Source organism: Aphelocoma coerulescens, chromosome 1, assembly GCF_041296385.1.
Source record: "Aphelocoma coerulescens isolate FSJ_1873_10779 chromosome 1, UR_Acoe_1.0, whole genome shotgun sequence".
Taxonomy (NCBI): Eukaryota; Metazoa; Chordata; class Aves; order Passeriformes; family Corvidae; genus Aphelocoma; species Aphelocoma coerulescens.
In genome coordinates, this window is record NC_091013.1 from 93,843,032 (window position 1) to 93,957,201 (window position 114,170).

General features: G+C 49.4%; 7 protein-coding genes across 22 annotated transcripts in view; 5 read left to right on the top strand and 2 right to left on the bottom strand.

The window, feature by feature from the left end:
- Positions 1 to 463: 463 nt before the first annotated feature.
- On the bottom strand, positions 464 to 3,609 carry COPS7A (COP9 signalosome subunit 7A). Of its 2 annotated transcripts, none has more exons than XM_069018589.1 (8): positions 3,363 to 3,609; positions 3,208 to 3,283; positions 2,596 to 2,684; positions 2,319 to 2,521; positions 1,731 to 1,836; positions 1,226 to 1,377; positions 1,003 to 1,068; positions 464 to 721 (listed from the first exon to the last, which is right to left on the bottom strand). In XM_069018589.1, the coding sequence occupies exons 1-7, from the start codon at positions 3,522 to 3,524 to the stop codon at positions 1,029 to 1,031; spliced, it is 828 nt and encodes a 275-aa protein (XP_068874690.1). In that variant the 5' UTR covers positions 3,525 to 3,609; the 3' UTR covers positions 464 to 721; positions 1,003 to 1,028. The 2 variants fall into 2 exon arrangements, with proteins under 2 accessions (XP_068874690.1, XP_068874681.1); XM_069018580.1 differs by having other exon boundaries at positions 464 to 861.
- Positions 3,610 to 18,394: 14,785 nt separating this feature from the next.
- On the top strand, positions 18,395 to 20,004 carry PIANP (PILR alpha associated neural protein). Its single transcript, XM_069031444.1, has 5 exons — positions 18,395 to 18,411; positions 18,553 to 19,142; positions 19,289 to 19,370; positions 19,605 to 19,832; positions 19,983 to 20,004. The coding sequence occupies exons 1-5, from the start codon at positions 18,395 to 18,397 to the stop codon at positions 20,002 to 20,004; spliced, it is 939 nt and encodes a 312-aa protein (XP_068887545.1).
- Positions 20,005 to 42,725: 22,721 nt separating this feature from the next.
- ZNF384 (zinc finger protein 384) lies at positions 42,726 to 65,388 on the top strand. Of its 14 annotated transcripts, none has more exons than XM_069018626.1 (11): positions 42,726 to 42,778; positions 43,393 to 43,441; positions 44,366 to 44,555; positions 47,155 to 47,221; positions 47,370 to 47,610; positions 47,948 to 48,278; positions 60,270 to 60,494; positions 61,131 to 61,313; positions 62,093 to 62,171; positions 63,012 to 63,170; positions 63,335 to 65,388. In XM_069018626.1, the coding sequence occupies exons 3-11, from the start codon at positions 44,503 to 44,505 to the stop codon at positions 63,608 to 63,610; spliced, it is 1,614 nt and encodes a 537-aa protein (XP_068874727.1). In that variant the 5' UTR covers positions 42,726 to 42,778; positions 43,393 to 43,441; positions 44,366 to 44,502; the 3' UTR covers positions 63,611 to 65,388. The 14 variants fall into 14 exon arrangements, with proteins under 14 accessions (XP_068874727.1, XP_068874782.1, XP_068874719.1 ...); XM_069018618.1 differs by lacking the exon at positions 42,726 to 42,778 and adding an exon at positions 42,808 to 42,998; XM_069018662.1 differs by lacking the exon at positions 42,726 to 42,778 and adding an exon at positions 42,987 to 43,060 and having other exon boundaries at positions 47,151 to 47,221.
- A 7,548-nt stretch (positions 65,389 to 72,936) lies between these two features.
- ING4 (inhibitor of growth family member 4) lies at positions 72,937 to 87,568 on the top strand. 2 transcript variants are annotated; one of them, XR_011151535.1, is made up of 9 exons: positions 72,937 to 73,005; positions 84,378 to 84,449; positions 84,628 to 84,794; positions 85,007 to 85,121; positions 85,443 to 85,551; positions 85,872 to 86,019; positions 86,421 to 86,482; positions 86,700 to 86,874; positions 86,968 to 87,568. XR_011151535.1 is itself a non-coding variant. In XM_069018728.1 (8 exons), the coding sequence occupies exons 1-8, from the start codon at positions 72,969 to 72,971 to the stop codon at positions 86,737 to 86,739; spliced, it is 750 nt and encodes a 249-aa protein (XP_068874829.1). In that variant the 5' UTR covers positions 72,937 to 72,968; the 3' UTR covers positions 86,740 to 87,568. The 2 variants fall into 2 exon arrangements, 1 of the variants encoding a protein (XP_068874829.1); XM_069018728.1 differs by having other exon boundaries at positions 86,700 to 87,568.
- Positions 87,569 to 94,428: 6,860 nt separating this feature from the next.
- Positions 94,429 to 106,680, top strand: ACRBP (acrosin binding protein). Its single transcript, XM_069031457.1, has 10 exons — positions 94,429 to 95,644; positions 96,401 to 96,613; positions 99,160 to 99,254; positions 99,367 to 99,466; positions 99,685 to 99,964; positions 105,128 to 105,260; positions 105,441 to 105,620; positions 105,727 to 105,894; positions 105,970 to 106,056; positions 106,552 to 106,680. The coding sequence occupies exons 1-10, from the start codon at positions 95,596 to 95,598 to the stop codon at positions 106,678 to 106,680; spliced, it is 1,434 nt and encodes a 477-aa protein (XP_068887558.1). The 5' UTR covers positions 94,429 to 95,595.
- A 1,593-nt stretch (positions 106,681 to 108,273) lies between these two features.
- LOC138119522 (protein Wnt-4-like) lies at positions 108,274 to 111,042 on the bottom strand. Its single transcript, XM_069031472.1, has 5 exons — positions 110,978 to 111,042; positions 110,416 to 110,654; positions 109,776 to 109,907; positions 109,480 to 109,622; positions 108,274 to 108,818 (listed from the first exon to the last, which is right to left on the bottom strand). Exons 1-5 carry the CDS (start codon positions 111,040 to 111,042, stop codon positions 108,348 to 108,350), a joined length of 1,050 nt encoding a protein of 349 aa, XP_068887573.1. The 3' UTR covers positions 108,274 to 108,347.
- A 1,231-nt stretch (positions 111,043 to 112,273) lies between these two features.
- LPAR5 (lysophosphatidic acid receptor 5) overlaps positions 112,274 to 114,170 on the top strand; it is a 14,229-nt gene continuing 12,332 nt past the window's right edge. Inside the window, exons 1-2 of the mRNA XM_069031486.1 lie at positions 112,274 to 112,543; positions 113,935 to 114,022. The gene's annotated coding sequence lies outside the window, so the exon portion shown is untranslated. The remainder of the gene's footprint in view (positions 112,544 to 113,934; positions 114,023 to 114,170) is intronic.

The following is a 114,170-nucleotide window of genomic DNA, read 5'->3' on the forward strand; positions in this document are numbered from 1 at the left end:
ACCACCACCACCCAAGAACAGCTTGTGCAGCATCTATACTGTGAGAACCTCCCACATGTGGGCATTGACTCTGTTACCTTCCCCTGTCAGGCAAGGCCCCACATCACTTTCCATTCCGTCCAGGATCACAGGACACACAGTATTGACACAAGTAAGGACTTTTTCTTCAGTCTCTGCACCTTCCTCTGAGACTACCTGAAAATCAGCTTTTGAAGGGTCCAGAGGCAAATCAATCACAGAAAAAGCACTTTAAATAAGATTTATGATTAATCCTGCTTTATGGACTCTCATCCCAACAGATACCGTGGCATTACCCTTTGAAAAGGGAACTGAGTATTTTGAGGATATTCCACCCCAAAATGGGACAGAGGCTCTTAGTACCACAGCTTATTTTGGAACCTCCAGAATTGGCGTACAAGGCAAAGAGATGCCACCCACAGGAGTACAGCTTTGTATAGATATGTCCATAGATCTATATTTTTATTGTTTTATATATATTTATAATATATTTATATTTTTTTAAAAGAATCCCTTCAAAAACTACCCTCCCACCTAGCAAAACAAAGATTAAACAATCAAAGACGGTGTCCTGGAGCAAAGTATCCCAGGGGTCTCATAGAGCCAAAACGACTGCTGCGCACCAGCACCCTCTTTCCAAGCTTCTGTGATGCCCTGGGGGTGCCAAGGTGACTGTCACACATTTATGGCTCCTGAAATTGACCTGTCAAAAGACAGGGAGAGAGAAAGAGAGAAACACGTGGCCATGGCGGCGGGGGGGCTTGAGCGGTTGGGGAAACAGTGACACGTACAACCTGAAGCTCAGAGTGTGAAATGCTGTGATGAAAAGGAGGGAGACACTGCCTGGAACGTAGGTAAAGAAGATAGGAAAGAAAACAAACATGCAGGAGAGTTAGTTGGCAAGACTGATCTCAGAGAAGAACTCAGGAGCATCACACTTGAGACCCCTGCTACCCCTCCATCCCCCAAATCTCTTCCTCTCACCCTCCCAGTTGCGAAGGGAGATCCAGCTAGTTTGATTTAGACCAAATCTTCGCGCTGCCCCGGAGCCTGTGGGCACAGGGAAAAAAATAAAAATAAAAATTCAGAGTGGACACTCAGGCTCCTATCTCACTTCCTTCCAAAGTGCACACAGAGAAGTGCACTGATGTCAACACACACACACACACACACACACACACTCTCTCTGTCTGCCCACACTGCTCACCCTTTGGCTTTGGAGGTTTTCTTGCTCGCCTGGCGCTGGTTGGTGCCAGGGGCCGGCTCCCTGAGCTCCGTGAGGTGCTGCTCTGGGTCCTGGGATGTGGCTGCTGCAGCGGCTGCTGTTGTCACTTTAATGGTCTTCTTCAGGTTTGCCACCTGCAAGAGCAGCAAAGTAAGAACTAACACATTTCCCAAAGGGTTTTCTTTTTGTCTACAGGTTTTTTTTAGTTTCACTTTGGGTTTTTTCAAAAATTTGTTTCTAAAGGAAACCCTGGAGCTAAGAGCTGCAAGCTCACACCAAGCAAAAGAACCAACATCTGTCCAGGCCCCTGCACTGCAGAGGAGTATTAAGCTGATTTAAGACTCTTCTTCAGGCACAAGTCCCTGGGGGGCCTGGCTGAGGGAAAAGGCAATGCCTCTCTTCAGCAAAGACTGCAACAACCACAGGATACTGGTTCTAGCTGTTTTAAGGCAAGGGGCACTGGCTGCTCCCTGCTGCACCCACTCACCTCGCTCTCTATCTGCTGCTTCAGGGCCAGCTGTTGCTCTTTGTGCTGGTTGGCCCGGCTGACCTGCTCTTCGATGCCCGACAGGACAACCTCACAGCCCTGGCACCTGGAGAGGAGACCCAGAACTGAACAGGCCAGGGAAATGGCACAGCGTAGAGAGAAACGTGAAAGACAGCAGATTTCAACTCCAGAGGCCAAAAACACTGGGAGGTGACAGCTATGCCAGGCAGGGAAGACAGAGGGGCAGGAGTCTGACATAGTAATGCAAGGAATTATGTTATTAACTGGGAGCGGGACAGGTGACAAAGCCATGCTGGGTTAAGAACTCCAGATAAACACTGAGGAAGCCTCCTGCCAGCAGCCAGTGCTGCACAAAGGCTGCTGCGACCCCACCGCCCCACCAGCCACAAACAGGGGAATCTGGGAGATTACTTTTGGGAAATTACTTTCTGTTGGCATATCGGAAAAGGGATCGAGTAGGTCACCTCCCAACACCACCCACCCTTAGTGACACACAGAGGATCCAGGGAAGCCCCGGCCACTCCTGCAACCTTTTTTGGGTGTTAGTACTGGGGGCTTCCTCCTCACCACTCCTGCAATGTGCGGGTGATGGTGCTAAGCTCCTCCCTCCGGATGTCCCTCCCAATGCTGTAATCCACCTCCAGGCGCTGGTTCCGCTGATCCAAGCTCCCTCGCAGCACATCTGCATACACTGCCTCAATCACCAGGTCCTCCAGCTGCCGGACGTTCTTCAGCTGTAACTGCTCCAGCAGCACTGAGTAGGGGATGCACTGTGGAAACATGATGGTAACGAGCACGAGATAATCCCAGTGGGAGCAGAACTCAGGAAAAACAGGGCCACTACCTTGATCTTGGCAGCCAGAGTGACGACTGACAGGTGCCTCAGTTTGTTCTTCTGGGCCTCTGTCAAGGGAGGGAGGTTTGCTGCTTCAGCTGTTGTCAGGGGAAAGAATGGGATATTACAATTTATGCCTCATTTCCCAGTTCTATACAGAAGCATCCGTACCACACCCGTCTCTTAAAACGCCTGCACACCAATCCCCCAAGTGGTGCTTCGTCTTGCCAAGCCATCCCCATCAATTCTCAGCTCAAAAGACCTTTTCTGAGCAGCCTTTCCTCCCACCACCCTCAACTCAGCCTCTCTAGCTGTCCCATGCCTTATTTATGGGGGTCTGCACATCCCAATGGACACATAAGTCTTTCCCCTGGCCCTTCAAAAACGTCTCTGTCAGGATGCTCTTTGGCAGGCGACAAATGGCACCGTTAATTACAGCCAGGTACCCCGCTAGTCTGGGGCCCAAACCACAACCAGACGTGTGTCAGGCCGGGGTCTCAGCCCTGGCTGCACGGGGGGCCGTCGGGGGAGCGAGGCCCTCTGCGCCCGGGCGTTTCCCGCCCCGCGGGATTCCCCCCGCCGGCCCGGGGGTGGGGGCCCCGGCCCCGCGCCCGGCCTCACCCAGGTAGTCCGCGTAGGTGCCGTAGGCGAAGATGGTGAGGAGGCGGAACACGGGGGAGAACTCGCTGTCGGCCAGCTGCGGGGACACAGGGTCAGGCGGCGCCGCCGGGCCGCGGGCAGGGCCCGGCGGGGCCGCGGGGCCGGGCGGGTCTCACCTCGCGGACGGCGGGCATGTCCAGCAGCTCCCCGAACACGTAGATGCCCGGGGCCTCCAGCACCTGGTGGATCAGGCTGGCGAGCGCGGCGCCGCGGGCCGCCTTGGCCAGCAGCAGGAACTGCTCCTGGCTCTGCCCCGTCACCTTCCCCTCGGCCGCCATGGCGGGGCCCGGCCCGGCCCGGCGCGGCCGCGCTCGCTCGCCCCCCGCAGCCCCGGCCCGGGCGCTCCCGGCCGGCCCCGCGCACCCTCCCGACACCGCCGGCGCACCGCGGCCGCTTCCGCGTGTGACGCGCACCCGCCGCCCATTGGCGGAGCCGGCGGCTCGTCCCGCCTCCGCCGCTGCCCCATTGGCCGGGCCGGGCGCCGCGCGGCGGCGCAGTCCCGCCGCCAGGGCGCCCCCCGCTGGCGGGGCTGAGCGCTGCCGGCCGGGGCCGCGTCTCGTCCGTCCCACGGCCATCCCTTCCGTCCGCCGCATCCTCCGGTCGTCCCAGGCCATTCCCGGCAATTCCCAGCCATTCCCGGCAGCCCTTGCCACCCTGCCACGGCAGCGTTCATGTCCCCCGGGCGGTCCAGGCTGCGGTCTGCCTGGGGCGCAGCCTCCGCCCAGGCTGACAGCGGCCACCGGCTGGTCCCCAGCCTTGGCCTTGCTGGTCACAGGCACCAGCCAGCCCTCGACTCCATTCTGCACTTTTTTCATGCCCTGCCCTGCTCACCAGCAGCGCCTGCTCACCGTTCCCTTATTTTTCGCGACCCAGCCTCTGTCAAAACTCCCCCAAGCTGCCCAGCCACAGTGAGATGTGTCCCAACACGGCAATCAATGCCAGATGAATATTCACGTATTTATGGCTCTTGCCAGTCTGGCAAGTATCTACTCTTCATCCGTACACCAGGAAATGTTCAAGGCCAGGATTGATGGAGCTTTGAGCAAAATGGTCTAATAGCAGAGCTCCCTGCCCCCAGCAGGGGGGTTGGAACAAGATGATTTTTAAGGTCCCTTCCAACCCAAACCATTCTGTGTTTCTATGGTTAATGTTGAAATGACTGGTGAGAAAACAGATGCACTACTATATGGCATGGTGTTTTTGACATCTCAATGATCTATTCTGTAAGTACCACACCAGAATTAAAAGATGTGCATGGAATACCTTGTGTGTGCCCACACATTGCTCTCATTTTTGCTTTCGCACTATTAAGATCTCACTATTTTGGGCTGTGTTTTGGGGATATGTAAATGTAAAAAATCCTATGTTGCAAAGCACCGTACTTATGTATTTAAGCTGTGCATTTCTTAAATCCCTGCATGCCTCCCCTCCCCTACTGCATTAATTTTTACCAAAAAATGACTATACTATCTGCTGAATCATTAACCATCGCACTTGTCAAGAAATGCATCCCTGATGCAGGCAGGGTATGGCCATAAAAAGATAGTTTAAATGCTCCACAAGGATAGAAATGTTTATAGTGTACCTTAAGTATCTCTTCGTGGGTGTATGAGTTACAGCAATGCAGTCAGGAGGCATTGTTGAGGGCACGGATCCCTGTGCCAGGTGAGAGAGAATAAAAAGTGGGGGTCATTTGGGGAAAAAAACCAAAAGCTTCAGAGCTCTTCTCATTTTGTATAAATGACATGGTAGGCAGAGGTGAGTTGTGAGGGGGACTGGGAGGAATGCAGTCAGCATGCATTTCAATAAGCACTATTAAGCTGTTTGGCCAAGAGTTTCCAGTGCATCATTAATTTCCTCATGGCTGGCTCCTTCAGAAATCCACGATGATTTTCTGTGAAAGAAAAAGAGGCAACAAATCAATGGGAGCCCGATACAGTCTGTGCAGGTAGCATGGTTTTAGCATGTTAAAATCGTAGAGGTATCAGGGCAAGTTTGCACTCCAGCACGTGATTGCCAGCAAGAGATTTGGTCTTCAGCTGGATCAGTTTAGCACATATTAAAGGCAGTTGACTTGTGCTTTGCCAGACTTCTGTAAGCGTAACATCTTGAAATAAGAGTAACATCTTGAAATCTTCATCTGGGCAAAGTCTACGTTTGTTAAGGTTTTACTTGCCAGTATCAACAGCTCTCTTCTCTTGCTTTGACTCCAGTTCTTGTCACACAGCTGCTGTGGTTGAGTCATGGAGAAGGCTCCTTTGGGGTACAGTTCTGCTCCAAACACAATTTCAGAGCTAGAAAATACAACCTGTTGCTGCCTTGAGGAGCTGGATCACTGTCTCCCAAGCTCAGTTGTACAGCCATATGGATTGCCACTTCCCCCTCCCAGGGTCATCCTCTTCAGTCCCTAAGGCTCCTTTAGTGCTTGGTCTCCTCACTGAGGCTAGTGACAGAAGAAGGGAACAGTGTGGACAGCGATGGTCAGTGTGGAAAACTGAACTTCTAACATTAATAATCATGCCACAAAGATTAGGTGGACATCACTTAAAGCTAATTCCAGGCATGAGGAGCAAAACAGCTCTGAGTGCTGGGCTGGGGAAGCAAACATGTGCCCTGAGAGGGGAAGGCACCCAAACCCTCAGTCCTGCTCTTGTAGGGCACGTTTTCATTTATGTGCTCTGATGATCTCAGCTCTGAGATGTCACAGTCTCCTCTGCCTCAAAAATCTGAAGCTGAGCAAAGAAACTTCTCTGATCAGCTTCCATTGGTAACTGAGCATGGGCACAGTCAATCAGCTCTCCTAGGAAAGTGCCTCACACCCAGTGGCTCAGGGCATTGTTGGAAGCTGCCCTGGGTCCTCAATGAACAAGGTAGTAAGGAGTGTTTGTTATGCTCAGGTCAGGTAAAACGTGACCAAGACACATTTTACCCAACAGGCATTTCTTCAGGAAGACCCTGATGACCCAGGGAAGCAGGAAAGTCTATCTGTCTGTATTCTTAGAGCCAGAAATATTTGGGCTTCCCTGTATATCAGGATGAAAGGAGAAGCAGGGCAGGTAAGGTTGGATGAGAGCTGTGAAGGCAGATTACAGGGCGATATTGAAAAGAGCACCATCTCCTCCCTGCTTTTCCCTCTCTGTTTCTGTATTTAGGCCTGATTCACCATAGCCTCACACCTGCTGTCTTCACTTACACCAGTGCAGAGTGCATTCAAATCAGGTTCAAAAGTAACCCTGCTGATTTGTAGTGTTTTATTACTCTCTTCCCCACCCCCTTGCCGGCTCCTTCCATCTCAGTTTTATCTCTCTATCGATCTGTTTCTCTCACACTCTCTGACATGCTTGCTGCCTTTCATTATTAGTTAGATAAAGCCTGGCAGCCTGAGCATCCTAGCTGCATGATGCTGTCTCTGTCTTCTTCTCCACTTTGGCCCCAGGTCCTATGTCCTGTGTGCTGAGCTCCCATGTTTTCGTCTGCTCCTTCTTTATCCTGCATCAAGGGCAAAGACCAGAAGGGCCTATGAATGGCTCAGATCCTGTGCTCTCCGAATGAGAAGGTCGTCGTCTTCACAAGCACAAAAGTTATGGGTAACATCCCCCAACTTAGCAAAACTGTGCCCTCATCCCTGGATTGGGCTGCTGGGTGTTGAAATTAAATTCCAGCCGCCTGGAGTCAGTAACTTCCATGCTTTTGCTTTCCTCACAAAGCAAACACCTATCTTTATGGTCACAGGGAAACTGTGAAATGTGATTTTCATGTAACCGAAAGAGCCGAAAGTAGGAGGCGAAGAGTGCAGATGAAAGCAAGTCTGTACGACATTTCATAATTTTAAGATAAATCTTGTGACATGGAGACGTTCTGTGTTGTTATTTCTGAATGTTTGGGATTTCTGATCCTAGCTGTAACCACCCCCTAGCATCATCCCTCTCTTCTGATCTTGCTCTGATCTTTGCAGAAAGAAACCTCCATTCTCTTTGTGCTATAGATCCACTTTCTTTCCTCTGTGCTCACTGTCCCACTTTAAAGCTGTAGAACTGTACAGGCTCATTCTAGGTTGTTCCTTTCTTCGCCACCACAGAATCCAAATAACTTGTCAAAACGCTGAAGATATTTTTTTCACCAGTCCTTCTCCAAACATAGCAGAGTCACATCTCATGAGACGGTTTTTCACAACTGTGTGTAACACGGACTCCGAGACAAAAACACTGTAAGGACAAAGGAGGCTGGAGTGACTCTCTTGGATACCAACATGATACAGAAGGCATTTAACCCTTTGGCTTGTACTGGGCTAATGCACACAGGGGTTAAACCTAAAGTCAGCCCATATCAGCTGCTTGATAATTCTTCCTCTGATCTGCTCTCACAGCCCTCAGGATTTTGCAGACCAGGAACTGTCTTCCAGACAGGCCTCCGGTTGTGATTCAAAGACTCCAGAAGACAGAGGATCTTGCACTTCACTAGGTAGTTTGTTTCTGTGATTAATCACTCTCCAGTGACTGTTATTCTCTGTCAGAATATTTGGTAGACTTTTCTCCAGGAAAGGAGTGATACTGCAAGCAAGTCATGTCTCATTCTGCTTTTTGATATATTAAACAGGTTGACCTCTTTAAATTACTGAGCTCTCCAGCCTTCAGATCACCTTTGATTCAAAGTTATTTTTAAAATATGGAGCATAAAGCACTGTACAATTTTCCAGCATGAGACGTTCTCAGACACAGAGAGAGGTTTAATCGTCTCCTCGCTTCCCATCCTTACTTCTGTCTTTACACAGCCAGGGATCAGATCCATTGCTGCAGCCTGGACCACTGACTTTGTGTTCAGTTTTCTGCCTGTTATGATCCCCACATATTTTTCAGAGCACCTCTTTCCAGGACTGGAAGTTGTTCCCTGTAGATATGGACTTTTTTTTCCTGTTCATGGCTGTACAATTTGCTCTCAACCATCTTATGAGAAGTTTTATGAGAATGACCATCTTACTGAAAGGAGCAGGCCACTCTGTCCTGGTCCTATCCTCATTATTTTTAACACTCTAACAATATTTGTGCCCTCAGTAAATTGTGTCAGAATGAACTATATCTGCTCACCAAGCACTGAATAAAATGGTGAGTCATACCTGACCCGGGACTCATTCCTGGGCATCCACATAAGAAACACTGCCACTCAATGGTGGGCTTCCAGGGATGACCTCCTTTGTGTTTACAGGCATTAAATAGAGTTAACCAGCTCACTTAACCTCCTGCTCTGTTAATGTTGCATAACGCTTTTTTTTTTCTTATCAGCGTGCTTTGGGAAATTACCACTTCCAGAAGCCTGGATAGATCTAAGCCATCACCTTTTCCAAACAAACCTGTAAGTCACATCAAAGACTGACAAGAACAAAACAAGTTTATGCAGCAAGATCAGTTTCCTCCAAACCAGGCTGATTGGCATTAACTGGAGAATCTCATATCAGCTCTTTGTTGCTTTGCCTAGAATTTTTCAGGTCTTCTGTTTGCTCTTTACAAATATTCACAGGGCACAACTCTCTTCCAGTCTTCTGGGATGTCTCTGATATTCCAAAGCTTATTAACCCCTTGTTTGGTGAGCAATAGGGCAGAGGAAACTAGGTTCTTTGTGGACTTTTTGCCTGTATGTTTTGTACTTTCCACTACCATACCTTCAGCTCAGGTCTATTGATGGCACCCTTTGCACAGCTTGCCACATCTGTGAGGGGCACTTTCTTCTATAATCTGCATCACTGGGCTCCTCCACCATTCTCTAACATTACACAGCTTTTTTACATAGCTTTTTGTTATGTTTCCAAAATAACACAGCTTTCCCAACATTTTCTGGCCTGCTGGATGGACTGCTTTGACCTGTGGGGCTTTGCCCAGCAGCATGGCTACAGGCTCTGTTCCAGCACAGGCATTGGAAGCATCTCTTTCCTCTGTCAGGCTGCTGGTTTTCAAACAATTTGTTGGAGCTTATTTACCTTTTAGAATCTGGTTATTTTGTCAAATCCGTGACAACTGATAGACAGACAGGATTCTGCAGGTAGCAGGGCAACAACATAGGAAACAACACTAAAAACAGCAGCAGTGGCCTGCTTGGCCTCAGGACTCCTGGGTGTAAATGATCTGTACGTGACCACTGCCAGACAGAAATAACAGCCAGTATCACCTGATTCCATCTCTCCCATCAATTTTCCATGTAATTTTACATCAACTTTCCTTTGGAAAGGAAACCAAACAAGGCATTCCATTTATATCACGTAAGAGTGAGGTACAAGTGACATCAGCCCTTGAGCTCTCTGTTCTTGTCATCCCGATGGCTTTCCTGACTCCTCCCACCACATCTCCCAAGGTTTCCTTGGTCCCTACAAAATCGTGTTCCTTGTCCTCTCTCATATTTCTGACTCCTTTTGCTGCCTTCTGCAGTTTTACTCTTCAGGGGGATTTTCAGTGTTTGCGTCATTTGGATTTTCACCCTTTAGCTGACCTTTCCCTGGTTGAAATTTCTCCTCTGTTTTGTGCCTCCCAATTATACTAAACACATTCGTCAGGATTTGAAAAGGTCAGAAAGCCTGTGTGCCTGATGTAGCCCCTTCCAGAGCTTTCTACCCTCTGCTACTCCCAGGTGAGAAAGCAGGAAAAGAAGCACAGAGAGCAAGACAAGCTGAATGCCAACTTGTGCTGCTGCACCACGTCTGCACAGGGGGTTTCTCAGGATGAGAGTGTGAGGGATCACTGAGCAAGGTTTGCGCAGATGATTTGTACAAGTCCTGTGAGAGCTAGAGATGAAAAGGCTGGAGAGCACGACAGGAGCCTGGATAATCTCTGACATAAAGTCCCATGTACATGAAGGGGACAAAAGCTGGGGTCTTTGGTGTGTGCATGCCTGGTGACACACAGTGGTGCAGCATCTCACACAAGCCTCAGCTGTGACACCGCTGCCCGCAGTGCCCTCCTCCCACACCACGACCTCCCAGTGACAGTAAGCCTTAACATAACCACATCCCCATGCTGATATGTTCAAACACACACTGACAGCACTCCCAAGCATGTGAAAAACCTGTTGACTCTCCCAAACATGCTCACAAATACAAATGCAAGACTCAAGTATCCTGGCATGGGAAAGCTCGGAGTAGCCTGGTTCATTAGCACAGGAGCATGCAGGAGGCCTGGTGAAGAACAACAAGCTCAGAGCCTTCAGATATCTATCCAAAGTTGGCACGGCCTGTTCCGGGCATCCTGCCGTGCTCAGGTTTGGTACTGTGTGTCCATTTGTCACGTGCATCCATCCCTGATGCAGTGGCAGGCTGCTTTACAGCTCAGTGCTATCTCTACTATTTCTTTCTGGTATTTTTTTTTTTCCCAGGGTCAGTCACAGTCTTTCCTCATCGCTTTATGATGAAAAGTTTGATTGTTTTTGAGGATCTGAGGAAATTACTTTCTTGCTTCCTCATATTTCAGGCCCTGGAGTGGAAACTGTCTCTCTGTCATTGACTTTCTTCTCTCGCCCGTTGGTTGCTCAGCTGCTCCCTTCTGATTTGGTCTGTGCTTTCTGTTTGGTTCTTGATGGTGGAGGGAGATGTTCCCTGTGAAACACTCGGCCCCTCAAAGGCACATCAGCTTCTTTCTTTAATTTTGCTGTCACATCCCTACCATTTCCAGACGCATCCCATCGATCCCTGGCAGAAACGCGCTTGGGGACACGCTCAAAAGACCTGGGCGATCCCTCAACGGGTAAAACACACCTTGGACGGATCCCCCTCTTTCCCCGCCCCTTCCCCATTGCTCCTACCTCACCCGTGTGTCCCACGGGCTCTGCCCGTGAGGCTCGACCGAACCCCGCCGCCTGCCCCGCCGGGGATGCGCCTCGCCGCGGCCGCCCGTCTGTCGCCCCCCCCGCCCGGTACCGCGGCGGCCACGGGGGCCCGGGGGCCCGAAGCGCGGGGATGATGGATGCGGGGACGGGGGACGGGGGGCGGGACCGAGGGGTGGCATCTCCCCGAGGGCACTGCTGCGGGGCGGAAAGGCGAGGGGTGGTGGGGGTGAGCCCCGGGGGGGCGGCCCAGGGGAGGGGGATCCCGGGGGGCCTCCGCCCCCAAGGACGGACCCGTCCGGGGGTGGCATTCGCCGGAGCGAGCTGGAGCGACGGGTCCCTTGGAGACACCTCTCTCCATGGCAACCTAATCGCTTCCTGTGAAGATCCCGAAATAACCGACGAGACGGGGGAGCGGAGCGGAGCCGAGCGGAGCGGAGCGGAGCCGTGCGGGCAGCGGCGGCGGGGAGGCGGCGGGGGGCAGGTCCGGCGGGCGGCGGGCGCGGGGCTGCGGGAGCGCGGCGCGGGCGGGCCGGGAGCGGGAGGAGCCTTCGCGCCCGGCCGCCGGGGCAGGGGGCTCCGGGCCGGGGGGACGCGCTGCCCCCGCCCGGCCGCTGGCCTCGCCCGGCCGCCCCGGCGCCCCCCGCGGGCTGCAGCGGGGGCCACGGTGCCGGGCGCGCCCGTGCCAGCAGCCATGGGGTTAACGGGAGGCAGCGAGCGAGAGAGACAGAGACAGAGAGAGAGAAAGAGGGGCTGGACCAGTCCTCGGCAGCTGTTTATTTCAAGGCATCTCTCGCTCCCTCTCCCTCAGCCAAGGCTCAGCCTCAGCAAACCTTCCTCCTCCTCCTCCTCTTCCTCCTTCTCCTCCTCCTCCTCTCCTTCCTTCGTCCTGGCCATGAGAGGCACGGGCAGCAGCAGCTGTGCTCCCCCAGCCCCCTGCTCCGCCGCCCCGGCTGCGCCCCACTCGTCTCCCCGCAAGGTAAGTTCATCCTCTCGGCCCGGGCTTGGGGGACAGAGTGGGGACGGGGCTGCAGGGGCGGGGGCGAGGGGGGCTGCACGCCCGTCTCCAAGTCATCTCTCCCCGTCTCCTTCCCTGTGTCCTTTCTCCCCCTTTTTCTTTTCCCTTTCTCCATCTAGGTGCTCTATCTCCTTCTAGCCGGCTGTCTCCTTCCTTCCCCCTCCTTTTCTTCCTCTCGTAGTCGGGAGCAGGGGATGCCTGAGGGGCCGGGAGGGAGGGGGCACAGCCGAGGTATCGCTGCCTCTTGCCCTCCAGCTCCGGGCTCCATCACAGACCTGTTGTGCTGGAGCACTGGAGCCTGCGCTGAGGAAGGCGACTTCAGCCAAATTGGCGCAGCTGGAGAAAGGAAATAGAGGGGTCAATCCCACCTCCTGCCTGGCCAAGGGTGCACCATGCAAGAGAGAGCAATTCAGATGTGGAGACTCAGCACTTGAAGCACTTGGATGCCCGGGAACAGTAGGAAACTGGGAGGCAGAAGATTGTCAGACTCATGACATGTATTGCAGGCAGGCACTAGATGGCAGGGGACCGGCATCCTAGAGTGCTGCTTGGAATGGGGCCACACTCACAGTTCCCAAATGCAGGGAGACTTAAGCTCAGAGGACCACTGATGGGTTTCATACGCCCATTCCCTTGCTATGAAAATGTCCGAATGCATCATCACCCTTCCAGCCCTGCATTCCGCCCCAGCCTAGGATTGTCATACCCAGCCCGTAAGTGCTCACCCTGGTAGCCTGGCACGGGAATTCCCATCGGCAAGTCACTGAACGCTGCAGGACCTGCACTGACTCAGGGCGAGCAGTGTCAGCCCCTCCGCGATCCTGCTGGATCCTCCTGGGTGCTGCCACCAACCCTCTCAGCCTCAGATATCAGGTAGACCAGCCTGACGTGAGCCACTGCATTCCAACTGCCAGCCCCCAAATTCAGCTAGCTCTGGGAGGTGCTGCCCCCAGCCCCACGCACAGCGGGAACTCTTTCCCCGGATGGGCTTGGCATCTCCACCCCAGGGTACCAGCACTGAGATTCACAGTCCCAGCTGCCGAAACTCCTCCGAGTGCAGCAGAATTGTCTCCCTGGGTCAGCTGCTCTGGGATTCCTCCCTTTCCCTGTCCCCACCCAGCTGAATACAGCAGGGCATATACATAACTCCTTTTTACCAACACCGGGGTTCATGCTTCCTGCTGCCAAACCCATAATGACTGCATCTCTGCCTCTCGGACCATGAACTCCAGGGTGTTCATGGCCACTGAGAAAAACACAGGTGTGGTGTGCCCAGGGCATCATGCAGTGTGGGGGGGTCTCACTGCCAGTGCCTGAACTCGCTCTGCTCGGTGCTTGGAGACAGCTGCTAGGTTCCGTGGTCCCAGATCACAGACTCGTATCAGTAGCTGTCCCCATAGCCCTTAATGCTGGCTGGGAGTTTAAAAAATGACAGCCAACCTAGCATTCCTTCTCTGTAAGGAGGGCTGGTCCTCCTCAGGTTTGTTTTGATTTTTTCATCACTATTTTGAGTGGAATTGTTGCAGTGGGGGAGCTGGGTGAAGCAAGGATTTGCATGAAGCTCTCGGTGCTGCGGGGTTGCTAATGGCGAGCGTTATTTCAGCCAGCAGTAAGTTTCATAATCTTGGCCCAGCTCTTGTGAATGTTCCGTTTTTCAGGGTCATGAGCCTCTTTACCCTTCTTCCATCCCTTCCCCCTCTCCCCAAACTGGTTGGCAATTTCATTGTTCCAGTGGAATATATCCGTCATGTGAGGTCATCGCTGCATAAGGAGAGGTGATTGATTGCTTAGGTCACTGGGGCCTGTCCCATGCTGGGCTTTGAATGCTGGTTTGGAGACCTTGAACTGGACTCTGTGCTCAAAGGCGAGGCGATGTGGGTGCAGAGGGGCACACTGATGCATTCCCGGCAGCTCGAGTCGCCGAGCAAACAGACTGCTGCATTCTGAACTAGCTGGAGCGCTCTGAGAGCAGGCAGCTTCATTCCTAGAGGCACAGTATCACAGCAGTCAAGCTCTAGATGTTACAAAAATACAGATAGATCATCATCTGCCAGATGAGCCAGACAGAATCGGGTGCAACTCTTTTCCCATCCCCGGATGGAAGGAGACTCTACCCGCTCCTCACTAACACGGCTTGTGTGCGCTTGGCTTCATCCAACTGCTCTCCAGTCAGAGCTGATCTCGGCTAGGCATCGAGAAAGCTGTGAGATTCTCAGATTTTAAGGCCAGAGGGACCATTTTGATCATCGAGACTGACCTACAGCAGAGCACAGGCCAGAGAATTTCACCGATTTAATTTCCTGCGCCAAGCCCATAACTTCTGATTGAACTGTAGCATCTCTTTTAGGAATACAGCCAGGCAAAGGCTGCAGGCAGTAGGGAACACACCACCTGCCTAGGTGAATTGTGCTGGTCTGTGACCCTCTTTATTAATAGTATTGTTCCTCATTTGAATTTGTCAAACTTCAGCATTTTGTAGCAGAAGGTGACAGATTGCATCGGATGTGAGGGAGCTACAGCACACGGCTGGCACCTTGGTTTTTTTATTCCTGTGATGCCTTTTTTATTTGGATAGGATTTATCCATGGCATTAAGGTATACAAGAATCCTGAAAATGGAGAAGGAGCTATTGTCAGCGAATCCTAGGGCTTTCCTGGGGCACAGCAGTATCTGAACTCCAGAGCTCAGGGTGTCACATTCAGGCTTTAGTCAGAGCTCCCTGCTCTGAGCAGGAGTGCAGCAGGCTTTGCTCCTAGCCATTAGGTAGGGTGTAAATTCCCAGCCCTCCTCGTTGAACTGCTATATATGCTTTGGGGTATGGTTACTGAGATCTGCTCTCTCATGTCCCAGTAGCGGCAGGTCCATGCTGTGGGAGACTTACAAAGGAGGAAGCACAGATGGGTGTGGGGAACAGCAGCAGGATTCCTGCTTCCATCCTGCAAATGCAATGAGAGCAGCTCCTAACAGATTAGCCCCAGTCTGGACTGGTGGTGGGGTCCATATGCAGTAGCAAAGAACAGTGTAATTCTTACTCACTGCTTTCAAGCACCAAGATTCACAAACTGAGCTCAATGAAGTGCCCTGGGGAAATAGCTTTGTCATTCACACTCTGTCATCTGTGCATCACAGGACCGGAACGCTGAGATGAAGGCTCTGTACCTAGAGTGAAAGTATACAGGTTCCTGTTCAGGCTCTGGGAGTAGCCCTGTCCACTTTTATTGCCATTAGACCTGGGAAACATATATGAAAGCAAGAGCCTTGTTATGAGGTACTGGTGCAGAAATCCAGTCTCTCTTCTCTGGCACACAAAGGCTTCTTGAACGGTATAAGGTGGGATTTATACTCCCAGGTAGTAAGAGCATTGGCATCCCCTCCTCCGCTCTGAGGGTCTACCAGTTTATTCAGGATCCACACTGGGAGCTGCATCCAGAGCCAAACAAAGGATATGTGTTACTCTTGCCCTCCAATGCAGCAGGGTCTGTGCCCAGGACACAATCCCACTGCCAGTGGCTGACCGCAGAGTGCCCCAGACGTGCTTTGTCTGCTGGTTTGTCAATAATCCACGGGGACGTCTATGCTCCATTTCAAACATAAACGCTCCAAGCTCGGTGGAATCCAGCCTGTGCTGGCTGGTATTTTCACCTGAAACCTTCCTTTGCTCCCACACCTTCCATGCCATGGGAGACACCTCTGTTCTGCTCCCAGCTCTTCCACAATCAGTCCTGGGTGTGCCAGTGCAGGACACACTCTCAGTCTTTGGCCAGGATCTGATTAACAAACCAGAATGTGTTGACAGAGACCAACCGCCTTTGCATCATTCCCGCACTCATCTGGAGCCACCTTTGGGATGGGGGCACCGGGAGTCACCAGCTCTTCACTGCGGGCAGCAGAACCCGTACATAGCTTGCACCTCATGGATGGGCTGTCAGCTCCTCAGAGCATCATGTGCCCCTGAGGTGGTCAGTGCTGGGGCTCACCCCCCCTCAGCTCATTCCAGATGTTACCTGCTCCACAGGGCTGAAATTTAGAAAGCCATCCAGGATTTGGCTCTGTAGGGTTTCTTATTCCCAGGTTTTCAACCCTGGAACTCCATAGACTGGGGTGTCGTTGCTGGAGCTCACAATCTCAGCTGAGAAGAACAGCAATGTCTCCAGTATGAGACCTCCCAACAAGCGAGGAGAGCGCAGCCACCCCAGCATTCCTACACCCAGGCACGTTTCTGAGGGTAGAGCCATTGCTCTTAGGAGGAGTGCTAGAGGTTACACATGCAGCCCTACTGCAGCACACTTCCCTGTGGGACTGGCACTGAGGTCTTCCTGCACTTGGAGAAGGTCTCTCCCGCTGGGATAGCACTGTCCAGCCCCACATCTCCTGCTTCCCAATGCAAAACAGCCCCCAGCCCCTGAAGACTTGACCTGTCACTCAGAGTGCCATGCCACAAGCAGAGCAGGCTCTTCATCCCAGGGAACTACTGTCCTGTGGTGAGTCCAAGGCATGGCCCCAGTCACTCCAGGCCACCTTGAAACCCCTCCTTCAACTTGTGTGCCCTCTAGCCTGGGGATTCACAAGAGGAGGTCCTCCCTGCTTGGAATTCCCTCCCTTTCAAGGTCCAAAATAAATTGTGTCATGGATTTTGTGTTGCCAGACATGATCTTCCACGGCATCATGATCATAATCCAGATGGCCAATATCTCACCAGTATCTGGCTTCAGAAGAAACTTGCTCCATTCTGCTGCCTCTCTGCAGAGCTGCATTTTAATAGAGTCCCCTCCAAGGCTTAGTGGTTCGGGAGCAAGTACAAAGAAATGCTGAGAATAGCTGCTCTTTTCTCCTCATCTTCATCTCAGGATCCCTCCAGAGACTGATCTTGCCCCAGAGGGAGGGGCAGGGCACATTAACCAACAATTCTTTTTTTTTTTCTGTGAACTTTGTTTAAATATTTAACAGAAGGAAACTAAAAATATCCCCAGTTAATGCAGCAGGAGCTAGACAGCTACTTACTCTTGGGTGCCCTTCCTCCTGGCCCCTCTTCTCAGGTGCACATCACAGCAAGCACCGGGCTCTTCCCTCAGGAAGAGGAAGCCTCCCACCCAGGAGGGGCTGCAGCTTTAGTTCAGGGCATGGGGTGAGCAGGGGCGGATGGCAGTAATCCCTTGGAAGCCGGGAGGTGCAGCACAGCTGGCTCAGAGCTGGAGGGGCAGGGTTGGCCTCTGCATTGACTCCCTCGGCCAAGCATCGCTCTTTCTCCATCCTGGCAGCCACAGGAGGGCATGACCGTGGGTTGTCGGCATTCATGCTTTCCCCTTCACGATGAAGGAGCAGGCTGAACACCTCGCATGTTTGTTTTTTTTTTTTTTTTTGTTTGTCCTGTGTGTGCGTGCGGTTGCGGAGAGGATCCGGGGTCAGGCTCTTAAGAACTCAGCGGGGAAGGGCCGGCACCGCGCTGTGCCCAGCCAAAGGAAGGGGCAGGCAGCATGAAGGGCGGCTGTGCTGCCACCGGGCTGATGCTGGAGGGTGCTGTGCGTCCGGGGCAGAAATCCGGCTGAGGGGACCCGACCTCACTCCCTGTTTTTGCTGCTCGGCCATGGGAGGTGGGAGAGAAAAGGGAGGAACAGGGGAGAAAGGGAGGGATGGGACAGTGCAGAGGACATTAAGACAAGGAGTGTGGGAAGGTAATTTCATGTTAGCTAAGAGGAAAGTAAATACTAAATATTTGATAGGCATATTTTTTCTCTTAAATTCTTTAGTGAGGCTGGACTTTTCTCGCTGATTCACTCTTTCTCAGTCGTCTTGGTTTATCACTCTCGTGCTTCCCCTCTCGCTCCCTCGCTCTGGCACACAATGAAGAGGCTCTTTTTTAATAAATGGATTACATGCTCCACACTATAAATAAACACAGGAATTAAGATTCCAACTTGTTCCAGTGATAAGCTAACAAAGATGCTGGATCCCCCTCTTGGCCCTCAGACAGGAGAGTCCCTGGGGAAGCTGCGCATGTGCCTGGGCACGTGTGCTCCAGAGATCACTCCTTGCTTTTGTGAGCATATGCTAATGCATGTGTTTCTGTGTGGAGCTGGCATCTGCGGGGACAAAATGCACCTCCGTGCATGGGGGGCATGGGAGCAGGAGAGGGTGCACGTGTGTGTGCATGGGCTCCCCTTATCCTGCCTGCCGGGGCCGGGAGCTCACCTGGGGTGGCACACACTGCCTGCAAGGAGAGAGCTGTGTGACCGCTGTGTGAGGGGACATTGACACCCCTCCCTTTTGGTTCCCAGTGAAGAAGATGAGACAAGATCCTGACTGAGCAAAGACACTGTTGCATCTGAGATGGAGCCCAGTGCCTGGTAGGTTCACAGCTTCCCACAGTGGCAGGTGAGGCGGGAAGGAAACAGGAGTGTGGGTGGTGGGCTGCTCCCGGCTGCTTGGCCTTTCAGCAGGAGGAACGTTTTAGATCAGGCTCTCTTCTTCTTCCCCCCACCCTGCAGCAGGATGCCTCCACTCCTCTCCCGCATCCACTCCCTGCAGCTGTGGCATCTCCTCCTCGTCGTCCTGGCCGTCCCTCCTCCTGGCATATGGTCTCTTCGTTCTCGGGGCCCAGCAGCCCCTCGGCCTCTTTGCACCCGCCGGAGCCCCTCGGCCCCGCGCTCCATTTGCATCTGGGAAAGGACCTCGCAGCCGGAGCGGGATTCCCGCTCGGATTCCCGCTCGGATTCCCACTCGGCCCTGCCGCGCCAGCGTGCCCTGGCCGCGCGGGGAGCAGAGCTGCGGCACGTGGTGCGGCTGAGGCGCCAGGCCGCGGGCGCCCGGCCCGCCACCCCCTCTGGATTCGAGGACGGCATGCCCTCCTCCCAGTACCCCTGGGCCATCGTGTGGGGTCCCACGGTGTCGGATGAGGATGGAGGGGACACAAACTCAGCCAACCCAGGCTTCCCACCGCTGGGATACACCTTTGTCTCGCCTCACGGGATGGCGACGGCGCAGCCAAACTCCCACTCGCTCCTGCACAACGCGGGGCTCAACCTGCGCGAGACCCCAGCCACCCTGCGGCCCTTCTTGTTCGGGCCCAGGGGGGAAGGTAAATCTGCCCTTTGCTTCTGTCACCCCCTGTCCCCTGCAGGAGCAGCTCCTTCTGCAAAACTCATCAGGAACCTCCCCTTGCCCTGCTGCTCTCTGGGGAGAGGAGGGAGTGGCCACCACAACCCTCACTCCTCTGTCTCGCAGGTGTGGACCCCCAGCTGTACGTCACCATCACCATCTCCATAATCATTGTCCTGGTTGCCACTGGAATCATAGTCAAGTTCTGGTGAGTGGGGTTTGGGCCAATGGAGGCTATCACTGGGCTGGTGTCTACAGGAAGACCAGGGGCTTGGACCCATTTGTCCCAGGGGTGCGGGTCTGGTGCTGCAGTCCCTTGCAAGGTTTGGCACTTGGCCACGCTGGGCTCGAATGCCGAGCATAGTGGGGTCCATCCCACAAACCTCTCTGTCATCAAGGGCTGGGGCTTATCTCTTTACCTCACCCCTTGCTCTCTCTGAAGCTGGGACCGTAATCAGAAACGCCGGCGTCACTCGGGGCAGCAGAGCAGTGGGAGGCAGCAGGACAGCCAGCAGCCCCTCACAGACCTCTCCCCCACCACCGTCAGCATCCTGGGGCCCTACGGAGACCCCCTGGCCCCCGCACCTGAGGCAGAGGAGTCCAGGCAGGGCCAGGAGGGTGCAGAGAAACTGGGTGGCCATGGGAAGAATGCAGCCTTCCAGCTCAACCGGTGAGTGTCCAGTGAGCTGGGGCAGGAGGGGCTGGCAGGGGACAGGGCGATGGGCACACTGAGGCAGGGCAAAGGTGATGTTGGTTAGCGGGGGTGGTGGGTTGGGGCAGTGTAAGCGCTAATTAATTTCCAATTCCCTCTTCCTCCCAGAATCCCACTGGTGAACCTGTGAAGCTCCCGGGAGAGGCTGAGCTGGCGTCCCCACCCTCCTGTCACAGCTGGCGAGCGTGGACTCTTGCCACCTCTGCTACCCCAGGAAAAAACAACCTCCTTGTGCCACGGCCCACTACCACCACCATTATTAACTAACCCCACCGGGATGTGCCTGGGCGAATGGATGACCTGGGCCTCCTTAGTCTCCTGCTGGGGGAAGTTGGGGACCCGCCCTGCCCACGCAGGACAGGGTGACGAGAGAGCAGCATGGTGGGAGGGAATACAGCTGCTGGTGGTGTGAAATCTTGACCTTCCCAGCCCCTCTCCTAGCATATGTGCACAGACACGCTTGGATCTCCGCGACTTTCTCACCAGTGCATGCCTGACACCAGGGGTAGGCAAGGTGGAAAGGCGTACCCCTGTCCCTGTGGGCCCTCACCCTCCGTGTGTCCCTTCCCATGTCGTGTGCTTTGCAGTGAATGTCTGGAGTTCAGTGGCTGCAGGATTGCCTGTCAGGTGACTCAGAAGGCGGAAACTTCGTCTGTTCCTGAGACCTTGGCCCTCCTGAGAGTCCCAAGGGTGGGTGAAGCTTGGGCAGAAGAGGCTCACAGAGCACCTGGGCCCTCTCAACAACCCATTTCCTTGAAGGAAACATCATATTCCCCCTAGATGGAAGATACTCACATCTTTCCAGTTTCTTTCTGCCTAACACTCCTTTGGGTTTTTTTTCTCTTCAGCTTGTATCTTTCTTCCTCTCTCCGTCCAGAGTTTTTTCCCCTCAGTTCCCCCCCCATGCCACTTCTCTTGCCAGTTAAAGTTGGAAAAGATTCCTTTAGCTTTCCAAATGTTTTGATCTGTTGAAAGCCTCCTTGCTGTCCCTCTTCACCACTTCAGCCTCCTTCAGCAATGTTTTTCTGAATAGCACCAGTCTATGATGATGCTTTCCAGAAAATCTGAGGTGAAGCCCTCTGCTCACCATGTTATTTAACAAGTGTCCTGTACACAGCTAAAGCATGGCATGCAGACATAGCTGGGCATGAGGAGCTTGAGTTTTGCTGGGCTGAGGAAGAGAACTGCTTTCAGACACTCCTGGCAGAGGCAACAAGGCAGCAGACAGGACTCTGCACCTGGGATGACCAAGAGCAGTTTAGAGTTGGCCTTGGGAACATTGGAAGTGTTGCCATGTACTGCTGGGAGGTCTCCTGGAGTGCAAGGTGACTGGAAACCCACAAGGCAGTGCTCACCAAGGGCACGAGAGAGAGTGTATCTGGGCTCCCAAGTGAAGCTCCATTCAGTTCCCCAGCTGGTTAGAAATGGAAAGTGATGGCACAGGTATCTGTCCAAACTGGTTGCTCCTTTGGGGCTGTGGTGGTCTGTGGGGCTGGTAGCCACACTGTCACTTATTTGTGTGAGCAAGATCCATGCATCTCCACCTCTTCCTAGGCATGGACCCATGAGTGTCACTTTGAGGAAGCGTGAGATGGCAAATTTCACCTTAATGACAATAGTTGCTCTTAGCTTTTATGGACACTTTAAAATTAATTAAAACCCCACACTGACAGCCACTGAGGTGAAAAGATGCACATTTAGGTAAGGTTGCCCCTACAGCATACAAACACCTTCAGCTGCTGGGCTGATGTGGCCAGAGGCAGGAAAATCACCCACAATTTGAAGGCCCTAATGCACCATACAAGGTCTCTGACAAAAGTAATATTGGAGAGAGGGAAGCAGCCTTTCATTCTTTATCTCTGCATTAAAAGGCTGTTCTTTATAGGACAAAGCACAGGGAATTTCACAAGAGGCCTGGTTCTGCCCATTTACCCAGCTGAACTGTTTGGTGTTCTTGGGTCCCAACTGACTCACTGTGAAGGGCATTTAAACGAGAGTGTAGATTACAATAAGCTTCCCAAAAACAGTAGAGATTTGGAGAAAATGACAGGTCAAATAAAATTACTGGCTTATTAAAAGCACAGAGTGGCTGAAAGATGTAGGTAGAAAAGGACTCTGGAGATCTCTAGTCTAAGCACAGGTTGAGTCTGTGCTTACGGCAGGGGATATTAGTGCTTTACCATAGATCGATCTGCTACTGAGCCTGTTCTTATTCAGGATCCATGCAAGGCTTTGGTGGGCATTTAAGCTGCAGATGGACAGAGAAGGAGCAGGTGGCAGCTCCTGCTCCCTGCCCCATTCATTGCTGCCCCTGTTCCCCCTCTCTCCAGCACATCCCTGCTGGGGAAGGACATCTGCAGGAGGCTACACTGCTGATTGCTGGCAATTTACAATACCTTGAACTGGTTGAAGTAATCTTCAAGACCAGATTAATTAGATTGTTCTTTGATCAACAGCATTTGTTGAAACAAGGCCAGAGTTTGGACTCTTCCACTTCAAGGGCTGTCCTTGGATTTTCCACATGCTGCATGGAGAGAAGGTTTGTAAGGAAGTAGCAGGGGACCACAGGAGGCGTAGTGAAAACATTTTCCAACACTTGATGTGGGGAAGCCCTGTGTTCTTCTGGCCAGGCTTTTGTAAATTCTGCAAACAAATCAGATTTTGGTGGTTTGGGGGTTTTTCCTCCCCCTTTTACATGTCTCTGGTTTTGGTAAAAGTGTCTCCAGGGAGTGAAGCCTTTCATGGATTCTGTGGTAAGGGGAAAGCTGGTGAAGTTGTGTAGAGAAAACTCTTACAACAACAGAAGCTTGGGTATGATAAACATCTTTTCTAAGAACAACTTTCCTAGCCAAATACGTTTTTTATGGTAGTCATTCAATGTCTCAAACAAAACAGGTTAGATACAGGGAAACAACTTCATTGTCCTGCCCAAACATTCATTGCTGTGCTTTGTCCCTGGAACAAAACACAGAACACATGTGGACACACACGCTTCTTCCAGTCAATAAATAATCTCACTGGATCTGTTTGCTCCATGACTGGAGCCTTATAAACCATCTTCCCCTACACAGACTGGAGTCAGAGCATGCCTGAGGTCTCTACCCTGGCCCAGGGTAATATTTTGTAGGATGTGCACATGGATGGGTTGACAGCACTGAGTACCAAGCCAGGGCAGAGGGCAGCACCTTCTTAGTCATAGCCCATCAGGTTTCCCTGTCTTCTAGATGAATGGAGGAGAAAGACTTTTTTTTTTTTCCATTAGAAAATTTTGCAGAGACAAAAGTGTGCAGGGAAACCAACTGGAAGTATTCGTAGTCTTGGGCTAATTCTGCCCAATATTTCTATGCTATTAAAAGGGAACATCCAGGTGGGCTGAGTGAGATGAAGTAACTGTGTCTCCTGGAGAGCCCTGGCTTTTTAAACACAAGTGTGGTCTCTCTGTGAGCGCAGTGGAAGGGAGGGAAGTTCCTGTTTTGAAGCAGGAACTGGAGTCTCCTTCTCTTTACCCAAGAGAGTGGTATGACCACAAGGCCAAATCCTGCTTAGGCTTTCCCATCTGGTTGGTAGCAACTGGTAGGCAGGGAGCAGACCTCTGGTGTGTGCTTCTACACCTCTCCTCCAGTCCAGTTTCCAGGGACTCACATCCAGCCAAGCATCCCAAAATTTCAGAGAGGGCTATCTACCTCTTCCTCAATGGCACCCAAGTGCCCTTGCAAATCTGGTCCCTTCATTTCCCACTCTATTTCCCGATGAAGAAATTGGAAAGGAGTGGTTTGTTCATTCCCTGCAAGTTCTCAAACAGGACCACCTTGAGACTGTTCTGAATTAAACTGTGGTTTTGTTTTTTCATTCTGACAAACCACAACTCTGGCACAGCCTTAGAGCTGAGACCTGCAGCACAAAAGTCCTGGGTCAAACTCCAGCTCCCCAGCTGCATCCCTGCTACTGTCCCACTGTAGTCCTGGCCCTAACCTGGCAGGACCATAGAGAGAGGTCCCCTTCCTTCACCAACTGCTGGCTCTCTACTCCTCTTTTCCTGTTGTTTTCCCTCTCCCACTGTTTTCCCTCTTCCCACTCCTGTCCTGTACCATGGTCTCCCTCCTGGTTCTCTCTCCCCTCCTACTGTTTCGCTCTCCCTACTCCTCTCTTGTTCTCCCTTTGCCACTCTGTCTCGTTCTGCCACGGCTTCCATCCTCCCCTCTGGCTTCCCTCCTGCTCCCCTGCTCAGTCTCGCCCTTCCCCCTCTCCCCTGCCCTTGTGCGCTGTGATATATATTTTTGTAGGATTTCTCTTCTCCTTGTGGTGAAATATTCAAATCTTGTGGGATGTTAGTTTCAACATTTTTAAATAAAACTTTACAAAATATTGAAAGCAGACCTCTTGCTGCTGTGGATGATGCCACACTGGAAAAGTCAGGGTGGGATGAGAGGGACTGCACCCTGGGCAGAAACCCAGCGGGATGGGGGCTCAGACTCCTGGCATCCCACACTCTCTTCTTGGGAGTACAGAGGGCAATTTGGCCCCGTGTCCATTCTGCCTTGGTCTCTGCTGGCTAAAGAGGTCCTTTGACCACCCTCATACACTTCCATGGGAGGAGGAGCCCTTCTTCACCCACTTCCCCACCCAAAGCCGCTGTCCTGCCTCTGGAGCTGCTGCCTCCCAGCCACACTCCGGGGCTGCTTGTCACATGCCGCTTGTCACACTCCGGCTCACGCTGGGGACCATGGTGTCCGGGAGAGGTGAGAGAAGCCGAGGGGAAGGGAGGGGCATGCAGCGCTGCAAGCGCAGAAGCCTCCCTCACTCTGTTCCCCGCGGCTGCCTCCGCAATTTCTATTTACAGCCCTGCTGCCTCCCCTCCTGGCCACAGTGCTGCTGCTGTTGTTGGTTTCCAGGGCTGCTCTGTAATTAAGCATCCTTGTCTCCTGCAACTCCTCCACTCCGCAAGCCCGGCGGCAACCGGGGCTGGGGGCGCACCGGGCTTGATGGCCACTCCGAAATGGCTGGAAAACTGCTGAGGATGGGGATGGTTCCCAGCCCCTGCTCCCTCTGCCTTGTCGCTGTCTGAGTCCTTTGGGCACTGGAGGTGTCCCTAATCCTCTGCTTTACTGTTGGAGGAAGGAACAGGCTTCGCAGACCAGACCTGACCTCGGACTCTGGGATTTCTGCCCAAGGACCCTTGCTTCTGCAGGACCAGGCTCCTCCACATGGCACCCTGTGCCCTAGACAGGATCTCTGTGGGTTGGAGATGGCCCAGGCCCATCAGAGAGCAGACACACTCCTGCGGTGGCTGTCCCGGGCTACAGACACACAAGAGGCCGACCAGCACCTCTTCTGCCCCCGTGCTGCGTGTGGGAGGGCAGAGTCCTTCACCCCTGTTGCTTTAGGTGGAAGATCCTCTCCAGTCAACAGCTTTGGGGCTGGGCAAGTCGGAGAGACTTGACAGAGGTGGTGATAGATTCTCATTGTGCTGAAATTACACTTGTACTCATTGGTGCAGTGAAATGTTTTGCACAAACCTCATCTGCTTCCAGCCAGAGCTTCAGCCCTTCCTGCTGACTTCTCCGTCATCAGATGCTTTTAATCTGGTGCCCCGCTCTGCACATAAGGGGCTGCAGGCACTCAGCCAAACATATCCTTTTTCACCAGGACTCACTCTCTGACTCACAGGAGAAGCTCCACAAGCTGCCCCTTATTCTTCTGGCTTCCTGAAGAATACACTGACTCCCTGGTCTAGTACCCTCCCATCACCACTGCCCACTACATCACTCCTACCCACCTGTCCATGTTGACTTCCCACCCTTCCAGTCTGGTCCCAGCCCTGACTCCTTTTCCAGCATCTCCCTTCCTTTCCAGTCTCCAGCCTTGCCTCCTTCCCTAGAATCTCCCCCACATCCTGTTCTCCAGCACGGAGCTAGCACTGGGAGTTGCACTCTGAATGAGGACAGCAGAGATGGGAAGAATGAATGCAATCATTTAAATCAAAGAAGAACATCTAAAACCTGTACAATGAGTTCAAGACACACAAAAATCACCCTAATGAGTGTTCAAAAAAACAAGCATGAGGTGTTACTGAGCGCTGTGATTTCCTGGGAAAGAGAGTAGTTCAGAAAAACATTTTGAAAACATCTCCAAAATCTGGGATTTCCTCCAGCTGAGTGCCTTCTATAACCTGCAATAAATTATCCCATTATGGGAAAAAAAAATCAGGCAACTGTCAGATGGAAGTGTCTGTATTGCAGGGATGTGGCAGCAACCAACAACACCTGCTTGCTTCCCTGTTCAAGGACCTTCTCCAGAGTTGTGTCTGGAAGTTAGGACTCCCTGTGCTCTGGCTCTGCCCTCCTCCCCAGGCCTGTCCTGTTGGATATCATTCCTTTGTGTGCCTTCGCAGTGCACCTTGTGAGAGAGCCGTCCCGACACTGTGGCCACGAGGGGAGTGGTGGGAAAACACCTGTGGAGCTGTGGACATCACTGTGCTCCTCGGGGTGGATGTGGAGCGGGTATGACAGCGTGGACAAGCTGTGCTAACTCAAGTGTGAGCCTTTTTGCAGGGGGAACGGAGAGCTTCAATCAGAGGTAGCTCTGCACTCTACTAAAGGGACCTGGCTGTGTGGATGGCCATTTAATTAGGAGAAATGCACAACTTGAAACTGCCATAAAGAGTCACCCTGAAACAAGCAACCTCTCATTTCAGCATCATGTAAAAGAGTTGAGTAGTTCCCTTGGTTCATTCTTGCTTTGATCCTTAGAGGCAGAATTGAATCTTTATTGAGGGCTGCTGTGTCTCCGAGTGCACATTGCACTCAGTGAATAATAGGCCATTCAGTGACGCATTCCACATTGATCCAAAGCCCAGCTTTCCCTGGGAGTGACCAGAATACAAGCCAAACCATCTCCAACCTCAGATCAATCCTCACAAGGGATCTGGCAGGGAAGCAAATGCCAGTCTCTGCTCCGGGGCCCTGTCCTGCCTCTCTGTGGCTCCTAGTTAGTGCTCCAGTGGCAGGAGAGCAGATGCTCTAGGGTAGCCAGTCGAGTTTGAAGCTCAGACTTTGTCGACAGCTGGACATACCACAAGGGTTCAACAAAAGCAAGCAAACAAGCCTGGGGTGACTTGTTTTCTGTCAGAGAAACATGGTGTGATGCCTACAGCATGCACTGGTCAAATCTGAGTTACAGCCTGGCCTGGCTAGGGAGACAGTTGGTTTCCTTGTTAGTTTGCCTATGAAAGGATGCACCACAATCACGGGCATCGTGATTCTCTCAGGTACCCTCTAAGCCTTGGTAAAGTGACACAGACTGCAGAAGCTTTCTGAGCCCTTCCCAAACCAAGGGGCAGTCAGTGGTGGGTGTCCTCTGCTAGTGTCAGGGGAGTCAATCTAGCCAGGTTAGTGCACCATGAATGGACACAGTTTTGCCTGAATGAGTTCATTAACCAAAACATGAGTGCAGTGGTTAAGCACACCTACAGTGGAGGCTTGTGCCGGTCTTATTACGTTGATTCAGACACATTTGGCAACACCAGGATGAGTTATCTAAGCCTGAAATGGTTTCTCTCCCATGCCATTTTCTGCTTTGCCAATTATTTTCTTGTGTGACATATTACATGTGAGTGAACATCACACAAATGAGATCTGAGGCTCTGCTTAGTGTTACCCTGTGCTGGCTGGATACACAGCAGGAACCGTAAGAGGTTCCTTTATAATGAGATTTCTCTTATACCAAGCATCAGGGTCTCCATGACAAAACCGAAGACCAAAAAGACTGTCCTGGATAAATGTGGGTTTCTTGTAGCTACTCACAGCTTACTTACAGCTCCCTATGCAGTGCAGTAATTCTGAGTGCAGGATATGGGGAAGAGACAGATTTTTTCCTTGTACGTGCAAGTTAGAGGAGGGCTGGGACAAAAGGGTGACTAAGCGTAACACCGCCTCTCCCAGGGCTTTGGTGACAGTTCTTTGTTGATACTCAGGCAGTCCTACAGAGAGAAACAAATTGCCTAACTAAAATATAAGGAGCTGAGGCTGTCAAGCAAAGGCCTAAAGAGAGGTATTGAGCAAGAAGGAACATGAAGGAGGGTACATGAGGGGGACATGAAGCAGGAAAAGGCAGGGTGAGGAGAAAGTGGGCAGAACCAGAATCTAGCTAGGATTAAATGATGGGACTGGAAGGAGAAGTAGGATCAGAGGCAGAGATCAGAGCTGGGGGGCATTAAAAGCACAGGGTAAATGAAGACAAAGTGGGCAAAGCAGGGCTCCGGGAGCTCACAGGGACCGGGGTGCTGCCAACAGTGAAGCCCCAGTTTAGCCTGAGCACTTACCCAGCTCCCCTGATCCTTCCAGCTGTTTCAGGAGCAGCAGTTGAATCCTCCCCTGCCTGCCTGCCTCCTGGGGAGGGAAGAGAAGGGAAAGCACATGCTCATGGGTCAGCCCTCAGAGCTCAGCCTCACTGCTGCAGCACTGACCCAACCCATGTGTGAGAAATGCAGGACTGTCACGAAATGCAGGTCGGGCTGAAAGTCCCTTTTGCAGGTTTAAAGGTCTCAGCCCTCTGATATTTGCTCCAAAGGACGACACATTCCCACTTAAGGGATGTTGTTCCCTTTTCTTGCTTCCTTATCTATGCTAGTTGTCCAGCCATCACTTTCCAGGAGCTGAGATGGAGCCCACTTCACGTGACCTACAGAGGTACCAAGAACTAAGCCATAGGGATTGTGCTCTGAACATGCACAGCACCGAGACCACCGAAATGAGGCTGCCAGTGTCTGCCCTTGGGCTCCCAGAGCCAATCCTCTGGCCTCTAGCCTTTACCACTAAAGGGCAAGGACAGTACCACCTGGAGCGGTGCCTGGTGAGGGAGGGGTCTCTCAGACCTGGAAATCTATGCACTGGAAATCCCAGAAAGAATGATGCATGAAGAAAGTGCTTAGCAAAGCTGAAGCCAAGGATGCAAATGTGAAGGAAGGAGTGAGTAGTGGTATGAAACAGCAAGCAGCATCCTCTGCACCAGAAGGGCCTGCTGGAAAAGAAGTGCCTGATAACCTGACTCCAAGCATCTGTCAGGATGGTGGATGAAGGAAGAAGCTGGTGTTTCACAACTTCTGAGCTGACTTTGCATCCTGGGTGGTTGCTGCCATTTGTTTTCTTCTTTGGTGATAACTGTACGTCGTTTCTCTGCACGGTTCACTGCACAAATGATTTCACATCCCCGCCCGAGCTGTGCTTTATTGTACTTTGTTTAAATATGCGAAATTGTATGCAACTCCATGTGACGTCTTATGCAAATTGCTTCTTGTGTTACTGTGCATATTTGAAATTAATTTGAGTATGATCACAGCCCTGACTCTGAAGCCATTGTTTAGACTGAGCACTCACCCAGCTCCCCTGATCCTTCCAGTTATCTCAGGAGCAGCAGCCTGAGCCTCCCCCGCCTGCCTCAGCCTTGATCCAGAGGAAATGTGCACTGGAGGTAACACAGCTTAGATGAAGGTCATGTTCCAGGCCTCTGCTGAGTTTGCCAGTTAGTGCAGCCAGAAACCAAGTGTTTGATGGGGAAGCTGGAGGACCAAACTCATGTCCCAGAAGGGTCTGCAGACATGCACTCACAGGGAGCAAATTTTAATCCCTGCAGAGCCAGGATAGACTCTGGACAGGGACATGCCATCCAGTGGTTCAACAGCTCACCAAGATATCCAAAGGCATCTAGGCATAGAAGAAAGCACTGGTGTTACAACGTCAGGAATTAAAGATGCTTTCTGGAGAAGCTTGTTTACAATCTGCCCTTTTTGGCAGTGGATCTGCAGATATAAGGCAAATGCTCTACAAACAGGTGTTCCACATTTTTCAAAAGATCAGATTCCATTAAAAACATCTACTAAACACACCAGCCATAACACAGGCAGCAATATATTGTCTACACTAATCTCGGAACACATTCAAGCCATTTCAGCAACATTCTTCATGCTAATTTTCCCTTTTCTCCTCTTCTGGGTTATGAGTCAGCAGCTAGGCTTCAAACCCCTAACCTTCCTCACTGAGGAAAGATGTAGACATCATTCTGGCAAGGCCTTAATCATCTGTTAAAGAACAGAAAAGAGACAGTCAACCACTGAGTTTGCTGTAACTCTCCTTTTATCTCTGACTCATATAATCCACTGTAATCTGACAGTGAAGTGTTTCACGCAAGGATTTTTGTGTTGGGCAGTTGAGCAGGTGCTGGGAGGCAGGGGTGGCTGGAGCTGTGAGCCACATCCCAGGGCTGCTGGTGTCCATGGCTGCTGGTGTCCAGGGCTGGTGGCAGAAAGGAGCGAGGGAGGGAGGCACGCAGTGCTCCCAGGCAGATGCAGCTGGTTCACTGTAGCACCCAGCCTGCAGCTGCCCTGGGAGAGCTGCTGTCATCTTTGGCCTTGACAGATTCTCCTGGGGCATCCCCTTCTCTCATCTCCTTTTCCCATCCTGTGCCAAGCTAGTCCCATTCAACTGAATGCACATTCTGGGAAAGGGGTGATGGATGGACCTTGGCCACGAACCCGTACTCTGACTGGGCACTAAGCCAGTGGGGGAGCTGGCCTCAAAGCCCCTGAGTGCCCAGCTCACTCTCCCCTGGGCTGCAGTGTGGAGGAGCCCTCTTCTGCTCATCAGAAATGCCCTCAGATCTGCAAGACACCCAGCCGTCACCTGAAGCAATTGGTCTTGGGCCTGCCTGTCACATACTGTCCCCTCCAATTTCCATGCTTAGCTCTCTGCATGCTGGAGGCAGGAGGATGCACATCCTGCACTCCCTGGGTAATTACATCCCTACAGCATTCTGCAGTATCCCCAGGACACCATCCCACAGCCCCCTACAGCCCCACTTCCAGGCAGCCCCAGGCACTCAGCTTGGCTTGAGCTGCTTTAAGGGCCAAGTCGTTATGAAAATGTCCTGCAATTGCATAAGAAGAGAGGACTGGCAGAGATTGCCTGGCCTGCAGCAGGCAGCCCCATTGCATTCTCTTGCTCAGAGACTTCCAGTACCAAAACAAGTTGTCTCCTGGCCTCACTGCTGCTGTTGAAAGGCTGTTCCAGATCCTTGCACTGGCAGGTGGGAAGCTCCTTCTAATTTCCATCCTCAGTGTACCCATGGCCCAGCCTGTGATAACTCATTCTTGTGCCAGCATTGTCCTCAGGCTTAAATTCAATGTCAAAACCCTTTGTTAACACAGAGTTAATGTTGCTTGGTGATAGCTCATTCATTCCCAGAACATTATGTTCATCAAAACGCAAACTTGTGGAAAAACAGGGCATTTAGAGTTAAAGTACATGCCCAGGCAACCTTCCTTGTGCTCCTTCTGAGCTGGCAGCTGCCAGAGGGACTGTCAGCTCTCTGTCTGCATTCACTGTGTCAAGTATAAAGTGTTCTGTGATGATCAGTGGAAGCGTTACCTGGGACAGGAAGGGGTGAGCAAGGAGGGGAGAGCCAGTCCCTTGGGGGCAGGTGAGGGGGGGTTCTGGCTGCCATCTCTAGGATGAAAGGCAAAGTGTTTCTGCCCATGGGATAGCCAGGTTCTTTCAGTGCACCACTTTCAAGGACAGAAGGAGATTACATGTGATTAGGACGTCCTGGGGTAAAGATTTCACCAGGCACTCCATTCTGCAACAACACCGAAGGCAACAACTTTCTGGCAAGCATCAACTCATAAAAATGCAGCCGTGTGGCATCAGTGCTTTGGGAAGAGCACGCCAGCGCTCACCGGGAGAGCAGGTCCTGACCCAGTGCACTGCAGGGTCACTGGGGTGGGGGAAAGCCATCTCCAGGTTTAGCTAGCCCAGCAAGTTTGGCACAACCACAGCTGGGGAGGATTCCTGTGATTTTTGGCAGCATCAGGCTGTTTGCCCTTTTGTCAAGTTGCAGTCATGCTGTTTCTACCACAGAGGTTGCTGTGTCTAAGGTGAAGGATGCTAGGAGGCTGCCATGAGCTTCGGCCCCATCCCAGGCTCTATATTAAAGAAATTCAGGCCAGGATTGCCAGCATGGCTACAGAGATGTACAGTGCACAAGAGCCAGGGCTGAAAATTGTGGAAGTTCTCATACATGGTGATTGCAGAAGCTTCAAGCACAGAAGCAAAGAATGGCCAGAAGGACTCTCTCTCTACACCACTGCCCTGTTACCCATCTCACCTCTCTCACTGCATTAAAACATTAATGCTTTAGAAACTGCTAATGTTTAAAACAAATTTTCTCACAGTGTTCACTGCTGGGTATGTATTTTCTAATGAGTGGCTTAGAGAAAGTTCAATATGAAGGGCAGCCACAAATCCTGCCTCAGGCTGCTCAGCATCCTTCTTTGCGCCGGGCTCCTGATCTCCAGCAGTTTGGGGGGAGCAAGTAGCATTTCTCAAATTTATTCTCTACTTTCTGTAGTTTTTCACATGTGGAATGTGTGCTGTACCTGCCCTCTGGCTGACCCAAAAGGGCAGCTGGCCATACTTGCCATAGCAAGGACGTGCAGATGATGGGAGCTGATCTGGGGGCTGTCAGCTAGCAGGCCTGGAGGGCTCCACTCCAGAAAAAGGAGAGAGGGAATGAGCAAAGAGTGATTTCTCAGGTGGCAGCTGCTCCTCAGACAGAGACAAGGCTTCTGCGACAGATGCTCACTCTGCCTGCAAGGCTGGAGGAAATGAAGCCCCAGGTGACCGTGGTGCTGAGGGAGTTCCTGGAAAACACAAGCATCCTTACTAAAATGAGGCCCGGCAATGATGCAAAAGATTTTCTAGGAACTCTTGAGTATCTAGGTGAGACTGAGGGCTGCCCTGCGGATGTGGAGATCATTATGCCAGCCTGTCTGGGAGGAGGAGCTCAGCCAGATGAGTGGGAAGGAAGCACTTGAACCTGCAGAATGCTATTTGCTCCATCTCTGCACTCACCTGCCCTGATCCAAGGACTTGCTGCTTCCGACGAGGCACTGGGCAGGAAACCTGTGCCCTTGGGTCCCACATTCCTCCAGGCAGAATACCTGGACATGTCTGGATTCCCTAAAGCCCTATCTAGAGAAGCTTCCACCTGGAGAATCAGTAAATAATCCAGGAGCTTTTGGGTCTGGTAAGAGGGTCCAGGAACAAGTTTGCAACTCTTGCTCAAATAGTGCACTCAGCTCGAATAGTGGAAAACTACCCAGAGAGCAGACAGCACTGTGGAGTGTGAGGAACATAAAGATGGAGAGTGCAAAATGAGAAAAGGACAGTGCTCTGTCAAACAGACAGAACACGCTTATGGATACAGGCAGTTGGATCTGCTTGCCTCTGAAACAGAAGGAATACATCAAATCCTGATGGGATGCACCCACAAGTGCTGAGTGAGCTGGCAGAAGTCATTGCAAGGCCACTCTCAATAACTCTTGATTGGTCACAGCACCTGGGAGAAGTACCTGAAGGCCTGGGGAAAGCAAACATCTCTCCTGTCTTCAAGAAGGGCAAGAAGGAGGATCCAGGGTCAGTTAGCTTCACCTTGATCCCTGAGAAGATGATGAAACAGGTAATCCTGGGAATCATTTCCAGGCACACGGGTGACAAGAAAATCATCAGGAATAGTCAGCATGGATTCACCCAGGGGAAGTCATGCTTGACCAACCTGATAACCTTCTATGATAAAATGCCTCACCTTCAACAGGGCCTTTGACACTGTCTCTCACAAGATCCTCACAGACAAGTTGCTGATGTATGGGCTGGATGAGCAAACAGTGAGGTGGCTGAAACCTGGCTGAATGGCCGGGCACAGAGGGTGCTGAGCAGGGGCACAGAGGGTGCTGAGCAGTGGCACAAAGTCTAGCGGGAAGCCAGGACCTAGCATTGACTCTTGATTGATGGAGGCCCCTGAGTGATTCCTCAGCAGGGGCAGGATGGACCAGATCACCTCCAGAGCTCCCTTCCAACCTCAGCCACTCTGTGATTCTGTGAAACCACTTACTGGGAATGGTCTCTGAAGAGTGCCACCCCAGGCTGTGCCTGGGCTTTGTCTCAGGCAGCAATAGCTGAATTGGGCTAAAACTGCAGCAGCAGGGTGACAGAACAGGTGACTGCAGGTCCCCAGTCTGCCCAGTGTCCCAGGGCTGAGTACTCTGGCACAAATACAAACATGGCTTCAGGAGGTGGCAGGCTGAACCTCTAACAAGGACAGGGTGACTTCCCCATCCCACAAAGAGGTAGAATGAGGGAAGGATGGAGCTGGTATGGGAGAAAAGGACATACAGTTGCAGACAGTTTCCCTGATGGACAGGGAAACTGCAACTTGCTCTTCTCATCAGGAGCTGTTCCCTCCTGCCATATGGCTATGTGCCCTGCCTGCTGGGGAAAAAGGAGCGTCCAGGTATGTGATATGGGGGAGAAACAGTGGCAAGCTTGCAAGATGTGCTGTGACTAACTAACACTACTGCTGCTGAGCTTAGCTCTTTGGGAACTACAGCACAAGGAGGACGATGAAGTAACCCTGGGAGATAAGCAGCACAGTGAGAGGAAGCAAGGCAGCTGGTGAGTTCTCCCTGCTGATGTTGTAAACACATCTAAAAAATTACTTCCCTGAACATGATGTTTACCTGAAACTTGGGAGCCTTGACCAGAGGGATCTGCTCCAGATGCTGTGAAAACTCTGGGATACAACAGAGGCACAAGAGCTGCTGAAACATGAAAAGCCACCCAGAGTGATGCAGCCCAAGCCTGTTAGCTCTGAAAACCTCTGAGCATGTTTTAGTCCATAATGAATTCCAGAGGGGTTCACGGTGCACAGACTTGACGCATCTCTGATGTTACAGACTGTTAAAGCACTTGTAGCAGACCGTCCTTCCACACTTTTGCTTACCCAAGGGGCCCCTAGCAGACTGTTATCCCTAGAACCCAAACAGCAGACTACTTGTCCAGCACTGCATTTTATCCTGGCTGGATTTGCCTCCTGCCCCTTCAGCTGGCCACAGCCCCAAGCCCCTCTCTCCCAGCCTCTTTCTCATCCCTGTCAGGCAGCAGCTGCACATATGAATTAGCTTCCTCTCCAATGTGCACTTCAAACCTGAAAAAACCATCCAATTCATCAGGAAGATCACATTAAGCCCATCTAACCTCACTGTCTGACAGGGTAACTGCACTAGTGGACTGGGGGAGTGTAGTAGATGTGATACATCTTGACTTCAAAGCTTTTGATAGAGTGAAAGGCACGAAGAGTGGAAAAAAAACCACAGCTGGAATTGCCAAAAGATGCACACAATTGCCAAAAAGTATATACAGCTGGTCTGGGGAGATTGCACTGTCAGGGTGGAAAGGCACTTTTCAGCGGGGCTGTGGAAACCGATAGATTCATTCCCACCACTGAAAGCTTAAGCTGTGTGTAGGAAAAGCTTTTTAACTATCAAGCAATAAAACGCTGGACTAGATTGGCCAGGGAGCCTTGTCACTGTAGGCTGTTGAGAACAGGTTCAACAAATATCTGTCAGGAATGAGTTGTGCTTACTTAATCTTGTCGTCGGGTCAGGAGGCTGAATTACATGATTGCCCGAGGTCTCGTCCCAATTTCATTTCCCCCAATTAAATTAAATAAACCTCAGAAATCATTGTCAGAAGCAAGCAAGCTGCAGCAAGCTATACCTACTGCATCCCCCCCCCTGCCCCTAGTCAAGTGTTAGATCAGCACTAATCCCATCCAAGTGTAAACCAGGTTCAAGACCTACCACTCTTTCCCCAACACTGAAAACCAGCACGATGAAACCCTTTCAGCTCTGCTGCACAGGCATGTGGTACATTTAGTTCAGACTGGCTTTTGTGTATTTTTCCAAAGAACCGAGCCTTTTCTGAGATGCTGGGTTTTAAATTTCCATTCTGAGAGCTTATGGGAGCAGGCATTGTGTGGGAGAAACACCAAGTAGTCGCCTGCATAAAGAGCACAAGACTTTGGACTGATCTCTTACCCTTGAAGGAAAAACTCTTTGAGGGATGGAGCAGAAAAATGTGGCCTTATGGGCCTGTGTTCAGCACATCTTTTCTTATAATGCTGTGCTTGTCGTGCTAACCTGCTCTGCCTGCCAAGGAAGCACAGCAAATTGCAGGGAGAGGTAAATCTGTGCAGCCTTAAAAAGAGCCAAACTCAGAAGAGAAAGGGACTGCCCAACTAAATCATGGCTGAGCTCCTTCCCTTCTATAATGGCTCATTTCGCTGTGCACATCCCTGTGTATAAAATGGATTTTTAGAGAGAAGTTCATCCATTCCAGCCTTTTGATAAGCTAAGGAAGGCTCCATGTCCTTCCAACGCTCACATGGAGAGCAGGGGTAGGCACGGAGACAGACTCTGTTGTTCCAGCTCCCCCACACAGCTGCCAGCCCCGAGCCCACTGCTGAATATGAGTGACAAATTGTATATAGCATCCTAAATAAGATTAACGTAATGATCTCTTTAAGGCTGTTGTCTTTGTGATCACGTCACATCAGGGCTTCATAATCATCTCGTGAATGATGAATGCACCCAGATCTGTCTCTTCTTCTGTCATTTCTAACCAGCGAATCTCTGTGTGTAAAAGACATTCCTGTTAGCAGGAGCAAAGAACAGGACCTCGCACTTCTCTGCTTCAGATTGTGAGTAATTCTCCTAAATGCATTTAATCAGCAAACTTCCTTTTCATGCTGCTTTTTGCTGAGCTAGAGCCATTACTGCAAGCAGAATTATTCCCAAGGCCAGTGACATTCCTCCATGGTGGCAGTTCCCTTTTGACTCCACATATCATCTGCCTCTCCCCGGCATTTTACCCACCTAAAATTCTCCTACTAATTCCTTTCACTTCAGCTTATCTAGCTGCCTTCCAGCCCTTACTGCATCAAATGCCCTACTGAAATCCAACTAGATTAGATTTACCAATTTCTTTTTTCACCCAGGTAAGGGAAAAAAGGTAGAGAAAAGGATCAAGTTAAGGGCACACAGTGCTTTTGTTGATAAACCCATTTTGTATTTGATTCCATTTTCCACTTACTGCTGTAGCTTTAATTTTGTTTTCCTTCTGTAATTTGTTCTTAACCTTATACTCTGTTGAGACTAGAGTAATGGGTTTGCAGCTGCCCAGAGTACTTTGTTTTCTCTCTTCCTGAAATATAGCTCCTTTTTCCCAGCCCTGACATGCTTACTCTGAAGTTGATAGATATGCTGCAAATCTTTGCTCCCAAAACTGCTGCTTGCTCAGACGGCTTTGAAAAAAAACCCCACAAATATCAAGGTAAGGTGGTGAGCTCCAGTTTTGCTGTTATAGAGGTTCTTGAGGTTTGCTTTTGCCTTAATACATCAAGTTACTGTTCTCCATCCTTTCTTCTATCCTCTTCTCCCACCTTTTTCAGCATCATCCTTCTTATTGAGAAATGACACAAGGCAGCTGTAAAGACCCAGACATGTTTTAGCAGCACTGTGGTGAGCACTGAAGGTGGTGTGAGGAGTGTATCAGCCAAGCACCCACCCCTCTGCTCTCCTGGTGAGCTGAAAGCCACAGTTTAGGCTATCACACAGACACGTTTCTCAAAAAGAGGGGGCCCAAGAAGCGACTGTTTAACTTCTGAAAGGGAAGAGAGATCCCCTGAAACTTGTCACAGATTCTCTCTGACTGCACAGAAACATGCAGACACCTAACCCAAGAGTCTCTCTGCTTCTGAAGGGGTTGTGTGTAGGGAGGGAACTCTTACATGCTGCAGTATAGTTTTAAATGACATTTCAGTGATTGCTGATGTTCAGAAAAACATAGGTGCTACAGCTTAAGGAGTCACCCCCAGACCAACCAGGTCCTGCTGTTAGGAGATTCATCTGTAGTATAAAATGGGACAAGTAGTGCTACAGAGGGTGTCGAGCCAGCTGGAGAAGAGACATTCGTGCAGAAGGGCTTTACAGATGCTAATGCTGCTGTCAGCACAGATGCATTTCCACGGGGCCAAGCAAGCATGCTGCCCTTCTGGCTTCCAGCATTGTGAAGACACTGAACATTGGCTCATGGCAGATCAGCAGCACAAAAACACTGACCCACACAAAAAATCAGGTGGGAAGGGATCTCTAGAAGTCTCTAGCCCAATTCTCTGCTTACAGTAGGGTAACCCCAAAGCTAGACCAGCTTGCTCAGGGCCTTGCTACAATATTAACACCTCCAAGGATGGAGATATCCCAGTCTTTTTAGGTACGAAGAAATTTTTTCTCACACATGTTTAGAATTTCTTTGTTTCAAAATTTGTCCATTGTTTCTTGACCTTTTACTATGCTGCCTTCTCAGAGTCCGGCTTCCTCTTCTCTCCAGCTTTCCTTTAGGTAGGAGCAGACAGCAACTAGACACCCCCTCGGTCTTCTCTGTTTAACAAACCCAGCTCCCCCAGCCTTCTCCTTGTGCATTGTGTGCTCTAGCCCTCCACCGTGGGGGCCTTTTACTGGCCATGCTGCAGTTTGTCAACATCCATCTTGCACTGAGGAGCCAGTCCTGGGTGTACTCTTCCAGCCTCACACCGCTCAGGTGGATGGGAACAATAATTTCCCTTGATCTGCTGACTACACCTTTGCTAATGCAGCCTAGGCTTCAGGGAACCTTCATTGCTTGAAGGGCTCACTGCTGAATCATGTTTAAAATGCTTCTTGATACTTCGTGGGGATCTAATAAAGTATGGGGTTATTGCCACAGAGAACTTATCACAGGCTTTGCCTGTGCATGTGTGGTGTGCTTTGGCTGTGCCCACTCAAGAGAGACCCCCTCAGGCACTTCTGATGCGACTGTGATTTTCACCCTGTGCTGAAGGTCCTCAGCCACTCTTGCTGCAGTGACACATCCAGTGAGTGATAACTTTTCCCCCTTCAAAATCATGGGATTTGTATTCATGGCACATCGGCCAGAAGTTTGAGTAACTAACTGCCCTTACTACACTACAGTGCCAAATGAACTCAGCCTGGAGCCAAGGCTGATCAAATCACAGGTTGTTACATTCCTGCCCAACAGGGACCTGCCTCCAAGTTCCCAGTTCCAGAGAAACCTACTTCTTTCAGCGAAAAAGCATTGGATTGTTGCTGCATATGCTTCAAATTCCGAAGTGTATCCCAGGTGTGTGGTTTCTGCTCCTTGTCCTTAAGAGAGCAAGATGCCACTATAACAAAATGATTCAGGCAACCAAGCATGTGCAGGCTAACATATATCTATAACTCTCCATTACCATGTATTTCTAAAAGCTTAAACAACACTAAGCAGAAAAGTTACCAAACAGGGGAAAATGCAATCTATTTCCATGCAGCAGAAAAAAAAACCCAACAAAAACCCAAAACCAAAAAAAAACCCCAACCAAGAATGACGTGCTGAAATGCTCTCTGCTGTGTGCTGCCAGGGGATTTAATCAGCCGATTGCCAAAGAGATGTCAGTTCCCTGAAAAGAGTGAGGACAACACGCCTTGCTGAGAAATGTACTCACCAGATTAAAATACCAGCTGCAGGATAAACCCAATATTGTCCTACAAGCAGCTAAAAATTTGGGTGAGAAAGAACAGCCGCCATCCTTAAAATGTGTGTCACTACATCATCACACCTTCCGAGTCTATCTGTCCATCTCTGCCTACTGGTCAGTACCCCCAATGAATTCAGATACCACTTGAGCCAGCTTAATGAACATGTCAGGCCAGGTTTACCAGCCCTAGAAGCCAGCCAAGCAGGATCCTATGACACAAAATACCACCTAGATTACCGGGACAGCCACCATGAACAGTGCAGTTCACACACAGACAGCAAACAAAAGGTGTTCAAGCACAGAGAATACAGTGGCACCCCGGGAGGATGGTCTGTAATAATAACTGAAGGCCCAGGGGTGGGTGCCTCGTGTTGGGGTGGTGAAAAGAGAAATGGAGAAATCAGGAGAGTAGATAAAGAAGGAAAGCGCTGAGGTGGGAACGTGACAGTCAGATGTGATTGTGGAGGAGGCAACAAGGATGGGAGATGGAACAGGCAGCCAGCGTGGAGGTGTGTGTTTGCCACCCTCCCGGGCCAAAGCTACATAGAAGAGCTTGTTACAAAGGTTGTGACAGAGCAACAGTCGTGGTAACCGGCTGGCTTTCTCCACACATTTTCTTTTCTGAGCTTGTCAGGAGCTGGTGCCCTCAGCAGGAGGTGGGAACCCGGCTGTGTTGTTCACATGATTCTGCTCCCAGGAGGGAGGCCCCACTAACCTCCACCTACCGCCTGCTCCAGGGCTCGGTTACCTCCTGCAGTTACTTTGCATTGCTGCTGGCTTATTTTCTTGCTGCAGAGCTGTAAACCTCTCTGTCACCCCCTTCCCAGCTCCTAGCCAAGGCTGGTAGTGCTGCTGGGTGAAGCCCATGGCTGGTGCAGCATGGCCACCCCTCCTCACACAGCTCCAAGCCCCAAGAAAGCATGCTCTGAGCAAGTTGGATAGATGGAGGCTGTACCAAAGCTGGCCTTTCTAAAGAAAGGAGCTGGTCTGGAGACTGGGCTGGGCCTGGGGGTCTCCACTACACACATCATGCTACTTGCTGTGGGGCCAGCTCTCAGCCAAGCCTTTCTCAGTGCATAAGCACGGGGTAAGGAGGGCACCTCTTCACCCCACACAGCTCCTCCTGCCCCCAGCACCAGTGGTTTTACACAGGTTTTTATTCACCACACTCCTTAGCTGAGCCCAGCCAGTCAGTGTTATGAAATCCTAGAAGCCCTAAACACACACGTGGGACATGAGCATGTCTCACCAGGGAGAAACCAGGAGTGGTGACCAGGATGCTCTTCCCTGGTGTGGAGAGGAGCAAGGGCAGGCAGGATTAGTAAAGGAAGGCAACAGAGAGCTGGGAAAGAAGGTAAAAGAGATCAGCTGTACTCTCCAGAGACACATACCCGTGTTTCTCTGACTTTGCCTCCTCCGAATGAAAGGAGATAAGACAAATCAAGTGTCTGTGGCAGATGTTAGTCACGCTGCCTCACGTGCTGCTGAAGGGTGCTCGGCAGTGCGGGGCGGGAGGGGGAGCAAAAAACTCCAGGCACCCTAAGAAAAATTAACCACTTTGTCCCAATCCTCAAGTGACAATTTCCCTTGCCAGGTATAGGGCATTCTGACAAGCGCTCCCAGTTATCAAGTCCAGGCCAGCCCTCTTCTTCGAGGAGACTCAGTCCTGTTTCTTCCTAGGCAGCATGCAGGGAGCAAGGAGGCTATAAAGGACTCTCTGGCAAAGAAGAGAGAAGTAAAAGAGATGTCAGTGCCAGGCTGGAGTTCCTCTTCCAACGCGTAAGATTGAATACATTTGCTGCGTTGCAGAACGAGGAGAGAAATGTCACCTTCAGAGGTGATCTGACAATCACAAAAATAAATTACACAGAGGAGAGAAAAAAAAAAACCACAACAAGATGAGCATTTGTGAATATTCATTAGCAAGTCAAAACCCCCAAATTAACAAGGAAATTAATTTCCAAACTGATTAGGCTGCCAACTCCTTTTATTTAAATAAATCAACAATTGCCTTCATGTGACTCCTGCTGAAGAACGTAGAGCTAATCCTGACTCCCCCCACGACGAAGTTTTGTGCCGCCTGGGATGACCAATACCCCAGCACGTTCTGGGGACAGGCGGCCGCTGTGGCTGCAGCCGCCGGGAGATTTCCCTGTGCCCACTGCTCCGGATGTTGCGGTTGCACGATCGCCCGAGCCAATCTAACCGCTGGCTGCTGTACTTGTGCTCTCCCTGGTCCCACCCTCTTACTCATGCTGGCTCTGGAAAGCTGTTCCAGCATGCCAAGCTGGCAGCAAACTCATGCAACAATTAAAAAAAGAGATTTCTCTCAAGTCAGAGCACTGAAACAGCTCAGCCAAACGCCCGGTGCGCAACACCACAGGTGAGGAAGGTAACCTAACCTGACCTGGGAGGTGGGCCCAGCGCCAAAGTTAACCCTGCTACGAGTAGCGGAACGAAGCGTATCTTATCCTAAAGTCCTTTTCCACCTGAAGTGTCTAAGGCAGAGCAGAGCCACCGCGGCGCGCTGATTTGGTGGGGTGTCTGCAGTTTGGCGTGGGGGTGACCAGCCAGCCCGGCTTAGCGATCTGGTGGAGCGGCTCCGGGATGTTTCCTGCAGGAACAGCCTCCTGCCTTCTCCCGCACGGTGCCCGAGGCTCACGGGAGTGACTGCCTGCTGCTTCTCCCGCTGCACGGCAACGCGCCCGGCAGTGCCAGCGCACGGGAGGCAGCGGGAGGCTGCCAGACAAAACTTGGGTGGGCTGAATCTGTGAAACTGCATTCTCAATGACTGAGAACGAGGGTGAGCTGCAGCCCCCTCTGGGGTCAAGTTGTGAGCGCTTACGAATACAACAACAATTGCTATTTGGGTGAGGTTACGTGGAGCCTCCGGCTGCCCACTGCGGGAAGAGGGCTGCCCTGTTCCCCTCCACGCTTGGCCTTGCCCTCCTGTTCCCGACAGGGAATGAGATGGTCCAGTTTTGCCCATCTGGCACGGAACCAGCTTGCGGGCAGTCCCCTCTGTTGGGTTAGCAGGACAAACATGCTTAACAGCGTGCCAGAAAGCGCCCGAGCCAGCGCAGGCTGGGACCGTCCCAGGCGCTCGCAGCCAAACTTTGGGACAACTCCTCGGGATCATCCCGGCGGGGCGGGACCGTCCCAGGCGCTGGCAGGCACAGCGCTCGGGACCGCTCCGCCGCCCCAGCCCCATCCCGCGCTGACCCGGAGCCGGCGGCCGAATTATTCACGGAAGGTCATGAATATTCATGAGGGCGCCAGCCTCTCTCCCCCGCCCGCTCACGTCACGTGACGCCGCGAGGCCGGAAGCGGCCCTGCCGGCCGGGCTCGGGGACGCCGCGCGCCCGCCCGCCCCCCGCCCGCCACAGCCACTTCCGCCCTTCCGCCAGCCCGGGCTTCCCCGCGCGCCGGCGCCCTCCGCGCTTCCGGTAAGCGCGCGCGCGCCCGACCCCCACCCCCGACCTCCGGCCGCGGCGACCTCGCCGGTGCCCCCGACCAGGGGAGCCTGCCCCCGACCGCCGCCGCCGCTCCGCCGCCCCGTTTTCAAGCGAAACCGCTGATGACGCCGTTCCGCTCCTCTCGGCGACCCGGAAGCGCCGTGGCGCGCCCCGCCCCCTGACCCGGAAGCTCCTCCCCGCTGCCTTTCCGGTGAGGAGGCCGCCGCCGCCGCCGCCGGAGCCGGGCTGGGGCCGCCGCTGGGGGGGAGCCCGGTAATGCGCGGGGCGGCGGGGCCGCAGGCAGGGGGCCGGGCAGCGGGACTTCCGGGGCCGGGGCGATCCGGAAGCGGAAATGGAGGAGGGCGGGCTGTCTGTCTGTCTGTCCGTCCGCCCGTCTGTCCCGGTGTCGGGAGCTCCGCCGCGGGGGAGCCGCGCTCCGGGCCGGCCCCGCCCTCGGCCGTCGCGGGGGGAGGTGGGTCCGGGCCCTGCGAGGAGCGCCTGCCCGGCACATGCCCGGGGTGCCCCGGCCCGCGGGCCCCGCGGAGCGCCGCCCGCTGCCATGCGGGGCCCCGGGCGCCCCGGTAACCGAGGCGGTTTGTTTGCAGAGCCGGCCCTGGAAGGAGGAGAAATGCAAGAGGAGGGAGAGTGAGAGGGGTAAGGAGCTCCCGGAGCTGCGTGAGTGACCCCCCCCCCCCCCCCCCCGCCCCGGGGGCTGCCGCGGTGTGGGAGGAGATGGGATGGGCCGCGGGTCCCGGAATTGGGGGCTTGAAGGCATTTGAGCTCCAGGGTGCGGGAGAAGGGATTGACCGCCTGGAAGGAACTGAGGGGCAGGATATGCCCTCTTCCAGGCACCTGTTCCAACAGAGGCTCGCCCGGTCGGGGTGGAGGCTACACAAGTGTCGGGGAACGGCACCAAAGTTCTATCTCTGACATGCGGGTTTGGGATCCAGGACTTTGTCCGGTACATTCGGGATATTCCTGATGTGTGTTCAAATGCACTTATTCTAAAGGTGTAGCAGCATTTGAACTTTTTGGTGCTTATGAATTCCGTGGAAGCATTTTTGCTTTTGATCTAACAGCCTGTGTGGCTTTCAGCATCCTTAGTATTTTGCAGCAATTAAGCCTAAAAGCTCCTTGTGATTGAACAAAGATCTTGGGCAGACATAAAACAACAGTGCAAATTGTTCCCGAGTATTACACTCAGGACCTTTTGTTGACTGAAAGCTCCGTGCCGAATAGGAAATAAAAGCCAGGCATCTGGAGAATAAAGAAAACCGTGTTAAAAGTCAACCTCTGAATAAATACCTGCATATCCAACCTTGATTGTGCCTTCCAGAAACACAGCCTCTACCTCACCGTGTACTTGCACATGCTTTTATCTGTCTGTTTATGATTAAAGTGATGACCTGCCAAGAAGTATAAATCCAGCATGTTAAGTATATGATTCTGTGAAGTACTCTTGTGAGATCTAAACTCCAGATCCCTTGTCCCTTGTGAGTTCTCTGGTTCACTCGGTTGTTTATTTGGTGTATGTACCTTTGTGGCCTGTACATAGAAAGTGTTTTTGGTTTATATCAGGAGGGTACGTTGACATCTGTCTGATACTAGACTGGTGAATAGGAAGAAGGTCCCATCTCTGGCCTGTTTGTGGAAGCTGGGATGATGAAGGCACTGCAGTGGGAACGTGCTGTGGTACAGGGTTGAAGCTCCAGCCCATGTCTGGTAGTTATAGAGCAATTGGAAGGGTTACGTGCAGAGTTCTGGTAAAGTAAGTGTGAGCAGCGTCTAAGTGGGGGCTGCCAATAGGGGTGCATGTTTTCAAAATACCCTTTTAGCCTAAAAATGGGGTAGGGGAGGGACAGCTGTGGGTACTAGGACAGTAGGTTGGTGGAGGAATCTTACCTTTGTTTTCTGCCTTTGGAAGACTGGCTTGCTAGTTAAATTGCATGAAAGCTTCAACTTTTACACCATTTCTCCTTTTCCTCCACATTCTTATAACTCCATCACACTCCAGCCTTTCAAGCCAGAAGTTTGAGGCCTGATAATACGCTCAAGTGTGAAGATTTTTGGATGGGGAGGTGGATTCTAAGGGAGTTTAATGAAATCAGTGTAGCCATCCTTTGAAGAATCAGTAAGAGCCGTATTTTGACTTGCACACTTTGTAAATGGAGCAAACAAAAGTTAGATTCTCTGTGAAGTTCTGGTGGAAGACTAGATGGAGGCAGGCAAACACTGAATGTCCTGGCCTCTGCTAGTCTGGATTTTGGAATCTGGAAATGGACTTGCCTTTCATTACTTGTTCTCTTTAAATAAGAAAGCTGTTGTGAGATTTTTGCTTAAATTGGCACTTTTCTGTTTAACTCCTGAAGTTTGCAGTTGCATCCAAGGGAGTCTTGGACAACTACAAAGTTTCTTTGGGAAATGCATCTGATTATTATATGAGACCTTATGTTTTTGGAGAGTCAGGTCCACTTTGGTGGTTTTAATGTGGAAGCTAAGCAAATAAGGGCTTATTTATTTTAAAAACAAAACCAAGCAAAAACCCCCCCAAACTTGGAAATTCCAAACAAAATACCCTTCTTGATTCAGGTGGTGCTCAATTGTGAAGGATGTGTTATCTCTTCATGTGTGCCCACCCTGTGGAAGAAAAAAGTCGTGTAATTAGGCGTTACATGCATAGAGCTGTGCTGTGGGCTGTGTACTTAATAATTAATTTGGCTCAGAAAAGAAAGCAGAGGAAGGAAGGTAAGAGTCTTGCCCCATCAGCCTCTGATTGAATCACAGCAGTGTAAATCCAGAGTAATTCAGTCAGGCAGTGAGCAGTCTGACTGCATGCCACCAACGTAAGGTAAATAATTTATCCTTAAGTGTGTTTATTGGTTGATTTGCAGTGAGTGAGTGAGGCAGGAATACTTGGCCTTGCTGTTGCATGAGCAATTCATAAAACCAAAATTATCGGGTAATTTGGCTCATTTAAATACTGCTTCTCCACATAGAGGAAAATTATCTTTGCATTTTGGCTCACGCACAGCAATTCCACATGTGTGTATTCTGTCCTGATATACTTATGTAATGTAGGTGTTTCGTGCTACTGGGGGCATGCCTCTGAGCTTCCCTGCTTATTGAGATAGACCCTTCAGAAAAAATCCTGTTTAATTAATTAGGCCACTGACAGACCATAACAGGAATAGGACTGGGACAGTTTGCAGGCAGCTGCAGGAGAGACCTACAGTGGTTGCGCTCTCTGCCAGATGTATTCTGAGCATAGTTTTTACCTACCCCTTTTGCCATATTTGTCTAGGAATAGATGTATCTTCTGATTCAGAAATTACTGTTTTGTTAATTTCTGTAGGTTTTGAATAGCGGTTTTGCAAGCGTAACAAATTTTCTTCACTAATGCTATTACACAGAGGAATGTAAGGATTAGAAAGGAAAGTGTTTCTTCAGTCAGGTGTATCCAAAGAGAACAGGAGACTGTCTTTTGGTGTCTAACTGATCCTCTGAATGCATGGAGAGTTGAGATGGAGCAGCGGGCACTTGGCTGGGGACAGAGTCCTACAGAATCTTGTCCCAAAGATAGGAAGGAAATGGGCAATAGAGAGCCGTGACGTGATCTTGCTTAAATAGGGTATCTCAGGAGCAGGGGAATCAGGTTATTTTCCTACTGCTTAGGAAAGCAGGCATACTGAGTGATATTTCTGTGTTTATTTCAAGAGTGGGGCTGGGGTGGGCAGCAGGAAGTTAGGAGCCCTAAGTTTGACTTCTTGGTCTGCTGTGGCTGTCTGTTATCTTGGGCAAGTCTATTTCCCTCTCTCTGCCTGTCTTTCTTCCTGTGTAACATAATGCTAATGTCCCTTTGCTGCATCTGGGTCCTTAGTGTTGAGCTGGGGTGGAGGGACAGGCAAAGTCCAAAATTTTCACTGCTTGTGGGGTCACACTGTCTGTGATGCTGATAAACAGTTTTCATCTGTATTTGCCTGGTTGCAGATGCACAGACTTCATTTATGCCATGTACTTGGGTGGATGATAATTGGGAAAATTTGGATGTGTTCTGGGTTTCTAGTCAGTCCTGTTCTTTGCATGGAGGACTACCAGGACAGAGGCATTTCAGATGGACCCAAGCCCATGGGAATAGCATTTTCCACTGAAAATAATTTTTTTTTTATTTGGGCAGATAGCTCAAAAGGGGGGAGAAGTTGCTCAAGAAAGACAGGGGAGATTAAGGAACTGTCACAGCAGTAGACTGAGTCAGTTCCATGTTGGAGTCTCTTGGGTTTAATGGGTTTTTTGTGTGTGTGTGTGTCTGTCTTCCTTATCCTCCATTCCTCTTCCCTCCCCCCTTCTTCCTGCCCCCTGTGCCCAGCTAGGATGGAAGAATCTCATTTCAACTCCTCCCCGTACTTCTGGCCAGCAGTGCCCACCGTCTCGGGACAGGTAAGATGTTCCAACCTCTGTTACGTTGGTCCTGCTTCCTGTTAGAAGTTTATGCATGATGAGTGCTTCTGTTGCACTTCTTGCTCAGCCAAATGCTGGGCAAAGCTGTGCCAGGGTATGCTCAAACCTGTCCTTCCCCCCTGTTTAGATTGAGAACACCATGTTTATTAACAAGATGAAGGAGCAGCTACTGCCCACAGAGAAGGGCTGCAGCCTGGCTCCCCCCCACTACCCTGCCTTGCTGACGGTCCCCACCTCTGTGGCCCTGCCCACTGGTATCTCCATGGACTCGGACACCAAGCCAGAGCAGCTGACACCACACAGCCAAGCCCCTGTGACTCAGAACATCACTGTGGTACCAGTGCAGTCTGCTGGGCTCATGACAGCAGGTAGGGCACTCCGAAGGCTTCAGCAACGTACAAAGGGGACTTTGGGATGGGGAAACACGAGCTCCTGGCGAATCCTTATGGGCCTGTAGATTATTCCTAGCCTTACTGATAGTGTGGACTGCCTTGGCATGGTTTCACTGTGAATCTCTAGGCACCCCATGCGTCCACCCTCTTTATGGAAGTTTGACTTCCAGCAGTGGAGACTGGGAATGCCTTGGGAGGGGAAGCTACCCTTCTGCTTGTGTTGTAGTCAAAAGTAGGTGCTTCTGTCGGATAAGGAGGTTGAGCATAATTAGAGATGTAATAACTGACTTCCTGCACCTTCCTTTGTTCGCAGGTCCTGGTCTGGTGATAACTTCCCCGTCAGGTTCTCTGGTGACCACAGCCGCCTCTGCCCAAACCTTTCCCATCTCAGCTCCCATGATTGTCTCTGCGCTACCCCCTGGCTCCCAGGCAGCCCTGCAGGTGGTTCCAGACCTGTCCAAGAAAGGGACAACCACCCTCACTGAAGGTGGAGGGGGTGGCGGGGGTGGGGGAGTTGCCCCCAAACCACCCCGGGGCCGGAAGAAGAAACGATTGCAGGAGTCAGGGCTGCCAGAGATGAGTGACCCCTTTGTGCTGACGAACGAGGATGATGAGGACCAGCACAAGGATGGCAAGACATACAGGTGGGGAGTGGGGTTAAACCTTTACTGTAACATTGCATGGGGATGGGGGTGTATTTAACCCTTCAGAGGGTTACGTGGGGAAGAGAAGATCTCTGCCTTGTTCCTAGAAAGTCCCTGAGTAGAGAACCTTAGAGCTGCAGAAAGAGTTGAGTTTTCTTTCTGGTCAGGAATATTTACTGATGGGTTGACCCAAAACTAAGGATTTCCTTTTAGTGGACAGTCTTGATTTCCTGAATATATAGTTGTTAATGTTACTAGGTTAGTTAATGACCAGGATGTTATGGAGGCTAAACTATATCCTTGATGGCACAGCCAGGTAGTATGGCTGGTGCACTGCAGAGTGCAGTGCTGTCTGGTGCAGCTGGAGCACTTTTGGTGTAGCTGAGAGCCCTGGTGTACCTGGGTGCTCCTCAGTTAGGACTCCAGTCTGTCCAGTGTAAAGACTACAAACTGGAGACACATAGAGCAGGAAGTGAACTGTGGTGATAGTGTTTGCTCCTGTGTGTTTTGCCCCATGTGATCTCCTCCTATTTCAGCACTCCAAACAAAACAAGGAAAAAAAATGGTCTTTCTGAATTAAATATAAGGGTGTTTCTGAACCCTAAGTGTGTCAGATAAGAGGGAGGAGAGTTCTGAGCCCTGAGGTTGGGTTTCTGAGTTTGGAGGGATGTGGCTTGAGTTTACGAGTGATGGGGAGGGGAGAGATAAGCTAGGAGGGGATACTTGAACCAGAGGATAAACAGTGTGGGTGTTTCAGAAAAGGTGGGAACCAGACAGAGCAGAAAGTGGTAGGGAATAAATGTGATGGTCTGTCTTCAGTGGGAAGCAGGAGCACTTATGGGTGATTCAGTGATAGGTGTTTCTGATGGATGATTAAGATAAATAAGAAGCAAAGTAGTACCCAAATTGAAACAGAAACAGAAGATGGTCCCTAGGTCTTCTCACTTCCCTGCAATGTGCCCAGGATCCCATCTCAAACAGTTTTCTCTTTATCATCCTAGATACTCTTTGTTTTGGTACAGATTGAGTTATCTTTCTGGAATTAAGCCATAGGAATATGAAGGCATCTACACAGAATCTGTGCACCCACCTCAGGCATTTTTTCACTTTTAACTATAGCATTTTTTAAATACTTACATATTTAATCAACATGGTTAAATGGGTACAAAACTAGAGCTTGGATCAGCCTTTTTATCTTAGCCAATGTCCCAGTTCTTCCACTTTGAAAATATAATCAGCGTATGGTGAGGAAGGGTGGGAGTGTTAGGTAGCTTGCTATTTGTAATCCCACCATTTATTTTGGGCCATAGCCACAGTTCCACACTACTCAAGCTGCTTACAGTCTGGGTTGCTAATTAGGTTGTTAAATATGTATTTACAGGGGACACAATTGGCAGTGAACACTAGAATTAAAGCTGAACCAGGGCTTTAATTATAGCTCCTTGTTTACTTGTAAGTTTGGAAAAAAAATGCCCAGGACCAGGTGGAGTGACTCAGCAGAAACTTTATGAACACGCATAGTCTGTGTAACAGCTCATGAAAAAGGCTTTGCAGGGAAAAAACAGATGAGTATATATGTGAGGACATGTAATTTCTTTATTTTTAAGATTTCTTTATGTTTAGTCCGAGTGTGGTACCTCTTCCTCCAGCCCCCATCCCAAGCAGGCCTTCCCTCTGAGCAGTGCTAAGGTGTGAGAGAGCTAAATTGAGATTTATTGAAGACCACCAAGGAGTGCTTCTGCCCTCCTTGAGATCTGCTCTTTGGATGATGCATTTCATTTGCAAGTTTGGAACTAAAAATGATTGTTGGAAAAACACAGGAAAGCGTTATCTTCTCTTGGAGCTGTGGGAGAGAAAACCTTTGTGAAACATAGTAAAATCGTTTCTCTGTAATATGCATATGAATAGACTCGCAAGTTAAAACTTTGAGGAATACTGGGATCCTTCTGTATTCTAGAGGATGATTTCAGTAGTTCCCGTCACTACAGTATGCAGACATATGCTAGCTAAATTAAGACTGTGGGTGAGGTTCATCTACTCCTGCTTCTTTCTCAGGCTGGAGGAGGAGTTGGTTGTGGCATTCATATGACTACGTTTGTATGATTTCACTGATTCCCATGATGAGACGCTGAGAATAATCTACTCGGATTCCTGGAAGGAGTTGTACTATATTGATTAGTGTGATTTTTTTTTTTTAATACCCCATTCCTAAAGTCTGGGATTATTTTGTCAAATTTAATTATATTTTTAAGCTTTCTTTTTGAGCGCTGTGAGCTCTCTTGTCTTGAGTGTCTGGGCTGGTAGCTAATATTGGTAATTCCTGACTCCTACTGTGGTGATAAAGACAGAGTAAGGCCTTGAATGAGCAGCATAGCTAGGCAGATGTGGAAGGAGTTGAAGCACAAACCTTGATACATATATTGCAGCTCATCCCATTCTCTACTAAATGTAGAGATGCTTTCTCCAGCAAATGGCAGCTGTTGTGCTGCTGTATCATCTCTAGAAGTGAATTAGTAGGCTGCTGTGGAAGTGGTGCAAGAATCTTTACGACTAGGGGTTTTTCTGTAAGAAAAGGTGTGAGGTTTTTGCTAACGATGGCAATACTTACAGCTCTTCGATGTCTGTCCTTAGGATTAGTCTGGCAGAGTCCTTGGTGCTTTGCGTTGTGCTACTGGAAGAGTGCTTGCACCTGCAGGGGACAGCATCTAACCCAGTCCTGTGAAGGATTTTCCTTTATGAGTAATGTCACTTCAGTCGTGTCTGGATTCATCGTCAGCTCTTTGTTAATCTTCCCTGACATCTTTGTAGAACTTGCTTTTTCTTTGGAAAATGAAATCAGCATCAAGAGTCTTTCTAGAAAGGTGCTGGCACTGTGAATCCCAGTGCTTTAAAAGGTGCTGAGGAAAAGGTAGCAAGCAGGTCATGGATACAGTAGGATTGTTGTTTAGTCCTGGTGTGGTGCCTGTACATGAGCACTTTTAGGAGTCTGTGGTGTGGTGTGATCAGTGGACAAGACTGATGAAGTCGTTCAGCTGCTCTGGGCCAGATCATCAGTTCTCTTTTTCTTGACAGTTCTCTAAGTAGTTTCTTTGGAAGAGGAAGAGAGCTCAGTATAGGCATTGCTAGGTTCTGGTATTATGGAAAATCTAGGATGAATACCAGTTCATAGTCTGGAATGGTTTTGCAAGCTGTGCTCTGGAGCCTCGGATACCAACAGAAAGATTGTAGGCTTGAGAAGGGCCTTGCTGTCATAGTGTAATCAACAACCTCTGTCTTCTCCACTTCTAGTTTTGAGGTTTCCCTGCTTTCACTGGGGAACAGCAGGGAGGTTGGGAGACAATAAGCAGCTGAGGGACATAGGAAACTTCTGAGATGAATCCAGGGTGCAAAAGTGAACAGAAGCCTTAGTAAATTGAGCTGTAGAAGGTGAGGAACCTGGATGGAAACCCTCATTAGGAAGCAAATTATCTACACAGGGGGAACCAGTGGTTTGAATACAGCAGGTGGGCATCTTCTGAGACATGCCTTGTTTTGAGCCTGTTTTTTCTGACCTGTACTGGATTTAGCATTGCTGTTTGGTGAACTTCCCATAGTTTTGAATCGATTTGTAATGTGGTGGCTATGGCTTTTGTAAGCCACATATGTCTGTGAAACTATTGTTGAATTTGGCCTGTTTTGAGCTTAGAAAAAATCTGTTGAGCATGCTCTGAGATGATTTATAGTTTGGTGGTTGAAATAAGTGAAGGTTATATTCTCTTTGCTGTTTCTTGAGGCTTGCACAACTCCAGGCACAGACAGTCCCATCTCCACAGAGAGGAGACAAACACATCCTAACTTCTTTCAGTTTCTGTGTGAGGCTGGACTATGTATCTGCTCTCTCTGCACCTCTAAGCATCTTATAGAGCTGCACTGAAGGGCCAAGTATGCTTTTCCTTTCGGCACAGCTGCTCCTCCTTCTGTTTTGGAAGGAATCTTTAGTGCTCAGTGTGGACAGTAACCTCCCCTTCTGATGGGCACAAAAGCAAGGCGTGAGAAGACACTGCTGGTTCAAATGTGGTAGGGGTGAGAATGAGATATGTGCAGGGACTGGAGCTGTTTGTGTTGAGTAAATCTGGAAACTTGGTTGAGATGGGAATTAGAAAGGAGGAGAGAAAAGACAAGAGCCTACAAACTAGGGAATGCAGCAGAAGATGTGATGGGGAGCCTCTTTGCAAAGGAGAGATGGGAGAGCTAGCACAGGAATAAGCTGTAAATGGCCAAGACTGAGGGGAGGAGGAAAGAACCAGACCTTCTAGGTGCTGGAAAATGAGATACCTGAAAATGGCAGAACAGAGAGGGACAAGAGTATGGGATGTAGACCAACAAACAGAAGCATGGGGGAGAGGAGATACATGTTAGGTAATTGAGGGAATGAAATAGGGAAGAGCCCCTGCAGTAGAGGATCGAGAGGCTGGGGTACATGGGTAAAAAGCTTGGGTCTGGGCTTTGGTGCAGGAGAGGGGATTGCTCTGGGCTAGAAGGCTAAGGGCAAAGGGGGAATTAAGTTTGAAGTGTCAGGCAGAAAGTTTGACCACATTCCCTCCAAAGCCTAGAAATATTAAACCCAGTGTTTCTAAATTTTGCCATGTCTTTGATGTCAGCACAAGAATGTGACCTCCTCTGGCAAAGAACCTCATCTCCCTCTTAGGCTAGAAAAAGGTGACAAAGAATTGTTGCTGTCATTTATCATCTTAGCTGCAGTGGCAGAGGTCTGTGCAATGGATTTTAAGACTGCTGATGACCAACGTGGGTGTCAGTATGATGCCACACGTTGGAATTTCTGTTTGCTTTTTTTAACAAGTAGTTCCGTGAGCAGCGGAACTAATGATGCCTGGTTTCCAGCGGCTCTCTCCTGTGTGGATTCTCTGATGTCTAATCAAGGGTGAGCTTATTAGCCCTTTCCCTCAGCAGAGGACTCCAAGAGAGTCTCTCTTCTTTCCTCAGCTGCATATTTTTGAGACTTGTATTGACTTTTAAGATCCTTACCCCTTTTCCAGATTGGTTGGAATTGGCTTACAATCTCAGAACTCTAAGGAAGACAGTTGCACATGCACATTTACATATACACATGCAGTTTGTACACATAATCCTTGCTTTGTACATAAATGCAGTGCTTGGAGGTTAGAAAATGACAATTAGATTGGCCACATGCCTCAGAGTATAATGAGTTAAAAACTTGTGTTATGGTAAGTTCTCTCCCTTCTGGTGAGATACTGTGTGTGTGTGCATGTATGTGCTTTCCCTTGGCAGTTCCTCATAGTGCCAAACAGAAGGAATTGACAGGAGAAGTTCTTCAGTCACAAATTCTAGTTTTGGCATGTTACTTGTCAATGGAAATGAGTGTGTGCAAGGGAATAAGTGGGACAGTTACAATTTCAGCTTGGGAGAGAGGGAACTTCAAAACTATTTTTTGAGCCTCTTACCTGATCACACCTTAATTTGGCCCTATTGAGTCAATGCACTTTGATACCATCCTTGATTAGTTAGTTATTGGTACATGATAGCCTGTCAGAGTCCTGCATGTTTGCTCAACCTGAAAGGAATGTTCTGTCAAAAGAAAATAAAATGCATTGACATGGGATTGTGGAATTGAGGAGGATGATCTGGGGAAGGCATTTGCTGGTATGAAGAACTGCTGATTATACTTGCCTCTGCCACAGATTGCTGTGGTATCATACAGCCCTACAGATAATCTTGCCTTGAAGTGTGTGCAAATATGAATTAGGTCAAATCTTCAGTGGATTTGCATTTGTCTCAGGCTACAAATGACCACAGAGAGTTACCCTGCAATAATTAACATTTGGCGTTCCCAAAAGCATAATCTCAAGTATCACTGAATAGTCCTCTGTCACGGGTCAGCCCCTGCTTTGCTTTGCAGAAGTGTTGCATCTCACAGCAGTGCCATAGACATCTATAGGAGCAGTGATATGAATGTATGTGATAGGAATTTTCCTTCAAAGGAAAAAAAGGGGACACGGATATCAGTTTGGCCACTTGGAATTAGTGAATATGTCTCTCTTACTGCGTTTCACTCTGTCTTTTGTGATTCCCTTCCCTTACAAAAAATAAACAGGGACATTGTGAGGATAGATGAGTGCTTACGGAGCACTGATATTTTTGTGGTGGGTGCAAGAGATGAGTGATTCTGCTTCATGAGGTTGGAATTGCATGCGGTTGACAAGGCTTATGGCTGTCCAGAGTGGTGATAGAAAAAACTCCACATTTGCTTGTTAAGTATGTCTGTGTAACAAAATAAGAGTGCAATTCTGTGGAAACAGTCAATAAGGCTGTATCAGAACACACCTGCATTGCAGAGCCAAATTATGGTGACATGGATGACCTTAATCCTGGTGTTTCCAAATTTCTTAGTGCTTTCTAATGGGGCTTCTGTATTCTTTTAATTTTAGCTCTTGCATGTTATCACCATACTAGGAAGCACCTTATTGTGTTTTATTGTTTTGTTGGTCTTTTATGCTAATGGTGACTGATTTCAAAAATTGGCAGACAGTGTCTTAGGCCTGATGTTCAGTGATTTGTAGGTCAATAGAAAGTCATGGCTGATAACCTAAAGATAAAAGCAATGCTGGTGGATAGCTGTAAAAAAAGGGGATCTTTCTGTGGTTGTTTGTTCAGACAAAATATATTTTAATACAGTCCCATGGAAGACTTAGCCTTTTGGGACAGCGTGACGTCTCCAGCAGCCAGGGATTGAGGTCCAGATGTTTGGACACAATGGGAAACATTATCAGACAGAAGTGTCTTGTTAGACTATTGAATGTCTCTGATCTAAAGATAAGGAGAAGGGAGGAACAGTATCCTGGAAAGCAATGACTGTGAAAAAGACTTTTAGGAATTAAGTGACATCATGAAAGCTCCCAGTGCGAGAGTATGACAGAAAAGGTTAAGGTGCAACTGTTGAAAGCATAAATGATAGAGTCATTAAAAGAAGACAGGCAACTTGTGAAATATGCTGAAATACCACAAAATTCTGGGTCAGGTATTTTTAAGGTCATTTGGAAAAATGGACAAAATTCAGGGATGTTCTGAAATCTGAGAACTGGGAAAGTGCCATATGATGAGAGCATTTAAAACTACTCTCTGCCTTGCCAGTATATGAGACTATGCTTTTCTGCAGCCATATCAAGCCACCAGGTAACTGAAGGACTGTGGAAATAAGTTGACCAAGATCTCTGACCATCGTGGATAGATTTGTTTCACACACCAGTAGTGTAAATTGTTCAGTGGAAGCACAGTGTTGGCTTTTGAATAGGAGCTGATGCTGGGTGTGCCAGTGTGGAAACAGAGGTACAATTCCTGTGCCTTCATTTGGCATCTTCATACTTGCTGGCTTTATTTAGGTGTTGCCCAAGTGTACCTCTGTATCTTGGATGTTAGTTTTGTCTCCTTTCCCTGCCTCTTACAAAATATTAACAAGAAAGTGTTTAACTTCAGCTTAAAAAAAAAAAAAAACTGAGGGAATGTGAGGGTCAAGTTAGCATTTATCATGAACTGTGCATCCATTATTATGCTATGCTTGCATTAGTTACTTCATTAACTCTGCATTGCAAAGGCAGGACATTTCCTTCCTTGCTAAATGAACTGCTGACTCTGACAGCCTAAATCTAGTTTAACTTCAGACCTTCCAGTTTTGATTTTTATTTTAATAAACTCATAGTCTAACTTCTATATGTAGCCTAACAGAAGGAGCAAGGACTCAACTAACTTGTAAGTCTACTCTCAGTAGATACTAGGAATTTGAATTCTCAGAGCCATGTAAAAGCTTGCATAGTTTTCACTACTGTGATACTGATTAATTAAGCACTTGATTGAAAAAGGCTGTTCATCCATGTTAGGCAATTTTTACTATGAGCTGGTGTTTCAGATGGTATTTTATCTCCTAACAGCATCTGATGAATGAGGCGGAACATTCCATGAAAAGTGGAAAAAAATACAGCGCTGTGTGCCACAGAGTTGTAGTGTAGTTGCTATAAGCATCATTTTGTTTATGACTCATTGTGATGACTTTCATATGGGAGTAGAATTAGAATTGCACATCCACCTTTTACTGGCATTTCATGATTTTTCAGAGTGTCTCTGCCTAACATGAACATTTTCCGAATGTCTTTATTTCCTATAAAAAGAAAGCATTGTAAGCATTGGAAGGGGTTATTTTTGATCTCTGGCATATGGCTGAGTGCTAATTTAACTGTTGATATGAACCTCTGTGTTATTAAGGATATTTTCTCCAAGGCTGTCTGAACTTCTAGAGCCATAACAAGCAGCTGCAGGGGATGTTGTGTCACACCGTCAATGGGAATGCTGCAGTCATTTCTGTTACTTGCTGTCAGAAAGAATGCAGCCAAAGGAGGGGTAGTTTAGAAGCACAGTGGGGAGACTATTAAAAATGGATATTAAACAGAGGGGGGGTAGAAATCAATTACTTCATATAGTGTTTCATTCATGCTTAGCAAAGAGCACTCCCTACTTTTCCTCTCCCCAGCCAGAATTTCACTGAAGTAGAATACTGAAATGCTGCAATTGTCAGATGGGATGTTCTCATTATCCATATAGATTTAACAATTTTTTGAATCCACATTTGCCCACTAGAGGGCTGATTGCATCTTCCCCTTTAATATTTGATGTTGTCTGAGGCAGAATGTGAAGCCCTTAATTAAATGGATCATTTGTTCCCTTGAAAAAGCCTGATACCACACAATAAAAAATTCTGAAATGCAGCTTTCTGTTATATTCCAGGGCTTTTTTTAACTCATAAGGCTCATGAATTTGTTAATGCTGCATAACAGTCTTGCTCTCTCAGGGTTGATGCTAATTAGATGATTAGAAAATGAGTCCTTGCAAGATTTTCATTCTAAATGTTGTTTGAAAAACAGTATCAGAATGTCTATAACTGCTAAATTCAGACAACAGGGATTGGTTGGTTGGTTTGTTTGTTTGGGGTTTTTATTTTGATTTGGGGGGTTTTAAGGGGGTTGGAGTTTTGGGGGGGTTTTGTTATTGTTGTTGAGGCATGTTTTTTCTAACAGTCAGGTTTATCATTGTCACACAAGTGCCAGTAAGGTTTTGAAACAACTTCTTTATAATTTTATTTTGAAGATAGAAAAGGACATGCAGTCTGTTTCTCTTCATTGAAGTTTATTGTAGAGAATTTCTGACCTGAAGGCAGATAGCTGGCAAAGAAAATAAATAAAGGAAAGGGTGCACAGAAGTTACAGAAGATAAAGTAGATGGCTTTATGGCACTATAGATTTAATGCATGGGACTACTTAGACTTGATAGCATGGTAAAGTTCATTAATTTTTTAGAACAGAACAGAACAGACTATTTAAAATATAGTGTCCTGTGTACAGCACAGAAGAGATTAAACTAGAGCAAAACCCTTAGAAGGATATTTCTCTCAGAAAGGTAGCTGGATTCTCAAAATATTGATTGTAGGGGCCAGTTGATTGAGACCATGTTGTAGCCTCCGAGCGTTGTTCCAAAGATGCATTATTCTCACGGTTGGAAAAGGCCTGTTTCCTCTTTTTTTTCACTTCTGGTGTCAGTTGTTGTTTCTCATTAAATCTTTTTTTGTTCATAAAATAAGCCCCTAGTAACTGATGTTTTTCTCCCTATGTAGATTTATTTGGATATTGACCAAGTTATCTTTAAGCTTTACTCCAAACCTAGATTGACTGGAGTCAGTGAATCTTTCCTGCAAAGCCAGTTTTCCACATGCCATCATTCTTTAAGTTTGTGTGAGTTTTTCAGTAATTGTTGAGGACATGGACTTCAGAATGAGGCATGCTGTTGGCAAGAGCAGTTGCTCCCCTCCTGTATACAAAAAGGATACCTGCTATTCCCGTTTGTTTTGGTGAACCGTATTAGCACAGCATCACACTGGGAGCTTGTTCTCAGTTGAATGGTTCCTTTTCAGAGGGCTGATGTTGTGGAACGGGGTTCATTTGAGAGTAATGGAAGTCAGCATCTGCTGAGAAGGAGCTTGCTTAAAAGTCAAGCATGGGATTATGCTGTAATTGCTTGCATTAGCAGGGAACTGGACTTGGTGACTCAAAGGAATTTTTCAGTTCACTATTCACCTCAAAGTTACTTCTAACGTGGGTGCTTTCAAGGATACACAGTCCTCATCCTCTAAGTATGACGATTACTGCAAAATACATATGCTGTATTCAAGTCTAGCATTTTGGCAAGTCTGGAGCAAACTGCAACTTGATATAGTTTGGTTTATAAACCAAGAGCTACTTTTTTAAAAAAGGTGATGCTGATGTTCCTTTTTACTCCTTTTATCTTTAATAGATGTAGGGATAAACAGCCAAATTGCTTCTGTTTCTTGATTCCAGAAGGGATTGGTGTGTGAGGAGGGATTTATGTAAGGATGCACTTAGTTTGCATGTTCTGTTAGGGCTTGCAATTAAAATGGATTAAGAGAAAGATGAAGGTAGAACACGTGGGAACAACCGTTAGAGATGATAATGAATGTAAAAGAGCAGAGGTGGAGAGGAGGGACATGTTACAACAGGTGTGTGTTAGAGCACTTGCTAGGGAGGCATGGCTTCCAGCTATGTGGCTTGGAATCAAGCTGTGGCTTGGAAGGGCCTGTGGAAGTTAAGGTAGGTGCTGGATAAATACTGCTTACATGACATATTCTAATCAGACTGCACACATCATAAAGCTTCTGGCTCCAACAGAGTCACAACAGTAGATGTAATGAAGTATCCTCCTGAGAGGAGATGGATATGGGGAGGAGCAGGATCAGCTCTCTGTGGCTTGTAATACCTGCAGAGACTTCTGGTGCTGAGCAGTTTTGTAAACACTATAAAACTCCAGGAAATTCCCAGACAAAACCACTGTGAAGGTTGAATTCATGTTAACCAGACTTCCTCTGGATGGCATTTCTTCTCTCAAATGTGACCCTGGAAGTTACATGTGGAGGTTCAATTCTGTCTTTAATGCAAATGAAAAGCCTAAATTCCGATAAACCTTAACTCAGCCCCTTGGTTGACACACATTTTTGGGGAGGTGGGGGAAATAAGTTCAGTAACTTGGATGCAGCTTCTATCTTTCTGTCAAATTATCAACCACAAAAGCTTTTAACATCTTGAATTGTAAAACAGTATGAGCTTCTCTTAACAGCCTGGTGGTGTGGTGGAGGAACAGTTTTTAACAGCAGCATCCATAGCAGAGTGATGCCAACTGCTTCTTCTTGTTCAAAGAGTCTGTGTGTTAACAAATACACTTCTGATCATTATGGGAACAGATGGATCCAAACGCCCAGACAAAACATTTTACATCACATCAGTAAGACTGAAATGATGAAAGCCCACTAGACCAATGAAATACCACATTTGATATCCAGAGTATCTTGGTGAGACCCGCTAAGAAAGCAGCACTGCTGTTATTCTCAGCATTTTGTATCCTAAATATTTGAGTGTCTTTGCCAAAAATGGGAGCAGAGTTAAGTGGATTTGGCCATAACCGCTCTCACAGACTTCATAGCACATGGAATTAACTACAGTATGAACTATAACCTGGGATTTCCAGGTTTTCCAAGGTTTTTTTGACTGAAATAAATAACAGATTAACAAAGTGGGGGTTTTGTCTGGGAATTATTCCTGTCCCCTTAGGATTGCTGTCAGAAAATTTCCAAAGTGCTGCCCTGTCTCTCTTGCAAGCCAGTTGCTTTCTTCCAACACCTTTACTTGTCTGGCTGTGAAGTATTGTTTGGTCTGTTACACCAGCTCCCAGCTTAAATTTGTCCCCCTGGGACTGGAGCACTCGCAGCCAAGCAGTGTCCCAGGTGAAACCTCCCCAGTAGCACAGAGTGGGAAAACGCCCCTTCTTCACTCAGGGTGGAATATCCCATCCAGTTAGAGCTGATCCATACTGGGGCTTACCCCCATGTGACGCTGTCTCTTCCCCTCGCCCCGGTCCCAGGTGCCGGATGTGTTCGCTGACCTTCTACTCCAAGTCGGAGATGCAGATCCACTCCAAGTCCCATACGGAGACAAAGCCACACAAGTGTCCTCACTGCTCCAAGAGCTTCGCCAACAGCTCCTACCTGGCCCAGCACATTCGCATCCACTCAGGGGCCAAGCCCTACACGTGCAGCTACTGCCAGAAGGCCTTCCGCCAGCTCTCCCACCTGCAGCAGCACACACGGTAAGGGCCAGAGGAGGCTGGGGCCCTCCGCACTGCATGTTGCTGTCATCCCAGCATGCTGTGAGCACCTCAGTGGGCAACTGCCTGGGGAGACCTGGCTGGTTTTCACAGGCTGGTCAGGTCTCGTACACGTCAGACTGGCAGTAGCGGTATCTGGCACATGAGATTGGTCCCTGGCTGTGAGGGGCTGGGTGCACTGCTCAGCCGGAGAGGCATTCGCAGTGGAGTGATGCTTTCTGACAGGAGGTAGGGCTGGTTGTGTCAGTGTGAGAGTAGAGTGGCCATAGGAGGACTGTTCCCTGTCACCCCAGCGTAGTTCTGCCAAACATCTCAAGTCCAGGCTTGCAGCCCCCCTGCTATTTCAGCCGTAGGCTTCCCACACACAGCTCTGCCAATGCCCCTCAGTCCAAGCTCTATAGTTCCTCTCTCTGGATCCTTCCCCGGTGCAGACAGACCATGGTCTCTTGAATCCAAGCGGAGCACAGTTTGAGACCAAGAGAGCTCATGCTGTGTTTGGAGTTCCTTCATGTAGCAGATAGCGTGGTGCTGTCCCACCCCCTTTGTGCCCTCATTCCATCAGCACTAGCCAGATGGCGGTCATGTCCAACTGCTGCTGCTCCTCCTCCTCTTCGGCAGGATCCACTCCAAGCTCCACACGGCGATTGTCAAGCCGCACAAGTGTCCTCACTGCTCCAAGAGCTTCGCCAACACATCCTACCTGGCCCAGCACCTCCGCATCCACTCGGGGGCCAAGCCCTACACCTGCCGCTACTGCCAGAAGGCCTTCCGCCAGCTCTCCCACCTGCAGCAGCACACACGGTAAGGGCCAGAGGAGGCTGGGGGCCTGGCCCTGGTCCCCCCGCGCTGCCGGCATGCACCTCTGGAGCACGCGCGCCAAGCATGCGGGGGGCGGGCGGGGAATGCGGCCGGCTGCACCCCCAGAAGGAGGTGACCCACCAGAGTGGACGGAGTGGAGGCTGCGCAGGAGACACTGACCACGTCAGGGCTGAGGTGGGCACGTGCTGTCCCTGGGGATCCTTGGTCTTGCACCGTGGGCGGCACAGAGAGAGAGAGCGATAGAGAGAGAGGCATTGGCTGTAGGGGATCCCAGCCTGGCACCTGGGGGTTGGACTGAGTGTGTGGAAGCTGCTCCTGGCATTGCAGGGGGACAGGGACAGATTAACACTGTAGGTAAACTCAGCCTGTTACTTAAAAGGAAAAGTGCTGGAGTGTCTACCCTGAGAAGGAACAGAGCTGCTTTCTTGGTACTGTGGAAGCAAGAGAACAGACTCCTCTTGGTCATTTGGGACTCCTGAGCTTGGAGCAGGGAGCCTGGACTCCAGACCCCTTCCCAACACATTTCTGAGCTGTCCAGGCCTTCATAAGCTCTTGCTCCTCAGTCCTAGTCACTCTCTGAAATCTGCTTGACTGCCTGTCTTCTCCAACTTCTAACTGGACACAGGAGCTGGGCAGAGCTCCCTTTGTCCAGCTAGAACAGCATCTGGAAGCAACATCATCCCCTTTGCAGCAGCAGGCCCTGGCAGTCTGCCCTGTCTTCCTGCTCACTGCCTCCCATTTGTGCTCTTCCTCCTCAACAGTATCCACACCGGGGACCGACCCTACAAATGTGCTCACCCTGGGTGTGAAAAGGCTTTCACCCAGCTTTCCAACTTGCAGGTAAGGGGCTGGGTGTGTCCTGCTCGCCAGTGGTGGTTGGTATGGGTGCCTGTGATAGAGGAGATGGAAGAAGTGGGGCAGCTGGGAGGAGAGTAAAAGAATACAGAAAGTTATTGAAGCCCTGGGCGGGGAAAAGATTCCTGATTTGTAGCACTAGTGGCCCAAAGAAGCCACATAAACAGTCACATCCTGTAAAATTGTTAACTTGACTTGAAAGCGGTGAGACCTTAATGAATTCCTCCCATCTGTTTTGCAGTTTTCTAACTTAGCTGGGGCAAGACTTCTGCAAAATGTTACACTCAATAAAGTCTGGGTATCTGGATGGGTTTTTGTTTGTTTTACAATGAAATGGAGGGCATAAGGGTAGGGATATAGGGAAGCAGAGGTGGTGTGTCCTGTTGCAGTACCCTGGAGGAGGGGAACTGTAGAGTGTACCAAATAGCAAAGAGCTGTAAACACCTGCAAGCAGTTAAAGCAAATCCTGCCCTGAAGGTATTAGATGCAGGGAGCAGATGTGTAGGGGGGCAGGAAAGGAGAGACCAGGAAAAGACTGAGAGTTGCATGGAAACATGGAAAGAAGATGGGGGTTGTGGAGCATTAAGAGTCTCTACTCTTCATATGCACAGTATGCCTGAGAAGAAAGGGTGTGTGTGGGGAAGGTGTGGTGGGCTGCAGGGGGAAGTTCTGTCCCTACGCTGGGAGCCAGGTGTACCTTCCTGAGCAACTGGGAGCTTGGGGCCTGGCTGGAAGGGGTAAGCCAAGGTAAAGCTGTCTCCAGTACTAATACTCACTTCCTCATGCTTTGCTTTCTCTTTCCTCCCCGCTGCTGCCGCCCCCCAGTCCCACAGACGGCAGCACAACAAAGACAAACCTTTCAAGTGCCACAACTGCCACCGTGCGTACACGGATGCTGCCTCGTTGGAGGTACACCTGGCTACACACACGGTGAAACACGCCAAGGTCTACACCTGCTCCATCTGCAGCCGGGCCTACACCTCGGTGAGTGTTTGCTGCCCTGGGGGGTAGCAGAAGTGGACAGACTTCCCAGGGAGTGGCTCCTCTAGATCCAACGGGAGCAGTCCCCTGAGTTGCCATGTCCCTCCCTGTTGGCTTTGGCTTTGCGAGCGTCGTCCCCTCCTCTCACACGGTTCTTCCCATTGCAGGAGACGTACCTGATGAAGCACATGCGGAAACACAACATCCCTGACCCACAGCAGCAGGTGGTTCAGGCACAAGCCCAGGCCTCGCAGCAGCAGCAGCACTTCCAGCCGCAGGGCGGGGGGGCAGCAGGGGGCCCTTCTGGAGACACTAACCAACCCAACCCTCCCCCCCAGTGCTCCTTTGACCTGACTCCTTACAAGACTTCAGAGCATCACAAGGACATCTGCCTCACTGTCAGCACCAGCGCCATCCAAGTGGAGCACCTCTCCAGCTCCTAGAGAGACCTCAACCCAGGGAGCAGAACGCCTCTTGTGCATAGCCTGTGCCAGGGGCACCGCTTGTGCAGCGGCCCTCCTCGTGCAACAGTTTCCGGCCTCTCCTCCTGCAACAGCCTCTTCTGGCCGTGTAACCCTGTTCATGGCAGCCCCTTGAACAACAGCCTGTCTCAAGGGGGTGCTCCTTCTGTGCAACAGCCTGCCTGGTAGGAGGATGCTTCCTTGTGCAAGAGCCCCTTTCCTGTGCTGGGATCACTTCCTCATGCAAGAGCCCCTCCTTTGAAACCCAAAGAAAGGCCCCGGTTTTGCCTTCTCTCTCACTGTAGGATGTGTACGAAGCGGGGTTGCGTGTTGAGGCACGCATGGTGGATGGGATGGAGAGACGGCCCTTGTATGTACAGGGGCTTGGACACGTGTTTTTAGCAGGCCACAGAAGAATGTGGCAGGGTTCACAGCTGGATGGGGTTCTTTGAGGATTGCCTTGAGTGTCTAAGAGAGAAATATCCATTCCTGTCCCTCCTGCTTGTGAAAGGGAGGAGGGGTCGCTCGTCCTGCCCCAAGGACTGGATGGGAGAAACCTTCTCCCCAGTGGAAGGTGAGACCAGTGGAGGGGGGAGAGGTGAGGCATGTTTTCTGGGACGGACAGGTGCCTACACTGCCCAAGGGCTGTGGAGTATTGCATTCTTTCTCCTCCCCTGGTGGAGAGCAATAGAGAGGAGTCTGTCTGAACTGGCTGCTGCCTCTCTCTCCCAGCTGTCTGAGCAGCACGATGGCCCCGTAGGAATGTGGGTTCCTGCTCACTGCTCTTCCTGCCTGTTGTGGATGATATCCTAGCAGCTTGTACTCCTCCTCCTCTCCCTCCTGCTTTTCCCCTCACCTCCTCAAAAAAGCCTGCAGGCATCAACAACAAACCAAAAAGCAACTGGAGGGAGGGTAAGAGACTGCCAAAATAATCATCACCCTTCTCTCTATTCCCTTTCCTAAAAGGCGGAAGGACAGCCGTTCTGACACTCACATACCTGTCCTGCCCCCAGTTTCCCAAAGGGAAAGAGGAGGAGGAGGAAGAGGAGGAGGAATAGACCAGTCTTTTCAAGGAGCTGGCAGGAGGCAGGGAAAGGCTAGCTTCTCCTCATCTCCTGCCAGAGTGTTCTCCCAGGCTCCCTCTTGCCAAGACGGGCTGGACTCACATGGCAGTGGTGGCCTCTTCTGGACCCTGGTCATGGGAGAGAATCCCCAAAAGGTGGACAGTGGAGAGAAGGGGATGAAGATCCCTACAGAGAGACCAATCTAATGAGAAGGGGGAGCCAACAAGAATAAACTGAAGGCCCCTTGAATTTATATATATATATATATATATATAAATATCTATTCCCCACCCCTGGCCCGCTCTGTCCTTGCTGTAACTGTTTCTATCTCTGTGTTTATAAAACGCATTATCCTGGCGAATTTTTATTTTCAATCTTCGTTTGTTTTTCCCTTTCTCTTCGTCTTCAATTCTTCTTCCTCTTTTTTTTTTTTTTTTAAATTGGTCCACATGACTGCTAGTCTTGTGTGTTACTTGTTAGTTTCTTTGGATCATGGAGGCTGACTTGGAAGAGAATGAGAAGGCAAGGGAAAAAGCATGTATTGTTGGGTTTTAAAATCAGTCACCCACCCAAAGCCTATAGAATCCCAGACTTCTGTATGAACAACCAATAGGGGCTTCTATTTTTTTTTTTTTTAACCACCCTGTATAGAAATAAATTGGTGTAAAAGGCTCCTCAAAGGTGCTGCTGCGAGCACCCTGCCCCTGTGACGTGTGTTCCTTCCCCCTGCACCCAACCCCTGCAGGAGCCTGTGGCTGCTGTGAGTCCCGAGGGGCTGTGCGGGCGCGAGGGCGGCGCATCCCTGCCTTTGGCACTTTGCGGTTTGCACAAGGAGAGCGAGGAGCTCTGCACACGGGGAGCCTGTGGCAGAGACCTTTTTCTCTGCGTTTAGTCACCAGGGTTGGCTGCAAACGGCTGGAGTGTTTGGTAGGTGCATAGGTTAGGCTAGAAGGACCTGTCTGGTTTTATTCCTGCATTTCACAGGTGACATTTCAATCCATTTAGGCTGTATTGAGCCCCAAGAACTAATGTGTATTTGAACTGTGTTGACAATGTATTGGCTTCATTTTGAGGCACTGGGACACAAAATCCATTGGTAGCCTGCTGCAAGGGCTTCGTGTTCTCATTGTTTAAATATTTAAGCCAGATTTCTCCTTCCTTTTGCTTCTGGTTACTAGTTCTGGAAACATCCATCCCTGTGATTCAGCGAGCCTGAATGGGACTTTCTCCCCCCGAGACTTGGATTTAAACACTCTAATGTCCCTTCTCAATCCACTTTTTGACATGGTAAACAGAATTCTGTAAATCTTCCACAGGGATTTCCTCCAGCCCATGAATTATTCTTGTCTTTTCTTTCTACATCTTGTCAAATTTTTCAGTATCTTATAAAAATGTTTGTTTTGGAATTGGGTGTTGAAGCCTCAGTGCCATGGATGAGGTCCCCCTGGCCCTTTGCCTTAAGTCTGCAGAAGATTGTGTTTTCCCTCTTCTCACAGCATTATACAAGAGCTCACAGTGGCTGCTTGTCTGGTCAAGTCTGAACATCCAAAGTCTCCATCAGCTTTCCATGATAGTGTTTTCCCTTCTCTACTGTATGCTCTGGGTTCTTACTTCCTGGATGCTTCATGTGGAACTGTGTCCAAGTCCAGCCAGTGTGAATGGACCTGGCTGACTGATGGACCAGGTTACTCACAGCTTCCATAGTTCTGTCACCCACAAACTGTATCAGTTGTTATTTTTATGTTCAGATCCAGGTTGAAATGCAATATTGCATCTGACCTATGCTAATTTGAAAAGCATCATTCAGTGCGACTTTTCATTAGCTTCTTTTTGAGATTTGCAGGCTGGGCATTTCTTAATCCTCTTAGTATTTGATTATGTACAGTAGATCTTTCTGACTTACGGTGCTAGGTCAATGCCTTATAAAAATTTAAGTATGTCGTACCTATGCAGTCCCCTTTGTTAAACCAAATGTATAATGATGTCATCTAAGAATGAAATTAGGGTTTGGGTTTTCCTTCTTTTTTTTTAACTACAGAATCTGTATTTCATAAAACCTTTGTGTTACAGGTTTTATTTTTTCATTCACTAATTCTTCATCTCTGCAGTTTTTCCATAATTTTCTTACTGAGTCCTTTCATTTGCCTTTTGGGAGTAATGTCATGAGTGTCTTAAGGTATTTCTCTAATATCCTAAGTTTAATTAAGATCAGAATCACTGGGCTAGAGGGCTTGTTAGTGAACTCTTCCAGGACTCCTGTTTCTTTCCTGATTTCAAAATATACATCCTTAGTAGGTGTTGTCTCATCTCCTACTTTGACACTATGGTACTAGATAGAAGTTGCTATTTTCATATGACTGCTCCATTCTATTCTTTCTTTATATGGAATTGGAACTATTTGTTGACTGGTTTCTCCTGTTTTGTGTCACTAGCATTTTCACCATTTTTATCTACCTTGGATCAGTACTACTAGTAAGGTTTCTTTGTTTCTTTTGTGACTGAAAGGAATGAAAGAGCAAAATATTCCTTTCCTTTATCATTAGTTTTGCTAGTCACTAAGCTTTTCTTAACTGTTTTCTCTATTTTTATAGTGTCTAATTTATGTTGGTTGCTGTCTGGCCTTCACCTTTTCCATCTGTTACGTTTCTCTTTACAGGAGAGTTTAATTCATATTCCTCTGCCTTCTTTTTTTCCCATGGACAACTCAGTTTAAAGTTTTGTTCCCCTTGGAATTTATCAGACTCAGCACAGGTTTATTGCTACTTGTGGCTCTCCTCTGTATGTCCATATTTGACATGAACAGGACAAAATGCCAGCTTCACTCAAGTTGTTCTCTCATCTTGAATGCATCATCCTGAAGTCTGAAAAATAGCTTGGTTTGGGTGCAGTGTCTTGAATTAAGCTGGGAAGGCTTTAAAAGTTGGAATAATACTTTGCTGACTGGTTGAATTCCCTGGGGAATAGCTCACAAGTTAAAATTCTTTGCAATGATTTTTTGTTTTATATGTTAAAGGTGCTTGAAATCGCCTTTCTTGGTCCCTGGTTTGATGTGTTGTTTTCTGATGTCTGCTACCCTTTCCCTTCTTGGAATCTGCTACCTAGCATGGGCATCCATATGTACTTAAGGCTGTACAATTCCTGTTACCAGTCATTTCAAAGGTGTTACTGTTCGTGTTTGTGCAGTTTGCTGCTGAGCCTATAGCTTTTACTGTTGCCCAGGAAGAAACTAATTATTTCTTACTAAGGGACTTTCCCACGGAGCTTCAGAAATGCCACTTTATTCCAGGCCTCTTTTTCTTTCTTATCAATGAGAATTTCTCTGTTTACCCAGTCCTGTTGCCGATGTGGAAATAATTGAAGATACCATATCCTTGTTATCTTTGTCACTTATTTGAGTTTGGATTAGGTCTTCCTCTCTGGATTCTAAAGGTTGTTTAACATATTCCAAGTGCTCCAGGTGGTTTAAAAAGTACAGGAGCTACCTGGGAGACACAAAATGTAACAACTTTTACAAAATTCTTCCCTCGTCAGATGAAGCCTGAGGTTCTGCAGTCTGCAGGTTTGTGCACTCAAGCCAACAACGGTTCAATTATTTACCTCCCACTCACAAGAGTGGAATATTCTCTTAACAAGATCCCATGGTCCTTCTTCAGCTCCGTGAATTCTTTGACCCTGCATTTTCATTGTGATGCCAATCCATTCATTTTTATATGTCTGTACCCAAGAAGACTTGACAATGACTCTGGAGTTCTGTATTAGGTTGCATCTCATATCTTTGATGAAAAGCAATAGCACTTTTTCTCCTTGTCCTTTTCCAAGCTGATTTTCTGTTCTTAGCTGGATTTTACAAATTATCATTGCTTTAAAAGGCAACATCATGTAGGCTGGAAATCATTTAGAAAAGTCACCCACAAACAGTAACTGAATCTCAGCCATGACTAATGATAGTATTGCTGGTCTATAATTCAGTTAAATCTTAAAAAAAGATTTAAGCCTTTTATAATTTAAAGCCTTATGGTTAATCAACCATGTCCCTTATTACAGTTTTTTTGTTGGTTATAACTGCCATTGAAACTGCCATTCTCTATCACTACTTTTTTATTTTAATCCATAGGGTCTTGTTATGCCTTTGTTAAGTACATTAAAGTCTTCTGCTTTCAGAAGTCTTTCTTCTCGTGTAATGAATAACAGGCCATGATCAAATCATTGTATTCATCTTTCCAAACAGCTAAATTAAATTGAGCTGGTTTAGGTGTCTCAAGATAAGGCTTGGCTCCATCGTGTAGTTCTTATCTGTTGCCTTTCTTTTCCCTTTCAGTGACCAGGCTGTGTAGTGTTCAGTTAAAGTCTTGGCTGCATTAGGCCTAGATGGCTATCTTGAGCCACCAAACTTAATATTGCCATACAAGGATATCTAGTGCTTTTAATGAGGTCTTTTTCTTTAAATTAAAACAAACAGCAATATGTTTCTTTTCTTAGCTGAGTGCAACCCCTGTCAATGACACTGTGATTTTGCCACATCAGTGTTAGGTTAACTGCCTTACAGCAACCTGGATGAGCCCACTTGCTTTGCAAATACTTTTTAAGTAAAAGTATTTGCTGGTCTTCTGGAACACATTCACAACTTCAAAGTTGATTGGAAAAGAAAGCCCATTGCTTCCATCTGCTTGCCAGATAATTCTTTTCAAATTACTGATTGTCAGTTTCTAGCTATGCAACTTCTAGGATGTTTTATTTAATGAGTAGAACTAAACATCTTCCTAAATCTCATTGGCAATAGGTAATATTTCATTACCTCATGGATGTGTCTACATCATCCAACTTTCTTCCTAATGTAGAATATAATTATGAGATTCTGTCTGTCTTCTATATTTTTATTGATTATTTTATCATCTTTATATCAACTAAAGGATATATATCATGTTTAGGATTTTCTTCTAATATTTTGCAGGTAATGTACCTGAAAGCTGCCCAAGTTTACTAGTGCAGTTTCAGAACACAGAATGAAATTGCTCTGTACACTTCCTTAACTACAAGATAGGTACCTGTTCAATCGTCCTTTCAGGTACAACAGATTAAATTTGTGTGCATGGTTTCTTGTTTCTGTATAGTAGAACACCAAAGTACTAGAGAGATGTAGTAACTTGGTCCAACAAACATTTCGATTTCATGTAGTGTCTGTGTAATGAATGGAAAAAAACTGCAAGAAAAGAAATCGTGACACCAAAGAACTAGAGTCTACGCCTAGTTTTGCTACTGAAGCAGGATATTTTGAAACATGGACACAGCAATAATCTGTGGCCTTTGGCATCCTCTTTTATTTGTAAAGCTAATTAACCCTTAGCTTGGGGCCAAGTGTTGCAGATCAATCGTTTGCTGTTCGTGAGAATGAAGCGTGGGTACCTCTTGTGTTTCCTGAAGACAGGAAATGCAAAGTTCAGAGACCTCTGAACTGAGAATGTTAAGATGAGAAGACCTGAACATACCTCAACAGCCAAAAGGTAACTGAACAAGAGTCTGAAATTACAGGTCTCCTGCTGGGTTCTGCATGAGGATCCCTCTCAAGCACTGGCCTTCACCTCACAGTCCTTGGACAACATTTAAGAAGTCTATAAGGTAACTGAAAAGCTGGAGGCTTGAATTTGGTATGCAGACGTTTACATTGCCAAGGGAAAACACACCGACATCTGTAGAGCAATAAAGGTTGAGAACCACTCCTGCAGACTGCTTCCATAGGCCATGCAGCTTCCCTGTGGGAGGTGTGTAGGCCTGGACAGCACCACTCATCCCACAGGTCCTCTGTTGAACCAGGAGCTACCTGCAGGATTAACTACAGGATGGAGCTGTAGTAGCAAACTGGGGTGAGGGGGAGGAGTGTGATAACCACAGGGGTTAGAGCCTATGTGGCTTTGTTAGTACCGCACTTGCCAAGGGATCAGCATATGAGGCTGGCTGAGGGTTAGACATAAATGGTCACGGGTCTCTAGAGCTTATTTCAGCTGGGGAAGCACCTTCTGCCCATCATCTGTGCCCATGCTCAGACTTCAACTTGCTAAAGTGTTTACTCTAAAAAATATTCCACCTCTCGATGAATAACTACCATGGTGACACTTCCTCTGTGGCTGAGGATGCTTCTGGAGACCTGAGTGATGCAAACCTTCTTTTTGACTTTGTAAAGAAAGCAAAAATAACAAGCTTTCCTGGACTGAGGGCTCAGAACTAGTTTTTGCTGGAAGGGTAGTTTCTACTGCTGTGAGACCACACAGGCACACAAAACTGCCTCTCCCCTTTATTTTGCAACTTCACAGTGGCAGTTCATGCAGTTAAAGACTGTACAATTGTACACTTTACTGAGATTGGCAATTTAGAGTTTTGTCTCTTCTTTGCCCTGTCGTTCGTATCTGCAATGGCAAGAAGTCCAGAGGGAGTTTGTCTCTCCATTTCAGTGGTCTAGAATTCTGACATCTTCCTAGCCTTGGTTTGGAGGATAAGACAGGGTTCCCAGGTGGTCTCTTAACCAAATTAGTGATGTTTAAGAATGTCTAATTCTTAACCTCAGCTCTATTCACCCTGGTAGCCCCAAGCAGGATGTGTTTGGGAGATTCTAGTTTAGGACTGTGACATGGTATAGAGAGCAGATTTTTTTTCTTTTTTTTTTATGTAACAGCCACATCCTTCCCCTTAATTAAGAGTGTAAGGCAATTTATATAAGAATTTTGAAGTACTTTAAAGTGAGGCTTAACAATAATGTTCAGCTAACTGAAGCCAGCTGCTCCACATGGGAACTGAAAAGACTAAGAAATGTGTTTTGAATAATTAAAAATATGTCATAAATAACTTAAATGACTGTAGGAAGAGGAATGGAAAACTCCATCTTCAGAACATAGGGGATCTCTGAATTAACCAAATAGTTTAGCAGCAAGATAGTTCATAGTTCGAACAGCTGCAATTTCTTTATATAACACCTTCTCAGTCTTGCAGTGCAGGCTGCTGGAAGATTTAATCCCAGTATATCCATATAAATAAAGGCACAGTGTCTTGGAAGATCTTTGGGAGGAAAGAGAGAAAAAGAAATCTAGTCACTTCTCCTTGTGGCCAGAATCTGGGAGCACTCAGTCCTGAGCAACGGCTGTCATTATACAGACTGTCAGAAAAAAACAGAACGGTGTAAGTGAGTAGGCAGGAGAAAGGTGGGTGAAATGTAGTATTTACCAAACCCAGTGCCTCCTAAACTGTATAGGATGCTAAATGAATGCTGACCTCTTGGAAAAACAAGCCTGTGTATCTTAGAACCCAAGTATCAAAAGAAGTAAGATCATTTTGTCTCAGTCCCTCCATACCCACATGTGACTTCACACCACCACACTGTGCACGTAGCAATGGACGGCTGGGGAAGGGCTTCTCAACTCCATAGCTCGAGGGGCTCTAAACCTTCAAGTGGCTCGTGGTGTATGGTCACAAAAGTGGTCTGGCATGATGAAGAAAAAGAGAGCACGGTCACAGGTTTAACTTCATTCCCTTGCTTTGTTAGTCTATTAGAAGTGTTAGGTTGTACCAATCCTGTTGCAGCAGAGACCATCCGTCTCCTTTTGTGACACAGCAGCAGCTGCTCGTCACTGGTAGATTACGAGGCGAATGGAAAACCATAGCAACAAGTCAACAGCACTTCCTCGCCCAGACCACAGGCTCATGGAATGGGTCAGGATGGAAGGAGCACAGAGGGTCATTCCTCCAACCTCCCTGTTCGAGCAGGGTCATCCCAGAGCACATGGCACAGGATTGCCTCCGGACAGTTTTGGAGTATCTCCAGAGGGGGAGACTCCACAACCTCTGTGGGCAATCTGTCCCAGTGCTCAGTCACCCGCACAGTAAAGAAGTTCTTCCTCTTGTTCAGGTGGAACTTCCTGTGCATCAGTTTCTGTTCGTTGCCTCGTGTCCTAGTGCTTGGCACCACCGAGAAGAGTCTGTCTGACATTCTCCATTCAGATACCTATAGACATGGATGAGGTCCCCTCTCAGTCGTCTGAGCCTCTCAGGCTGAACAGGCCCAGCTCCCTCAGCCTTTCCTCGTGGGAACGATGCCCCAGTGCCCCGGTCACCCTCGCTGCCCTCGGCGGGGACCACCCGGCGTAGCCCCGCAGAGCCCGAAATGGCGGCCGGAGCGGGGCGGAAGTGCCCGGGCAGGAGGGCGGAAGCGGCTTCGCAGCCGGGCAGCGCCGCTTCCGGGGGGCGCGCGCGTTCGCTTCCCGCCGGAAGCGCCGGTGTGTGGGGCCAAGATGGCGGCGGGGATGTACCTGGAGCACTACCTGGACAGTAAGAGCCGCCGGGGCGGGGCCGAGGCCGCGGCTGAGCCGGCCCGGGGGGACACGGACGGGCCGAGGGGCGGAGCCCCGCGGGGGCAGAGCGCTGCCCAGGGTGCCCGCGGGCTCTCCCAGCCCCTCGGGCGCAGCCCGGCCCGGCTGTCGGGCGCCCGGTCCCCGGGCCGTGCGGAGAGGCCCCGTCCGTGGGGCAAGGCTCGGCTGCAGCTCCTGCAGGAGCCCTGACACCGCGGCCCCGCGACTGGTTTGTCCCAGGAGAAAGGAGCCCGGTGCTGCTTCAGCCGCCTCTCGGGAGCGGGAGCTTGGCTGTCAGTGGTTTCCCGGGATAGACATCGAGCCAGAGATAACTTTAGGATCTGGAAGGGGAGGGCAGTTATGATCGTTTTCTACGCTGTTAGTTTACAAATGCAGCCCTGCTTTTCTGGCCAAAGAGGAGCTCTGTAAATGCTAATGGAGTTGGTAACGTTATCGGAGCCCTCCAATGGTACCTCCTATTTTACCATCCTGCCTTAAGGTGCTTAAAACTTTGTCATACTCTGCCCTTTGGGGATGAGGCTTTCAGTGCATCTTTTACCCACATGTTCTTAAAATAGCCAAGCAGATCCATCAGAAGAGTTGTTTCTCAATGAATGGACTAATGAGTTATGATTCAATAACCTGTTCTTTGGGGAATGCTGTTCTCACGTTTTCCTGCTGGTCTGGTGTTGGCACTAGAGAAGGAGAAGTATGTTCATGGGGTGGTGTGTTTAAAGCTGGGTAGTTCTGGTAATGTGTCTTCTGCTTCACTGTACCCAGCCAGTTAAATCTCTCACTGTCTGTTTGCATATGCATACAAAAAATGGAGTTTGGCTCTTCAGAAATCTTGCTGCACTGGGTTTCTTCCAGCACAGAAGTGATAAGGTGTTGATATGGACACAGGGGGTCTCGTTCCTTGTGTCTTCAGTGCTCCTTTTGTCATTAGGAAAGAAAATGTCTGAGAATGTTCAAGAACCATAATAAATGTCAGTGAAAGCTGAAAAGAAGCTGCAGTTGAACAGGATCTAGGAGCTGCAAGGAAGGAGGATGCAAAAGCCAGGAAGAAGAGCTGGATGAGGAGGCAGGTTGTTGGAGAGGAGCAAAGATTTATGTTCCTGTGCGGTTCTCATGCTGTTGTAGAAGAACTGCAGTTGACTGAGGCTCCTCAGTTGGGAGGACAAGGGCTGGGAAAGAGGAGATAAAAGCAGAGGGATAGGGAGTAAGTGCATAGGGAGGATGCAGGGTTTTCCTCCTGGGAGGGCAGAGGTGTATTTTGGGTAAGAGCTGCAGAGCAAAGATAAAGCAGCAAAGACTGGGATCTGCAGTCAGTAGGCAGAGATGAGCAGGATGCAGCACTGAGGGTGGAGAGGTATGGTAGGTACCCAGTTGGAGAGAAGGGAAGGTTGGTGGCTGGAGAATGTTCCTGCCAAAGTCAAGCACTTCTGGATTATGTCATCACAGTCAATTAAAATCAGCCAACCCCCTGGGAACTCCTCTTCCTCTCAAATACAGGCAAGCAGAGGAAATGACCAACTCTTCTCTCTCAACTGAGATTTGTGGTCCTGCAACTGTTGTAGAGATTCTTGTCCTGTTGAAGGTGGATATTAATATGGTAGAGTCACTGTTGTTGTTGAGGTATCTTACTTTTTTAAAAAAACAAAGTGATGTGCACAATCTAAAAGTCCTTAAAAGTATCTGGTTACAAAGATTTTAGGAAGAGCAAAACATTCTTCATTCTGGTGCTTTAGCCTTTTTCGCTTACCCTTAGATCTCTAAGGCCTTTTCCAGTTTTGTCTGGTGCAATCTTACTTCCTGTTATTAGCTAATCGTAAGACACTTGCTGTGCTTATTCTAGGTTTCTTTCAGAACAGCGTATATGAATTGTGATACTTACAGCCAAAGAGCACCCATCACAGTCTTCAGTAAGTCAGGCTGCTGATAGGTGATAGCATATATTTCTAATTACCCACATTGTTCTTCTCTAAGCCTGCTCTCCTCTTCTGAAGTTCTGCCTGAACTCCTGACTCTGTGAAAGTGCATACAGGATTTTAGACACGAGTCTTCTTCTTGATGCTAACTGATTGACAGCATTCCGTTTCCTACTTGCTACTTCCCTTTTTTTCCCCCCATTATTTTAGCGTTTTAAAAACATTCAGTTCTTTTTTAAAGTAGTTCACCAATGTCCTAAAACTTCCTGAAATTTGATAGAAATAAATAGTCCAGAACTTTTGGTCATCTGTTATAAAAAGTGTCTTAATTCTTAATTTACATCTGTGTCTTGGAATGGAATTGTTTTAGTAGTGTAGTGCTATTGCAGACACAGTTTTCAGCTGGATGTCTTTTTTCCTCCCGCAGGGATTCTCTTTCATATGGTTTTCTGTCTGGATCTGCTCAGGGAATGAATGAGGAATGTGTGATGAAAGAGGGCAGTTATTTGTAGGACCTCTTCATATCTTTGAATGAAGGAAGGTGTATAAGGAATTAAGTGAAGAATGTAGGAAGAAAAAGAGTGGCCTCCTGTTTGAAGCAGTTGAATACCACTCTGACAAAGTGAGTTTGATGTTTTTATTTATGTTGTGAGTCCCACTTTATACAGGTTTTCCTTGCTTGGATTGTGCTTCCCTCAGATTATGAGTGGAAATTTTTAGTCAAGAGGAGCAGATGTGCAGAATGCTCATAGCTGCAGCTGAAGCCTGCCTTGAACAGATAATTCTGAAAAGTCAGGCTATGAAGCATTTTTGCACATTTCAAGAAGAGAGTTTGTAATTAGCTGGTCTTCTCGGCTTTAATCTCTTGGCCTCAGTAAATCTCTTGGCTTTCATTCTGTTGGTGAGGGAAATGGGCCACTCCACTGCAGCACTGTGAAAACATTTTAGCGTCACAATAGCAAACACCTTGAAAAGCTGACTACAAAGTCAGTTTTCAGATGGAGCTCTGGGTCTGAGCATGTGACTCTGTATTGAGCAAAGAGAATAAAATAAAACTTTGAATCAGTGCTCAGTCACTGGGAATGAGAAACACCTTAGATGAAGCATCATGTGATTAGGAAATTAAAAACCGTGTGTTAAAATGCATGAGCAGTCTGACAAAGCTAGGCATATAGCCCCAGTTGCTTCAATTCAGATATTTTGAGTCCTCTGCTTTAGACATCTAAAGTTCTTTTCCATTTTCTTTTTGTGGAATAGTGAAGTTAAGAGCTGTTCTCTTAGTAAAAGGTGTCTGGAAGCTTCTTAGGTCTGGCATTTCAACAGCTTTCAAGTCCTTGCTGTAATTTGAAACTGAGTTTAGACCTGGGATTAGGCATGCCCTTTCCTTGGCTTTAAGCTGTTAATTACAAAGCAGATCTGTCTGAAATATGTTATGCTCTTGGCAGATGTTTTTGCAGCAGAAAAATATGCACATTCCTTCTGTGCTGAGCATCCTGACAGAGAAACTCCATGTCTTGTCTACTCTCATCACCTTCATTCCTTCATCCTACACTGAAGCTGTCTCTTCAATGACTACACTGAGCCAAAGGATTCAGGGAATGGGAGACTTCCACTTCTCTTCTTCCTGAGTGTTTTTCTCCAGTGGCTGAATTTAAGCATAAAAAGATTTCCATCTCTTCAAATATTGTCCTCCTTCTAGTTTCTAAACCATGTTATGCCTGGTTCTGAGGGGAGAAAGCAAGATAAAAAAGTGCTTTCCCTCTAGCAGTAACGCAGTGCAGCTTTAGTGAGGGAAAACCTATGGGTGCAAAGGAGTTAGAGATGTAGAAAGGAATGGAGGCGGAAGAAGAAGGAAGAAAACAGTGTTTTGGGATTAAAAGATGGAATGTGCATAAAGACTCATGAGAAGAGTTTGCACTTGCTTGAGATTGAGTTACTGTGCTTTGCTCAGTGTTGCCTCTCGTACGGGGTTAGAAATACTGTTGTGGAGGCTTTGAAGGGGAGAAAGGGATCATGTGATTCACACAGGTTTTCCAGAAGGTGAGATGCAAACCCTGAGTTTTCTTCATGTTTGGAAGTTTCAAGAGGATTGTAGAGCTCCTTTGTGAAAGCCATCATCTGAGCACACATACTCAGAAAACAGTCCCAAATCAAGTCTCTGTCTGTGTGTGAGTGTGCCATGAGTGTAGCGATTGTCTTTACAGTAGAGGGAACTGCTGTGCAACCACCTGTGTTTTCTACCATCAGTGCTTCCCTGTTTACCCACCTCATGGGTGCCAGAATAAACTAAGTGTACTTAGTGACAACACATTAATCATTTTTTTATGGCAACATACCAAGGCATGTATCTCTCCTCAACAACAAGAACTGTTTCCGTCTTCCCTCACCTCAAAACCCTGAGGAACTAAAGCCAGCGTTTCATCTAAATTAGACTTAAACACTTGGGAGAGTCATGGGCAGCAGGAGTAGCAGGTAAACTTGGTGAGCTTGAGAGGCAAAAAGATGTCACAGGCCTGGCTGCTCAGATGGCTGCATTATATTAATTCTGTTGCCCTGGAGGCCACCAGTCAGGACCTGTTCCAGGAGCAGGCACTAGGACATATCTGCCTCAGTGCCGAGGGTGATGGAGACAACAGGCTTAGATGAGGAGAGCTCAGCTGGTAAGTTGATGTGGTTCTATGTAATCAGTGTTAAAACCTTGGGGTTTTCCCCCTTTTTACACTGGTTAGGGAGGCATCGAGTTTCCTTTGCTCCTTCTATTTGCCTATGTCAGTAGGCACATAGAGATGCACCAGTTCAGGGCTTGTCACTGCAAGAAAACTTAAGCCAGCATAAGCACAGAGCAACAGAAGCAGCACATGCCCTCATGGAAGTCATCTACTTTCTCCTACAACCGACGTGGGAATGTCCTTTCGTTCCTCGATAACATTAGCTAGCCCAGTAAAATAGGATTATTCTTTAGGAATGCTACATCTGCCTGGATTTTCCTCTGTGTGGCTTCATCACATGGGGGTGCGATGGGTATCGTCATCTTAATGCTCTTAGAGGACATGGGTGTGATGTCGGAAATTGCTGTAGGCGAGCCCTTGATTCCTTCCCAGAGCTGGCTGTGTTCCAAATTCCCCAGCAGTTCTTTTATCTCTCGTTTTCCCTACCTTCATTATTCTTATCCCCTCCCCAGTGTAGCGTGCAGCCATACCCCCTTGTCCCTGCCTCTCCGGTTTCTCACATCATTCTTCAGAAATGCAAGTGTCTCAGTAAATGGTTTCTATACTTGTCACTGCTTTAGTGTAGTGAAAGATGCCTTTCACCTTACTGAGACTGTGGATTAGTTACACCTGTGATGCACCACACATGATCTATGGAAAATTACAAAAGATTTCGTGCAGAGGAGAGAATTTGGTGATTCATAGGCATCATTTGTTTCTGTGTGAAAGCTACTGGCACAGCCCACGCTGAGCTGATACATTTAATGACCAATTCATTTAGAATTGATTTTGTTGTTGGCTGATATTTTTATTGGAGCTGATACAAGATGGCTTTACATGGCAAAGTATGCTGTGTTTTCTCTGTATTTCTTCACTTACCCAACTGCAAATCTGATGTCATTGTTTTGGCAAACAGCCCTGTGATCTCTTTGGTGGTTTTCCCTTCCTTTGGAGGTCTGTGGCAGGCTGGAAATGCCAGGAGTGCTGCTAGTCTCATCTGCTGTGTCAGTCTTCCAAGTCCTCCAAGCTTCTGAAATCAAGGTTGATCTTTAACAATAAAGATGCCTTTGCTGAGGCTTAACAACATTGCCTGCTATCCTGGCTGTGGATGCTGTAGCATTGAGCTACTGTAATAAGAAAACAACAAAAAGAGCCCTCCCTCCCTGAGAAAAGGGCCCACACTTTGCGGGAAGTATTGGGGTTCTGTGGCTGACTGTCACTGACATTGACTGTCACTGCTGACTGATGCCCATTTCTTTGGACAATGCCTGAAGTAGATGTGCTTGGGTGGACTGGTGTGCAGCACATTGGCCCAAAGCTTGGGATATATGATATGGCTATGGAATTCCTGGGTGGCTGTGGCTAAATCAGTCTGCCATGCACCTGAGCACCCTCTTTGTAAAACTGTAGGTAGGATTATCCCTTACCAAAGTGTTGTGAGGATAATGGTACAGGTTAGGATTTTTTATTGCAGCAGGGCTGAGCCATCTCTGAAAAGAGGGAAAAGGATCATTGTGCTCAAGCACCAATTTCAATAAACTGCATAGGAAGGTGATTGGTTACTTGGGAACGCAGGACAGAGTAGAAGCAGTAGTTTAAAAGGGTGAAACACTCTGAAAGGAGGGATATAAAACACCCTGCCCCCTAATGAGGGAGCAAGGAAGCTCCTGAAGATTGCTGCTAGCCAGTTGTCCTGCGATAGACTTCAAGTGCTACAAAATTATGAGAATCGCAGAGTACCGAAAAGTCCGATGTGCTTCCTCAACAAGATCCCAGCCAGTTTGCTGTCTTGGGGGGCAAAGAACTTACCTTCTCATTGTGGCACAAGCAGGAATTTTTTAAATTGTCTTCAGCAATGTGGTGTCTAAAGTGTTTGCTGAAATCTAAGCTGTTCAATAAAGCAACCATGGCTATGTTTTAAAATGTATTTTCCCATTTTTTAATAAAATTTAAAAATGTGTCTGAACATGGTGGGTGAACGGATGTCTTGGGAAAGGCACTGTGTGTTTGGATGGTCCTTGGTGCTATTGATCTGTTTTTAGGACTTTGGACAGTACAAATCCATTGTTTAGCACAGTACAGACGTGCTGCAGAGGATTGAAGCACAATGGAAGTTATCAGGCTGTGTAGGCTTGCTCTCTGTATGTCACAGTTAACATCTGAGTTAAGTAGCTGAAGTTTAAATAACAGTTGCCTGCACCTGACATCCCACGTGTGTTTCTAAAAAGAAGTAAATAAAGTAATAATTATTGGAGAGGGAAAAAAGTGGTGTTGGATTCTGACTTTTGGAGAGAGAGAGCGTGGTTCTTAAGGGAGAAGACAGCATGGTTATGGATGCCTGTGGAAGAATGAGTGGGGGAAAGAATGACAAGGAAAGAGGAGAATAAAAAAGACAAAAGAAGAATGGGGATAGTGAAGGAATAACATACAAGGAAAGGAAAGACAAAGGTAGGTAGAGAGACTTTAGCTTGTGATCAGAAATGAAAACAAGGTAAGAAAAGGAAGGGGTGAGAAAAACTCGCTGAGAGACCTGCGCCAGTGATTTTCAGGATAGTTGTACCATGAGAGGAGTCAGTAGGGCTGCACAAGGCTTCTGTATGGATCTGTGCAATGAGTCCCTTAGGAAAAGCACTGCCAGCAGGTCGAGGGAGGGATCCTGTCCATCTACTCAGCCTTGGGGAGGCGCATCTGGAGTGCAGTGTCCAGTTCTGAGCTCATTAAAGAGAGACATGGAGCTCCTGGAACATGTCCAGCAGAGGGGAATGAGGATGATTTGGAGACTGGAATATCTCTCTTGTGAGGAAAGGCTGAGGGACCTGGGCCTGTTCTGCCTCGAGAAGAGATGTCTGAGAGGGGGTTCATCCATGTCTGTAAGTATCTGCAGGGAGGGTGTCGAGGATGGAACCAGACTCTTCTCAGTGGTGCCCAGCAACAGCACAAGAGGCAATGGGCAGAAACTGATGCACAGGAAGTTCCACCTGAACATGAGGAAGAACTTTACTGTGGGTGACCAAGCACTAGAGGAGATTCCCCACAGAGGTTGTCATGTCTCTCTCACTGGAGATATTCCAGAAATATCTGGACACAATCCTGTGTCATGTGTTCTGGGATGACCCTGCTTGACCAGGGAGGTTGGACTGGATAAACCCACTGTGGTCCTTTCCAGCCTTACCCATTCTGGGATTCTGTGACACAGTTGCATTAATGCCAGCCCGTGCTTTGGGTCAAGCTGTTGGCCTTGCTAGCACTTTCTTTCCTGTACATTTTCAGCATCCTCCTCTTCCTCTCTTACTGCTGTGCCATTTGTGTGGAAAGAGGCCCTTGCTTTTCCTGATTTTTCTGTCCGTTGTTGCGTTTCATCACTCTTCTCCAGTGATCAAAGATGTCTCTAGGGTTTTTTTTCTTCACAATTTTCGGTTTCATAATCTGAGAATTACGTGGGTATTTTATGATAGATAGTATTTAGTCATGATAATTTTAGGTGAATCTTACTAAGATGAACAAGCAAAATTAATTGTAGAGGAAAAAAAGGAGAAAAGCAGGAGGAAATGAAATTACATAAATAACATGAATGTTTTTAGAAATAGTGAGGAAAAGTGTGGTGGTAGAATGAGGAAATTGGAGACTCAAATCTAGATTTTTTTTTTTTTTTAATGAGTCTTATTGGGTGGTGATGTCTGATAGCCAGCACAGCACAGGTCAAGCAATTTCAGCAAGTGTTCTGGCCCCTGTGATAAATACTGTGACGCAGAGAATCACTTCTGTTTGAGGCTATGCAAGAGCTTTGGAGTTAAGCTGCAGATAGTAGTAAACATCCCCATAGCTAGATTAAGTTCTGTACCAGACAAATAGTTTGTTGCTCAGTTATAACTTGCTTAGCTGCAGCTTTATCTTGTTAAGCTTTTTGTTATTGCCAGACTCTCTCTGGATCATAATTTGTAATGGTGTGCTCAGCTCCCTTCCACTTCCAGTTGAACAGATAAATATCTTTGTAGCAGTTTTGATTATAAAGTCACTGTACTGTCACTTGTTTCATTTTCTCCCAGTTTATTGACGAAGCAGTGGCAGAACATTCGTCCAGTAATACATTTGCAGAGTGAAATATTTTGCTGTGGTTTTAGGAAATAATTTTGCTGGTTTTAGCAGGGAAAGAATTCAACTGACAGGGGTTTGTCTCGTCAGCCCCAGATCATGAACCCAGACGGGCTTAAATGATCCGCCCATGGTGCCTGTGCTGAGCGTTTGCTCGGCCAGAGCCAGAGCAAGGTGACGGCTCTCCGCACACTGTGAGAGCCGCTGGAATTAGAGGGCTCTGCCCTCCTGGAGGCAGCAGATGAGGCAGGGGAGCCACTGGCCCGGCCGAGGGGCCGACACTGAGGGGAGCAGGCACTGGGGAGAGAGGGGCTGGGGGGCACAGGCTGAACAGACAAGGCCAGGCACGTAGAGGCAAGAGAAGGATTCATGCTGTCCAGACGAGGGCATGTGCTGGCATTACTGGTGGTGGCAGATTTGTACAGTGACAGCTGTAAAAACTAGAGCACAGTTCCTTTCAGGTTCGGTAGCAGAATCAGACTCCTGCTTGAGTTTCTCCTGGTGCAAGAACATGGCTGTGAAATGTGACTGTAACCTCGTGTGGGGTTGTTCTGCCCGCAGAGTAGCATCCTACTGGTTTTTGTGCTGGCTCAGGTGCTTGCTCTATCTAAAGGTTTCTAGCCCTGCTGAGGGAAAACTGACAGTACCTGGTGGAATTTGTGCTTTTACCATCTGTCCTTTTCAGAAGAGAAAAAGGAATTACATTAATCTTTTCTAAAAACCACAAAGTCCAGAATTTCAAAGCTGTGATCTTCCAGGATTAATAAACTCAATATAAATTTGACATATTGTGTGCAGTGCAGGAACAGCTTCTGTTTTCCTCTAGAGGATACCTGTCTTGTCTTCTGCAGCGGATGCTTTGGAGAGGAATTAAAAGCAGCGTGCTGCAGTATGAGCCATGTTTCATTTGCTGTATAAATTGAAAGGTTTAGAGTTGATGAGGTTGGGGATTGCAGGAAGGAAAAAGGCATGGTCCCTAGATTCCCAAGCTGGATTTCATCACTGCTGTAAGCTCCCTCTATAAGCAATAATAATTTTCAGCATTGTGTCCCCGTCGTGTTCTGAGATGCTTTTTCAAACCGTAGGGATGTAATTCAGTAGTCAGCTGCTTAAAGCTTGTGTGAAGTCTTCCATGCTGAACAAACATGGAAGTATCAAATTCAGGACATGCTGACAGACTTCATTTTGACACTTAGTAATTTTTCAGAATCTGAATTTGCACTGTTAACTGTCCTTGAATGCAGAGGGGTGATGTGTATGTGCTGTGGGTTATGTATCTGGGTACTTAAGGACACATACTATTTGAGCATTTCTCAGGTAACTAAATCAGAAATGGCATCAGAAATCTGTTGAAGCAGCAGCTTGATTGCTCCTAAGGATGCTGTACGTAACTTATTATTATGCTGTTTGGGCAAAAAACTAAGTAAAAGGAACAATTTCTGTGCTCAGCAAGGCCTACAGTTGGTTTTACCTCTTACAGAAATTAATTTCACGTCCGCTATGTAGGAGTTAAAACTTGTTAAAACCTTCCTCTTGCATACAGAACCTTCCCTGTCAACTGGTTGCTCTTCAGGGAAGTGGAAAAGCATTCATTGCTGTAGAAATACGTGCAGTGAAAATAGACTGCTGCCCAGACTGAGATGTTGGACAGCTTTGGTGATGGCCAGACACACCTTCAGTTGCACTCCCTGTGAGCTGGAGAGCAAGTTTGGGAAGCTCAGACATGCTTATGTTGTGTTTGTGAAGAGCTTTTCCCACCACCTTTTTTTTGAAACCTGCAAGAGAGATTTATTTTTTTTATTAGGTATAAAGGTGACAGTAATCAAGCTTAGACTCCAGGTTAATGTGGTGACACTAGATCTTGGTTTGATTAGACAGGCATGGAAAAATTAGAATTGTTTTTATCAGCTTTGCCAGTTGAGCATCTGGTGATGCCTAGGGGGTAAGTAGCATAGTGCATTGAAAATTAATTGACTATCAATTTCACATTGCTCATTCAGAGTCCTACAAATGTTTATTATTCCCTGTGTGTGGCACCCTTCCAGGTGTTGGACAGACCACACTGAGATGACAGTGCAGAAGGCACAACAAATTACGAGTCACAGGGGGTTAAGACTGCTCTCTGTTTCCCATCCCATCTCAGACTTGATCTTTGCTCTGCCCAAAGTGTCTACTGTCCCCTATATGTTAAATGGATGCATTAAAGAGACTCACTTTTCAGTGAATTAGCATTTGATCAGCTTTAATTTTTACATCCTTGTGTAGAAATAACTAAATGGCTTTGTTTACCAGCTGTTGTGCTGGTTTTTTCATTACTGAATGGAGTTTTTGGATGGAGACATCATATGATAATGACTGACACTCATTACAGATTTTGGGTCTCTGCTTTCTTAGTGTGGACCTTTCTGCATGGCAGCAGTTTTCTGCTAACTAATATATATTCTAGAACTATGCTTCTGCATTAAATATATCACTTTTTTTATAGCCCGTCTCCTTTGGGGCTGGCAACAAATGGAAGCAGGCTAATGTGCAGCAGAGGAGTTGTTGTTATTGGTTAGCTTTTTTCCTGCCTTGGCATCATGGGCAAGAACCTGATTCCTCCATGTATTGTCCTTTCTCTGCAGGTATTGAGAACCTGCCATTTGAATTACAGAGAAACTTCCAGCTCATGCGAGATCTGGATCAGAGGACAGAAGGTGAGGATTAGAGATGGTTTTTCTGCCAAGACAAGGAGTATGTAGCTTGACCAACTTTGCTTGGCTTTGCTTTTATCATGGGGATCACCAGGCAGGGGAGGAGCTGCTCCAGTCATTCAGTCTCTCCTCATGTAGCGTGTGTGTGGTGTTTGTGTATTTAATGGTACGCTTGTTTCAGACCTCAAGTCAGAGATCGATAAGTTGGCCACGGAGTATATCAGCAATGCACGGACTTTGTCTTCAGAGGAAAAACTGGGGCTTCTCAAGCAAATCCAGGAGGCCTATGGAAAGTGCAAGGAATTTGGGGACGACAAGGTTCAGCTGGCTATGCAGACCTACGAGATGGTATGAAGGGAAGTGTCTCGTGCTTATCGTGTGAACACCCGAACTAAAGCCGCCCATCTCAGAAGGCCCTGATCTCTCATTTTTAGGCCATGCCCACTCTTGCTCCTCATCTCTTTAGTGCAAGCCCCCTGCCCCTTTGTCCCCTCTTTGTCCTCTCTTTGCCTTCCTTGGCTCTGTCCTGGGGTAACTCCTGGTCACTACTGTCTTTGCAGGTTGATAAGCACATCCGGCGGCTGGACACAGACCTCGCTCGCTTTGAAGCAGACCTGAAGGAGAAGCAGATAGAATCGAGTGACTATGACAGTTCTTCCAGCAAGGGCAAGAAGAGTGAGTACCACCACTGGGCTGCAGATTGATTCAGGAGGCAGCCAAGTGACTATGGAAGTGGTGGGGATGAAGGCAGGCACTGGAGTGGTGCAGATCAAAGACTGTTGCGCTGGAATCTGAAGGACAGGTAAAAAGATGGTGACCTGGGCTCTTCTTGTGTGAGCATATTCAAGGCTGCTAGATAAATTAAGATGGGGTGCATGGCCCATAACCAATATACATTCCAAAGTAGGAGTGTATTTTAGTGCTGGAGAGGTTGTCACTGTCAGCTGTCTGTTTTGGTGGGGTGGCAGAAGCAACACCATTTTCTCTTCTTCCCAGAGGGCCGAGCCCAGAAAGAGAAAAAAGCTGCCCGTGCTCGCTCTAAAGGGAAGAACTCTGATGAGGAAGCACCAAAAACTGCCCAAAAGAAATTGAAGCTCGTCCGCACGTAAGTGTTCAAGGGACTTGAGGGAATGAGAAGCAGCACTAGAAATCAGACCAAGTCAGGCCTAGCCCTGAGAAGGGTAGCTGATCCCCAGACTGGAACGGTGTGTCCTCCATCCCTTCTTGGGAAGCAAGAAGAAGGAAACTTTTATTCTTTCAGGGGAGTGTGGGTTGAAGGGGAAAGCAGGTCACTCCATTGGAGTTGGGTGTATGTACTTAAAGAAGAGAAGTATCTGTCTCTGGCAAACAAAGGCATTGTCTGGGGACACAGGAAGGGACTCAAAGCCTGTTACTTTGCTGACCTACTTTATTCCTGTCCTGCAGTAGCACAGAGTATGGGATGCCTTCAGTCACCTTTGGAAATGTGCACCCCTCGGATGTACTGGATATGCCCGTGGACCCCAATGAACCCACTTATTGCCTCTGCCACCAGGTCTCCTATGGGGAGATGATTGGCTGTGACAACCCAGATGTAAGAGCCTGCACTTGGTGGAAAGGGGAGGGAATGGAGTAGAGATGAGTCTTGCATGGAAAATCTTGTCCTGCTTGGGTGGGGCCTGATACAGCAAGCAGTGACAAGGAGAGGGCTTACCTCAGATAGTTGGGAAGGGCAGAGGTGTGGTTGGGCATGACCTCTGAAGTGCCTCTTTCTTCAGGGTTTTCCTTAAAATGTTTTTTTGTCCCTGAACCTAGCAAGGGAGAAAGGGAGTTCTCTCCTTGCTAACAGTGTGTAGGGTGGATGTGAGTATTCAGTCCTTGATCACTGCTAGGATTTTAGGAGTTTGTGATCAAATGCTGGGAAACTCTCATAGCCCAAAAGCAACAATTTCAAGAGAAAACTGCTCTTTAACTGGCTGCTCTTCATCCCAACAGTGTTCCATTGAATGGTTTCATTTTGCCTGTGTGGGTCTGACAACAAAACCAAGAGGAAAATGGTGAGTGAAACAGCCTGGGGGGCCCACTGGCCTTTGGAAAGGGGAGGTCCTAGGTGGCAGGAGGAAAAGTACTGTATATACACGCTTAGAACATATCATTAAAAGGAAAATTTGAATTAAGGCTTTGTCAGGGACTTTGGAAAAGGTCTTCTGGGACCATGTACTTGAGGTTCACATCATGCCCTCAATGTTGGCTTTGTACTTCCCTTTCTAACAGGTTCTGCCCTCGCTGTTCCCAGGAGAGGAAGAAGAAGTAAATTCACATGAGACCTCAGTACTGCTGCAGGAGCTCTCTTCCCCCTGCCAGGGCCTCATCCCAGTTCCCCCAGCCCTTGGGGCCTTGGCTGAAGGGAAGTCTTGCCCTGTTTGTGGTTTGGGCCATCCCTGGAATGGTGTGTACCCTCACGGTGGTTCCTGTGTGTTCTGTATCCCTGGTTGTTTCTGAGTCCTTAAGGGAGGCCCTCTCTGTGTACTATTCCAAACAGGTCTCTGAACCTCAAAGGGAATGAATGAGGGCACCAGGGTAGCCACCAGATTCCCAGGGATTCAGGTAGCCCCTGATTTTCCTTGGCTTTCCTTCAGCCTCCTCAGAGTTCATTGCCTATTCTCTGCTTAGAGAACAAGGCTATGGGATGGGGGAAGGAAAGGAGGTAAGTCTTCAGCATTTTAGGTCATTCATTTTCCTGGATCTTTTTCAGGAGAGAGGGAGTAACCAGGCTACTTCTTAATCTAGTGGGCTGGTTGAGACACTGAAAACCTGATGTGCTCCCTGTCTTTAACCATTCCACTGCTGGCATTGAGCAGCCTCTTTTGTTGGGGAGAGGAGGAGGCAGAGGGAGTGTTTAGAGCTAGCTTTGTCTCTCTTATTCCTGGGGTAAACCTGCTGGTCTGGGAAGCACACTGTGTGAAGGAGGAAGAATTTCTGACCACGTGGGGAGAAGCAGCTCGGTCCAGTCTGTCTTCCGGCTTCAAAATTCTGCCTTCCTCTAGTGTAGTGGTGCTTCTCCATTATGTCGATGGTGGGAAGTTTGGGAATTTAGATCCCACTTGTATAATACAGAATTAAATAAAATTAATTGAAATAAATACTCTGTTTCCCTTGGTGTCACCTCTAAAATAAACTGGCAATTGGTCTCTAGTTTTTCTTTCTCTTAGCTCTGCTTTTATTGTAAATGGTGAATGTGGTGCAGCTGTTTCATGTAGCGATCCTGAGCAGCACTAAGAAGTGACATTCTGCATAAGTCAGGCTTGAAAATGTACCTAATGTACTTGCAAAAAGCTACTCAGCTTTCTGGTGGCTGTGAAAAATGCCTGCCCCTTCAGTCGTGCCCTCACAAGAAGGTGAACATTTATTCATGTTATTGTTTGATCATTGACTTCATCAGTTGCCTTCTCTTAAATGAGGAGGGATGGGGGGTGCAAAGGCCAGCCCTCCCTGTCTGTTGGGCAGCGCAGCTGAGAAAATAAACCATCAGGACAAACCATGTGTCTCCAAGAAAGTGGATAGGTTTTCCAGACTCCTTGATAGCTTGCTTCCCAGTAGGTCACAATCAGCTTGTTGCCAGAAACTCTGGCTGCTGTTACTAACATAACGTTAGGCTCCGAAACAATTTCTGGAGATCTGTAGTGTCTGTAGGTAATTGTGAGGAGATGGCCCATACTGAAGCTTCCCTTTATCAATTCCATTGGCACAGCCTGTAGGCTGACAAACCAAGTCTGCTTCCTGCTTGTGGTCTGCTCACCAGGAAGGGTTTAAGCTTTTCACCTGAAACATGGAACGTTTTCCTCACACAAATAACCAGTATGAGGATGCATGGAGGATTTTGCTCGTTTAGTCGTGAAGCCAAAGCTCTGCTCGGGTTCAGAGGACAGTGTCAGTGAAGATCACTACTCCCGCCTTGTCACTGCACGGGGACCCTGGCAGCCATCAGCTCAGAAGCTGACATTGTTTTCAAGTGAGTTAGCACTGAGTGAGTCTTTGCTTTTGCCTCAAGAAGGGGTGTTAATTCTGTTTGTCTCTTCATTCTGCGCAGAAAAAAGGGTGAGTTCTTCCGCAGGCTGTGGCTCATATGGTTTGTGGTCCCCCTGCCATAAGTCTGGATCTCAATCCCCAGATTGTATTACACCACTTCCTGGGGCTTCCCTTCTTAAGCAAAGGTGAAGTAAATTCTGGAAGATGTTGGCTGTGTCTCTGGTGTGGCTTTAATAACAGGAAGACACTGCTGTGATCCAGCAGGTGAGCAGGCTGTGGCAGGAGAACTGATCTCTTCAGCTGGGGGTTACTCAGACATCAGCTGGCGCTCAACTGACAGAAGAAATGGGGGATGTGGCCTGAACTTGAGAATGGGCTTTGGGCAGAGTGCAGGGGGGATGAAGGATGCAAACACTGCTCCCTGCAGCTTGGTTTCGATGGGATAGGACACGGGATTGTAACGGCCAGCATTAGCAGCAAGCTCTCTAGGAACTGTGGGCTAGAGAGGTGTTCGAAGCACTAGCCAGCAGCAAGGAGCATTCCAGGGACTTCTGCTGCCACTGAGGGAATGCTCTGACTTACACAATGAGACAATTTAGACCAAAATTTGGATAAAACCTAGGCATTTTTAAATGGCTTGCAAGTATAAATGCAAATGAAAGCACATTAAAAGCTAACCTTGGAAGAGAGGAAATAAGGGCAGTAGCTGTGCGGTATTTAATCACCAGAGGAGGAAAAGAACCAGTAGAAGCTAGAAAATACAAAGTACAAAACTGAAGCCAGTGGGAACAAAGCCTGAAAGTGACAAGGCTGGAAACATGAGCAGCTTTTTTTAGAATGCCTTTTGTTTTTGATATAATTGAACATGGCACTTGTCCATTACTGACTGCAGATAGCAGAATTGTTGGTAATGAGAGGAGGGAAAGTGTTCTGTAAATATTTATTCTGTGTTGGTGCTGGTGTCATATGGGGATGGTGTGCTTCCTAGGCAAACAGTAAAGAAGGGTTTTAAGTGGCACCTCTTGGGGCAAAGACTTTTTTGATTATCGGTCCTCAATAAACGGTGTTTGTCATCCTGTGAAAGCCACCCGGAGGCATCTGTGGGCTGATCTCTGTCAGACTCTGGACTGCTTGGGAAAACCTACAAGGCTGGAAAAAAGCCAGCTCTGTTCTGGTCCTTAATGATGGCAAGAAGGCTGCCACAACAGTCCAGATGTGAAATACTGGAACAGCAGGGAAGTAAATAGCTTCTCTCTAAAAGAAGCAAGAAATCCAGGACAACAAAATAAAATCAGTTTGACAGGAAGTAGCAAAAAAAGATCAGTCAAAAATTACTTGAATTTTTTTTTACAATCCTTGTTAATAGTTACCTGGATCACTGTAGTGGTAATGGGATCTGAGAAGTTTACTTCTCCTAGAATTGAAGTGCTTAAAGCAGGGATACAGTCAGTGTAAGTAATCATGAACTCCGTTACAGAACTGGCTAGCTTGCAGATTTCCTGGAACAGCTGTCAGTGCAACATAAACACTTTCTAAAATGGTGCTGGAGAAATTGCCCTTTTAGAGTGATTGGAAATATCCTAGTTGATGAGTGAAGTCAAGTCTGAGTTTCAGGAGGCTGGAGCCATACAGCATGACAAGAGGAAAGAATTTTCCAGCCTTGTTAAGCCCATTTATTAATAATAATTGGTCATGCACACAAGTGGCCGGTTTATCGTGCCCCATCTGCAGCCATCATTCCTGGGTAGCTGGGCAAATGTGCTGACGAGGATGTTCACAAACTATTCCCCTTTCCAGCAAGCAGATGTGCTCACCAGGCTCCCATCCCTCAGGCTCTGCCACCACCATTTCCGCTGCATAATGTGCATGGAAACCATCCCAGCCACGACTGTCACCTTTCACCAGTGGCACCACCTTCCTCCCCTGCTTTTGAATAAACTCACCCCACAGCTCAGCAACACCCAGCCTTTCTTTTAGCACTCTTAAGGTGTGACTTACCTAACCACCACTCAGAGCCATGTGGTGGACACTCTCTCACCGTCATGTATATTCGATTCAAATGTTGGCCAAATCGGTGCACAAGTCTCAAATTGGCAGTGGAAGACATTCCCAAGAGACAACTTGCTCATAGGGACTGAAAATAAGCCCATGTCCTCCCAGACCTGGCTGGTTTGACAGTTTGGAGCCGTTGTGCTTTTTGTAATCAACCACAGCTCTACTTTCTCCCTGCCACGTGAACAAGGAGGACAAACTTGTGAAGACATTGACAGCCTGAGTGGCAACATCTGCTCTAAGGGTCTGGCAGTAGGCAAGGGAGACTGCAGTACTGAAAGAGTTAAAGACTAATAGAAGGAGACAAAATGTCCTACCATTCTTCCCAAAGACAACTGAAGGAAGTTTATCCAACTCTGCTTCCTAGCAGTTACAGTATCAGAAGAAATATAGCTGTTTTTATCGAATAAAATGAATTTCATTTATAAAAATAGTCAAACATCTTGATTAATTTATGCTAATTTATGTTTATTTTTCTGAATACATAAAAGAAACTAAGAGTGTTAGTTTTTAAAAAAACCCACGTTTGTGCCCAAGGCTTAAGGACAGGCAAAGCTGTGACAAACACTAAACTCCTACATCTTGGTGTGAAAGAAATGTTCAGCAAGGTGTCCACTTGGGTCTGTTTTTGCGGGTGTGCCATTTCATTGCAGTGGGCTGGGTTGCTGCCATTGAAGAAACAACTCATTCAAAACTGAAAGCCCATCTGGGAGTAGGAAAGGAATTATTTTTTACACATTGACAGCAAGCAAGAAAAAGAAGTGTGAGACCCTGAGATTTCCTTGTTCCGAAAGCCTGAATGATGCAGTCATTGGAAGAATCCATTTACTCACCACAGAAAGACTGAGGTGGGAAGAAGCCTCTCTGGAGCTTTGCAGTCCAAGCCCCTGCTCACAGTAGGGATAAAATTGTGGTTAGATCAGGTTGTTCTTGCGTGAAACAAACCTGCCTAAAAGGACTACAGCAGTTTGTTCAAGCAGGCTTTATGTATCCACTCCATTTTAGGTTGTATTAATAATTCAAGAAACCACTTTTAAATGCTGTTTTTGCAATCAATTAAATATTCCATTTTCTAAATGTCAAGTAAAAAATGCTTCATTCACTATTTCCTAACAAAATAAAATGTAAATTAAGTATTTGAATTAATGCACGTTATAACTGTGCGGTGCTTGTACAAATGTGAATAGATTAACATATCTACCTAGTTAAAAAGAGTGCCAATTTTAATGTAAAGTCTATATTTATCAGCACATTCGCATAGTTCTCAGCCAATGACAGTAAACCCACTGAAATAAAGTAGAAATGCAGAATGAAGATGATTTAAGCTGTGAATAAAGTCAGCAATTCAGAGAATTTTGGTTCAAATCAGAACACTCTCAGGCACTTTTGTCTGTGGAGATGGACATCTGCACCCTGCTCTGCATAGGCTGGTACCTACAGCCCTTCCCACGGGGTGAAGGTGTCCAGCACTGGGATCTTGGAGTAGTGTTTGGAAGAGTTGGTGCTGAACTGGAAGGGGGTCTTTGCTTGTCTGCTGTGTGATGGTGCTGATGGCTTCGTGGCAGGGCTGTCCCCTCTGCTGGGAGACTCCTCTGGACTGTCCAGCTCCTTGTGTGAACAGAGCGAGTGTTGCCCATCTCTACCTGCTCCTTTAGGTGTATGTTTTAATAAATGGAGCTATCACACTTCCCTTTGGTGTTCTGTGAGGAATGCATAACCTGGCGTGTCTCAGCGGCTCTGTCGAGCCCTTTCTGAGACCCCCCTAACATCTACACCAGCAGAACTGCTCATGGCCTCCTCCCTAAGCAGCCTGGTGTTTATTTCCTAGCATACATATTCTCTAACATACATACAGGTGGTTTGGGAAGCATTTTTCTATCACCTCTGCTTGCATTTCAAATTAAGACACATGCTTTCTGGGGATGCTACTTAACAAGCCACTGAGTCTGGAATTCATACCTAATTTTGTGGCCTCCATCTTTATGGGGTTTTGAGCTGACCAGACATCCTCTCCCTGCCCCCAATCCCCCAGTTTAACTCACTGGCCTGACACGGGATCTGTGAGCCACGGTCCTGGATTTTCCAAGAGGTTTTCAGACATTGCTGCTGCTGCTGGTGGTGTTTGTGGTGGAACACACAGCATGGAAAACGCTGAGAAATAGCTGAAGTATTTCAGACAACAACAAGGAAGAGGAGCTCATCTGCTGAAGGGTGGTCCCTCACAAACCAGACATGCTCTTACAAAGCTAGGGGTTGACATGCAATTGGACAGCAGCATGGAAAACATCGCTCCAGTGAGTCCTTGTCCTGCTGTTACACCTCCCTGCTGCTGGCTCAGGCACTTTGTAGGTCAGGGGCTACAACTGTGTCCCTCAGCCTGCCGGGTCCCAGCTGGCACAGGAACACTGACTGCAGGAAACTCTGGTAACCCTGAAAACAAGGGTACAAATCTGCTTCACTGCAAAAATTACACCGCTTGTAATGCATCATCGAGGGTACAGCCTTAAAGGTGCCAAGTGAACCCTCAGAAATCAGAAAACACTGGAATTAACATCACCCCCGTGCTCCGCATTGCTGACAACTATAATTGCTTGATGCAGCAGTAGGGAGTAGATTTCCCCAGCCTGCAGCATTGATGCGTCGTGTACAAGTCACTGTTCCTCCCATCCTCATCCCTCCCCCAAAGATGACTTCTGTTTTGCAGAGACTTGAAGTGCAGGTGCCCCACAGCCAGCTGGCACACACCTCATCACACAGCACAGCAGTACCTCCTGCTCTCGTAGCCTCCCAGCCCTGCTGGGTGCATGCCAGAGACTCGATGGCTTCTATATAGTCCTCTTGTGGACTGTGAGTTTTCTGAAGGATTCTGACAACCTGGAGCAAGTCCAGGGCATGCCACAGTGCATGAGAAGTGCCGAGCAGCCAATCTGTCCTCACATCAGTAAACACCTTTCCAAATAAACAGCAGCTCCCCACAGGCAGGGCTACCAGAGCACCAGCCAAGGGGGACATCTTTGACAGTTCCCCCGTCTTTTGCATTCCTTCACGTTTCCTGTTTTCACTTGCCATAAATCTCTTGCTGGCACATGTAGACACAGGCAGTGTAACCAGCACCTGCCAGACATCAGTAACACTATGTGGCACTGCCCAGAGAAGTTGTGGATGCCCCATCACTGGCAGTGTTCAAGGCCGGTTGGATGGGGCCCTGAGCAACCTAGTCTAGTTGGAGGTGTCCCTGCCCAGGGCAGGGGGTTTGGAATTGGATGATCTTTAAGGTCCCTTCCAACCCAAACCATTCTGAAATTCTACGATTCCATGAGTCTGTGACATGCCACATCAGTGCGCTTTCCTTAATCCCACATTTCCGTCAGCCAGTGAGGTCAGCACTGAACTTCTCCGGGAAGCTGCTCAATCAGGGTGACAGAGCTCAGCCTTGGCTCTGTTGTTGCAGAGGAGAAGAGGTGATTAACAGAGCTGGGGATCTGAAGGCTCCGCAGTTGTCTAAAATCAGCTATAAGCAGTAAGTCTCAAGCTAAGTAATGGAAGACTAGGGACTGACAAAAATTTGCAAGCTCCACCAGCGTTGCCTGTTTTAATATGAGCAGCAAGAGCTAGCTGGAAAAACTCTCCTGATCACCGTCTTTCTAAAGAGCTGCAAAAACATTCAAAATTCAGTGCTGTTGTTAAATGGTCAGGCTTCAAGCTTCTCAGAAACGCTACTTTCCAACAAGACATCTTAGAGAAAATCACAGCTCGCCTCCTGCCGGGCCCCCCAGAGCTACGCGCTGTTGCCAAACACCTTTTTAGCAGACTGTGTGGCCGGAGCGATTCGAGCTTTCACCTTGATAGCCTGGATGGCCACGGGGCACTGGCAGGCGATGTGGCAGCCTCGCAACCGCAGCCGGCGCACCTGCAGCACGCTCTGCAGCTGCTCCATACAGCAGAGCCGCTGGAATCTCCCAGGATTTGCGACAGAAGCGGCTCCTGAAGCAGGATCCTGCTGCGCAGCTGAAAACTTTGCCCGCTTTGCCCGCAGCTCGCCCTTGGTTCCGCGAGGGTGCCGCTCCGCAGAGCCCAGGGGTGACAGGCGGGTGCTGCTGTGCCAGCCTGACTTCTGCTTAGCCTGCACTTCCCAGAGCTGCTGTGCCAAGCGCTTTCCTTCCAGCCTGACAGCTGCTCGCCCGTGCTGGTCGCCGCCGTGCCTTTCCCTCTCGCATCAGAAGGTGCCCAGCTGTGGGAGGCAGCGTGTTGGCTGCGATCCACGGGCTGCACTCGAGGGTTGCTGTGTCTGGGCCCTGCACTTCGGGTGTCTCAGCATTAAGAAATGGGCATGGGTGTGGGTCTCCCTCAAAGTCAGTCCTTAGGGCTCTGAGCACTTCTGCACTGGTGGTCCCCAAACACTTTTTGCCAGCAGCTGTCCTCCTGCTTTTTCCTGGGAAGGCTTTATTGTGCAGAGAGACGTGCTCAGGGCACCTGTGCCAGAAGCAGAGGAAGACCAGCTGGTGGTCCCTTGACTTCTCAGGAGTTCAGAAAGTGGTGTGTCTGCCTGGGACAGATCAAGCCAGCTTCCCACCACATCCTGAAGAAAGCTGGTGCTGGGACACTCCTGGGAAGGCATGGGGTGCTTCTCAAACCCTGCAGATGGAACAGATGCTACCTCCTTTCCCCTGCAGAAGAGCCTAAAATGATTTGGGGTTTAAGGTACTCCAGAGGTACCACTTTTGGGCTACTCTCAGCCTCAGGTTAGCCTGGCCAGGCCTCAGATGCTGTTGTGCTGTTGCCAGCTGCCACCATATCCCCAAGCAGAGAGAGAAGCTCCCAGTTTGGCTCCCGCTCCTCCTTGTCCCCACGATCCTGGTGTCTCCCCTCCTGGTGAGTGCCCACGTCCCCTGAGCCCCGAACAGGCGTGAGCCCGGGCTCCCGCTGCCCCTCCCAAGCCCCATGGTGACACCACTGTCGGGTTCCGAGTGTGGTGCCATGGCCAGGGGTTGGTTCCACCGTTGCCAAGGGCAGAACCGGAGTGCTCAGACGTCCTGCATCTGCCCTGCTCGGTGTGTGAGTGACTCCCAGCTGGCCACCAAGCAGCTCCATGATGCTGAAGCCTGTGGCAGACACGTCACGGCTCCTCTGGCTACTGAGTAAGTGACCACCCTGGCAGGGCCACCTCAGAGCCCAGGGCTGGAGCCCTGTTCTGCTGCTGCCACACACCCATCTCACACAAGACCACCCGACTTGGCCCACAGGCCATGTCAGCCCTCAGCTCTGCTCGCCCCTGGGGCAGCTGGAGGCTCTTGGAGGGGACTTAGGGTGGGGGACAGAGCAGGGTGCAGAGGCAGGAGGAGAGGGGGCCCAGCTGGAGGTAAAGAGGGGAGGGAGGAGACAGAGGGATGTCCCCCTGGACAGGGATGTGCCCACAGCATGCTGCAGGGAGCAGGGGAACCACCACCATTGTGGGTGCGTCTGGAGGCTGGGGCTTTTGAGGGAAAAAATTTAAAAAGCACATATATATCCCCCCCCCCCCAAAACCCCAAACACAGTAAGAAACCACAAAAAACTCCAATCCCCCCACACAAAAAGAAACAACAAAACCAAAATCAAAACACTCCCACCCAGTCCAAACCAAACTCACAATAAAATCCGACTTTTAAAGTTTTTTGGTTTTTTTCCTTCCTTTGTATTCTTTTCCCCCCTTTCCCCTGGGGCTCCTGGTCACCTCAGCACCCTGCAGGCAGGAGTGATGGAGGGAGACTTCAGGCCAGCATCTGAAGCATTTGTCCCAGCACTCTGCTCTGTGCCAGCAGACAGGAGCAGGCCAGCCTGCCAGCTGCCCCTTCGTTGCCACCCGCTCGCCCCTGCCAAGGACAGCGCAGCCCATGCCCGTGTTTGTCCCGCAGGTGTGCTGGCCTTGCCGACGGCCGCCGTCGCTGCGCCGGTGCCCCCCATGGCGGGCAGCCCGCTGTCGGACGGGGAGTACCAGCAGTTCTTTGCGAGGCTGCACCCGCCCTGGCAGGCCAACATGTTCTGCCTGCTGCGCCAGGCGTACGGCTGCCTCAGCCCCAGCATCCTGCACCTGGACCAGGACGAGAACCACGGCGAAATCCCCGAAGGTAAGGGCATCTCCCACCCCCAGGCGCAGAGGAGCGCGGGGACCCAGCTGGAGCAGCGTGGCTCTTTCTCTGCCCCAAAATGCCACAAGATTGCGGGAATGGGATGGGTTGTTTTGGGCTCTACAGCCCAAAGAGAGGCTTGGAGCAGACACTCGCAGAACTAAAGCACAGCAGCTCTTGTGGCCTCTCTGGGCATCCCTTTCAGTGCTGCACCACTTTCCTGGAGAAGAAAAAAAGCTTTTCCCAATGGCCAGCCCTAACCTCCTAAGCAGAAATTTGCATGGTTTTTTCAACCCCCATGTGTTGTCCGGCACCACCAAAAAGGGTCCGTCCTCTTGTAGCTTTCCTTCAAGCCCGTGGGCTGCTGTAACTCCTCCTCTTCACTCAGCTGATCAATCACAGCTGCCCCAGCCTCTCTTCACAGGTCATGGGGCTTAAAGCCACAGCCAGTTCAGTGGCCTTTCCTTTCTCCACATCTCTATTGGTGGGCTGGCAAGAGGAAAAACTGGCCACAGTTTTCTCAAGCTCAGTGTAGCTCCTCATATCTTACCAGCTCCTTCCAGCTTCATCTGAGGGTTAATGCAGAATCTTGGCTCACGGGCTCTCCTAGGTCTTTAAGAAAACTTGAGCTGATGAGCTGCCTTTTTAAGTGTTTAACATACCAGGAGCCAAGAAACATCCCGGTTCAGAAAGCACCATAGCAACAGCACCCTTCAAATCTCTGCAGTCATATTTTCCCTGCACCCCTGCATCAGAGAATTTAAGTGGTATAATTATATCTGTGCAGCTGAAAAACTTGGGACTACTTCTGTTGTATTTTCTTCAGAGGGGAAAAAAAATAGGAGCAATTTTCTCATAAAAAAATATGTCTTTATATTTAGATATGAACGTCAATGAGCTGAATGATCAGCCAACTGTGCTTATTGGACTGCAGCTTGAGGGCAACTATTTCTTGCTGGTTTCTGCAGCTGTGTTGGGGGAATGAGTCCCACCCCACATCACCAGACCCAGGGATTGGGTCCTATGCTCCTCACTCACTTTTGGGCACCTGCAATCCATGATGCCATGGTGCTTTGTGCAGCCAGGGCCTATCCCTGGTTCCTCTCCTTGTGGTGCCCAATTCCCCAGCACTGTTCTTTGCCATGTCCAGCCACACTCCCACTGCTGCTGCATTCAGAAACTCAATTGTCAAGAGCAGAAGCATCTGGAAATGCCAGAAGATGGGATAATTTTGCAGGTTGCCCTCTTTACCTTATTTTCTCCCATCCCTCAGCCTGATACACCCATCCAGCAGAATTTATTTGCCTTTGTGTTACCCTTTTTCCAGTTTTGGGGCTATTTTGGCACGTTTCAGCCAGGCTGAGAGGTGGAACAGATGTAGCAGAGTGTCTGCCCTCTCATGTTTAGCCTCTGCTGTCCTCACAGAGCTATGGCAGTGCTGTCTACATCCAGATATCCATGAGCATTAATTGTGCCCATTCAGTCGCCTTGTGCCTTAAATGAAGGACAGTGTGGGGATCTGGACTGCTCTCTACAATACAATACCTTGTGCTTTAAACAAGGGACAGGGTGGGGGTCTGGAGCTTTTCCTACAAGTTGGGCATTCTTCTGGGCTGGGATCATGGTGTGTATCTGAAATTCTACTTTTGATGGTGCAGCTGTTTGCTCAGCACAAGAAGTGACTACAGGGTAAAGGATGGTGCATGAGCAGTGCAATTTCACTGCTAATGCCCTCCCTCTCAGCCAGCACTTCCCCTGTTCTCACAGCCAGGCCATGCACTCCTAGAGCAGAGGGAGCACAAGGTCACCCAGTTCTTCAGTGTTTTCTGCTCTCCTGCATGCCCTTGGCTTTCCTGCAATCGCTGCAGGAAGAGCTGCAGCTCTGGAGTCAGTGTGCTGGCCGTGCTGGTCAAGACTGCAATGTATGTGTGTACAGGCACAGGGTTTGCCAGCACCATCCTGACCCCATGGACCCTCCTCCATCCTCTGCAAGGTTGGAATCAATGCCAAATTATATTGCCCTGAAGAATTTGTCTCTTCTGCCTGGAGAAGCTGTGGCAGCCCCATCCCTGACTCAACAAGACCAGGCTGGATGGGTCTTTGAACAACCTGGTCTGGTGGAAGGAGATGATCTTAGAACTTGATGATCTATAAGGACCCTTCCAAACCAAACCATTCTCTGACTCTCTGGTGCTCCCGGGCCTGGTCTGGTGATCTTTTTAACCTATTACATCACTACTTGCCTTTTTTCTCTTTTTTAAACCCAACAAGGACTAATAACAGAAGCATCAGATCCTGGAAACAGGAAGTTTGTCTCACTGTCATAGGGAAGATAACTGTGTGGAAAAGGGCAGAAGGACAAAGTGAAACCTCAGAGGGTTGGAGGGAAAAGGGATGTGGTGCCTGGAATTGGGAGCTGTAACAGCCCAAGGCTGTGATCTCCACCTGGGGGCACACAGCTTGGACTTGCCCTCGGGCCACCACCCGAGAGGTCCTCACCTCTTGGTGCATCCAGGCCTGCCTCCATCCCACATCTCTGTCTGCAGGGCCAGTCTGCAGTGAATTTCCAGAGGTGGTGCAATTCCACACCTTCTGCCAGTTCGCCCAGTATCGCTGCCTCAAACAGGAGTTCTACATCAAGGTAAAGAGTGGGCTGTGGGACAGTGGGGGGAGTATCTCTTGGGAAATGGAAGGGTGAGGAGGAAGGGAAGCTAACAGTGAGAGACACTTTTCTCCCTCTCTCCTCCACGCAGCGAGTCCCATGTTTGTGGTCTCTACCAAGCCCTTCCCCGATGGAGCAATCCAGCGCTGTGAACTCCTCGGCAGCGGGCAGAGGCTCCCCTGACACACAAGGTACGGCTGCACCGAGCTCTGCTGGGCACCCCCGCTCACCTGCTGGTCTCCTGCAGCTGCTCCCCACCCCTGCAGCTTTCTGTCTGGCCTCTAAAAGGCGCCCTCGGCTGCTCCATCCCTCTGTCTCACCCCTCGTAAGCAGGCTTCTCTCTCGCCTGCTGATGCCCTGCTGCAGGACAATGTGGAAGCCCTTCTGAAGTTCTGTCCTGCACTGTTAGGTCAGAAACCACAGCCGACAAAGCACCCCGCAGCCACGCCAAAGGCACCCATGCCCTGGCAGAAGAGCAGGAGGACTACGAGCCCACCAACTCCCTGGGCTGCCACCTCACCTTCCACGGTGGAATCCCCTGATGAACAAAGCCTGAGGGAAAGCATCTGGCAGCTGATCCATTCAGCCCTCTCCTTGGATGCATCCCTGGACACCAAGAGCTCATCTTGGAACTTCACCACCTGGGGCCCAGGACGCACATCGGAGCCCGAAGTGCCCCCCCGAGGCAGGTGAGGGGAAGTCTGCTCTGTCTGGGTGCCACACGCCACCCGTGCAGGGCTGTCCTGGTGCACACCGGAACGGCAGCCCCACGGCATCCATGTCCCCACTCGGAGCAGGTGGTGATGTGGGCAAGTGTTCTGGAGCGAGCTGTCCCATCCAGAGGCATCCTGTCCCCCCCAGGCACCCCTCATTCCAGCACAGAGTGAGCAGGAAGAGGGTGATCCAGCACTGTTAGTGCCTGAAAATGGCACTGTCCTGGCATCCTGACCAAAGTGAGTTAAGTCTAGGCCTGAGCTGCAGGCAGGGCTTTGTCCCATGCCTGTGTTTCCCCACACTGTGGCCACCTGCACTATACAATCACCTCTGCACTGCTCCTCCAAACACATCTCCCAGGAGTCTGGGTGATGTGCAGAAATAGTGTCCTTGCAAACACAGGTCCTTGGGATGTGTCCCGCTGTGCTCCTTGCCTCTCCATGCAACGTGAAGCAGATGGTTCTTAAAGCAGCCTGACCTGAGGAGCGCCCCGAGGAGTTCTCTGTCCTCACCCAAGGGCAGTGAAAGCAGCCCTGGGCTAGGAAACAGCCGGGAGCACAAAGCTGTGCAGGGCCACTGCTTCTCCTCGAGCACATGCTCCTCTGTGCACTCTGGATCTGTGCACAGCTCGTCCAAGGGGCTGCCTGGTTCCCCATTCTGGTTTTGGAGGCAGCAACATGGCAGCTCAGTAGGGGCCCTGCACCAGGCCAGCTTGCTGCAGTCCTTCCACACACCCTTCTCAGTTCCTCTGGCCTACGGATGCATTAGGAGCTTATGGAGCATGTTGAGCTCTTCTCAGCTGGTCTGCCAGGATCTGTTTGCCTCCATCCTCAGGTAGCTGGGGCTGGTGACCCCACACAGAAAAGATCTACAAAAGGATATCTTTTGATATTTGATGATATTTGCTTGATATTTGCTTTCACTCAAATTTACTTTTTGATCCTTTACTACCTTGTGGCTGAGGACCACTTGCTTTGACTGACATGCAAATATTATTTTGCTTACCAAGAGAAAAAAAAAAACAGTGTCTAGATGTGGTTTTCATGGAGAAGTGATTTTGGTTTCACCCTCTTGCTGGCCGGTGGGGTTCCTGTAAATGCACAGATTTTGTGCCTGATTGCACATCTGTGGTTTCTCTTGAATGCACTGCACACCAGTGCCACAGTGCAGCCAGAGATCCCACTTCTGCATGTAAAGATGAATTGCATCACGTCGTTAAAGCTGTAACTGCTCTTTTGCAAGCCTCTAACATATGTCATCCTCCTTCCTAATATTGTAGGAGGCTTTCACTGCCTGGATAAAGTTTTCCTGGTGTATGTGCTCTCAGGCAAAATTGTGTTTCATTGAGGATTTCGTTCTCCCTGCCTCTGAAACTGAGCCTTGCTCTGACTGAGTTCTGTTGGGATTACTGGGGGACTGCTGTGATTGCAGATGACACTCGCTATTCTGCTGCAGAGTTTCTCAAAGACACTAATGCTGACTGTGTGTCTGTAACTGGCAGCCGAGCCCCATCAATCACGCTAAGCAAAGCTTAAACCTCACTGAGGATAAAAAGGCGAGATAGACCGCGCCTGTCGGCTTTGCTGCTCGCCACATCCCGCCTCCTCTCAGAGGGACTTCAAAGCATGACCTAAAAAAGGGGCAAAACGCCTGGAGGCATTTCCATTCCAGCCAGAGGAGCAGTGCTGGGTGGGACCGGTCGTTGTGCACAGGTGCCATTCAGCGTATGGTTTAACACAAGGTGGGCAGGGCTGTGATGGGCACCGATCCCAGAGCTGCATGTCTTCCCTAGGGCCTTATGTCCAGCAGGACATCCATCCTTCTTGTTCATCCCTTGTGGCTTGTGGCAGCTGCTCTGGTAGCTATTCCAGCTTTCATAATGCCTGATGGGGCCAACTGCTGTCTTTAGAGACAGACAGGGCAAGGGTAGTAATACAAGAAGAATCTGCAGCACTCTTCTGTGGTCTTTCTGGTAGCAGTGAATCACTGGGCAGGAGGGGGAGATGACAATTATTGCACTTAGCTTCTATTTTTAGTCCTTACTGTGGTTTCTGCGTTATTTCCCAGTATTTCCTCTCCTCGGTTACCTCTAAAGCATGATTCAGTCTTGCAATAAGCTAAAGAGAGCTCTGTAGCCCTCACCTTATAAAGCCCATGCAACATTCATTTTCTGCAGCAATTTCCAGTGTCCCTTTAAAACACCCCATGCTCCAGCTCTGTGTGCACTACCCAGTGATGGGGTTCGGCATTTGGGTACGTGGAAGGACATCAACCTCCCTTCCCTGCTTTTCTGTTTGCACAAAGAATTGCATTTGCCCTTTTTCCCAGGGCTTCCCACTGTTGTGTCGTTTGTCAGCTACAATCCCTATGCCCCTTTCAGCATCACAGCTGTCCCAGATCCAGATCTCATTCTGTTGGTATTCACACATGGATGCTCAGTTGTGGTTCATGTGAGCCCAGCTTCCCCAGCAGGGCTGCTCCAAGCCCCCTCAGAATCCCTGAACTGTTAAGAGTTGGAAGGGACCTGTGGAGATCATCCTGTCCAACCCCCCTGCCAAGGAAGGGTCACATAGAGCAGGTGGCACAGGAACATGTCCAGGTGAGCTTTGATTGTCTCCAGAGAGGGAGACTCCATGACCGCCTTGGGCAGCCTGTTCCAGTGCTCTGCCACCCTCAATGTAAAGAACTTCTTCCTGATGTTGAGGTGGAACTTCTTGTGGTTTAGTTTATGGCCACTGCTCCTCATCATGTGGCCAGGCACCACTGAAAAGAGTCTGGCACCATCCTTGTGGCCCCCACCCTTGGGATATTTATGTGCTGTGAAAGATACATACACTCCTGGTGACTTGCCCTCCTCCTTCTCTTCCTGCTTTACCCCTCCAAACAGTCCTTGTGGTGCTTATCTACTTCAACCCCACAGGCTTTCATTTTAAGGCCAGACCCTTCATTAAAAATACCATCCCCAGAAAAAACACTCTTTTTGACTTATCATCACCCATAACCAGCCCTAGCATGCAGTCAAAGATTTTTTTCCTCTTTCTGAAGCTCTTAAGAGTGGCTTTTTCATAACTGGTTTTAGTTTCCTGCAGCAACCCCCCTAAATCAGAAGTTACCAAGTGCTGGAAAGCTGCTGTTCACTCCTTATCTTCTTTTCTGCTCGCCTCAGGTGCTCACTGCACCTCAGCCAGCCAGTATCAGGAAGGTTCAGCAGCTGAAAGCTAATGGCCCAAATCCTTGTCATTACATGGCGGGAGAGGCAGGTGCTGCTCACCAGCACTCTTCAGAGATACCACTGGAGCAGGCTCTGTGTGTCCTTCCACATCCTGAGATAAAAAGTATGATAAGCTGTTACCTGAAGTTTTCTCTTTTTGCCTTGGATCAATTACTGATCTCGGCCCACAGATTCTTCTTAATCCTGGGGGGTTTTTTCCCATTCCCCTTGGATCCTTGCCTCACAGTCCCTGTTAGGCTTTTTCCAGGGCAGTGGTTAGGACAATAACATGCACAGGTACTAAGCAGGGGAGGGATTTGCATTAGGAAATCGATTTAGATAGACCCATCCCTTTCCCTGAAGCATGGTGAAACCTCTGTGCATCCACAAACAGCTCAGCAGCATGTCAACGAGTGGAGAGAACCAGCAGCAGTGCTGTTATACTCACCCAGAGGTGGTAAATCAGCTCATAAATTGGCAACTGTGAGGCCAGAAAAACTCACAGCAGAGATGGAGAGCAGAGATAGAGGAGGAAAAGGATGTGACAGAGACTGCAGCAGAATTCTTGTAAACTCAGGCGGATGGCACCACTCAGTTTTCTGGGAGGCTCATCTCTTTTAACATTCAGGTCTAGGAATTGCTCTGACCGTGTACCCTGACCTTCCTGACCAGCACAGGACATGAAGTCATGTCTGGTGAGCCCCAAAGAAAAAATCAGTGCTTTGTGGTTGAGCCATGGACTGCTCTCCTAAGAGAAGTTTGGGATATCTTTTTGAAGCCTCCAAACTGTGGAGGAAGCACCCCATCAGCTGTTCCCATGCTAAACACCCCAGGAAGATGCAGTTTGCTTCTGGTTTGAATGGATCTTGCCCCAAATTCCAGTCACCAAAAGTCATTAGTCTTCCACCTGCTGACAAGGAGAGCTTTCCAGCTGAAGCCCTCCTTGGTAAAAGTGCTGACTGACTGAGTGGGTACCCACTAGGGTGTTTGCTCAACTGAGTAATGCTTTTTCAGCTTCTACCTCTAGGAGAGAGTTTTCCAGGCCTTAGGAAATCTCATCTTCGTGATCTTCCTTCAGGTTCTCCACCTCTTCTTTATTTTTTTTAATGCTGATCTGAAGGTCTCCAAGAAGTTTCAGATATTCTCAGGAAAACTTGTCTATACATGTTAGCCCATGCATGGATTTTAAGAGCATTTTAACATAAGTAGATGCTGCTCTTCTTACTCTCTGTCAGATCAAAAGTTTGTTTATTTATCACTGGTTTTATTTCCAGACATGAGAAGCAAATATCTAATGAGCATGTTTACCTCTTCTGCATCATCGATGATGACTGAAACCAACCATCCCTGTCTGCTAACAGTTCTGTACCATGTTTACAAATTCCATTGTTCCTAGGAGATGTCAAATATTCTCATTGTTCCGATCCCACTGTCCTTAAATTCTCTACTTTTAGCTACCCGTGTCAGTTTGGAGGAACAGCTAATTCATGGTTAACAAGTTTTTCCCTGTTTCTGTCAAATACTTGGGAGGGAGGCTTAATAAGTGACATCCTGCAGACCCAAACGCGGCTGCCCCACATTCAACACTCAGCAGACATCTAACAAACATCTCCTCACTGTGCACTCGGATGAAATTAGGCAGCAGCTGCTGCAGGGGCCCTGGGAAAGCTCTCAAGCTGTGCTCCTCATCCAGTCCCTCTCACATGCCCCCAAATGTTCACCAACTCCCCTGTGGCCTCTGTGTTACACAGGCATGTACAGACCCTACAGAGAGCCCCATTCCTCTGTGCAGTTTAGCCAAGAGTCCAAGGGTTCTTTGGGAAGGGATTTTTTGCTTTGTTTTGGTGTTGTTTTCAGTTTCTGACTAAAGATGCATCTCTTCAGTTTGTGACAAGGAATGAGATGACTCCCTCCTTCCCTTTGTCAGCCTTTTAGCCCTGCAGAATGATGAGGCAGTGCTGGTCCTGTGCTATGCAGTGCTGGAGGGAAATTGTCTCTCATCCATGCTCGCCATGGCCTGGAAGGAGATGGAAAGAAGAGTCTTTGGGTTTGGAGACTCGGTAAAGACACCAATGTCCACCTTTGGCCCCCACTGTGTGCAGGCCACCTCCTGGGAGAAGCTGACCTGGGTGACCAGGGAGGCAAGCTCCAAGTCAGGAATACAGGAACTCCTCAGGCACCTCTTTTGGGAGGTTCTCAGTCTCCTGTTCCCCCCTGACTCCCCGCTGCATCCACCCCAGGTGTGTGACAGCCTTGGGCGGCACCACATGGACCTGTGCCCCGACTGCGCTTTCTGCTCGCTGAAGAGGGAGCAGTGCCAGAACATGGAGACCCTGAACCGCGTCCACTGCGACTCAGGCGGCTTCTCCACCTACATCAACCCTCAGATCTCAGCCCAGCACAGGGATGCAGAGGGCAAGGTACCGAGCGAGCTGAACGTCCTGCTGCTCCCCGAGGAGGAGCCTGGACTGGGAGCTGGGGAAGGAGAGGAAGAAGCATGGATCACTTTATCCCACCCCTTTGCAGTCCAGGTCCTCACAGACCCTGGAGGACTACAACATGGACTTTTTGAGAGGGATGAGGCTGGAGTACTGGTGCAGCCGTTTGGCCATCCATGGCTGTAAGGACCCTGCTGTCACCCTCTGGCTGAAGGCAGAGTACGACGCCTTCCAAGACAGGGATGGCTCGAGAAAGGTGGGTGAGCATCGGTCGATGTTCCCATCCCTCCTTCTCCTCTTCTTTCTCTGACCTTCATTCCCATGTCATCAGATCTGTGACTCGAGTGGAGTTCAGCATCCCAACTACTGCATGTTCAAGAGCTACCAGTGCCTCCTGAAGAGCATCCACAACCACAGGGTGAGAAGCAGCTGCGCTGCCTTTTGCACAGTCTGCTCTTCCATGGCTGGCCCCTCTACAGCCAGCCCTGAGTCCCTGCTGGACTCACTGGCCCACTGCTTTTCCCTCTAGGACATAATTGGGTGTGTTTGGGGGAAGGGGGAGCAAATAGCGAGCCCAGTACAGCTGGGGTGTCATTGGTGGGTGAGACTTGCAAGGACCATGTGAGGGGTGGTATCCCTGTATCTCCCTGCAGGGCAGGATCTCCCCCATCTGCTGGGTGCTTCCTAGGCAGTAACAAAACCCCAAATCACCAGAGCAGGACAGGGGACTGGCCTGTATCCTAGCAAACACACAGTTCAGCTATCAGCTGAACCACTTCCCACCTGGTCCTCCCCTCTTACCCCTGGTGCCCCCATCATCCCAGCCTCCAGATGCCACCCACCACGGAGGTCTCTTTCCTTGGGGAAGGATGGGCAGTGGTACCACCCCTGCGAACTCAGGCTCTCCTTGCAGGTGATTCGTGTGGAATGCCAGCATAACAAGACCTTCCGGGTGCTGAGTGTGAAGGAGGGAGACAAGGAGGTGCAGCTGTGGCAAGAGAGGTTCCAAAGCCTCTCCAGGCAGCAATCAAAAAAGGATTAAAGTTTGTAAAGACCTTCAAGATAGTCGAGGCCTTTGACCAAATACCACCATGCCCACTAAACCATATCACAAAGTGCCATGTCTACTTGTTTTTTGAACACTTCCAGGGGTAGTGATTCCACCACTGCCCTGGGGAGCCTGTTCCAATGCCTGACCACCCTTTCACTGAAGAAATTTTTTCCTAATATCCAGCCTGAACCTCTCCTGGCATAGCTTAGAGCCATTTCCTCTTGTCTTGTTACTGGTTGCCTGGGAGAAGAGACCAACCCCCACCTGGCTACAGCCTCTTTTCAGGGAGTTGTAGAGAGTGATCAAGGCTCCCCTGAGCCTCCTTTTCTCCAGCTTAAACCACCCCAGCTCCTTTAGACACTCCAGACCCTTCACAGGCTTTGTTGCCCTTCTCTGGACTCACTCCAGCACCTTGGTGCCTTTCTTGCAGTGAGTGTCCCAGAACTGAACACAGCACTCGAGGTGTGGCCTCACCAGTGCCACTTACAGGGGGACAATCACTGCCCTGCTCCTGCTGGCCACTCTATTTCTGATACGGGCCAGGTGCCATTGGCCTACTCGGCCACCTGGGCACTGCTGGCTCATGTTCAGCCACTGTCAACCAGCACTTCCAGGTCCTTTTCCTCTGGGCAGCTTCCCACCACTCTGCCCCAGCCTGTGGTGCTGCCTGGGGTTGTTGTGACTCAAGAGCAGGACCTGGCACTTGGCCTTATTAAACCTCATACAGTTGGCCTCAAACCATCGATCCAGCCTGTCCAGATCCCTCTGCAGAGCCCTCCTGCCCTCCAGCAGATCAACACTCCCACCCAACCTGGTGTCATCCAGTAACTGACCGAGGGTGCCCTCAATCCCCTCATCCAAATCATTGATGAAGGTCTGACAGGACTGGCCCCAACACTGAGCCCTGGGGAGCCCCACTGGTGTTCCCAGCTGGATGTAACTTTATTCATCACCACTCTCCAGCATGGACATCCAGACAGTTTTAACCCAGCAAAGAATGCACCTGTTCAGGCCATGGGCTGCCAGTTTCTCCAGGAGAATGCTGTGGGAAATGGTGTCAAAGGCTTTACCGAAGTCCAGGTAGAAGATAACATGCACAGCCTTTCCCTCATCCCTAGGCAGGTCACCTGCTTAGAAAAGGAGATCAGGTTGGTCAAGCAGGACCTGTCTTTTATGAACCCATCCTGGCTGGGGCCGATTCCCTGGTTGTGCTGTGTGGTTGCACTGAGGATAATTTGTTCCGTAACATTCCCTGGCACGGAGGTCAGACTGAATGAGGAGAGCCTCACTGTGGCAGCTGCTGGAACTCCTCTTGGAAACGTTTCTCCAGCCAAAAGAACGGCTGAGCACTGGAGAAGGCATTTCTTGCAGGTCCAGAGACAGGGGAGGGACCAGAGGCAGGGACTCTCCAGGTCCCAAACGCAGCATGTGAGCAAGAGGCTTTTGTGTGCACTTCGCTTTCCACTGCGGCTGGGTCTTTTGCTTAAGTTTAGTGGTTTATTTGGCCTGTGCCCTCCAACCCTCCCTCCGGAGAAACAATTCAAACCACAGCAGCCCACCGCGGCCGGCGGGAAGGGTGCTGTGTGCGGAGCACGCAGGAGCCGGTGGCACCCCCGGGCACCTTCCCTGCGGCTCCGCAGTGGCCGGGCAGCTTCCCCTCAGCGGCACCTGTGCACCTCCACCAGGTGCCGGCACTGCTTGCGCTTGAGGGAGCAGCACCAGCGGAACTCGCAGCTGCAGCGCTGCCCCAGCTCCGCCCGGGCCGTGGGGAAGGCGCGGCCGCAGCACCGCAGCTCGCAGCCGCTGTCCGTGGCCAGCGATGTGCGGTTGCACTGGCGGCCGGAGGTGCCGAAGATCCCGTGCCCAGGGTCCCGGTCGCAGAAGTCCGGGCTGGCCAGCAGGTAGACCAGGTCGTGAGCCGTGTAGGGCTTGAAGCGAGAGCTCTTGGGCACCAGGAGCTTGCGGGAACCGACCCGCTTCGGGTAAAGCTCCGTTGCCCCCTCAAACTTTTCCTTGAGGACGTTGCCCACCTGGCGGAAGGGAGGCATGGCTTTCCAGCAGGTGCGCACCTCGCAGGAGCCCGACACGCCATGGCACTTGCACTCCACCTTCATGTGGGCCAGGAGGGCCTGTGGAGAAGGAGGCAGCTGCCAGCCAGACCAGGGACACCCTTCCCAACACCTCCCATGCTGCTGCTGTTCCCCCAACGCTGCGCCCAGGGAGCTGGAGAGCGGGGGCAGGATCGAGAAAGGGAAGAGGAAGAGGAAGGGGAAAGGGCAAAAATGTCTTTTTAAGCCAGGCCAATGTAAACAGAAGGAGATCCACTCTGTGGGAAACAAGATGGTTTGGGTCTGTAAGAGAAATTCCTGAGGTAGAGGGAGGGATGGGGACCTGTTCTGACCTGCGGGGCTGTGGGAGGAGAACACATCTGCCCAGAGGCAGAGGATGTTCAAGGGACCAGATCTGACTGCGGCTCCTGCAGATATCTTTATTGAAGAGGGGCTGGAGGGGCAGGGAAACCCTTCAGAGCAGAACAGAGTAAATTTCCTAAATCATAGCTGAGGAAGAGGAGGCTGCACAGAAGTGGGTAGGGGAGGCTGGGACTACCCTCCACACAGGCAGGAGCCAGCTCAGTGGTGGGCTAGGAAAGGCAGCAGGATGCAGACTCCTCTGGGAACACGAGGCTGCCCTGGAGTGCCTGTTGGGGCATGGGGGCTGGACTGAGATCTGCCCAGCCAGGGAGAAGCCCCTGCAGCCAGGTTTGCTCCCAGTCCTTGTTCCTGCCCTCACCTTCCTCCCAGCCTCACTGTTGTGCAGGTTCATGAGCACTCGGCTGGAGGAGACACCACATCTCCTCTCAGGGCTGTCCATGGAGGCCTGAGAGAAGGCAATCCCATAAGACAGGTTATCAGAACAGCCTGACACTGGAAACCTGCAGAGGGAAAGTGGCCTTGAGACAAGGAAAGAGAAGCCCTGAGAGGATCTCCCAAAGACCTGTGGAGAATGGAAGTGTCTCCTTCTCTGCTCTGTCTCCCCCATGGACCTTCCCCTCTGCCAACTGCTCCCTGCCACCCCTCTTCCTTCACCTTCAGGGCTGACTCCTCGGACCTTGTGGTCGCAGCCACACTTGTGCAGCTCCCCATGGCTGCAGGCACGGGTCACAGCAAAAGCAATGCCGGCAGCGGAGATGGCATGGATGAAAGCAGATTCCCATGTGCCTGCAGCAGGACAAGAATTGGCACAGTCTGCAGAGGGCAAAGGCACTGATGGGGCACAGTGTGGGAAAAGAGGCTGTCACTGCATGCAGGAAGGATGTGTGCAGATGGAGACTGCTCGGGAGGAATAGATGTCAGGATGTTCACCCAGTGCAGCTGGCCCCAAGGCTGGGAGCCAGTAAGTGACACGGCTCTGTGGCAGGGTGGGTGGTGGGGTCGGGGAGAAGATTTACCAGCCTGCAGAGCTGGCACCCAGGATGGTCCAATGGGACCAAAATGCCAAATGTGGCCAAATGGGAAGGAGTTTCTCCAGAATGCTAATACATGTGAGAGCATTTGGTTCAGTTTGCTCTGTGCTGACAGACAGGTTAGCATGTGGAAGAAGGCACTGGCCCCTCTGGGGAGGGGTCCTTGCACACTAGCCCAGGAAAGGCTGATGTGTCAAGGGGACAGTAGGCATACTGGGGTGACACCACACCAAGCCTGCCTGCACCAACTCCCCCTTGCTGACCTTGGATGGTGGCCTTGCTGAAGACCTGCAGCTCCTGCAGGGTGGAGCTGTTCCAGCGGCGAGAGTAAAACTGGTGCTGGCACTCGAGGACAGCCAGCTCCGTGCCTGGCTGCACCGCCTCCATGGCTTCCACCTGCCGCCGGCAAACGCGGACCTGCTCTTCCACCAGCCCTGCCAGGCCATCACAGCCCCTGGGGTCCCGGAGGACTGCCTTCAGGGAAGTCTGCTTGGCCAGGGACCTGTGGGGCAGGGCAGAGGTTCAGTTGCAGATGGGCTAGAGCCAGGGCCTTACCTCTGCAGGACTAACCCTCTCTAGCCATAGCTTAGAGCAGAAATTGGGCAGGGAAGGGGATGTGGCCATGTTGTCTGTGAATTGGACATTCTTGCTCCACATTCTGGTCTGCACCATCCCTCTCCCTCCATGCTCCCAGAGATGCCCCTTCTGCCATTTGGTTGCCCAGATTCCTTCCTCCACCACCCTGTTCTCACCCTATTTTCTTTGATACAGCACCTCCCTAGGCGGCTTTCCACCCCAGACAGTACAAGCACAAAGCATACTTACAGCCAGGTCATAGCAGTGACGTGCTGCACGTGGATCAGCACCACATACAGCCACACCAGCTCCATCCTGTCCGTGGCAAAACTTCACCACCTTAAGCCCCGGCACAGCAGCTGCCTGAATCCCCCTCCTGTGGCTTCCCACAGCCTCTGCCCAACAGTGGCTTTCACAGCAGCTCCAGCCCAGCCCGGCAAAGCAGGGGTAGTCCCAGCCCTGGGCAGTGGCCGTGGGCTGTCTGGGTGTGCCTGCCAGCATCAGAGACCCTGTAGCCCGCAGAACCCTGCTGGGCTGGCCTTGCGAGGTTGTCCACACCAGTGCTACAGCTCGGGCAGCACGGTGGGAGAGCTCTGAGCTAGGGCTCTGGGGTGGGCATCTGTCACGAGGAGCTCACATGGATGGGGACAGCGTCTGTGTCACACCCGTGGCCTGTGCCATCCTGTCAGCAGATGGTGTGGTTGTCTTCCTCCACAGCCCAGTCACTTCTTCAGCAGGAAGCAGCCCAAGACCTGCTCAGCAGCAGACAGAGCCATCCACACAAGAAGAACCCAGCAGCACTAAGCAGCTGCTGCCAGACCCACCAGCTCATCACCGCTTTGTCACCATGCCCTTTGGGGAGACAGAGAGTCTCCCTGCAGTGACAGTTCATGGGAGCAGAGGGGAAGACCTGCTGCCTCCCTCATCCACATCCACTGTTCTTGAAGACACTCCCTCATGTGCCTCCTCCAGGCTGGAGATTATTCTTTTCTACCCTGCAGCCCATGTAGCTACAGCAAACAGACACAGCCCAGCTGCTCAGTGGCTCTCTTAACTCTTTCCCTGGCAGGTCTCCCTTCACCTCCCTCATTTTCTTGCCCATGGACTGACTGTCCTTCCCCAAACTCAGTCCTTGCCCTTCTCCTAGGAGGCACAATGGGGTGGCTGTCCCCCTTCTCAGTGGGTAGCCTTTTCCTAAGAGCCCCTGTGTGACCAGGGAGCTGAAATGTCCCGGGACAAAAGCCTGCCATTCCCCCAGCCAACGTGCTGTTCCCACCACCTTGGAAGGTAAAACTCCTCCGCAGCCACATGTTTCTGCTCTTCCTGTCTGAATCATTCAGAAAGTGAAGCAGGGCTGTTCTGGCCCTCCTGTGGTTCTTCCATAAAGGGATTCACCCCTTTGCTGTGCTCTGCCGCATTTTCCTGCACAAAGAGGTCTGAAGAGCACTGGTGTTTATCAGTCATCCTTTCAAACCTGAGCAGCCTCTCACTTGTAGCACGCATTTCACCTCTCTCCTTGCCTTCCCAGCTCCCTGCATCCCTCCTCCTATTGGGTCCCTGCTCCTGCTTTCCGGAGCCAGCACTCCAAGGTGGCAGGCATGTTGGGATCTGCAGCATCGGGGTGTAGCCTCCAACACACACCCCAGTAATCTGGTCTTACCTGCTGCTCACTCAGACAGCGGTGAGGAAATGCCGGGGGTTGAGCTGCTCTTCCCCATGAGCTGAGCCTCCAAGAGACAGCGAGGGGCAAACATGTGAGCCCACCTGGCTGAGGGGACACAGAGTTCGTGAGCTGATGCAGCGAGACCCGGGGAGGTGAGTGAACTTGGCTGGGTGAGGATGCTGTGGGGCTCACGGGCTGGGCTGCGTGCCAGCGTGTCCTTGTCTTCTCACACATGGAAAAGCCAGGACTGCCGGGCTCAGCCAGGTGTGTGCTCATGTGTGTGAGGGGTGAGAGCTGCAGGGGAGGGGGAAGTTCCCGCAGAATGTGTCAGACACTCCTCAGGCAAAGGACACCCCCGTGGCATATCTGCAAGCTTTTATCAGTAGCAGCGCCTTGACGGGAACTGAAGAGACACAAAAAGCCGTGAGAACAAAGATCCCAGCAACTAGCAAGTGGGAAAGGAGGTCTGGGATAAAAAAGAGAGGCACTGAAAAGAAGCAGGGTGAGCTCAGTGATTCGGTGCTATTGTACCCTCCAAGGATTTATGAGTAGCAGGAACATATATCCCTCAGTGTGTCATTCCCTGAATGAGGAGTCAGTAACAGCAGAACAAGGGAGGCAGGGAGTGAGAAAGTCAAACACCAGCAGGCAGAGGAGCCGGGCAAGGGCTGCAGAGAAAGGGAGCCCACAGCAACTTCCCAGGGCAGCTGTTCCTGGGTCAGGACGACAGTGGGATTAGGAGTGTCTCCATGACTCGTGTCATCTTCCAGGTGTGCTGAGAGTGGCAAAGCAGAAATAGGACTCGAAGCAACAGAGTGCCAGATGGGCTCTGCACAAGGTCAGCTCCCTTCCCAGCTACACGTGGCAGTGCCAGGTCACAGATGTCCTGGTAGCTCAGCCCTTGTACTTTCTTAGCGCTGCGCCTCCTGTAGCCTTGAACGCCAGGGACTGACGTTTGTGGCAAACATGCCTTTGCTTGCCACAGACAATGACACCTCTTCAGAGCCTGGTTCTTTTTGGGACCCTGCCGCGTGCCAGCAGTGCGCAGCTGGCCCCCCAGGCAGGAGTTTAATCCCAAAGCCCCCAAGCCCATGGGAGTGACAGGACTCCAAGTCTTTGTGCTGGCTAGCAATTAAATCAACTTTGCTCTCACTTCCCGTATTTCACTTCTATCTCCTGTTTAGCAATATTTTGGGGAGAGGGATGTTTTATTTTTCTCCCGTCAGTCCTGAGGGTGGCTGAGTTAGCAAGACAAGCAAGTATTTGGCACTATGACCCAGGGCAGGTCTCCTTAGTTGCAAGGACACCTGGGTACTGCTTCTCTCATGATTGCATTTGCTGTTGTAGGATGTGGTTTAGCTTATCAGCCTTTGATAACAAAGTTCATGCTTTGTAGCCAGGCAGAAGTGCATCAGGAAGTGAGAAAGGAGAAGAGACAAACTGTAGCGTGCCAGATGTAGGATCAGCCGTAGCGCAATAGGGGACAGCTGTGATTTGGATGAAGAGCCTGCCTGGTTCTGTTTTGATCCAAGCTGCTTTGTAGGTTTGGTGCACGGATTGAGACCTCTGCAGTGGGAGCAATCACCAACCAGCAAGCTGGCATCCACGCTTGGCTCTTCTCCAGCAGTGAGGTAAGGCACACGGAACATCTGGAGAGCCGGATGGTCGGGCACCTTGGGCACCGGCCCCGTGAGCTGCTGTGCATGTGCTGCCAGACCTGACCACGGGGCGCTGGGGGACATCTGCCCCTCTTCAGTTGCCCTGTGGGCCTAGAGGTGC

Excerpts from the sequence above, each read along its gene's own strand:
- COPS7A (XM_069018589.1), bottom strand. The coding sequence starts at position 3,524 with ATGGCGGCCGAGGGGAAGGTGACGGGGCAGAGCCAGGAGCAGTTCCTG. Across the intron at positions 2,522-2,595 it reads CTCTGGCTGCCAAGATCAAG|TGCATCCCCTACTCAGTGCT; the intron begins GTAGTGGCCCTG and ends ATGTTTCCACAG. Across the intron at positions 1,069-1,225 it reads AAAACCTCCAAAGCCAAAGG|GCTCCGGGGCAGCGCGAAGA; the intron begins GTGAGCAGTGTG and ends CTGTGCCCACAG.
- PIANP (XM_069031444.1), top strand. Across the intron at positions 19,143-19,288 it reads GTTCGGGCCCAGGGGGGAAG|GTGTGGACCCCCAGCTGTAC; the intron begins GTAAATCTGCCC and ends TCTGTCTCGCAG. Across the intron at positions 19,833-19,982 it reads GCAGCCTTCCAGCTCAACCG|AATCCCACTGGTGAACCTGT; the intron begins GTGAGTGTCCAG and ends TCTTCCTCCCAG.
- ZNF384 (XM_069018603.1), top strand. The coding sequence starts at position 43,140 with ATGGAGGAGGGCGGGCTGTCTGTCTGTCTGTCCGTCCGCCCGTCTGTC. Across the intron at positions 47,222-47,369 it reads TGCCCACCGTCTCGGGACAG|ATTGAGAACACCATGTTTAT; the intron begins GTAAGATGTTCC and ends CCCCCTGTTTAG. Across the intron at positions 60,495-61,130 it reads CACCTGCAGCAGCACACACG|GATCCACTCCAAGCTCCACA; the intron begins GTAAGGGCCAGA and ends CCTCTTCGGCAG.
- ING4 (XM_069018728.1), top strand. The coding sequence starts at position 72,969 with ATGGCGGCGGGGATGTACCTGGAGCACTACCTGGACA. Across the intron at positions 85,552-85,871 it reads AAATTGAAGCTCGTCCGCAC|TAGCACAGAGTATGGGATGC; the intron begins GTAAGTGTTCAA and ends CCTGTCCTGCAG. Across the intron at positions 86,483-86,699 it reads ACAAAACCAAGAGGAAAATG|GTTCTGCCCTCGCTGTTCCC; the intron begins GTGAGTGAAACA and ends CCTTTCTAACAG.
- ACRBP (XM_069031457.1), top strand. The coding sequence starts at position 95,596 with ATGATGCTGAAGCCTGTGGCAGACACGTCACGGCTCCTCTGGCTACTG. Across the intron at positions 96,614-99,159 it reads CCACGGCGAAATCCCCGAAG|GGCCAGTCTGCAGTGAATTT; the intron begins GTAAGGGCATCT and ends CTCTGTCTGCAG. Across the intron at positions 105,261-105,440 it reads TCTTTGGGTTTGGAGACTCG|GTGTGTGACAGCCTTGGGCG; the intron begins GTAAAGACACCA and ends CATCCACCCCAG.
- LOC138119522 (XM_069031472.1), bottom strand. The coding sequence starts at position 111,042 with ATGGAGCTGGTGTGGCTGTATGTGGTGCTGATCCACGTGCAGCACGTC. Across the intron at positions 109,908-110,415 it reads CAGCAAGGCCACCATCCAAG|GCACATGGGAATCTGCTTTC; the intron begins GTCAGCAAGGGG and ends GTCCTGCTGCAG. Across the intron at positions 108,819-109,479 it reads ACAGTGAGGCTGGGAGGAAG|GCCCTCCTGGCCCACATGAA; the intron begins GTGAGGGCAGGA and ends CCTTCTCCACAG.